The sequence below is a fragment of the Bubalus bubalis genome, chromosome 1, assembly GCF_019923935.1.
Source record: "Bubalus bubalis isolate 160015118507 breed Murrah chromosome 1, NDDB_SH_1, whole genome shotgun sequence".
NCBI lineage: Eukaryota > Metazoa > Chordata > Mammalia > Artiodactyla > Bovidae > Bubalus > Bubalus bubalis.
Genome location: NC_059157.1, coordinates 160,961,189 through 161,105,367, shown reverse-complemented (window position 1 = coordinate 161,105,367; position 144,179 = coordinate 160,961,189). Strand labels below are relative to the sequence as shown.

Here is a 144,179-nt window from a genome sequence, read left to right as displayed (position 1 = left end):
GTTACCATCTTTCTAAATTCCATATATATGCATTAATATACTGTACTGGTGTTTCTCTTTCTGACTTATGTCACTCTGTATAATAGTCTCCGGTTTCATCCATCTCATTAGAACAGATTCAAATGTGTTCTTTTTAATGGCTGCTTAATATTCCATGGTGTGTATGCACCACAATTTTCTTATCCATTTGTCTGCCAGTGGACATCTAGGTTGCTTTCATGTCCTAGCTATTGTAACCAGTGTGGCAATGAACGTCTGGGTACACGTGTCACTTTCAATTCTGGTTTTCTCGGTGTGTATGCCCAACAGTGGGATTGCTGGGTCGTATGGCAGTTCAATTTCCAGGTTTTTAAGGAATCTCCACAGTGTTCTCCATAGTGGCTGTATTAGTTTGCTTTCCAACCAACAGTGTTCCCTTTTCTCCACACTCTCTCCAGCATTTATTGTTTGTAGACTGGATAGCAGCCATTCTGACTGGCGTGAGTTGGTACCTCATTGTGGTTTTGATTTGCATTTCTGATAATGAGTGATGTTGAACATCTTTTCATGTGTTTGTTAGCCATCTGTACGTCTTCTTTGGAGAAATGTCTGTTTAATCCTTTGGCCCATTTTTTGATTGGGTCGTTTATTTTCCTGGAATTGAGCTGCATGAACTGATTGTATATTTTTGATCTTAATTCTTCGTCAATTGCTTCATTTGGTATTATTTGCTCCCATTCTGAAGGCTATCTTTTCACCTTATAGTTTATAGTTTCTTTTGTTGTGCAAAATCTTTTAAGTTTAATTAGGTCCCATTTGTTATTTTTGCTTTTATTTCCAATACTCTGGGAGGTGGGTCATAGAGGATTATGCTGTGATTTATGTCAGAGAGTGTTTTGCCTATGTTTCCCCCTAGGAGTTTTATAGTTTCTGGCACTCTTGTCAAAGATTAGTTGACTGTACATACATGAGTTAATTTTTGGACTCTGTATTCTGTTCCATCGGTTTATATGTTTATTTTTAGGTAAGTATGGTGTTGATTTAGTTATAGTAGCTTTACAGTATATTTTGAAATCAGGAAGTATGTTGCTTTCAGCCATTTTTTTTTTTTCTCAAGATTTCTTTGGCTAGTCTGGATCTTTTATTTTCCATGTGAATTTTAATATTGTTTTTCTATATCTGTAAGAAATGCCATGAGATTTTGATGGGAATATCATTGAATCTATAGATCACTTTGGGTAGTATGGACATTTGAACAATATTAAGTCTTTCAATCCATGAACAAAGGCTATCTTCCCATTTATTTGAGTCTTCCTTAATTTACTTCAGGAAAGTATTGCAGTTTTCAGTGCTGATTTTTTTTCTATCTTGGTTAAGTTTATTGCTAAATATTTTATTCTTTTTGATACTATTGTAGATGGAATTGTTTTCTTAATTTTCTTTTCAAATAGTTAAAATTTTTCATCTTTTTTATCTTATTGAAGTACAGTTGATTTATAGCATTAGGTTAATTTCTGATGTATAGCAAAGTTATTAAGTTATATGTACATATACATTTTTTTCTCATATTATTTTCCATTAGGTAGTTCACTGTTAGTATGCAAAAAGATAACTTATTTTTATACAGTGATTTTGTATCCTGCAACCATACTGAATTTGTTTAAGAGTTTTTTTGCCAGAGTCTTTATCATTTGCTTAGAAGGTAACTATAGATATATGAAAAAATACCTAACATTACTAATCAAAGAAATGCAAATCAAAAACCACAGTGAGATATCACCTCACACATACTAGGATGACAAAACACAAGTGTTGGTGAGGATGAGTAAAAATTGGAACCAATGTACACTGTTAGTAAGAATGCAAAGTAGTGCAGCTTCTGTGAAAATAGGATGGAAATTCTAGAAAAAAAGTTAAAATAGAACTGCCTTATAACCCAGCCTTCCACTCTTGGGTATATATTAAAATGCTTGAAGCCAGAATCTCAAAAAGATATCTGCACTCTTGTGTTCATTATAGTACTGTCCACAGTAGTCAAGATATAGGAACAACACAAATGTGCATCTACAGATAGATGGATAAAGAAAACAATGATATATATATAAATGGAATGTTATTCAGCCTTAAAAAACGAGGAAATCGTACTGTTTGCAGTAATATGAGTGGCTCTGAGAGACATTATCTTAACTAATAAATCAGTGTTCAGTTCAGTTCAATCACTCAGTTGTGTCCGACTCTTTGCGACCCCATGGACTGCAGCATGTCAGGCCTCCCTGTCCATCACCAACTCCCAGAGGTTACTCAAACTCATGTCCATTAAATCAGTGATGCCATCCAACCATCTCATCCTCTGTCATCCCCTTCTCCTCCTGCCTTCACTCTTTCCCAGCATCAGGGTCTTTTCAAATGAGTCAGTTCTTCGTATCAAGTGGCCAAAGTATTGGAGTTTCAGCTTCAACATCAGTCCTTCAATGGATATTCAGGACAGATATCCTTTAGGATTGACTGGTTTGATCTCCCTGCAGTCCAAGGGAGAAGTCAAGAGTCTTCTCCAACACCACAGTTCAAAAGCATCAATTCTTCGATGATCAGCTTTCTTTATAGTCTAACTTTCACATCCATACATGACTTTTGGAAAAAAACCATAGCTTTGACTAGACAGACCTTTGTTGGCAAAGTAATGTCTCTGCTTTCTAATATGCTGCCTAGGTTAGTAATAACTTTTCTTCCAAGGAGCAAGCGTCTTTTAATTTCATGACTGCCGTCACAATCTGCAGTGATTTTGGAGCCCCCTAAAATAAAGTCTGTCACTGTTTCCACTGTTTCCCTATCTATTTGCCATGAAGTGATGGGACCAGATGCCATAATCTTAGTTTTCTGAATGTTGAGTTATAAGCCAACTTTTTCACTCTCCAGGACAAATACTGTATGAGTTCACTTATATGAATAAGCAGAAAATTGTCAATATTATAAATATAGAGCATAGAATGATAGTTTTTAGAAATGGGGGCAGGGGAATTGGGAGGTATTGTTCAGTGGGTATAAAATTGCAGTTGTACAAGACAGATTAAATTCTAGAGATCTGTTGTACAACAGTGTCTATAGTTTAAAATATGGTGTTGCGCACTTGATAGTTGTTTAAAGGGTAAATCTCATGTTAAAGTATTCTTTACACACACACACAGCAAAGGGCACAGCAAAATGACACAAGGAAGCTTTTGGTGGTAATTATTATGTTTATCACCTTGAGTGTGGTGATGTTATATGGTGTATGAATATGTCCAAAGTAATCAAATTGTATAAATATGTGCAAGTTTTTTTTATATCAACTGTCCCTCAATAAGGCTGTTAAAAGATGTATCCAACTTTACCACTGAATGCCCTGTTCTTTCCCCAAGATCCTTATCATTTCTCCTCAGCATCTTTTGAAGGCTTGGCTTGCATAATTTTTTATTTTTAATACTACTTGTTTTCCAAAAGGAAGAATATGACCCATATATACTGGTCAAAGTTGGACCACACAATTCATGTTTATGAGCTAGCTGTACTCTTTTATTTTAATTTTACTTATTTATTTTAGTTTGTGCTGGGTCTTCATTTCTGTATATGGGCTTTCTCTAGTTGTGGTGAGCAGAGGCTGCTCTCCACTTGTGGTGCACGGGCTTCTTATTGAGGTGAGTTCTCTTGTTGCAGAGCGTCGATTCTAGGGTGCACAAGCAAGGCATGTGAAATCTTGCTGGACCGGGGAATGAACCTGTATCCCCTGCATTGATAGGTGGATTCCTAGCCACTGGACCACCAGGGAAGTCCTACACTCTTTTAAGATCTTTAAGTTGTGCTTGAAAGGGCTAATTAGTGCATTATCTCTTTTGTCTGTGAAATTATAAAAAGATTATTTTATAAGGAACAAAGAAATAGGCTTTGACACTCACTGTTCTGTGTTTCTCTCCCATGTCCCTTTCTGCCCTATGTAAACATGACCTTTCCAATTCTTAAAACAAATTCTGAATGGCCCTACAATATCTTTAAATGACTTACATTAAAATGCTGAATTTCCAAGTACCTCAGTTCCTAAGTATGGGCAGCAGCATGGGGAAATAAAATATATAGTATGGGTACAGACATAGCTGGGTTTAAATCTTGGTTGTGTCCTTTTCTTACTTTAATAACAATAATATTAGTGAGATAAACAGCAGTAATGACATTAACTATGATACTACATTTATTAAGGGCTACTTGTGTGTCAATAACCTATGCTAAGCTCTTCTTTTACTGATATGTATTATTTTTATTTTATAGTTGATTTGCAATATTGTGCTAGTTTCAGGTGTACAGTAAAATGATTCTGTTTTATATACATATATGTTTTTCAGATTCTTTTCCATTATACGTTTTACATGATACTGAATATAGTTCTCATGCTGTATAGTAAAGCCTTGTTATTTATTATGTATATATAGTGGTGTGTATCTGTTAATCCCATACTCCTAATTTACCCCCCAACCCCCACCCCTTTACCCTTTGGTAATGATATGTTTTGTGAATCTGTTTCTGTTTTGTAAATAAATTCATTTATATTATTTTTTATATTCCACATGTAAGTGATCTATTTGTCTTTCTCTGTTTGACTTCGCTCAGCATGTTAATCTCTTGGACCATCCACGTTGCTGCAAATGGCAACATTTCATTCTTTTTTTTATGACTAATATTCCACTGTATGTATGTATGTATGTTATACCACATCTTCATTATCTGTTCATCTACAAACAGGTCATTTAGGTTGCTTCTATGTCTTAGCTATTATAAACAATGTGGCTATGAACACTGGGGTGCATATGTCTTTTTTTTAATATAAATTTATTTATTCTAATTGTAAGATAATTACTTTAAAATATTGTATTGGTTTTGCCATACATCAACATGAATCTGCCATGGGTGTATACATGTTCCCCATCCTAAATGCCTCTCCCATCTCCCTTCCCATACCATCCCTCTGGGTCATCCCAGTACACCAGCCCCGAGCATCCTGTATCAAGCATCCAATCTGGACTGGCGATTCATTTCAAATATGATATTATACATGTTTCAATGCCATTCCCCCAATTCATCCCACCCTCTCCGTTTCCCACAGAGTCCAAAAGACTGTTTTATACATCTGTGCCTCTTATGCTGTCTCGCATACAGGGTTATCATTACCATCTTTCTAAATTCCATATATATGCGTTTGTATACTGTATTGGAGTTTTTCTTTCTGGCTTCCTTCACTCTGTATAATGGGCTCTAGTTTCATCAACCTCATTAGAACTGATTCAAATGTATTCTTTTTAATGGCTGAATAATACTCCATTGTGTATATGTACCACAGCTTTCTTATCCATTCATCTGCTGATGGACATCTAGGTTGCTTCCATGTCCTAGCTATTATAAACAGTGCTGCAATGAACACTGGGGTATCTGTCTCTTTCAATTCTGGTTTCCTCGGTGTGTATGCCCAACAGTGGGATTACTGGGTCATATGGCAGTTCTATTTCTAGTTTTTAAAGGAATTTCCACACTGTTCTCCATAGTGGCTGTACTAGTTTGCATTCCCACCAACAGTGTAAGAGGGTTCCCTTTTCTCCACACCCTCTCCAGCAATTATTGCTTGTAGACTTTTTGATAGCTGCCATTCTGACTGGCGTGAAATGGTACCTCATTATGGTTTTGATTTGCATTTCTCTGATAATGAGTGATGTTGAGCATCTTTTCATGTGTTTGTTAGCCATCTGTATGTCTTCTTTGGAGAAATGTCTGCTTAATTCTTTGGCCATTTTTTGACTGTGTCATTTATTTTTCTGGAATTGAGCTGCAGGAGTTGCTCGTGTATTTTTGATATTAGTTGTTTGTCAGTTGCTTCATTTGCTATTATTTTCTCCCATTCTGAAAGCCATCTTTTCACCTTGTTTATAGTTTCCTTTGTTGTGCAGAAGCTTTTAATTTTAATTAGGTCCCATTTGTTATTTTTTCTTTTATTTCCAATATTCTGGGAGTTGGGTCATAGAGGATCCTGCTGTGATTTATATCAGAGAGTGTTTTGCCTATGTTTTCCTCTAGGAGTTTTATAGTTTCTGGTCTTAAATTTAGATCTTTAATCCATTTTGAGTTTATTTTTGTGAATGGTGTTAGAAAGTGTTCTAGTTTTATTCTTTTCCAAGTGGTTGACCAGTTTTCCCAGCACCACTTGTTAAAGAGATTGTCTTTTCTCCACTGTATATTCTTGCCTCATTTGTCAAAGATAAGGTGTCCATAGGTGCAAGGATTTATCCCTGGGCTTTCTATTTTGTTCCATTGATCTAATATTTCTGTCTTTGTGCCAGTACTATACTGTCTTGATGACTGTGGCTTTGTAGTAGAGCCTGATCAGATAGGTTGATTCCTCCAGTTCCATTCATCTTTCTCAAGATTGCTTTGGCTATTTTAGGTTTTTTGTATTTCCATACAAGTCGTGAAATTATTTGTTCTAGCTCTGTGAAAAATAACTTGGGTAGCTTGATAGGGATTGCATTGAATCTATAGATTGCTTTGGGTAGTATACTCATTTTCACTATATTGATTCATCTGATCCATGAACACGGTATATTTCTCCATCTATTAGTGTCCTCTTTGATTTCTTTCATCAGTGTTTTATAATTTTCTGTATATACTTAGGAATATATCTACCTAAAGAAACAAATTTCAGTGGAGCTATTCCAAATCCTGATAGATGATGTTGTGAAAGTACTGCACTCAATATGCCAGCACATTTGAAAAACTCAGCAGTGGCCACAGGACTGGAAAATGTCAGTTTTCATTCCAATCCCAAAGACAGGCAATGCCAAAGAATGCTCAAACTACCGCACAATTGCACTCATCTCACACGCTAGTAAAGTAATGCTAAAATTCTCCAAGCCAGGCTTCAGCAATATGTGAACCATGAACTTCCTGATGTTCAAGCTGGTTTTAGAAAAGGCAGAGGAACCAGAGATCAAATTGCCAACATCTGCTGGATCATCGAAAAAGCAAGAGAGTTCCAGAAAAACATCTATTTCTGCTTTATTGACTATGCCAAAGCCTTTGACTGTGTGGATCACAATAAACTGTGGGAAATTCTTCAAGAGATGGGACTACCAGACCACCTGACCTGCCTCTTGAGAAATCTGTATGCAGGTCAGGAAGCAACAGTTAGAACTGGACATGGAACAACAGACTGGTTCCAAATAGAAAAAGGAGTACGTCAAGGCTGTATATTGTCACCCTGTTTATTTAACTTATATGCAGAGTACATCATGAGTAATGCTGGGCTGGAAGAAACACAAGCTGGAATCAAGATTACAGGGAGAAATATCAATAACCTCAGATATGCAGATGACACCACCCTTATGGCAGAAAATGAAGAGGAACTAAAAAGCCTCTTGATGAAGGTGAAAGTGGAGAGTGGCTTAAAGCTCAACATTCAGAAAACGAAGATCATGGCATCTGGTCACATCACTTCATGGGAAATAGATGGGGAAACAGTGTCAGACTTTATTTTTCTGGGCTCCCAAATCACTGCAGATGGTGACTGTAGCCATGAAATTAAAAGACGCTTACTCCTTGGAAGGAAAGTTATGACCAACTAGATAGCATATTCAAAAGCAGAGACATTACTTTGCCAACAAAGTTTCATCTAGTCAAGGCTATGGTTTTTCCTGTGGTCATGTATGAATGTGAGAGTTGGATTGTGAAGAAGGCTGAGCACCAAAGTGTTGATGCTTTTGAACTGTGGTGTTGGAAAAGACTCTTGAGAGTCCCTTGGACTGCAAAGAGATCCAACCAGTCCATTCTGAAGGAGATCAGCCCTGGGATTTCTTTGGAAGGAATGATGCTGGGGCTGAAACTCCAGTACTTTGGCCACCTCATGTGAAGAGTTGACTCATTGGAAAAGACTCTGATGCTGGGAGGGTTTGGGGGCAGGAGGAGAAGGGGACGACAGAGGATGAGATGGCTGGATGGCATCACTGACTCGATGGACATGAGTCTGAGTGAACTCTGGGAGTTGGTGATGGACAGGGAGGCCTGGCGTGCTGCGATTCAAGGGGTCGCAAAGGGTCAGACACGACTGAGCAACTGATCTGATCTGAAAGAAACAAAAGACATATATATAGAAAACTATAAAACACTGATGAAAGAAATCAAAGTGAAGTCACTCGACACAACTGAGATATATTCCTAAGTAGTTTATTCTTTTCGTTGCAATGGTGAATGGAATTGTTTCCTTAATTTCTCTTTTTATTTTCTCATTATTAGTGTATAGGAATGCAAGGTATTTGTGTGTTGATTTTATATCCTGCAACTTTACTATATTCATTGATTAGTAATTTTCTGGTGGAGTCTTTAGGATTTTCTATGTAGAGGATCATGCCATCTGCAAATAGTGAGAGTTTACTTCTTCTTTTCCAATTTGGATTCCTTTGATTTCTTTTTTTGCTCTGATTGTTGTGGCCAAAACTTCCAAAACTATGTTGAATAGTAGTGGTGAGAGTGGGCACCCTTGTCTTGTTCCTGAGTTTAGGGGAAATGCTTTCAATTTTTCACCATTGAGCATAATGTTTTCTGTGGGTTTGTCATATATAGCTTTTATTATGTTGAGGTATGTTCCTTCATTTTCTGCATTCTGGAGAGTTTTTAATCATAAATGTATGTTGGATTTTGTCAAAGGCTTTCTCTGCATCTATTAAGATAATCATATGGCTTTTATTTTTCAATTTGTTAATCTGGTGTATTACATTAATTGATTTGTGGATATTGAAGAATGCTTGCATCCCTGGGATAAAGCCCACTTGGCCATGATGTATGATCTTTTAATGTGTTGTTGGATTCTGATTGCTAGAATTTTGTTAAGGATTTTTGCATCTATGTTCATTAGTGACATTGGCCGGTAGTTTTCTTTTTTTAGTGGCATCTTTGTCAGGTTTTGGTATTAGGGTGATGGTGGCCTCATAGAATGAGTTTGGAAGTTTACCTTCCTCTGCAATTTTCTGGAAGAGTTTGAGTAGGATGGGTGTTAGCTCTTCTCTAAATTTTTGGTAGGATTCAGCAGTGAAGCCGTCTGGACCTGGGCTTTTGTTTGCTGGAAGATTTCTGATTACAGTTTCAATTTATGTGCTTTTGATGAGTCTGTTAAGATTTTCTATTTCTTCCTGGTTCAGTTTTGGAAAGTTGTACTTTTCTAAGAATTTTTCCATTTCTTCCAAGTTGTCCATTTTATTGGCATATAATTGCTGATAGTAGTCTCTTATGATCCCTTGTATTTCTGTGTTGTCTGTTGTGATCTCTCCATTTTCATTTCTAATTTTATTGATTTGATTTTTCTCCCTTTGTTTCTTGATGAGTCTGGCTAATGGTTTGTCAATTTTATTTATACTCTCAAAGAGCCAGCTTTTGGCTTTGTTGATTTTTGCTATGGTCTCTTTTGTTTCCTTTGAATTTATTTCTGCCTTAATTTTTAAGATTTCTTTCCTTCTACTAACCCTGGGGTTCTTCATTTCTTCCTTTTCTAGTTGCTTTAGGTGCAGAGTTAGGTTATTTATTTGACTTTTTTTTTAAATTTTATTTTATTTTTAAATTTTACATAATTGTATTAGTTTTGCCAAATATCAAAATGAATCCGCCACAGGTATACATGTGTTCCCCATCCTGAACCCTCCTCCCTCCTCCCTCCCCATTCCATCCCTCTGGGTCATCCCAGTGCACCAGCCCCAAGCATCCAGTATCGTGCATCGAACCTGGACTGGCAACTCGTTTCATACATGATATTTTACATGTTTCAATGCCATTCTCCCAAATCTTCCCACCCTCTCCCTCTCTCTCAGAGTCCATAAGACTGTTCTATACATCAGTGTCTCTTTTGCTGTCTTGTACACAGGGTTATTGTTACCATCTTTCTAAATTCCATATATATGCGTTAGTATACTGTATTGGTGTTTTTCTTTCTGGCTTACTTCACTCTGTATAGTAGGCTCCAGTTTCATCCACCTCATTAGAACTGATTCAAATGTATTCTTTATAATGGCTGAGTAATACTCCATTGTGTATATGTACCATAGCTTTCTTATCCATTCATCTGCTGATGGACATCTAGGTTGCTTCCATGTCCTGGCTATTATACACAGTGCTGCAATGAACATTGGGGTACACGTGTCTCTTTCCCTTCTGGTTTCCTCAGTGTGTATGCCCAGCAGTGGGATTGCTGGATCATAAGGCAGGTCTATCTTCAGTTTTTTAAGGAATCTCCACACTGTTCTCCATAGTGGCTGTACTAATTTGCATTCCCACCAACAGTGGAAGAGGGTTCCCTTTTCTCCACACCCTCTCCAGCATTTATTACTTGTAGACTTTTGGATCGCAGCCATTCTGACTGGTGTGAAATGGTATCTCATAGTGGTTTTGATTTGCATTTGTCTGATAATGAGTGATGTTGAGCATCTTTTCATGTGTTTGTTAGCCATCTGTATGTCTTCTTTGGAGAAATGTCTATTTAGTTCTTTGGCCCATTTTTTGATTGGGTCATTTATTTTTCTGGAGTTGAGCTGTAGGAGTTGCTTGTATATTCTCGAGATTAGTTGTTTGTCAATTGCTTCATTTGCGATTATCTTCTCCCATTCTGAAGGCTGTCTTTTCACCTTGCTAATAGTTTCCTTTGATGTGCAGAAGCTTTTAAGGTTAATTAGGTCCCATTTGTTTATTTTTGCTTTTATTTCCAATATTCTGGGAGGTGGGTCATAGAGGATCCTGCTGTGATGTGTGTCAGAGAGTGTTTTGCCTATGTTCTCCTCTAGGAGTTTTATAGTTTCTGGTCTTACGTTTAGATCTTTAATCCATTTTGAGTTTATTTTTGTGTATGGTGTTAGAAAGTGTTCTAGTTTCATTCTTTTACACGTGGTTGGCCAGATTTCCCAGCACCACTTGTTAAAGAGATGGTCTTTAATCCATTGTAAATTCTTGCCTCCTTTGTCAAAGATAAGGTGTCCATATGTGCGTGGATTTATCTCTGGGCTTTCTATTTTGTTCCATTGATCTATATTTCTGTCTTTGTGCCAGTACCATACTGTCTTGATAACTGTGGCTTTGTAGTAGAGCCTGAAGTCAGGTAGGTTAATTCCTCCAGTTCCATTCTTCTTTCTCAAGATCGCTTTGGCTATTCAAGGTTTTTTGTATTTCCATACAAATTGTGAAATTATTTGTTCTAGCTCTGTGAAGAATGCTGTTGGTGGCTTGATAGGGATTGCATTGAATCTATAGATTGCTTTGGGTAGTATACTCATTTTCACTATATTGATTCTTCCAATCCATGAACATGGTATATTTCTCCATCTGTTAGTGTCCTCTTTGATTTCTTTCACCAGTGTTTTATAGTTTTCTATATATAGGTCTTTAGTTTTGTTTCTTGAGGTATGCCTGTATTGCTATGAACCTTCCTCTTAGCACTGCTTTTACAGTGTCCCATAGGTTTTGGGTTGTTGTGTTTTCATTTTCATTCATTTCTATGCATATTTTGATTTCTTTTTTATTTCTTCTGTGATTTCTTAGTTATTCAGCAACGTGTTGTTCAGCCTCCATATGTTGGAATTTTTAATAGTTTTTCTCCTGTAATTGAGATTTAATATTATTGCATTGTTGTTAGAAAACATGCTTGGAATAATTTTTTTTTTAATTTACTAAGGCTAGCTTTATGGCTCAGGATGTGATCTCTCCTGGAGAAGGTTCCGTGTATGCTTGAGAAAAAGGTGAAATTCATTGTTTTGGGGTGAAATGTCCTATAGATATCAATTAGGTCTAACTGGTCTATTGTATCATTTAAAGTCTGTGTTTCCTTGTTAATTTTCTGTTTAGTTGATCTATCTATATGTATGAGTGGGGTATTAAAGTCTCCCTATTATTGTTTTATTGATAATTTCCCCTTTCATACTTGTTAGCATTTGTCTTACATATTGTGGTTCTCCTATGTTGGGTGCATATATATTTATAATTGTTATATCTTCTTGGATTGATCCATTGATCATTATGTAGTGTTCTCCTTTGTCTCTTTAAACAGCCTTTGTTTTAAAGTTTATTTTATCTAATATTAGTACTGCTACTCCTGCTTTCTTTTGGTCTCCATCTGCTTGGAATATCTTTTTCCAGCCCTTCACTTTCAGTCTGTATGTGTCCCTTGTTTTGAGGTGGATCTCTTGTAGACAACATATATAGGGGTCTTGTTTTTGTATCCATTCAGCCAGTCTTTGTCTTTTGGTTGGGGCATTCAACCCATTTATGTTTAAGGTAATTATTGATAAGTATGATCCCATTGCCATTTACTCTATTGTTTGGGGTTTGAGTTTATACACCCTTTTTGTGTTTCCTGTCTAGAGAATATCCTTTAGCATTTGTTGGAGAGCTGGTTTGGTGGTGAATTCTCTCAGCTTTTGCTTGTCTGTAAAGCTTTTGATTTCTCCTTCATATTTGAATGAGATCCTTGCTGGGTACAGTAATCTAGGCTGTAGGTTATTTTCTTTCATCACTTTAAGTATGTCCTGCCTTTCCCTCCTGGCCTGAAGAGTTTCTATTGAAAGATCAGGTGTTATCTTATGGGAATCCCCTTGTGTGTTATTTGTTGTTTTCCCCTTGCTCTTTTAATATTTGTTCTTTGAGTTTGGTCTTTGTTAATTTGATTAATATGTGTCTTGGGGTGTTTCGCCTTGGGTTTATCCTGTTTGGGACTCTCTGGGTTTCTTGGACTTGGGTAATTATTTCCTTCCCCATTTTAAGGAAGTTTCCAACTATTATCTCCTCAAGTATTTTCTCATGGTCTTTCTTTTTGTCTTCTTCTTCTGGGACTCCTATGATCGAATGTTGGGGCATTTAACATTGTCCCAGAGGTCTCTGAGATTGTCCTTATTTCTTTTAATTTGTTCCCCCCCATTCATTTATTTCTACCATTCTATCTTCTACCTCACTAATCCTACCTTCTGCTTCTGTTATTCTACTCTTTTTTCCCTCCAGAGTGTTTCTGATCTCATGTATTGCATGATTCATTATATATTGACTCTTTTTTATTTCTTCTAGGTCCTTGTTAAACCTTTCTTGCATCTTCTCAATCCTTGCCTCTAGGCTATTTATCTGGGATTGCATTTTGTTTTCAAGATTTTGGATCATTTTCACTATCATTATTTGGAATTCTTTATCAGGTAGATTCCCTATCTCTTCCTCTTTTGTTTGGTTTGGTGGGCATTTATCCTGTTCCTTTATCTGCTGGGTATTCCTCTGTCTCTTCATCTTGTTTATATTGCTGTGCTTGGGGCAGCCTTTCTGTATTCTGGAAGTTTGTGGAGTTCTCTTTATTGTGGAGTTTCCTCACTGTGGGTGGGATTGTACGGGTGGCTTGTCAAGGTTTCCTGGTTAGGGAAGCTTGTGTTGGTGTTCTGGTGCATGGAGCTGATTTCTTCTCTCTGGAGTGCAATGAAGTGCCCAGTAATGAGTTATGAGATGTCAGTGGGTTTGGAGTGACTTTGGGAAGCCTGTATATTGAAGCTCAGACCTATGTTCCTCTGTTGCTGGACAATTTTCATGGTATGTCTTGCTCTGGAACTTGTTGGCCCTTGGGTGGTGCTTGGTTTCAGTGGTTTCTCTTGAGAAACCTATATTCAGGTCAGAAGCAACACTTAGAACTGAACATGGAACAATAGACTGGTTCCAAATAGGAAAAGGAGTACGCCAAGGCTGTATATTTTCACCCTGCTTATTTAACTTATATGCAGAGTACATCTTGAGACACGCTGGGCTGGAAGAAGCACAAGCTGGAACCAAGATTGCCGGGGAGAAATATCAATAGCCTCAGATATGCAGATGACACCACCCTTATGGCAGAAAGTGAAGAGGAACTAACAAGCCTCTTGATGAAAGTGAAAGAGGAGAGTGAAAAAGTTGGCTTAAAGCTCAACATTCAGAAAACGAAGATCATGGCATCTGGTCCCATCACTTTATGGGAAATAGATGGGGAAACGGTGGAAACGGTGTCAGACTTTATTCTTTTGGACTCCAAAATCACTGCAGATGGTGACTGCAGCCATGAAATTAAAAGATGCTTACTCCTTGGAAGGAAAGTTAGGAACAACCTAGATAGCATACCAAAAAGCAGAGACATTACTTTGCCAACAAAGCTCCATCTAGTCAAGGCTATGGTTTTTCCTGTGGTCATGTATGGATGTGAGAGTTGGACTGTGAAGAAGGCTGAGCACCGAAGAATTGATGCTTTTGAACTGTGGTGTTGGAAAAGACTCTTGAGAGTCCCTTGGACTGCAAGGAGATCCAACCAGTCCATTCTGAAGGAGATCAGCCCTGGGATTTCTTTGGAAGGAATGATGCTGGGGCTGAAACTCCAGTACTTTGGCCACCTCATGTGAAGAGTTGACTCATTGGAAAGGACTCTGATAACTGGGAGGGATTGGGGGCAGGAGAAGAAGGGGACGACAGAGGATGAGATGGCTGGATGGCATCACTGACTCGAGGGACATGAGTCTGAGTGAACTCCGGGAGTTGGTGATGGACAGGGAGGCCTGGTGTGCTGCGATTCATGGGGTCACAAAGAGTTGGACACGACTGAGTGACTGAACTGAACTGAACTGAATGGAGGCATTTGATGAGCTCCTGTCATTTAATGTTCCCTGTAGTCAGGAGTTCTCTGGTGTTCTCAGGATTTGCACTTAAGCCTCCTGCTTCTGGTTTTCAATCTTATTTTTATAGTAGCCTCAAGACTTCTCCATCTCTGCAGCACTGTTGATAAAACATCTAGGTTAAAGATGAAAAGTTTCTCCACAGTGAGGAACACCCAGAGAGGCTCACAGAGCTACATGGAGAACAAAATAGGGAGGAGGGTGTTAGAGGTGACCCGAATGTGATGAGGTGGAATCAAAAGAGGAGAGAGCAAGCTAGCCAGTAATTACTTCCTTATGTGCACTTCACAGTCTGGACTGCTCAGAGATGTTCATGGAATTATACAGAGAAGAGAAGAGGGAGGAAGGAGACAGAGGTGGCCAGGAGGATAAAATGGCGAATCAAAAGGAGAGAGAGAGATCCAGCCAGTAATCAGTTCCCTAAGTGTTCTCCACCGTCTGGAACACACAAAGAGATTCACAGAGTTAGGTAGAGAAGAGAAGGGGGAGGGAGGAGATAGAGGTGACCTGGTGGAGAAAAAGGAGAGTCCAAAGGGGGAGAGAGCAGTCAAGCCAGTAATCTCACTCCCAAGTAAAAATGGGTACTGAAGATTGGGTTCTTAAAGGTACAAAATTGATAACAAATACCAAAAAGCAAAGATTAAAAATCTAGAGTAGAGGTTGGATTTTCAAAAATACAATATTAAAGAAAAAAAAGTCACAGAAATCATAATATATGTATATATGAAGTTTGCTTTAAAAATAGGGTCTCTCTCTTTTTTTTTCTTTGTATAGTAGGTTATAAAAATGAAAATTAAAGGAGTAGTAGAGGACTTAAACATTTTTAAAAAATTAAAAAAAATAAAGAATGATAGTAAAAATAGTAGAAATATATCTAGGACTTTCTCTGATGTTGTTGTGGGCATGTGGCGTCAGTTCAGTTTCAGATAGTTCCTTGATTCAACTTATATTTCTCAAGATCTATAGGCCCCTTCCTATGTATTTGGTACTAACTACAGGGTTTTAATCTATTGCACATGTCACGTCCAAGGAGGTTCCCTCTGTTTTAGCTTCTTCTGTTTGCTGGTCTCTTCAGTGTCTAATTTCCACCCTGACACAAGGGGGCGGTGGTGGACACTTTCTAGGCTCACTTGTTCGGTCGTGCTGTGTGGAGGGAGGGACGCTGCCAACACATAACACTGGCGTGTGCTCACAGTGACTCGGCCACACTGGGTTTTCCCCTGCTCACAGTGTGTGTGCTTTCCCTGTCTACACTGCTTAGGCTCTAGGTTGCTCAGTTGGGAACTGTCTGACGCCGGCCCTGGGTTGTGTGCACTTCCCAGGTCTAAGCCGCTCAGGTTTGGGTACTTGGGTAGCCCTCAGAAGCGCAGACTCGTTTGGGCCTGCGTTTTGTGCCCTTCCCAGGTCTGAGCAGCTCAGGTGACCAGGTGTTTGGTGAGTTCAGTCGCTGTGACTTATTGCCTCCCCCGCCTGCCCTATTCCTGCTGCTCGGTTTTCTGTGTGTACAACCGGTGCAGCTTCTCAGGTGGATGTTGACCATCCAGAATCCCAAGGAGTCTTAGTTAGCAAGGAAGCCTGCTTGCAGTTTGGTAGATAATGGCTCTCTGGGGCCGTGATTGCCCCCTTCCGGCTCTGGCTGCCTGCTCTGGAGGGGGATGGTCTGCAGCTGGCTAGCCCTGCTGTCCTTTGTTCTGTGAGCGGGCCTGGCGATGTCTTAGGTTAGGGCTTTTCGCATGGTAGCTATCCCACAGTCTGGTTTGCTAGCCCAAGTTAGTTCCCTCAGATTGCCCTCTGGGCATTCAGGCCCGGCCCTTACTCTAAGCAATGCAGCCCGCTCCTCCCTGCCCAGCCCCCACTTGCTAGTGGTGAATGCAGGCATCTGCGCTGCTTCTCTGCTGGGGGAGTTACCACTGGGCACGTAATCTGTGGGTTTTAATTACTTATTTATTTTTCCTCCCGATTATGTTGCCCTCTGTGGTTCCAAGGCTTGCCACAGACTAGGCAGTGAGAGTGTTTCCTGGTGTTTGGAAACTTCTCTCTTTTTTAAGACTCCCTTCCTGGGACGGAGCTCCATCCCTACCTCTTTTGTCTCTCTTTTTGTCTTTTATATTTTTTCCTACCTCCTTTCGAAGACAATGGGCCACTTTTCTGGGTGCCTGATGTCCTCTGCCGGCATTCAGAAGTTGTTTTGTGGAATTTACTCAGTGTTCAAATGTTCTTTTGATGGATTTGTGGGGGAGAAAGTGATCTCCCTGTCCTATTCCTCTGCCATCTTAGGACCACCTGCCTTTTTGAATTAGTTTTTTTCTTTTCCAGATGTATTCCCAGGAGTGGGATTGCTGGATTATATGGTATCTCTATTTTTAGTTTTTTAAGGAACCTCCATGGGGCTTCCCTGATGGCTCAGTGGTAAAGAATCTGCCTGCCAATGCCTGGGTAAGGAAGATATTCTGGAGAAGGTAATGGCAACCCACTCCAGTATTTTTGCCTGAGAAATCCATGGGCAGAGAAGCCTGAAAGCCTACAGTTCATGGGGTTGCAAGAGTCAGCTACTACTTAGCTATTAAAACAACAACGTCCATACTGTTTTCCATAGTGGTTGCACCAATTTACATTCCCATCCAAACAGTGTAGAAGGGTTTCTTTTTCTCCACACACCTTGTAGCATTTATTATCTGTAGACTTTTTGATGATGTATGCTAAGCTTTCTAAGTTCATTACCTAATTTAACCCAAACAATATCATGAAAGAGAAGTATTAGCACAGCTGTACTTTTGATGAAGTAATTATGTCAAGAATCTTTATTATGGTCAAATAGCTAGTAATTATGTAAATTTCAGTTAACTTACCAGTAAAATCCTCAAAATAAAATTATAATGCAAGACTTTTGTTTCAGACACCAAACACATTCATTAGTGGGATAAAATGTAATGGAGGTTTTATTTGGTTCTCTAGGTCTTGGGTCCTGATTTTCCTTAGAACTCAAGTTCCCTATTTTCCTAACATAGTTGGGCAGGTCACAAGGTGACATTTGTAAGGAGCTCATCTTTCTGGAAATGATTCTGGTTGCTGATGTTAATATTCTTTCATCATATTGCTTCTGAATTTATCTGCACAGATTTACATTAAAAAACTCATTTCCAAATTTGTAATATTATATTAAAAATAGAACTTACAGATGAAGAATTAAATTTTCATATATCTCTTTTCACTGAACAAGGTATAGGATTAAACTTATAGCTAACTATGAATTTCTGTTAACTGTGGAATATTACAGATGTTTTGTTCTGATTTTTTTAATTAAATTTTGTTCACAATATACTCAAAACAAGTCAAAAAGAGGTTTTTGTTTTGCTTAAAATATTATATTAATTATAATATAATACTTAAAGTATCATATTAATATTAGTTTCAGTTGCACAAAATTGTGATTTAATATTTGTATACAGTGGTGATCATTGATGATCATTGTGAAATGATGACCACAATAGTTTCAGTTTTGGTCTGTCACCTTGCAAAGTTAATGCAATATTATTGACAGTATTTTCCATGCTGTACATTGCATTCCATAACTTATTTATCTTAAAGCTGCAAGGGAAACAAAAGCAAAAATCAACAAATGGGACTGCATCAAACTAAAATTTGTGTATATTGAAGGAAACAATTGAATATGAGAGGATAGAAATAAAATATTTGATAAGGGATTAATATACAAAGTATATTGAGAACCCACACAACTCAATAACAACAACAAAAAAAAACAATCTGATTTTAAAATGGGCAAAGAATCTGAATAGACGTTTTTAAGCTTTTTATATTTAAGAAATTTTAAATTTCTTTCTTCCAAAACTATGTTCTATTTTTTTTTTTTTAACAATAGGATCTTCTAGAAAAACACTTAGAAACAAATTAAGGGACACTCATACTACTTTATGTGATTAGGAAACAAAAGGTTGCCCAACTTTAAGGATGTCTTTTTTCTTGTTGTCCAAACTTCCTTTGACAAATTTAGGGAAGACTTTCAAAATTTTATTTATGCAATAACTGTTCTTAAAAACATTTTATTCCTTAGAAGGAAAGTTGTGACCAACCTAGACAGCATATTAAAAAGCAGAAACATTACTTTGCCAACAAAGGTCTGTCTAGTCAAGGCTATGGTTTTTCCAGTGGTCATGTATGGATGTGAGAGTTGGACTGTGAAGAAAGCTGAGCACCGAAGAGTTGATGCTTTTGAACTGTGGTGTTGGAGAAGAGTCTTGTGAGTACCTTGGACTGCAAGGAGATCCAACCAGTCCATCCTAAAGAAGATCAGTCCTGGGTGTTTATTGGAAGGACTGATGTTGAAGCTGAAACTCTAATACTTTGGCCATCTGATGAGAAGAGCTGACTCATTTAAAAAGACCCTGATGCTGGGAAAGATTGGAGGCAGGAGGAGAAGGGGACGACAGAGGATGAGATGGTTGGATGGCATCACCGACTCAATGGACATGAGTTTGGTGAATTCTGGGAGTTGGTGATGGACAGGGAGGCCTGGTGTGCTGCTGTTCATGGGGTCACAAAGAGTCAGACACAACTGAGCAACTGAACTGAAAAACATTTGACTGATACCTTTATACCACTTCCCATTTTCTGATCACACTATCAAGATTTTTGCCTCCTGCTAGGTCTAAGTTAGACCTATTTAAATAAGAGTGTTTCCACAGAGGCAAGTCAGTATAAAGTAGTTATTCTTAACATGAGAGAAGGGACTGTGTCAGAACTAGTTAAGAGATTAAAATAAAAAAATCTTTATGGTCCTCCCCATCCCTATCCTCTTGCCTTCACCATTAAAATTTGATGCCCTACTCAAGAGATAACTTGAACTTCTCAGTTAAATATAATCCCCCTGTGAATCATCACTGATAATAGAATCCTATATCCCTTAACTATGTTAAGGCTGAATGAGGATAGAAAACCACTGAAGTTAAAGAAAGAGAAGGAATTTTGTAGCCAAACATATTATATAGTTTTACACCATGATTCTTATTAGGAGAATCAAGCACTAGGAATCATGACTATTTAACAGACCTCTTGTTTACTACCTGACCTTAACTAAAGTCCTTATTCCTCGTTGATGCTCACTTTCCTTATTGGCAAAAATAATACATAACTCAGAGTAGCTGTAAAAATTGAATGATAAAACTGTTGTAAAGCCCATAGCACAGAACCTGGCATGCTGATATGCATTCTTCAAGTGTTACTTTGATTTGTCTGGGTCTTAAAAAGTCATTTAATTCTGACTACTACTCTTCCCAAGTGAATACACACAGAAAAGTTTTTAAAAGAGAAGTTTATTACAAGACAAGAAAACCAGCTAGTTTTCTGAGGGGAAAATGCCAAAGTCCAAGTTTTTAAGTACTAGAAAGGAAGAGGATAATGTTTCATGGAGGTAATGGTGAAGTGAAAGTGTTAGTCGCTCAGTCGTGTCCAGCTCTTTTTGACCCCATGGACTGTAACCCACCAGGCTCTTCTGTCCATGGGATTCTCCAGGCAAGATTACTGGAGTGAACTGACATTCCCTTCTCCAGGGGATCATCCCGACCCAGGAATCGAACCCGGGTCTCTGGCATTGCAGGCAGATTCTTTAGCATCTGAGCCATAATGGTAATTAATGATTAATTAATTATAGCTACTTATAGCTTACAGGGTAGGACAAAGGAGTCCACAGATCTTGGTTAAAACATGTCTCATTGTTCTTTGATCTGGAATAAACTGCAGTTATGTTCAATAAGAATCTGACTTAGCAAGATTATTAAGGTCATGATGAGGATTAGCAGTACATTTGTGAAATGCAGCATTTAGCAAGTAATACTGCAAGTTGAAATTTTTCATTTTGCATCACCCTTCCCATGCAGGAATCCCTTTAGCAATGCAGAAGGATGTGCAATTTTTAGACAGTAAACACACACACACACACACATACACACATGTGCACACACTCATATGCTTACACATAAGTTTCAACCAATAAAGATAATGCAATTAATCAGTAGCAAATAAAAAAAATCAGCTACAGTTGTATATTAACTGAAATAGAACCCGATGTATGAAAGAATAAATAATTACATATCAGACTGAGAAATTTCCCCCAAAACTGGATTTACTACATCTCCTTCAGTGCTCTTTATTTTAAAAGAATTTCAGCTGAAAGTGTTACTTCCTCTAACTTACCAGCCTATCACCCTTTGTCAAATATGTAGCTTAATGCACATAAACCATTACAATTTGCACATTATTGTCCAGTTCTTATATTTATTTTGCTTTATAAAGTATTCTGAAACCTTTTGAAGGGATTTCTTTAACCCAACTCCCCTCTTCAAAGCAGAGTGTTGACTTGAACATATCCCCCCTATAGATACGAGCTCTCTGGAACCAGAAAACAAGTATTTTTATCTTTGTATTCTCAGCACCTACCACCATGTAGATCACATAGAATACACAGCTGTATTGATGTTGGCTGCTACAATAAGATTTGGATGGGCTTGTTTAAAATTACCAGCACAGAAATGGAAAAGAAAACTGATCACGAGCAAGTCAAAGAATCAATGAGCAGTGTGTTAATTAATTATGTTTGAGGCCACACTTAGATTTTCCCCCTAGGATTTCTATATGAACTGTAGAAATATAAAATCATCACAGGAAGCTTTCTATGAAGAAAAAAATTGAATTATTTAATTTGCTAATTCTCATTTCTGTTTTGTTTTGCTTTATTTGAACTGTTTTTAAAATTAATTTATTTTAATTGAAAGCTAATTACTTTACAATATTGTGGTGGTTTTTCCCATACATCTAAATGAATCAGTCATGGGGGCACATGTGTTCCACCATCCAAAACTCTCCTCCCACCTGCCTCTCTGCCCCATCCCTCTGGGTTGTTGCAGAGCACCAGCTTTGAGTGCCCTGCTTCATGCATCAAACTTGCACTGGTCATCTATTTTACATATGGTAATATACATGTTTCAATGTTAGTCTCTCATATTGTCTCACCCTCACCTTTTCCCACAGAGTCCAAAAGTCTGTACTTTACATCTGTGTCTTTTTTACTGTCTTTCATGTCAGGTCATTGTTACCATTTTTTAAATTATATATATATGCGTTAATATACTGTACTGGTGTTTCTCTTTCTGGCTGCCTTCATTCTGTATGATAGGCTCCAGTTTCATCCACCTCATTAGAACTGACTCAAATGTGTTCTTTTTTGTACCTGAGTAATATTCCATCGTGTATATGCACCACAACTTCCTTATCCATTCATCTGCCAATGGACATCAATGTTGCTTCCATGTCCTAGCTATTGTAAACAGTGCTGCGATGAACATTGGAGTACACATGTCTCTTTCAGTTCTGGTTTCCTCAGTGTGTATGCCCTGCAGTGGGATTGCTGGGTCGTATGGCAGTTCCAGAGAAGACTCTTGAGAGTCACTTGGACTGCAAGGAGATCCAACCAGTCCATCCAAAAGGAGACCAATCCTGGGTATTCACTGGAAGGACTGATGCTGAGGCTGAAACTCCAATACTTTGGCCACCTCACACGAAGAGTTGACTCATTGGAAAAGCCCCTGATGCTGGGAGGGATTGGGGGCAGGAGGAGAAGGGGATGACAGAGGATGAGGTGGCTGGATGGCATCACCGACTTGATACACGAGTTTGAGTGAACTCCGGGAGTTGGTGATGGACAGGGAGGCCTGTCCATCGCGTGCTGCATTCATGGGGTCGCAAAGAGTCAGACACGACTGAGTGACTGAACTGAACTGAACTGAACTGATGGCAGTTCTATTTCCAGTTTTTTAAGGAATCTCCATACTGGTCTCCACAGTGGCTGTACTAGTTTGCATTCCCACCAACAGTGTAGAGGGTTCCCTTTTCTCCATACGCTCTCCAGCATTTATTATTTGTAGACTTTGATGGTAGCCATTCTAACCAGTGTGAGATGGTACCTCATTGTGGTTTTGATTTGCATTTCTCTGATAATGAGTGATGTTGAGCAATTTTTTTATGTGTATATTAGCCATCTGTATGTCTTCTTTGGAGAAATGTCTATTTAGTTCTTTGGCCCATTTTTTGATTGGGTCGTTTATTTTTCTGGAATTGAGCTACATGAGCTGCTTGCATACTTTTGAGATTAATTCTTTGTCAGTTTCTTCATTTGCTATTATTTTCTTCCATTCTGAAGGCTGCCTTTTTACCTTGCTTATAGTTTCCTTTGTTGTGCAAAAACTTTTAAGTTTAATTAGGTCCCATTTGTTTATTTTTGTTTTTATTTCCATTACTCTGGGAAGTGGGTCATCGTGGTCTTACTGTGATTTATGTCAGATAGTTTCTGCCTATATTTTCCTCTAGGGGTTTTATAGTTTCTGGCCTTACATTTAGATCTTTAATCCATTTTGAGTTTATTTTTGTGTATGGTGTTAGAAAGTGTTCTAGTTTCATTCTTTTACAAGTGGTTGACCAGTTTTCCCAGCACCACTTTTTAGCTATGATCTTTTTTCAAGATAAGCAGTAGACAGACTTGATATGTTGTCAAGTAATTGTAGTGTTGGTTATACTTTAGGCCTGATGCCCCCTATATCAATATCCTCTCTGTCTTCCCAAAGTAAATCTGTGTCCCAGATGAAACTGAGTATGGAAAGAGAAGCTAGTATTAGTACCTTCCCAGTGCCAAGTTAGAAAAGACAGATATAGGTAGGTAAAGAGGGATGCAAGTTCTGAAAATTCAAGAAATTATTCAAATAAAATTAAACAGTGACATTACAAGGACATAACTAGCTCCTATGGATTTTCACTTCTTATTAGTTTCCATAGAGTCAAGGATAAAGACCTCAAAGCCTGCAATTTAGGTTAAAATAATAGCTTTGGAAATGATAGCTAAAGTGATAAATGATGTGACCTTGGAAAAGAGTCTCTCATAGTATTAGTTCTTACATACCAGTGTTTATATGAGCACACAGTGATATATTTAAAATTATAATAAGTCATATAGTACTTTAAGCTTAGCATGAAATTTACTTGCTTCTCAAGAAAATTCTTAATGGAGTTTGAGGACCTGAACCCTTGGATCACTTAGCAGTCCAAACTACCTTTATTTTGTGATGTTACCATTTAAAAGATAGTTTCCAGGTCTTATGGATTGTAATCACTTCTCTCTGGGAGTGACACACATGACTTTCTTTTCAGTCCATTTGGCCAGCACTTCTTCCATAATTTCACTTCACTATAAGAGAAAAGAAGTAAAAATCACAGGGGCATGTGGATATTCAGTGAAGAATTAACATCTCTAACACTGCTACTTGCTTTTTAAATTTTTATTTTATTTACTTATTTGGCTGCATCCAGTCCTACTTGCAGCAAGTGGAATCCTCATTGCATCATGAGAACTCTTTCATTGCAGCTCACAGACTACTTGTAGCACATGGGTTTAGTTGCCTCATGGCTTATGGGATCTTACTTCCTTAGCCAGGAATGGACCCTGTGTCGCCTGCATTGCAAGGCAGATTTTTAACCACTAGACCACCCAAGGAAGTCCTGCTACTTGTTTTTGTATGACCTACTTATTTGCTTATCTGCCATCTGAGATGAATTTAAGACTGGGACAAGTAAGGTATTAATGTGTACTCCTGGAGGCAAGCCAGGATAAAGTGAAACCAGATCCGTCCTCCACGAGTACACATTAATACAAAGGTGAAAGAGGAGAGTGAAAAGCTGGCTTAAAACTCAACATTCAAAAAACTAAAAACATTGCATCTGGTCCTATCACTTCATGGCAAATAGATGGGAAAACAATGGAAACAATGAGAGACTTTATTTTCTTGGGCTCCAAAATCACTGCAGATGATGACTACAACTATGAAATCAAAAGACGCTTTCTCCTTGGAAGAAAATCTATGACAAACCTAGACAGAATATTAAAGAGCAGAGACATTACTTTGCCAACAAAGGTCCGTCTAGTCAAAGCTATGGTTTTTCCAGTAGTCATGTATGGATGTGAAAGTTGGACTATAAAGAAAGCAGAGGGCCGAAGAACTGATGCTTTTGAACTGTGGTGTTGGAGAAAACTCTTGAGAGTCCCTTGGACTGTAAGGACATCCAACCAGTCCATCCAAAAAGAAACCAGTCCTGGGTATACATTGGAAGGACTGATGCTGAGGCTGAAACTCCAATACTTTGGCCACCCAGAGGATGATATGGTTGGATGGCAGCACCAACTCAATGGACTTAAGTTTGAGCAAGCTCTGGGAGACAGTGAAGGACAGGGAAGCCTGGCCTGCTGCAGTCCATGGGGTCACAAAGAGATGGACACGACTGAGTGACTGAACAACAACAATGATGTTAAGATTTGTTTTAGTACATTGCCTGGGATACAGAGTAAATTCTCAAAAACTGTTAGCTATCTCCTTGATTTTATAATCAAGGAAAACACAAACAAACAAACAAACAAACACAAAGCCAGAACACAGACCTTTGTAAGAAGAACCTTCTCTGTGTTCTAATTTTGCTTGTTCAGTCATGTCTGACTCTTTGCAACCCCATGAACTGTAGCCTGCCAGGCTCTTCTATCCATGGAATTTTCCAAGCCAGAATATTGGAGTGGGTAGCTGTTCCCTTCTCCATGGGATCTTCCCAACCCAGGGATTGAACCCAGGTCTCTCACATTGCAGACTGATTCTTTACTGTCTGAACCACCAGCAAAGCCCCTAATTTTGCTAAAAGATCTCAAATCCAGGGGATTCCATGCTGAATGAATAAATGTAAACAGAAAACTGCAAAACTTGTATGAAGATTTAAAGTGCTGAAAATATTTTTCCTTTTTCCTTTCCTTTTTTAAAAAATCTGAATTGTGCCCTATACTGAAGTTGTTTGAATATGTTTTTATGTTGCATCGGGAAAAATTGTATAACTTTAACCTATTTAGCATTTTTCACTAATAATTTTATTTGTATCAAGACAGTAAAAGTAATATAAGATACAAGTGACCATATCTATCATACTTCGTAAAAGCTCTCAATAGGTTAAACATATTTTTTCTCCCCCACTCTGAGATTTGTTATTTGAAGCATACACTGAGTTTCTTGTATTTCCTATGGCCTTTTCTCTAATGGTTAAAGTACTCCCCAACCAGTAATTGAGCAACAAATGTTTGTTTACTGACTGCCTAGCAATATTATAAGGCTGTTGTACTTGGCAGAACCTGTAGATAATATGAGTATGGGTTTCACAGAGTTCTTTGTACTTTTTCTGTGTTAATTATTTCCCAGCAGCTTGCAGAATGACAATTGGACCAATGGAATTTGTGTCTAAGAAGTAAGATAACACTTTTTGATAAATCCAAAAACTGTTATGAAATTTCAACATTCAAATATTTCAGAAGTGTATTTGCTTTGCTGCCAAGTAGAACGTGCAGTTGGAAAACATCATGGGAAGAAAGACGATTTTGCTTCTGATTGTGGGGGTCCTTGGGGCATATTATGTTTACACACCTCTCCCAGATAATATTGAGGAGCCATGGAAATTAATGTGGGTAACAACGTGTTTGAAAACTATGACACATTTGGTAAGTATAAACTTTTATTGACTCTGAATGTTTAGAAGTTTAATCAGGAGAAAATAATTATCTTTATTATTTTTTAAATAAATTCTGCTGTTTTGGAAATTTTACTCAAAGTTTGCTTGCTGGTTTTAAAACCTTTTTAATATTTTATCTATTGCTTAATGCAGAGCCCGAACAGAATGAATATGGAGGGAGTAGTCAAGGAGTTTCAATTTTAAATACTAGAAGACAAAATAGACTGGCTAAGAAAGACAAAAAGTCTTATTGTGAGTTTCATGGCATGAGTGCTGCCAGAATGAAACGTTTTGAACTTCAGAAATGGTAGAATTGAGCCACACTGATTAGTTACAGAATTCGATACAGTAACCTTGTATTCAGATGTGCAAATCCTTTCTTACTGAAATACCTGTGAACAAGTCAGCTGGTAAAAACCCAGGGGAAACAAGGAACATGGTTTCCAGTTGAAGGGTTTAGTTGCTGAGTGATAGGATCCCGCATGGCTGGCTCACTACCTCCTGTTCATGGGTGGTCCTCAAAGACTTGAGGTTCTTTTCTAATGAGTCTAATTACTTGGAAATAAAGCCATATAGTTTGCTCCCTTGATTTTGTTGTGAATTGCCTCCCTGCAGCAAAAACAAAACAAAAATAATTCATAGACAGTCTGGGTATTAAACCCTTGGCTCAACATCTCTTGCATATATTTTTTTAGTTTCAGCACTTTTCTGGAGCTTAATGTAGCTCTGAATAAGTGCGATGCTTGTCTTATTTTTATTTTCTTATTAGTGATTTGACCATTTTTAGTAATTTTATAGTACACGTTATTGGGTTTGGATCAGTTTTGGTGGAATATAGCTTCAAGTCATTTTTTTAAAGTTATTCTTGGTTGATTTTGATTGATTGTTTTGATTTCTTTTATTATTTGGATTAATTATGTGTATGTGTGTGAATACATTTATGTACACAGGTAGTCCTTGTTTGCCTTTGGAAAAAATGTCATTTTCTCTATAGCACTTAATCTTCTCCAATTTTCTGTTTACTTAAGGAAGTAAAATCATATCTCATGTACAAAAAATAATTTTTTAAAAGTCACAGTAACAATTATTGCTTACCTAGGAATAGCTGTGTGTGTGTACTTGGTCATGTCCTACTCTGGGATTTCATGGACTGTAGCCCACCAGGCTACTCTGTCCATAGAATTCTACAGGCAAGAGTACTGAAGTGGGCTGCCATTTCCTATTTGAGAGGATCTTTTTCACCCAGGGGTCAAATCTGTGTCTCTTGCATCTCCTGCATTGCAAGCTAATTCTTTACCACTCTGCCGGGAAGCCTTAACCAGTTTAACTGCATTGATATATATAACTAGTGTAATTTTAAAGAAATACACAAAATTTAATGTAATAAAATATAGGTTGATGGTTACAGGAGAGGAAGAAGGGTGTGCAAGAGTATGGTGAATTCCCTGACCCTTAAACATATTTATTACATTTCACATTTCTGCCTTATATAGTTGTATATAAGGAATGGCACCCCACTCCAGTACTCTTGCCTGGAAAATCCCATGGGCGGAGGAGGCTGCAGTCCATGGGGTCGCAAAGAGTCAGACACGACTGAGCGACTTCACTTTCACTTTTCATTTTCATGCATTGGAGAAGGAAATGGCAACCCACTCCAGTGTTCTTGTCTGGAGAATCCCAGGGACGGGGGAACCTGGTGTGCTGCCGTCTATGGGGTCACACAGAGTCGGACACAACTGAAGCGGCTTAGCAGCAGCATATGTGTTATATTTAATTATAAAATTATAAAGTTTAATGTTTTAAACAGAAATAGATTCACAGATGAAGAAAACAAACTTATGGTTACCAGGGGGAAGAAAGGGGAGGAATAAATTGGGAGATTGGGATTGGTATAGAATACTACATATGAGATAGATAACTAATGAGGACCTACTATACAGCTCAGGGCATCCTACTTAATACTCTGTAATGGTCTATATGGGAAAAGAGTCTAAAAAAGAGTGGAAATTTTATATATATATATATATATATATATATATATAACTGATTCACTTTGCTGTACAGCAGAAACAAAAACAATATTGTAAATCAACTATACTTCATTAAAAATTTTAAATAAAATATAGGTTTATTATTTTTTTAAATCTACAGGTCACGATTTTGGCTATCTGTAAAGTTTTCATTAATTGGTCAAGTATAAAATATTTTTGTACGTCTTCTCAGTTCAGTTCAGTTCAGTCGTTCAGTCATGTCCGACTCCTTGTGACCCCATGAATTGCAGCATGCCAGGCCTCCCTGTCCATCACCAACTCCACTTGAACTCATGTCCATCGAGTTGGTGATGCCATCCAGCCATCTCATCCTCTGTCGTCCCCTTCTCCTCCTGTCCCCAATCCCAGCATCAGAGTCTTTTCCAATTGGTCAACTCTTCGCATGAGGTGGCCAAAGTATTGGGGTTTCAGCTTTAGCATCAGTCCTTCCAATGAACACCCAAGACTGATCTCCTTTAGAATGGACTAGTTGGATCTCTTTGCTGCTGCTGCTGCTGCTAGGTCGCTTCAGTCGTGTCTGACTCTGTGCAACCCCATAGATGGCAGCCCACCAGGCTCCTCCATCCCTGGGATTCTCCAGGCAAGAACACTGGAATGGGTTGCCATTGGATCTCCTTAACTCACTCTAAATCAGTCACCTGTGAGCAACCTATTTAATAATTGTGCATGTTTAGTCGCTCAGTCACGTCTAACTCTTTGTGATCCCATTGACTATAACCCACCAGGCTCCCTCCATGGGATTTTCCAGGCAAGAATACTGGAGCAGGTTGCCATTTCCAACTCCAAAGGATATTCCTGACCCAGGGATGGAACCCACGTTCTCTTGTGTCTCTTGCATTGGCAGGCAGATTCTTTACCACTGCACCACCTGGGAAGCCATTTAATAATTATCACTCCTTTAACAATCTAAACAGCATTCTTCATACTAGGTACAAGATAAATGGAATGTGGTAATTTTACCTGAAATAAAACACTGAGCTGGTTATTTAAATTCAGAAATTATTTTTACATAAAATAATCTAGTAATGAACTTTTAAATATTTTATTCTACTAACTAGTTCTAATTCCTGTGATCTAAATGAAATAAAATAAACATTGTTGCCATTTGCTTTTGCAGGCCTGTGTGTGTGTGTGTGTGTGTGTACACTCACATATGCCTGTGTGTGTGTAAAATGTCATATTTATATCAAAGGAAAGAATGTCAGGGTCCTGTGCTCTCTTCAACTCTATATCAAGTTTTCAGAAATGAACTTCATCTAGCCATTATACTTTACTCTGAGCATCACCAGAGTGCATATGGTTTCAATAATTACTGTTTATGACCTACACCAGTGGAGCTCAAATTTTTCCTTGCATCAGAATCACCCGAAAGATGACAAAACACACATTGCTGGTTCCTCCCAACTTAATTTAGTGAGTCTGGGCTAGGATTAAGAATTTTCATTTCTAACAAATCCCTGGGTCATTTGAGTACTAGGCATCTAGGGACCACAGTTAGAGAAGCTAATCTATGAGACATCCTGGGCCATTTCAATGTGGGAACCATATAAATGTACATAGAAACATCTCCTAAAATGCAATGCTTAATATTGTGTGTGTGCTTGCTGAATCGCTTCGGTTGTGTCTGCCTCTGTGCAGCCTTATAAACTACAGCCTGCCAGGCTCCTCTCTCAATGGGATTCTCTAGGCAAGAATGCTGGAGTGGATTGCCATGCCCTCCTACAGGGGATCTTCCCACCCCAGGGATCAAACCTGGGTCTCCTGCACTGCAGGCAGGTTCTTTACCGTCTAAGCCATCAGGGAAGCCCCATGCTCAGTATTCAGTTCAGTTCAATTCAGTCGCTCAGTCATGTCCAACTCTCTGTGACCCCATGAATCACAGCACGCCAGGCCTCCCTGTCCATCACCAACTCCCGGAGTTCATTCAGACTCACGTCCATTGAGTCGGTGATGCCATCTAGCCATCTCATCCTCTGTTGCTCCCTTTTCCTCCTGCCCCTAATCCCTCCCAGCATCAGAGTCTTTTCCAATGAGTCAACTCTTTGCACAAGGTGGCCAAAGTATTGGAGTTTCAGCTTTAGCATCATTCCTTCCAAAGAACACCCAGGGCTGATCTCCTTTAGAATGGACTGGTTGGATCCCTTTGTCATCCAAGGGACTCTCAAGAGTCTTCTCCAACACCACAGTTCAAAAGCATCAATTCTTCGGCATTCAGCCTTTTTCACAGTCCAACTCTCACATCCATACATGACCACAGGAAAAACCATAGCCTTGACTAGATGGACCTTTCTTGGCAAAGTAATGTCTCTGCTTTTGAATATGCTATCTAGGTTGGTCATAACTTTCCTTCCAAGAAGTAAGCATCTTTTAATTTCATGGCTGCAGTCACCATCTGCAGTGTTTTTTGAGCCCCAAAAAATCAAGTCTGACACTATTTCCACTGTTTCCCCATCTATTTCCCATGAAGTGATGGGATCAGATGCCATGATCTTTGTTTTCTGAATGTTGAGCTTTAAGCCAACTTTTGCATTCTCCTCTTTCACTTTCATCAGGAGGCTCTTTAGTTCCTCTTCACTTTCTGCCATAATGGTGGTGTCATCTGCTCAGTATTACTAGTTCCCAAATGTTTTGGCTTATGCATCCTATTGATGGAAAAATTTTAGTACACCCCAAATATATGCATATTAATTTATAGATACATTTGTCTTAATGCACTAATCTGAATATTTGAAACACTTAAACATTAAAATCAATTAGACTTTTATGTAGGATTTAGTTGTTTAGTGTCAGCATTGAATTAGAATTCCTAATGACATGATCTTCTCCTTAAATGTTACTGCCTGTTGATAATAGTTCAGTTCAGTCACTCAGTCTTGTCCGACTCTTTGTGACCCCATGGACTGCAGCCCACCAGGCTTCCCTGTCCATCACTAACTCCCAGAGCTTACTCAAACTCATGTCCATTGAGTCAGTGATTCCATCCAACCATCTCATCCTCTGTCATCCCCTTCTCCTCCTGCCTTCCTCTCCTCCCAGCATCAAGGTCTTTTCCAATGAGTCAGTTCTTTGCATCAGGTGGCCAAAGTTTCAGTTTCAGCATCAGTCCTTCCAATGAATATTCAGGACTGATTTCATTTAGGATGGACTGGTTGGAGCTCCTTGCAGTCCAAGGGACTCTCTGTTAATGTAATAACATGTATATAAAATTTTTATTTAAAATATATCAATTTCCTCTGATTGCCATTCTTAGCTGTAAGAGTAGATATTTTGCTTTTTAATTACAGATTAGATGGTCTTTTTGCCCATCCATAAGAAAAGTAGTGGGCTTCCCTGTTGGCTCAGATGTTACCACCTGCAATGCAAGAGACCTGAGTTCTATCACTGTTTATGTTCATAGTATTTAAGTAATACACCTAGTCTTAGATATAATTGAAAATTGGAATGTTCTTTGAGATATATTTCTTGTTTCTGATTATCTTTTTGAGATTCTGAATTTAACTCATATCAGTTATTGTTTTTAAATTTAAAATATATTTTTAAATGAAATTACTATTTGATCAACTTTAAATTATTTTCAGCTCATAGATGACCCAGATGTCAAGATCAAATTCAAGACCCAGTCTTTAATTTATCCTGCCCTTCAGTCTCTTGATCTGGATTTACCGTCATATTGGGAAAACTCAAATTTTCTTGGTCTGACCAAATCATTCGTGGTCAGATTGTGGAGTGGATACTTTACCACAGAAAGATCACTTGAAAAAGCCATGTTCTTCATTCAACATGTACCAGTGGAATCAAGCCATCTGTTCAAATTTGTTAATTGGAGTTCTTTGCTCCCTGAGAAGTTTAAGAAAGGGCATTTTTATAACAGTCCAACTTATGGTAATTCTAAGCTGGCTAAAAAGTATCCAGGGTTTCTAGATGTGAGGGCGGCTCCCTTGTTGGCTGATGACAACAAATTGTGTAATCTGCCCCTGACCTATGTCATCACCTGTCAATATGATATATTAAGAGATGATGGAATCATGTACGTCACCAGACTCCAGAACGCGGGAGTTAGGGTGACCCATAACCACATTGAGGATGGATTCCATGGAGCACTTGTTTATCGTGGGTTTAAAATTGGATATAGAATAGAAAATCAGTATATGAGTTGGTTAAGTGAAAATTTATAGTAAAATATCTGAACAGTGGTTCATAAAAATATATAAACCTCAGAGTAGGAAACAAATTAGTGAGAAAAGGTTGTGTTTGCATTGATATTTGATTATCTGTGACCTTTCCAAGGTTCTCATAACCATTGTATTTTGTTTGTTTGTCTTTTTAACTCAGCAGATTCTTCTCTATCCCTTATTCTAAATGTTGTTTACTCATCTCTGTACCTTAACTAATATTTATATTCTATATTTTTTCTTGCTCTTGTTAGTCATTTCTTATAACTCTAATTTATAGCCCTTGTTTTTTTGTCTAATAGTATTACTATTGAGAAGAAAGCTTAAAGGGATACATCTGGTTTGTGAAATGCTAGAGCTTCAGTTGGCATGGATTTGGAGTCCTGAAATGCTGCCTTATAGGCAATCATATTTTCTTGCCAATTATTTTTTCAGAGTGTTAGCCTCGATACAACATCATGTGTTTATCACTGCAAAATTCACTTCTTAATGCAAACTTCTTCCTGTGCTCAGATACCAGAATCAGTGCCAATGATCTCATAGGCATTTTAGGAAAAAGCAGCTCTATTCTTTTGACAAATAAGGGGCATTTAAGTGGGAGGCAGTAACTCTACATGTAGCAGTGATGAGTGAAGCCCAGGACATAGAGGAAATCACAAAACCAAACTGAAAATTTTGATCTCTGAAAGTTCTTGTGTCTATATGGGGTTAGTAGAGTGACAAACAAAATCGCTATGTTATTGGACTGTCTTAGTCAACTTGGGCTGCTGTAACAATAGAGTTGGTGGCTTACAAAACAATAGAAATTTATTGCTTACAGTTTGGGAGGTTCAGAGTGTCAATCTGGTCAGATTCTGGTGAAAGCCCTCTTCTGCATTGCAAACTGTGATTTCCATGACAGAGAACAAAGAGAGGAAGCAGGCTTTTCTATAACTCTTATAAGGGCACTCATTTCATTCATGAGGACTCCACTCTCATGAACTCATCTAATCCTAATTCTCAAAGTCTTCACTTCACTTCCTAATAGAATTACAGAGAAGGCAGGGTTTCAACATAAGAAACTTAGGGGACACATTGAGTCTGTAGCATAGACTATAGCGAATAAACAGTAATGACCATATATTATGTAATGTTTGATAATTTTGGAGAAATACTGAGGGAGGCAGCTCAGGACTAGTATGGCATCTCCTCCCAACCATCAGAAGTCAAGGCTTCTTTCCATTCCTCCTCAACTATTATCAGGCAGAAAGAGGTGCAGGTTAGGGGAATGGGAGAATCAGAAACTTTCGTTTCTGTTTTTATCAAGAAAAACAATAGCATTTCTGCAAGTCCTACCCAACATATGTCTCATTTTATGTTTCATTTTACAGAACTGTATTTCATGTGAACACACATAACTGTCAAGGTTGCTTAAAGAGTAATATCTTTTTTAACCTGGGCACAACGTCCTGAACAAAATTAGTATTTGTTTTTTTACATAAATCCATGAGACAGAATTGAGTAAACAACTGGTAGTTAGGTCACAAATTCTGTAGGAATAAATGGTTTAAATTACTTTTGGAAAATACACAGGAATATTTGTGGTAATGTATTACATGAGACAGAAATATAAATGAACCATACTTATGGTTCCAAATGGAGCACCATTGGGATACTTGTGTACTGTAATATTTGTGTACTCAGTTGAAGAGGACTTTTTTACTTGTATCTGTATGTCCCACTCTTTTACCTCCTTCAAACCACCTACCCATAAATCAAAACAATGTATGTTAATTACCAGGTAGGGATATAGTCTTAATTTGGAATAGAAAGATATATTTAAATATGGACATAGCATATGACACAAAGTACTTTTTTAAAGCTATATAAATAATAATGATGCAACAAATTGATGTCAGTTGCATGTGTCTCAGATTTCCAGCCTAAAGTTATAGCAGACGGAGGGATCAATAACTAACAAAGCAACAGCAACAAAAGAATTATCTATTCTCAGCTTAAGTTTCTATTACAAAAGTCCATCTAGATCCCCACTTTTGGTTTTTACCAAGTACAATAGGATGAATAAGAGAATTGGTGTCCTGATGACGTCTTGGGCTTCGCTGATAGCTCAGTTGGTAAAGAAACTTCCTGCAATGCAGGAGACCCTGGTTCAATTCCTGGGTTGGGAAGATCACAGGGGAAGGGATAACTGGCTATCATTAATTGATCTTTACCCCTCTCTACATCTGTCCTCACTCTCAATCACTTTCATTTCTCACCCCTTAATCTCTGTAACGTATTCCCTGTCCCTGATTCTCCCCTTTCCACAACCCCTTCTCAATTCCTATAATCTTTCCACTGAGTTCTCTAGAACTCTTGGGTCATCTGAACAGATATCCATAAGATTTTATCTGTGCCTTCTATTAACTGTCATCTGAGATGTAGTACTTAATTAAGGACCAGGCTTCTATTTTCCCTCCCACATTGATCAAACCATAAGTATCTTCCTTGTTCATTGATGCTACCAGACTATTCTCTCTCCCTACAGCCTCTCATATCATGGTAGTAGACACTATCATCAGTTACGTTTCCATTATGTAGTCACCTGCCAACCTCTGCATCACTGACTCTAATGTCTCAAAGATTTCACCTTTAAAGTCACTGTCGCTATCTCCACTATTACAATTGGGGATTTCAAAATCTATATAGATGATACAACTAACATTGTGAACTGTAAATTGTTTGACTTTCCTTCTCCCTGATAATGTTGGCTTTTACTCTGCATAAACCTTTTGCTCTTATGATCATACCTTAGACTGTTACTAACCGAAACTGCACCCTATAATCTCAGTATCAAATAGGCTATTATCTGACTGTAACCTGCTGTCATACCAGATCACTCTCACTAATACTCCTAATTACCATGTACTTGAATTATATCAGCATTTTAAATTTCTTCATTCTGCATGTATTTTTCCTTCCTTATTCAGATTTAGTTCTTCAGTCAATCATTATGATCACTTTCTTGTATACACCCCGAGCTTCTATCTCTTGTTCTCTATTACATTTTCTCATCTGTCTTTTTTCTTGATCTCTTAGTGGAGTGTTTCTGCATTTGCATTTTTTTTTTTTAATTAACCCATGCTTTATTCTCTGGTGATATCAGCTAGTCTCATGGCTTTCAATAATCTGTAAACTGAAATCCCAATTCACATCTCTGGTCTGAATCTTCTTAACTCCAGATTAGGTATACATATACATCTATATATGTACTTTACAATCCCAGTTGGATTTAAATAAATACCTCAAACTTAAATTTATGATCTTCTATCAAATAATTGCTGATCTTCATCTTTCTCATTTCTGCAGATAGAAACTCCTTTTTTCCAGTTATTCAAGGCAAAAACAAACAAAAGCAGAGTAAAACCAAAACAGGTAAACAAAAATTCACTATTATTTGTCTCTTTTTTTTCTGTCACAGATATCATTATTAAATCCTCTTAGCCAAAATATATCCTGTATCCAATTCTTTTTTTATTCTTATTTCCATTGCTAACATCCTGATCTAAATCACTATCAATTTTTGCTGGAAATAGTCCAATAGGATTATAATTTCTCTCTCCTTTTTCATTTTGAATCCTTAGAATCAATTTGCCAGATGTCAAACAGAATGATCTTTTTTAAAATGAAAGATCATGTTACTCCTCTTCTCATGGTCCCCCAAGAAGTTTTGTCTTCACTAGGGCAGTAGCCAAGATGTCTGAAGAAAACTTTTAGGCACATATGCCTCAAACTGCTAAATGAAATGTGTAATTACTCTTTCTAAATTATGAATGGGAAAAGGCAATGGCAACCCATTCCAGTGGGTTGAGGGGAAAAGTAGAGGAAAGTTCAGGGACAAAAGTGTTTATAAAGCACAAACCCAGAGATTCCTACTTGAGATTTCTCTGACATTGTAAGTGACATAGTAAGTAGCACATATCTTAGGTTATCAGGCTGCCTTCTGTGGCAGGAGCTATTTGTCCCATAGCCCAGGTACAGGAAAGCAATTTTCTTTTACAAGGTAGGTTTCGAATCTGTAATCTGACTTGAAAGCATAGATTTTATTATTCTTCTTCTATGGCAAAGAGATCAGGAGATGACTGCCAATTAAAAGAGTTTCTCACAGGTGCCGCAAGGAGGAGGCATGTCACACCATGCGGGTACCACACGTGGAAGCACCAGAGTTGATCAGGATGCAGAGAGAGCAGAGGGAAATATGGACCAGAGCTTTATTGTGGTTTCCATGGGAAAGAATATAGGCAAGGCAGGATAAGCAAGGTTAGGATTGGCTAATTTGAATAATTTCAGGGCACAGTTTGGTATAGGGGCTGTCCCTGGCCGGTACTTGGCCCTGTGGTGATTAGATGATTAGGCCCTGGGGTGATTAAGATCAAGAGACTTCAAGGGAATGGATTCTGAACTGATTGGTTTGTATATGAAAAATGTGCTCACAGGCAAGTTGGTGGCTTATCTCTCTGCATTAGCTGACTCTGAGAGGGGTAGTCCCTCCATGCTAAGAAAGACCTCAGATGTTGAAACACCAAAATACAGAGAAAAGGAAAAAAAAAATGCTTATTACAAGTCCCAAAGGATGCCACTGGATAACAACATTTCAGTTCTACCACAGACTCAGTATGCAATTGACCAAGTAGTAGACACCTCCAAAATCATCCTTGCAATGGCTACAAAAAGTTTTTTTCCCCCCTTTTTTGGTTTGTTTGTTTACTTAGCTAGTTCAAGAGTTGAGTTTTTTTTTTAAATTTATTTTAGTTGGAGGATAATTACTTTACAATATTGTGATAGTTTTTCCCATACATCAAAATGAATCAGCCACAGGTATACATGTGTCCCATCCATCCTGAATCCCCCTCCCATCTCCTTCCCCACCCTATCCCTCTGGGTTGTCCCAGAGCACTGGCTTTGGGTGCCCTGCTTCGTACATCGAACTGGCACTGGTCATCTAGTTTACATATGGTGATGTACCTGTTTCAGTGTTATTCTCTCAAATCATCCCACCCTCACCTTCTCCATCTGAGTCCAAAAGTCTGTTCTTTATGTCTTGTCTCCTTTTCTACCCTGCATGTAGGATCGTTGGTACTCTCTTTCTAAATTCCATATATAGGCGTTAATATATAGTATTTATCTTTCTCTTTCTGACTTACTTCACTGTATATAGTAGGCTCCAGGTTTATCTACCTCATTAGAACTGACTCAAATGTGTTCCTTTTTATAGCTGAGTAATATTGAATTGTGTGTAAATAACCACAACTTTCTTATGCATTCATCTGCCGATGAACATCTATGTTGCTTCCATGTCCCAGCTATTGTAAATAGTGCTGCAACAAACATTGGGTTACATGTGACTCTTTCAATTCTGGCTTCTGCGGAGTATATGTCCAGCAGTGGGATTGCTGGGCCTCTATGTCTCCTAATTGAGAAGAAAAATACACCAGATAGAAATTAATGAACGTTCTGTGCTTAGTCGCTCAGTCGTATCCTACTGTTTGCGACTGCATTGACTGTAGCCCACCAGGCTCCTCTGTCCATGGGGATTCTCCAGGCAATAATACTGGAGTGGGTTACTGTGCCCTCCTCCAGGGGAATATTCTTGACCCAGGAATTAAGACAATGTTTCCTGTGTCTCCTGCATTGCAGGTGGATTCTTTACCGCTAAGCCACTGAGAAATTCCAACAGCAAAATAAACTGAATCTAAAATGTATTTTCAATATATATTACCATACCAGAAATTTAAAAATAATTCTGACTGATCAGAAAAAAAGCAGTGTTACTGGGATGATCTAAAAAGGAAACATTTCTGTATTCATTTTATGAGATGGTTACATCAAAACTAGAAGGATAGTAGGAAAGGAGAACCTACAGATAGAATTTACTTATGCATAACAAATGAAAAAACATATAAGCAAAGGGAATACATTAGCAGAGTATAAGAGCAATATATCATAACTAAGAAGTGTTTATATTAATATTAGGAATAAAGGGATTATTCAGTATCTTTGTTAGTAGTAATGAGAAAAATCATATGCTTGTCTCTAAATATCTCAAAGAGAAATAAAAGTTCACATTCACTTTTTGACCTTTAAACAATATTCATGTAATAGTAATAGATTTATATGGCTAAACAAGTTATTATAATCCAAAATTAACTTCATGATAATATCAAAATTAAATAGAACTTATGAATATCATTACCTTTACTATATTTCTTTTTCTGTGTATATCCTATCCATCTCAATTAGATAAGAAAATAAAATTTAAAAATAAAAAACTGGAAAAGACATACATTATTATTGTTTCATATGACTTGGGTAATTTAAGATAACCAAATAAAAAGCTATTAAAATAGATATGCATACAGGTGTTTAGAAAATTAAATTTAGAAAAGTTTATAAAATTAATGAAAAATTTTATACTTCATATAAACAAGAAGAAAAGTTAGAAAATATTTACCAACATTATCCTTTCTTTTTCAGATTATTCCCTGAGCTATAAACCCTCTCTGTTTCATTTCCTCTTCCTCCCCAGTTCTCAACCAAAATGAGCAGTGTGCATATTTTATTAAGTCTCTTCATTTAAGTAAGTTCTATGATCTACTTAAAAAAGTGGAAGCAGTGACAGATTTTATTTTCTTGGGTTCCAAAATCACTGAGAACTGTCTCTGCAGCCATGAAATTAAAAGATGCTTGCTCCTTGGGAGGAAAGGTATGACAAACCTAAACAGTGTATTAGAAAGCAGAGACATCAATTTGCCAGCAAAGGTCCATATAGTCAAAGCTATGGTTTCTCCAGTAGTCATTACCGATGGTAAGAGTTGAACCATAAAGAAGGCTGAGTGCTGAATAATTAATGATTTTGAATCATGGGGCTGGAGAAGACTTTTTAGAGTCCCTTGGACTACAAGGAGATCAAACCAGTTAATCCTAAAGGAAATCAATCCTGAATATTCATTAGCAGGACTGATGCTGCAGCTGAAGCTTCAGTACTTTGGCCATCTGATGCAAAGAGCCAGCTTATTGGGAAAGACCCTCATGCTGGGAAAGACAGAAGGCAAAAGGAGGAGAAGGCAGCAGATGATAAGATGGTTAGATAGCATCACTATCTCAATGGACGTGAAATTGGGCAATTGCTGGGAAGTAGTAAAGGACAGGGAAACCTGATGTGCTTCAGTACATGGGGTTGCAAAGAATCAGACACAATTTAGCGACTGAACATCAGCAATAAACATCTACTATGACTCTTACAGAAGTTTCAACTTTGGGATATTCTTTCTCTTTTGAGGAAGTAGGTAATTTTACTTCAGTCTCAGTCCCTTCATTTTATTCTCTCTTTTGTGTAGTTTTTTCATACATACTCTCACATTTCCCATTCTCTGTAAAGTTTTGACAAGAGCTTTTGAAATAATTCTTCTGTAATATAGAGCTTACTTTTCTATTTACAGGTAATTTGGAGTTTGAGATTGTGTAGTATTATTTGTTATACTCAATGAATTGTATGGTTTCCTGATGGTTGAAATTTACATGGTCACCATTATTCTTGACTACTTGGAAGATTAACAGTTGAAAATTAAAACCTAAAAGATGGCTTTAACAACATATCAAACTCAACTGAAGTGAATATTAGAACAATAGATAGGTATAAAGAAGTAGAGTACATCAAAGAGAGAGAGAAAGATACGGAAGATTTCAGAGAGAATTAAATGCACTAAGACTAAAGAGAATAAATATTGGGGACCAATTTGCATTTTTGCCATGATGTGTGAGATATGGTTATGGCATATTTATTTTCCCATAGTTGTTCATAATTTTTCTCTATATATCTACTGTCATTGCTATTTTTATTATCAATTTGTAGCAATGTTATGTATAGTAAAGAAATTAATCTTCCATTGCTGAGTTGTCATTTTCTTTTGAGATGGTCATTTTATATTTTGACAAAATGTGAGTGCATTCTACAAAATTTGAAAACTCTTAAGTATTCTTAAAAAATTTGCATGTATGATTCTATCTTTGCAATCATAATTTTATGAAGGCTTGTTAGAAAAATATCTTAGTATTTTTATATTGATAATTGCATGTTAATAAAATTAATTTAAACTGTTTTTACTTTTAATTAATGTTTATACTAGAAAAAGTTTAATTACATAAATGGCATTTGTGGTTCATATAGTTCTAATAAGAAGGATATAGATTCTTCTTAACTCATTTTTATTATGGATACAGTTTATTAGAAAGTTTATTTTTACACATTTTTCTCTTTAAATTGAGTTATAAATATATGTACATTTAAGTGCAGAGTGTGGGTATTTCAAGTAAGTTATCTTTGGCTCTGAAGAAACATTTGGGAGTATATTTTAAATGTTTGCTTACATATTTAGATATATTCCATATACATTTTACTATCTTGTTTATAATTGAATATTTCATTATATGTGTAATTACAACTTATTATTAGAGAAGATACTAAAAAGAAAGCAAACAGTGAAAAGAGTTTTAAATTCTTTGCAAAAGAGGCATTGTAATTCCTTTGCAGTTAAAGAAAGTTTTATTTATTGAACAAACATGTACTGTATGGCTACTCTGCACCAGCCTCTGGGTTTGAGATTGGGCATGTGGCCACAAACAAGCTCTCAGAGTTAAGTCTCTGTTGACGGAAAAAAGACTTAGAAAAGAAAGAAAAGATTTTTCATTGTTAGTTTACAGGAATGCAAGCAATTTCTGTGTATTAATTTTATATCCTGTGACTTGACTAAATTCATTGATTGGCTCTAGTAATTTAGGATTTTCTAGGTATACTATCACATCAGAAGGAGAAATTAAGACAACAATCCCATCCACTACTGCAACAAAAAGAATAAAATATCTAGGAATAAACCTACCTAAGGAGACAAAAGACCTCTATGCAGAAAACTATAAGACACTGATGAAAGACATCAAAGATGACACAAACAGAAGAAGAGATATATTATGTTCTTGGATCAGAAGACTCGATATTGTCAAAATGAATATACTCCCCAAAGCAATCTGCAGATTCAGTGTAATCCCTAACAAGTTACCAATGACATTTTTCACAGAACTAGAACAAAAAGTTTTTACAATTTGTTTGCAAACACTGAAGACCCCAAATAGCAAAAAACAATCTTGAGAAAGAAAAACAGAGCCGGAGGAATCAACCTGCCTTACTTCAAACTATACTACTGAAAGAGTTAACTGCTAGGTAGGTCTTCTAGGGAGGCCAGAGGTCTCCAGGCCACAGGAGGGAGAAAGCTGCAAGTGGCAGACCTTTTTTTTTTTTTCCCTATATTCCTTCTCTTCCACTTTAGTCAGGATTTAGGAGGCTCCTTTAATCCTGTGTTACTATGATGACAATAGGTTCCACCTGAAAGTGACTTTTTTCCAACCTTGAGCTACTAACTGCCCCCCAAAACAATACATCTTACTCATGAAAAAAAATTTTTTTTAAGCTATGTTAATGAAACTATGTGTCTTGTTTGGAGTTCTGCTTTCTTTCAAGACTTATACAATATATCTCACCCAGAGATGTTTTGTCCACTCCCCTTGTGCAGATATGTATGTTGTAGGAGAGAAGCCTGATGCAACTCTCTCAGTCTTGAGGCGTTTCTTTTTTCTATTCTCAACAGCTAGCAGAAAAGTATATAATTCCCTGCTTAAAACTAGCAAGACGAGTAATCTTTCTACCCGCTTCTGATGTCTATGTCAGAAGCTTTTTCTGTCACTATTACTTTAATAAAATTTCTACAACACAATGCTCTGGGTGATTTAGACTGCCTTTGGTCCTGGAGTTAAAGCTTTTCCTTCAGAGACCACAAATTCAGCGGAACACCATACGCTTTCATCTATCATCTTGGGGGCTCGTCCAGGATTCCGAGACAAGGTGTAAGCTATCATCTTGGGGGCTAAGTTATAAAGTCTATCACTACAAAGCTATAGTCATCAAGATAGTATTTTTCTGGCACAAAAACATATATAGATCAATGGAACATGATAGAAATCCCAGAGATCAATACATGCACCTATGGGCACCTTATCTTTGATGAAGGAGGCAAGAAATATACAATGGAGAAAAAACAGACTCTTTAATAAATGGTCCTTGGGAAACTGGATATCTGTGTGTAAAAGAATAAAATTAGAACACTTCCTAACACTTTACATGAAAATAAACTCTAAATGAATTAAAGATCTAAATGTAAGACCAGAAACTATAAAACTCTTAGAGGAAAACAGGCAGAACATGTTGACATAAATCACATCAAGATCCTCTTTGACCCACCTCCTAGAGTAATGGAAATAAAAACAAACAAATGGGACCTAATTTAACTTAAATCTTTTGCACAGCAAAGGAAACTATAAACAAGATGAAAAGATAACCATCAGAATGGGAGAAATTAATTGCAAATGAAGCAACTGACAAAGAATTAAAGTCCAAAATATACATGCAGATCAATATCAGAAAAATAACCCAATCAAAAAATGGGAAGAAGACCTAAACAAACATTTTGCCAAAGAAGATATACAAATGGCCAATAAACACATGAAAAGATTTTCAACATTGCTCATTATTAGAGAATGCAAGTCAAATGAGGTATTACCTCATATCAGTCAGAATGACCATCAAAAAATCTATAAACAATAAATGCTGGAGAAGATGTGGAGAAAAGGAAACCATATTGCACAGCTGGTGGGGATATAAATTGATATAGCCACTATGGAGAACAGTATGGAGATTCCTTAAAAAGCTAGGAATAAAACTACCATGTGATCCAACAATTCCACTATTGGGCATACATCCTGAGAAAACCATAATTCAAAAAGAAACATACACCCCAATGTTCATTGCAGCACTATTTACAATAGCTAGGACATGGAAGCAACCTAAATGTCCATTGACAGATGATTGGATAAAGAAGTTATAGTACATATATACAATGGAATACTACTCAGCCATAAAAAGATGTGAATTTGAGTCAGTTGTAGTGAGGTGGATGAATCTAGAGCCCATTATACAGAGTGAAGTAAGTCAGAGAGAAAACCAAATATTGTATATTGATGCATATATATGGAATCTATAAAAATGGCGCTGATGAACCTATTTGGTAGCACAGTGGTAAAGAATCTTCCTGCCAGTTCAGGAGATGTAAGAGATGTGGGTTTGATCCCTGGGTCAGGAAGATCCCCTGGGGTAGGAAATGGCAACCTGCTCCAGTATTCTTGCCTGGAAAATCCCATGGATGGAGGAGCATGACGGGCTACAGTCCATTGGGTTAGCACAGCACAAGGAAAGGAACCTATTTCCAGAGAAGGACTGGAGATGTGTAGAAAATGGACTTGTGGATACAGTGGGGGAAGGAGAGGATGGCATAAGTTGAGAGAGTAGCACTGACATATATATACATTACCATGTGTAAAATAGATAGCTTGTGGGAAGCTGCTATATAACACATAAATCGCAGCAAGATCCTCTTTGACCCACCTCCTAGAATATGGACAGAGGAGCATGACGGGCTACAGTCCATTGAAAAATAATTAAAGTACTTTGATAGAGTTGAATTTGTAAAGGTATGGATGCACAGATCAGAGTTCAGCCTGTTTTGATGCTCTTTTCAGAGAAGCATAGATACTACCTCATATTGTAAACCCACTGCACTCATCACATTTCCTAAGCTGCAAAACTGAGAGAATTGCAAAGAACAGTGATAGCATTCACTATTTCGTCTTCATGCAAGCATTCCAGGTCTTGGCACTCAGAGGTTGCAGCCTGACATAACTTAAAATCCTGACTGTGGGAAAGATGTCTCCCAAGATTTTTTATGCTCCTTTATCTACAGGCATGCGGGCCAGTCCATGGAGGAAGTAGTTGATTTGTCCACTTCCTAACTCACAATTCTCTCCTGCTTCCCATCATACAACCCATGGCCCTGCCAGGTTGAGACACTACTTTACAATATTGCCTTATTTCAAGTGACTTATGTGTATGTATCATAATTTATGTCATGTTCGCTTGTGTCTTTCTGAAGCAGTAAATATTGCTTTAGCTAAATCCCTTTGGTCCATCAACAACTAATGAGAGCCTATTTGATAAGCAGATTGCTTGAGGTCAAGGCATTGTTCCTAGATGGAGTGAGAAGATCAAGGGGAGTAAATGCAACCACTTTCTTCGTGGTGTTCTCTCTCCATGAGATGTTTTACAATATCCACAATATTTCAGAGCAGATTACTGAATCCTTGTAAAAAAAAGATTGGTATTAATAAAAACAAAAATAAACCTGAGATCAATTTGGTGAGAATCACATACAGTTTCCTCTAATCACAACCATTATCTAAGCATGTGAAAAACTCCTGAATTTGCTATTGGAAACCTATTTAAATTGTAGCACTTAATTAGGTCACAGAAAAATAAGAGCCTAGAGTTAGTTAAATTCCAAAAGCTTTCCCACAAACATTTTGGAAACTTTCTCATGGCTAAAAATTTGGAAATCATACGCATCTCCTGCCTTGCTGAATATAAGTGAAAATGAACATCAGAAAAAAAGTCAAGAATTTAGTTCATTGACAATCTCTTCTGTGAGTATTTTTATGGTATTGTGTATGATGCTCTGCTGTGCCATTATTTTAATCTCCTTTTTCTGTTTTATAGTGTACAGATAGATCAGTGTAAGGGAAACATGTCCTTTCCCTAGCACTTAACATTGCTTCCTAGCATACTTGCCCTGGGCACAGTGCTTGTCTATACTCAGTGTTTTCTCCCAGATAAGGAGGAAGATTTTCCCCATCAGCTCACTTTTGAGAGCCTGACTTGCTTGACTCTTACAAAGTGTGCATTATCTAGAAGAGAGAGAGTGATCCAGGTGGAGAGTAGGGAGAAAAATCAACATATTCGTGTAAAACCTATACTCCTTTAATTCATAGAATTCTGATTAGAATTCTTTTTCTCTACTTTTCAGTGGATTAATAATTCTTCAACAGTCAAGAAGAAGATTTTAACTCTCATAGTTGATTATGCCTTTATTCTACTATACTTTCTGCTCTGGTTATTCTTGGCCTTTTCTATGTTGCCACCCACTTTGCTAGAGCAGTGGTTTTTTAGGGTTCATGCATTAAATTGCTGTGCTTCATATTTCAATCCAGCAATTTAGGCAGCACCAAGGAGTAAATTGTTTTAAATAGAGGATGAGTGAAGTGATATCTATCTGGGCATGATTTTTTTTTGGCCATACCTCATGGCTTGGGGGATCCTATCTCCTGATGAGGAGTTGAACCCAGATGCCCTGCAGTGAAAGCACAGTGTCCTAACCACTGGACAGCCAGGAAATTCCCTGGGCATGAATTTAGATTGTATTCCTTTCTTACTTTAATTTTAAAATAATATGCATATTGATAATAACAGTAATGATAACATTGCAATTTAATGAAGACCTCCAAGATGCCAAAATTTATGCTTAGATCTCTATACTTTAATTCAAACAACAGCCCCATTATATAACTGACAGGCTTTTATTATAAATGAAATTATTGCATCAAGAATAACCTTACCTTAGACCATACAAGTAGCAATTGTGTCAGTTTCAATGACCTTATCTTTAAGATTATAAACATGATATGCTTATTATATTTTAAAAGTAAATACCTTTATTACGTAGGTTATGATGTAACTTAGCTTTCTCTACTTGATCCCTACTCAGAAACTTCAACTTCTTACTCTATAGCATATAATTATGAAAGGATTCCCTCCCTTAATTAAAACATCCATCACCCACACATTTGCCTTTTTTTTGTTGAGAACATTTAAGTTCTCTCAACTAATTTCAATTGTATAAGTGTCAACGATAGTCATCTTGTTAGCACATTATATCTTTAGACCTTATTGCTTTTATATTCATCTTACTGTGAATGTCTCTACCATTTTACCAACTTCGCCCTATTTCCTCCACCCACATCGGTCCCTGGAAACCACTTTCCTGTCTTCAATTTGGCTTAAAAAAAAAAATAAAGAAACAGATTCTACATATAAGTGGTAAGAGTTGACTCACTGGAAAAGACTCTGATGCTGGGAGGGATTGGGGGCAGGAGGAGAAGGGGGCGACAGAGGATGAGATGGCTGGATGGCATCACTGACTCGATGGACGTGAGTCTGAGAGAACTCTGGGAGTTGGTGATGGACAGGGAGGCCTGGCATGCTGTGATTCATGGGGTTGCAAAGAGTCGGACACGACTGAGCAAATGAACTGAACTGAACTGAACTGATGCAGTATGTGTCTTTTTCTCTCTGGCTTATTTTACTCAGCATGATGCATTCCAGATTCATCCATGTTTTGTAAATGATAGGATCTCCTTTTGTAAAGGCTAAATATGTGTATTTTTTCACATTTCTTGATCCAGTTATTTGTTGACACTTAGGTTGTGTAGAGTCCTCTCTTGTGTTGTTGGAAGAGGGTGTTGGCTATGACCAGTGTGTTCTCTTGAGAAAACTCTGTTAGCCTTTGTGCTGCTTAATTTTGTACTCCAAAGCCAAACTTGCCTGTTACTCCAGGTACCTCTTGACTTCCTACTTTTGCATTCCATTCCACTATGATGAAAAGTACATTTTTGGGATGTTAGTTCTAGAAGGTCTTGTAGGTCTTCAAAGAACTGTTCAACTTCAGCTTTTTCGGGATTAGTGGTTGGGGCATAGACTTGGATTACTGTGATACTGATTGGTTTGCCTTGGAAATGAACAGAAATCATTCTGTCATTTTTGAGATTGCACCCAAGTACTGCATTTCAGACTCTTTTGTTGAATACGAGGGATACTCCATTTCTTCTAAGGGATTCTTGCCAACAGTAGTACATATAGTGGTCATCTGAATTAAATTCACACATCCCAGCCCATTTTAGTTCACTGATTCCTAAAATGTCAATGTTCACTCTTGCCATTTCCTGTTTGACCACTTGCAATTTACCTTGATTCATGGACCTAACATTCCCCTTTCCTATGCAATATTGTTTTTTTACAGCATTGGACTTTACTTCTGTCATCAGTCGCATCGACAACTGGGCATTGTTTTCACTTTGGCTCCATCTCTTCATTCTTTCTGGAGTTACTTCACTCTTCTCCAGTAATGTATTGGGCACCTACTGACCTGGGGAGTTTATCTTTCAGTGTTGTATTGTTTTCTCTTTTCATTCTCTTTCTTCTTTTCAAAGCAAGCATAACTGAAGTGGTTTGCCATTATCTTCTCCAGTAGACCACATTTTGTCAAAACTCTCCACTATGACCCACCCATCATGGTTGGCCCTACACACATGGTTCATAGCTTCATTGAGTTAGACAGGGATGTTGTCTATGTGATGAATTTGGTTAGTTTTCTATGATTCAGATCATGAACTCCTTATTGCAAAATTCAACTTAAATTAAAGAAAGTAGGGAATACCACTAGACAATTCAGATATGACCTAAAACAAATCCCTTAGGATTATACAGTGGAAGTAACAAATAGATCCAAGGGATTAGATTTGATAGACAAAGTTCCAGAAGAACTATGGCTGGAGGTTCATGACATGGTGCAGAAGGCAGTGATCAAAACCATCCCAAGAAAAAGAAGTGCAAAAAGGCAAAATGATTGTCTGAGGAGGCCTTACAAATAGCTGAGAAAAGAAAGGGAGCTAAAGGCAAAGGAGAAAAGGAAAGATATACCCATCTGAATGCAGAGTTCCAAAGAATAGCAAGGAGAGATAAGAAAGCCTTCTAAGTGATCAATGCAAAGAAATAGAGGGAAACATTAAACTGGGAAACACTAGAGATCTCTTCAAAAATAGTAGAGATAACAAGGGAACATTTCATGCAGAGACGGGCACAATAAAGGACAGAAATATTATGGACCTAACAGAAGCAGAAGATATTAAGAAGAGGTGGCAAGAACACACAGAAAAACTGTACAAAAAAGATCTTCATGACCCAGATAACCAGGATGGTGTGATTACTCACCTAGAGCCTGACATCCTGGAATGCAAAGTCAAATGGGCCTTTGGAAGCATAGCTATGAACAAAGCTAGTGGAAGTGGGGGAATTCCAGTTGAGCTATTTCAAATCCTAAAAGATGATGCTGTGAAAGTGTTGCAACAAAATTGTCAGCAAATTTGGAAAACTCCACAGTGGCCACAGGACTGGAAAGTGTCAGTTTTCATTCCAATTTCTAAGAAAGACAATGCCAAAGAATGTAAAAACTACCCCTCCATTGCAGTCATCTCACACACTGGCAAAGTAATGCTCAAAATTCTCCAAGTGTGGCTTCAACAGTATGTGAACTGAGATCTTCCAAATGTTCAAGCAAGATTTACAAAAGGAAGAGGAACCAGAGATCAAATTGCTACTACCTGAGGGATCATAGAAAAGCAAGAGAGTTCCAGAAAAATATCTCCTTCTGCTTTATTGACTATGCCAAAGCCTTTGACTGTTTGGACAACAAACTGTGGAAAATTCTTCAAGAGATGGGTATACCAGACCAGCTTACTTGCCTCCTGAGAAATCTGTATGCAGGTCGATAAGCAACAGTTAGAACCAGACGTGGAACAACAGACTGGTCCAAATTGGGAAAGGAGTATATAAAGGGTGTGTATTGTCACCCTGCTTATTTAACTTATATGCAGAGTACATCATGCAAAATGCCAGGCTGGATGAAGTACAAGCTGGAATCAAGATTGCCAGAGGAAATACCAATAACCTCAGATATGCAGAGTATATCATCTTATGGCAGAAAGTGAAGAGGAACTGAAGAGCCTCTCAATGAAAGTGAAAGAGGAGAGTGCAAAACTGGTTTAAAACTCAACATTCAAAAATCCCTAATATCAAAACCAGACAAAGATGCCACAAAAAAGAAAACTACAGGCCAATATCATTGAATAACTTAGATACAAAAATCCTCAACAAAATTCTAGCAGACAGAATCCAACACTATATTAAAAAAGATCATACTTCATGACCAAGTGGGCTTCATCCCGGGGGTGTAAGGATTCTTCAGTATTCACAAATCAATCAATGTGATACACCACATTAACAAATTAAAAGATACAAGCCAGATTATTATCTCAACAGATGCAGAGAAGGCCTTTGACAAAATTCAGCATCCATTTATGATTAAAAAAACAAAACAAAACAAAAATAAACAGAAAGCTGGCATAGAGGGAGTATCTCAACATAATGAAAACCATATACAATAAAATGACAGCAAACATTATCCTCAATATTGAACAACTGAAAGCATTTCCCTTAAAGTCAGGAACAAGACAAGGGTGCCCACTCTCACCATTAGTATTCAACATAGTTTTGGAAGTTTTGGCCACAGCAATCAGAGAAGAAAAAGAAATAAAAGAAATCCAGATTGGAAAAGAAGTAATACTCTCACTGTGTGCAGATGACATGATCCTCTACATAGAAAACCCTAAAGACACCACCAGAAAATTACTAGAGCTAATCAATGAATATAGTAAAGTTTCAGGATATAAAATTAATATACAGATATCCCTTGTGTTCCTATACACTAACAATGAGAAAGAGGAAAGAGAAATTAAGGAGACAATTCCATTCACCATTGTGATGAAAAGAATAAAATACTTAGAAATAAATCTACCTAAAGAAACAAAAGACCTGTACATAGAAAACTATCAAACACTGGCAAAAGAAATCAAAGATGACACAAATAGATGGATAAATATACCATTTTCATGGACCAGAAGAATCAATATAGTGAAAATGAGTACACTACCCAAAGCAATCTATAGATTCAATGCAATCTTTATCAAGCTACCAATGGTATTTTTCACAGAACTAGAACAAATAATTTCACAATTAGTATGGAAATACAAAAAACCTCGAATAGCCAAAGCAATCTTGAGAAAGAAGAATGGAACTGGAGGAATCAATCTGCCTGACTTCAGACTGTACTGCAAAGCTACAGTAATCAAGACAGTATGGTACTGGCACAAAGACAGAAATATAGATCAATGGAACAAAATAGAAAGCCCAGAGATAAATCCATGTACCTATGGACACCTTATCTTTGACAAAGGAGGCAAAAATATACAATGGAGAAAAGACAATCTCTTTAATAAGTGGTGCTGGGAAAACTGGCCAACCACCTGTAAAAGCAAAAATAAACTAATGGGACCTAATTAAACTTATATGCTTTTGCATAATGAAGGAAACTATAAACAAGGTGAAAAGCCAGCCTTCAGAATGGGAGAAAATAATAGCAAATGAAGAAACTGACAAAGAATTAATCTCCAAAATATACAAGCAGCTTATGCAGTTCAATACCAGAAAAATAAACGACCCAATTAAAAAAAAAAAATGGGCCAAAGAACTAAACAGACATTTCTCCAAAGAAGACATATGGATAGCTAACAAACACAAGAAAAGATACTCAACATCACTCATTATTGGTGAAACGCAAATCAAAACCACAATGAGGTACCATCTCACACCGATCAGAATCAGTTCAGTTCAGTTCAGTCGCTCAGTCGTGTCCGACTCTTTGCGACCCCATGAACCACAGCATGCCAGGCCTCCCTGTCCATCACCAACTCCTGCAGTCTACCCAAACTCATGTCCATTGAGTCAGTGATGCCATCCAACAATCTCATCCTCTGCCGTCCCCTTCTCCTCCTGCCCTCCATCTTTCCCAGCATTAGGGTCTTTTCAAATGAGTCAGCTCTTTGCACTAGGTGGCCAAAGTATTGGCATTTCAGCATCAGAATCAGTCCTTCCAATGAACACCCAGGACTGTTCTCCTTTAGGATAGACTGGTTGAATCTCCTTGCAGTCCAAGGGACTCTCAAGAGTCTTCTTAACTGGTCAGAATGGCTACCATCAGAAAGTCTACAAACAATAAATGCTGGAGAGAGTGTGGAGAAAAGGGAACCCTCCTACACTGTTGGTGGAAATGAAAACTAGTACAGCCATTGAGGAGACCAGTATGGAAATTCCTTTAAAAACTTGAAATAGAACTGCCATACAACCCAGCAATCCCACTGCTGATTGAGGAAATGGGATTTCCTCAATCCCATGAGGAAACCAGAACTGAAAGAGACACATGTACCCCAATGTTCATCGCAGCACTGTTTACAATAGCTAGGACATGGAAGCAACCTAGATGTTCATTGGCAGACAAATTGATAAGAAAGCTGTGGTACATATACACGATGGAATATTACTCAGCTATTAAAAAGAGCACATTTGAATCAGTTCTAATGAGATGGATGAAACTGGAGCCTGTATACAGAGTGAAGTAAGTCAGAAAGAGAAACACCAATACAGTATATTAACACATACATATGGAATTTAGAAAGATGGGAACAATGACCCTATATGCGAAACAGCAAAAGAGACACAGATATAAAGAACAGACTTTTGGACTCTTTGGGAAAAGGCGAGGGTGGGGTGATTTGAGAGAATAGCATTGAAACATGTATATTACCATATGTGAAATAGATCACCAGTCCAAGTTCAATGCATGAAACAGGGCAATCAAAGCCAGTGCACTGGGACAAGCCTGAGGGATGGGATGGGGAGGGAGGTGGGAAGGGGGTTCATGATGGGGGACACATGTACACCCATGGCACATTCATGTCAATGAATGGTAAAAATCACTACAATGCTGTAAAGTAATGCCCCCAATTAAAATAAATAAATTAATTTAAAAAAGAACAAGAAACTAAAATCATGGTATCAGGTCCCATCACTTCATGGCAAATTGATGGGGAAACAATGGAAACAGTGACAGACTTTATTTTCAGAGGCTCCAAAATCACTGCAGATGGTGACTTCAGCCATGAAATTAAAAGACACTTGCTCCTTAGAAGAAAAGCTATAATAAACATAGACAGCATATTAAAAAGCAGAGACATCATTTTACCGACAAAGGTAGTCAAAGCTATGGTTTTTTCAGTAGTCATGTATGGATGTGAGCGTTGGACCATAAAGAAAATTGACGTCGAAGAATTGATGCTTTGAACTTTCGTGTTGAAGACTCTTGAGAGTCCCTTGGACTGCAAGGAGTTCAAACCTAAAGGAAATCAGTGCTGAATATTTATTGGAAGGACTGATGCTAAAGCTGAAACTCCAATACTTTTGCCACCTGATTGGAAGAACTGACTCATTGGAAAAGACCCTGATGCTGGGAAAGATTGAAGGCAGGAGAAGAAGTGAACGACAGAGGATGAGATGGTTTGTTGGCACCACTAACTCACTGGACATGAGTTGAGTTGGTGATGGAAAAGGAAGCCTGGCGTGCTGCAGTCCATGGGGTCACAAAGAGTCAGAGACAACTGAGCCACTGAACTGAACTGAGGTTGTGTAACAAAAAAAGCAGCCCAAGTTAGCTTTATCCTGTTTCTACCAAGATACTCTGTTGTTTCCTAAAGACAACAGAACTACAAGTCATGCAGCCAAAACATGCACAATAGAGAAATTTTTTTACCTCAAGGCGATGGCACCCCACTCCAGTACTCTTGCCTGGAAAATCCCATGGACAGAGGAGCCTGGTAGGCTGCAGTCCATGGCGTCGCGAAGAGTCGGACACGACTGAGTGACTTCACTTTCACTTTTCACTTTCATACATTGGAGAAGGAAATGGCAACCCACTCCAGTATTTTTGTCTGGAGAATCCCAGGGACAGGGGAGCCTGGTGGGCTGCCGTCTATGGGGTCGCACAGAGTCGGACACGACTGAGGCGACTTAGCAGCAGCAGCAGCAGCAGCAGCAACAACTGTAACTAAAATCCCCTGACTCCCCCCCACCTCCACACACACACATACACACACACACAACCAAGTCAAAGAACTGTGATGTGACTGGAACCTGAATGTTAGAATCCTTTCAGAAGCAAAGAGTCCATTTTCCAAAAAGATTCAGTGCTGAAGCCCCTTTACCATCCTTACCATAAATGGTCACATTCTAAAACCTAATCAAAACCTGCCCCATAAGCATTTGTGCATATAAGCTTGTTCCCTCTGGCCTTTAAAATTTTGCCCTGTACCCTGAATTGTGGAGACAGATTTGAACCCTGCCTATGTCCTTGCGCTTCAACCTGACAACAGAGCTTTTTCTTTTCTCAGAAGCCATTACCATAGTATTGGTTTGTATGCAGGTTGGACAGCAAATCCTTTCTTGGTAACAGTCATGTCCATACTTGCCTACTGTAAATAATGCTGCAATAAATATGGTTGTACAGATATCCTAACATTGGTCTTGGCAATGATTTTTTTGGATTTGACACCTAAATAAGTGTAGCAATAATAATAATAACAATGAAAGTGAGACTACATCAAACTAAAGTTTCTGCACAACAAAGGAAACCATCAACAAAATGAAAAGGCAACCTGTGAAATGGGAGAAAATATTTGCAGATGACTCTCCAATTAAGAGTTAATATCCAAAATACACAAATAACTCATGCAACTCAATTAAAAAAAAAAAGCTTTCTTTTGAAAGAAAAGTATTTGATTAGACATTTTTCAAAGGGAGCATACAAATTGCTAATGGAAATAATCAACAATCTACAATAGGAATAGAAAAGAGTTTTACTTGAGCCAAACTGAGAATATAGCTTGGAAAAGCTATATCTCAAATCTGTATTTTGAGAAGCACTTGAATTATGCTCCACCACAGTATAAAATGGGAGAGACTTGTATAGGAAATACCACAAAGTTACAAAATTCTCTGTCAAGAATTAGGATTGGAGGCTGTCAAGAAGTAAGGGTGCTTGTTAAGCAAGAACTGAATTGAGTCTGAAATGGTTGCATAATTACAAGTAGAGACCTTGAGATCATAGGGTTGAAGCTGGCAGCTGCTAATGAAAGCGAGTAGAATCTTTTCGGGCCATCTCAGCTATCCAACTCCCTGTGTTCCCTCTCTCTTAAAGTATAAGCCTTTGCTTCAGACCTCACCTGAATGTCAAACATCTCCCTCAAAATTAATAATTAGGAAACTGTGAACATATAGCAAGAAAGAATAGTCATTGGGCCAAGGAACTAGAAACACCTTTTGTTGTTTTGCTTTTATTGGGGTACAATTGCTTGACAATGTTGTGTTAGTTTCTGCTGTACAGCTAAATGGTACAGACTCTAGGTCTGTCATAGGAAAGACTAGAGATCTCTTCAAGAAAATTAGAGATACCAACAGAACATTTCATGCAAAGATGGGCTCGGTAAAGGACAGAAATGGTATGGACCTAACAGAAGCAGAAGATATTAAGAAGAGGTAGCTAGAATACACAGAAGGACTGTACAAAAAAGAGCTTCACAACACAGATAATCATGATGGTGTGATCACTGACCTAGAGCCAGACATCCTGGAATGTGAAGTCAAGTGGGCCTTAGAAAGCATCACTACGAACAAAGCTAGTGGAGGTGATGGAATTCCAGTTGAGCTATTTCAAATCCTGAAAGATGATGCTGTGAAAGTGCTGCACTCAATATGCCAGCACATTTGGAAAACTCAGCAGTGGCCACAGGACTGGAAAAGGTCAGTTTTCATTCCAATCCCAAAGAAAGGCAATGCCAAAGAAGGCTCAAACTACCGCACAATTGCACTCATCTCACACGCTAGTAAAGTAATGCTCAAAATTCTCCAAGCCAGGCTTCAGCAATACATGAACCGTGAACTTCCAGATGTTCAAGCTGGTTTTAGAAAAAGCAGAGGAACCAGAGATCAAATTGCCAACATCTGCTGGATCATGGAAAAAGCAAGAGAGTTCCAGAAAAACATCTATTTCTGCTTTATTGACTATGCCAAGGCCTTTGACTGTGTGGATCACAATAAACTGTGGAAAATTCTTCAAGAGATATGAATACCAGACCACCTGACCTGCCTCTTGAGAAACCTCTATGCAGGTCAGGAAGCAACAGTTAGAACTGGACATGGAACAACAGACTGGTTCCCAATAGGAAAAGGAGTATGTCAAGGCTGTGTATTGTCACCCTGCTTATTTAACTTCTCTGCAGAGTACATCATCAGAAACGCTGGGCTGGGTGAAGCACAAGCTGGAATCAAGATTGCCGGGAGAAATATCAGTAACCTCGGATATGCAGATGACACCACCATTATGGCAGAAAGTGAAGAATAACTAAAGAGCCTCTTGATGAAAGTGAAAAAGAGGAGTGAAAAACTTGGCTTAAAGCTCAACATTCAGAAAACTAAGATCACGGCATCTGTTCCCATCACTTCATGGCAAATAGATGGGGAAACAGTTGTAACAGTGGGAGACTTTATTTTTCTGGGCTCTGAAATCACTGCAGATGGTGATTGCAGCCATGAAATTAAAAGACGCTTCCTCCTTCGAAGGAAAGTTATGACCAACCTAGACAGCATATTAAAAATGATGTCCTTTTATAACTTAAGTCTTTCTTTTGGCTCTGAGAATAAAGTTTGCTTAGTTCTCCTGGTCATTGACTGTATTTAATACAGAATTATATATTTCATATTAATACTCCTATTGGATGACTGTATAAAGAATTATTGTCACCTATGGGAAATCATCATATGGTAATAAAGCATCTGGGTTTGTATATCTTCTGGTGGTATCATGACAGATTTTCTGAAAGATTGCAACTAAAACTTTTGGTGTCATATTGAATATTAATGTGCACTCTTGGATCAAAAACACCTTTTGCATTTAGAATAGATGTGTGTGTCTGTTTTATTTTAGGCCCTGTGTGCTGAAATACTGGGGCTAAGCCAATTTATGGATTCATGGCATTCTTTTCAGGCTTTCAAAGCATTTCACCAATATCAGATGAAAATGTAACTGTGAAAGATACAACATTTAACAACATTCCTGTCCATATATATGTGTGCTAACGGAAGCCAAAATCATTAAGAAGGGGATTGTTTTATATCCATGGTGGTAGTTGCTGTTTGGGTAGTAATGATAAGGGTGATATTTTGGAAGATTCACTTCATATAATATAAATTATTACTCTCATACTATGATCTATAATTTAAATATTGTGTTTCTGCTTCTGAGACTCATTTCATTCAAGCAACATGAATCAATGGAGTTTTTGAAATCTCATTCTAAATAAATGTTTATTAACATTTGGATTTTAAAACATTTCTGTTACAAAAATTATGAGAGTTTCTGATCCTACCACTCACTGATAGAACTTACGAATTTTCCAGAATGAAGAAGAAGCTCCTTAGAAAATAAAATCATTTCTTTGTCTTTTGAGCTTACTAACATATTGCTGCAAATATCTTATTTATCTTTCAAGACTCAAATGATTATACTTCAAGTATGCTTTCCCAATGGCACCATATAGAGGTTAAAAAATGTTCAGTTTTTTAAATTAAATGTTAAAGTATAGTCTGCTTTCTTGAAATCATCTTCTGCTTAACAGCATACAACTAAATAATGAGTTATGTTTTCTTGCTTATTTTTCCCCCAGCAACATTTCTATCCCTTTCCCAGATCAAAATGTATTCAGAAAAATAGTTTTGTTTTTATGTTAAAAAGACTTTTAGTAAATTTTTTTTAAGGAAGGATATCACAATGGATAGGACTGTGGATTAAAAGTAGCAAGATTCTATTCCAGGCCCAAGGTCCAAGGTACTGAGAGTGTGGTTTGCAAAGGAAAGACATGCCACTGTGCCCTGCTGGGTCTATACCCTGTGGTGAAGCAGTTACCAAAGAAATCCAAACAGTCCTTCTAATGTTGGAACCCTGAGCAGTGCCCCAGTTCCCTAGGTCTGAAGTGAGTTTGATTGCCAGTGTTCTAGGTTGCGTGACTTAGGGAGTGTTGGCATGAAACTATTAATATTTTCAAATGGTGCGAGAAGAGATGACAGCAATACTGTAGGACTAAGAATGGTCAGAGATGCAAGAGAAACCTAGAAACAAGAGAATACCAGGAAAGAGGATGGAGTTGGCAATACCTAATGCTAAAGGCGTCCTGAAAAGTTAAAGAATGCCTCATGGACAATTTTATTGATTGCATGAGGGCAGACATTACATAATGATGCTATGATAAATGAATAGTGAAAGAGATCTGAGGGCAAAGCTCTGCCAGCACACGAAAGGAGGAACAAGTCTTCCTAGGAGAGGGAAGAAGACTTCAGTGGAGAAGTAGTAAGTTAGTTGTAGGTATGTGGAGTTGATTGTATGAAAAGTAATTAAGGGAGTGCTGCTAAAAGATTAAAATGAATAGGCAGTATTATTAACTGCTGTTGATACAGTGTGTTTCTAAAGTAAAAATTTTTTACCATGGCTGACTTGTCTTTCAAATGGGCCCAAATGCTGAAAGCTTTATTCCTCAAACTATTTTGCTAGATTTGTACTTATATGAGTGCTAATTCCCGACATACACACACATTCTCATGGAAAATATTTATACAAACTTGCAGTCTCTAGTCTACTCAAATCCTTTCTAAATTCTACCCAGAACCCTTGGGAGGTTTAATGAGAGATTTCTCCCCTGTATCTCAACACTGCTGTCCACTCACACTATTTTATTTTCTTTTGTAATTTTGTTGTTGACCTGTATCTGTGCCCGTATACCTCATTGATGTGAGCACCTTAAAGTCAGAGAACATATCTCTACATATTTACATTCCCAGCCTCTAACCACATGCCAGTTGCATTAAAGGCAAGTAAACAAAGCTAATTTGGACTAGGCAATTGAAAATTTTCTCAAATGGAAAAGAAAGCTGATCAGGGGCAAATGAAAGGATCACCAAAGAGAATGATTCACATTCTATTGAGATGTGAATATGTGCATTGATCAACATGAAACTAGGGTTAGGTTTTTTTTTTCCTTTTGTTAGTATTTCACAATAAAGGGAAGAAATTTACAATATTGCCACAGTAAACTTTATTCTTAACAGTGCCATTTTTCAGTTGTAATTAGTAATGCCTTATATTTTCTTTTATTTCAGATTACTATACCTATGACCTTCTGTCAAGATGGACAGCAGACAGATTGACACAGTTGTCACATCAACAAGTCAGAGCTGTGTTCATTTGATTTTAGGCCTCATGCCTTACATATCAATATACAGTCAGCTATATAGAGTGTTTTTTATGGCAAAAATTAATCCATGCCCCTGATGAGACTGACTATAAATAGAGAAACCTAATGTCAGAGGCCATCCAGTCCAGCATTGGAGAGAAAAGACATACACATATTTCAAAAAGGAACAAACACCAGAAAGTTAAAAATTTGTTCAAGGCTGCAGAATCACAGGGACTTAACTACTGGCTCTGGATTTTTCCCCTATAATTAGTAGGGTACTAAGGAGGTGGACTTTGGGGCCAGAGGAGTGGGATTGAATGTAGATTCTGCAAATTGGTAACTGTGTGATATTTTAAAGGATGAGACTCTAAATATTAATAATTTGCAAAACTCATCATTTATATGGGGATTAAATGTTATAATACCTGTAACAGTGCTTGGAATGGTGCCTAGAAGATAGTAATCCATTGAATAAATCAACTATTTCCATGTTGACTATGAAAGGTAAGACAGAACCTATCTTAAAGTCCTTTTTAGAGCACTCTTTAGAAAGAGTAGGAAAAAGGTTTAAATTTTCTATAGAATATACTCTCTGTGAGAAGCTACTTAAACCTTAGAAAATAAAGAATTACTGGACTAATGCAATTAAGATTCTGTCAAATTTGAATAATTTTATAAAGTTGGAAAAATAACTGGAGAAACAAGTAATAATAATGACTAATTTTTTAAGAAACAGTATGGGAATTACCAAAACTAATCATTCAGTAAATATTTGTTGCTAGCAAAAGAGAGCAGCTAGAAAGTTTCCCCCCAAAATTGAACCAAATTGATCAAACTCTAAATTTTTATTATAAAAATGATATTCAGAGATTGCCAGTCACATTTTATGATTAGGAAAAATACATTTTTCAACAAATATCCTGTTGATAAAAACAAAATTTTACTTTTGATTGTGGATCAGAAGTGCCTGCCTTATTTTAGTATATGACTAAGAATCAATGGTTATAGTACAGGGACCTCTACTCAATATTTTATATATTCTTTTGTAATAACCTATATGTCATAATTATCTGAAAAAGAATGGACATATGTACAACTGAACCACTTTACTACACACTTGAAACTAATACATAAATCAACTATGTGCATGCTAAGTCACTTTAGTCATGTCTGAGTCTTTGTGACCCCAAGGACTGTAGCCAGGCTCCTCTGTCCATGTGATTCTCCAGGCAAGAATACTTGAGTGGGTTGCCTTGCCCTTCTCCGGGGGATCTTCCTGACCCAGGGATCACACCTGTGTGTCTTATGTCTTCTGCATTTGCAGACAGGTTCTTTACTACTAGCACCACCTGGAGCACCCCAATAGAAAATAAAAATTAAATTAAAAAATTTTAATGTTAAATAAATCAGTGATTGTTTTTCTGTCTACAGCTACAGACTAGCCCCAAAGTACCATTTTCCAGTTCAATTTGAAGATGTGTACACTGCATTAAAATGGTTTTTACACCCCCAAATTCTTGAAAGATGTGTAAATCCTGGAAGAATTGGTATCTCTGGAGACAGTACTAGAGGGAATTTAGCTGCAAGAGTGACCCAGCAGGTAAGATGCCCAGCATTTTCACTTATTAGGTTTTCTTTTATCTTTTATTAAAAATTTTTGATTCTTACTTCTAAATTATAAATACAATGTCAGTATTTTTCCTTTACTTATTTTGAGGAACACTCAGGTGAACAATTTTATACTTTAATACTTTTGTAAAATGCTGATACAATTTCCTGTATAGTATATAAGCATTTTTAAGAAAGAAAATCAATAAGTTATAGCAATAACTATAATTAGGAAATCAAAGTATTTTATTTAATCTGAGTATATTCATAATATATATTCAGAATATTATATATTATAATATACTATGTGTATGTATCTTACTAGAAGCAAATATAGGTCATCACTGAGAAAAGGCAACCTGATCCTTGGTCTCAATTAATTCCAAAAATTAATTTTTCATTTCAATAATTAATAGAAAGCTGAAGGTAAGCAGGTATATAGACAAAGAGGAAAGTAAGAACTAGTTACAGGGGGAAAAAATCACCCAGATTCAGATATCATTATCCTTAGAAAAAATGTTTTAGTAGAATCTGTTTAATAGAAATAAAAATATATTTTAAAACTTAGAAATATGCTCATGGAAGAAGCTGTATATTATGGATTATTCAAAAAATAAAGAAATAAAACTTCAATATATAAAAATATTAACCTTCAAAGTTAAGCATTTAATATAGACTTTAAGATTACTTACAGAGCAGTTTTAGATTCTTGGCAAAATTGAGAAGAAGACAAAAATTTCCAAACTACCCTCTGCCACACATACATAGCCACCTTCCTTATCAACATCCCCACCCAGAGTGATTCATTTGTTTCAGTTGACGAACTTATATTTACACATTATCATCATCCAAAGTTCATCGTTCACTCTTGGTTTTACAATGTAGATATTTGTTATTATATTGAGTGCAATACAATATAGAAATTGGAAGACAGACCAGAAAAATTGTAATACTGAACAGCTAGATTAAAAGAAAATACAAAATGAGAATAGACATGTAAGCATATGGAGGAAAAGACTAATATGAATATATCTTTCTAATCTGAGGACAAAATGACATATATTTACAAATAAAATTAAAGAGAATTCACTACCCAGCCTACTGTCGCTTTGGATTTTAAAGAGGATGATTTCAGGCAGAAGAACATTAACCCCAGATGGAGGACCAAAAAGACAGGAAAGGGCTCTCACAATGTGGTCCACAATGTTAGCTAGTACTCTCTCTCACAGGGAAACAGTGGGCCGCAAGAGACAGCTGTATCTGCCTCTATTCCCAACAAACTCACGTTCAGGGTCCCTCACACACCAAAAAAAAAAAAAAAAAAAAAAAAAAAGCCAGGACATTTTTATTAATCCTTTTTTTTTAAAGTTAATATAAAGCTATGGCAAAAATGAACCTGAACTTTACTAACACAGCTGGAACAATCTGCAGTGGCGGCGTCATCTGTGGGAAAAGAGATTTAATGTAGTTGATTTTCTGTGGTTGTTGGTGGGTCACTAGTCTCATGGTTATGGAAGCTGCACATTTTTTGGAGGAAAATCAAGAAACTGCTGGAAGTTTGCTTCTCCATGCAGTAGCCCAACACAAACCAAGCATCTGGGGATCTTCTTACCATACCAAAATCAGAGTGGGTCATATTTTTGAAGACTGCAATATTCAGTCATGTAACAGAAACTGACAAGCAGGAAGCTTATGTACTCAGTGAGAGTAGTATGTTTGTCTCTAAGAGACCGTTCCATTTTGAAGACATATGGTACCATCCTCTGGCTGAAAGCACTGATTCCCTTGTTGAAATTTGCTAGGGATTACAGTGGATTTAGCTTAATTTAAAGCTTCTTTTATTCTCATAAGAATTTCATGAAGTTGTCTCACCAAGGGCACACCCCACAGGAATATCCAGGCAAAAATAGACTTTCTTAATGCAGTTTTCCCAAATGGAACAGCATATTGTATGGGACACATGAATTCTGACTGTTGGTACTTTGTAAACTTTGGATTTCCCAGAGAGTTGGGTAATCAATCAGCCAGATCAAACCCTGGAAGTTCTGATGAGTGAGCTTGATCCAGCAGTCAATTTAAAGAAGAAAATCATGTGATTATGTTAATAAGTTTGTGAACTGTTTACAGATAATACTCAGCATCTATAAATACGAAACAAATAGGAAATGGTGACTAGAAAAGAATTTCCTAACTTTGAAAAAAAGTATGTAAACAAAAACACTTAGAAGAAACATCATTCTTATTGGGTAGTTATTAAAAGTTTTCTCTTGAAAATTGAATGCAAACACTACCACTACCAAATTGTACCTGAAGTCCTGGTCAGTACTCTGAGTGATGAGTGAGCGATACTATTTTTCAGTGTGATAATCAGTTTGCCTTCTCTTAAATAGGCCAGCACTTCAGGCATGTCCAAGACAAAGTTGGTAGTGTTTGGAAAAACAACCTTATGAAAGTCTGAAAATTTTAATTTATCCAAACATTACTGTGCAACAAAAAAGAAAAAAACATGGGTTACTAGATACATGTCTTATGACGGGTAGAATAATCATTTTGTCGCAATGTGCTCAGAAGCACATTGCAGGAAAATTAGCCTAGAAGAAAATGATAAAATTTTACTGTTCTTGGAAAGATAAGGACTAGACCTAGAAAAGATAGAGCAGTGCTGAAAAAAATTAAAAATTAAAAGTTTCACATTGTTTATAATCTTCCAAGATCAAACATCTCTTCAGTGTGAGAGCTATCTCCTTCCCATCACAATGTTTGATGACATACTTAGATATTTAAAATAGTCTTAAAAATGAAAAAGAGGATCAAACACCTGCAGGTTACAGAAGTATGCAATTCATATATAATAAAAGATACTTTAACAAGGTTTATGAGGAGAGTACTGATTATTTTTGTTTTGAAAATTTAAATTTAGTTTATGGGCATCTACTACTAAAATTTACTTAATATTAATATTTTTATTCTTTTACCAACTGTGCAAATTATGTTATATATTTAAGGATTTTTAAATTTAAGAATGACTTTTTCGTTTTGATGTTTGGCAAAACTAATACAGTGTTTCAGGTTTAAAAATAAAATAAAATGAAAAAGAATGCCTTTTTTGCATTGTGTTTTTTTTCCATTAAAATGACTTATACAGTCAACATATCCTAATATTTTTCAGCTCTTAGACGATCCAAATGTCAAGATCAAACTCAAGGTTTGATCTTTATTTTTTTTTAATTTTATTTTATTTTTAAACTTTACATAACTGTATTAGTTTTGCCAAATATCAAAATGAATCCGCCACAGGTATACATGTGTTCCCCATCCTGAACCCTCCTCCCTCCTCCCTCCCCATTCCATCCCTCTGGGTCGTCCCAGTGCACCAGCCCCAACTTTAATATATCCCGTTCTTCAGAATTTTCATTTCAATTTACCATTATATTGAGAAAATGCACCTTAACCAGTTCTGTCGAAATCATTCATGTCAGATTCTGGAGTGAATATATTACTACAGATAGATCAGTTAAGAAAGCAATGCTTTCCAAACAACTCATTCCTCTGGAAGCAAGCAATCTGTTCAAATTTGTTAATTGGAGTTCTTTGCTCTCTGAGACGTTTAAGAAAGGTCACATTTATAAGACTCCAACTCATGGTAATTCAGAGCTGGCTAAAAAATATCCAGGGATTCTAGATGTGACACTTCACCTTCGCTAGCTGATAACCACCAGTTGTGTGGTCTACCTCTGACTTATGTTACCACTTGTCAATATGATGTCTTAAGAGATTATGGCCTCATGTATGTTACTCAACTTCAGAATTCTGGAGTTCAAGTGGTCCATAACCACATAGAGGGTGCATTCCATGGAATACTTTCTTTTCTTTTTACTAAAATTGGTTACACTGCAGTCAATCAGTATATTAATTGGCTACATGAAAACCTGTAGTAAAAATCTGATCAATATAAAAAAAGTAAACCCTAGCGTTGTAGGAAAAGCCTGCAAAGAATTCACATTAAGAATGTGTGTTTTATAGATCAGTCTTCCTAAATCCACATGCATGTAATTGTTGTTATTGTCAATGAATGTTTTTTATACATTAGTCTCAGAGTGGATTCACTCACTTTTGTTTCTCAGAATATATTATTTTCTTTTTCTGTTATTTTTATTTTTTTAGGCCGTGCCACATGGCATGGGGGATTTAGTTCCCTTAGTCCCAACCAGGGATCGAACACACATCCCCTGCATTAAAATTGTGGAGTGTTATCCACTAGACTGCCAGGGAAATGAAGTGAAGTTGCTCAGTCATGTCCAACTCTTTGCAACCCCATGGACTGTAGCCTACAAGGCTCCTCTGTCCATGGAATTTTCCAGGCAAGAGTACTGGAGTGGGTTGCTATTTCCTTCTCCAGTCTGTTATTTTTATCATTTTTAAAAGGCTAGGTTTCTTACATTCCTTTCATTTTCCTTGCTTGATAAATGTTATTTCAGCTAGAAGAAATATGTGCTAGTTTATTACAAAGGATTTACTCAGCATGATTTCAGGTCCTTGGAGAAGATCCATTTATTGCTAGCATGAATGAAGTTGTTGCTGCTGTTGCTGTATAGTCACTAAGTCATGTCTGACTCTTGTGACCCCATGGATGGTAGCCTGCCAGACTCCTCTGACCATGGGGTTTCCAAGGCAAAAATTTCTGGAGTGGGTTGCCATTTCCTTCTCCAGGGTATCATCCTGGCCCAGGAATCGAATCTCCATCTCCTGCATCGTCAAGCAGATCCTTCACCCTGAGCAACCAGGGAAGCCCAAACACTGTCATTGGATTTCCCTTTGCTGGTGGTCAAGTGGTTAAGAATCTGCCTGCCAGTGCAGGGAACACGAGTTTGGTCCCTGGTCCTGGATGATTCCACATGCTGCCAAGAAACTAAGCTCGTACACTAAAACTATTGAGCCCAAAACAGCAAAGTTAGCTGAGGATGTTTATATAAAACAAGCAAAATCATTGCTAAATAAATGAATGGATATGACTCTGACAAGAACAGTAGCCCAGAAGTATAATTTATGTATTATTTTTATGTATATTCTCTAAAATTTTTACCTCAGCTCAGTCACTCAGCCGTGTCCGACTCTTTGTGACCCCCATGGACTGCCACATGCCAGGCTTCCCTGTCCATCACCAACTGCCGGAGCTTACTCAAACTTATGTCCATGGAGATGGTGATGCCAGCCAACCATCTTATCCTCTGTCATCCCCTTCTTCTCCCTCCTTCACTCTTTCCAAGCATCAGGGTCTTTTCCAATGAGTCAGTTCTTTGCATCAAGTGGCCAAAGTATTGGAGCTTCAGCATTGGTCCTTCCAATGAATATTCAGGACTGATTTCCTTTACGTTTCACTGACTGGATCTCCTTGCAGTCCAAGGAACTCTCAAGGATCTTCCCCAACACCACAGTTCAAAAGCATCAATTCCTCGGCACTCAGCTTTCTTTATAGTCCAAATCTCATATCCATTACTACTAGAAAAACCATAGCTTTGACTAGATGGACCTTTGTTGGCAAGTATGTCTCTGCTTTTTCATATGCTGTCTAGGTTGGTCATAACTTTTCTTCCAAGGAGCAAGTATCTTTTAATTTCATGGCTGCAGTTATGATCTGCAGTGATTTTGGGGTCCAAAAAAAGTCTGTCACTGTTTCCATTGTTTCCCCATCTATTTGCCATGAAGTGATGGGAAAAGATGCCATGATCTTAGTTTTCTGAATGTTGAGTTTTAAGCCAACTTTTTCACTCTCTTTCACTTTCATCAAGAGGCTCTTTAGTTATTCTTCACTTTCTGCCATGAGGATAATGTCATCTGAATATCTGAGGTTATTGATATTTTTCCCCACAATCTTGATTCCAGCTTGTGCTTCATCCGGCCTGGCATTGCACATGATGTACTCTCATGTAAGTTAGATAAGCAAGGTGACTATATACAGCCTTGACATACTCCTTCCCTAATTTGAAACCAGTCTGTTGTTCCATGTCCATGTCCATGTTGCTTCTTGACCTACATACAGATTTCTCAGGAGGCAGGTAAGGTGGTCTGGTATTCCCACCTCTTGAAGAATTTTCCACAGTTTTTTGTGGTCCACACAGTCAAAGGCTTTGGTGTACTCAATAAAGCAGAAGTATATGCTTTTCTGGAACTCTCTTGCTTTTTCCATGATCCAGCAGATGTTGGCAATTTGATCTCTGGTTCCTCTGCCTTTTCTAAAACCAGCTTGAACATCTGGAAGTTCGTGGTTCATGTACTGTCAAAGCCTGGCTTGGAGGATTTTGAGCATTACTGTTCTAGCATGTGAGATGAGTGTAGCTGTGTGGTAGTTTGAACATTCTAACAGAAGCAGAAGATATTAAGAGCAGATGTCAAGAATACACAGAAGAACTATACAAAAAAGATATTGACCCAGATAATCACAATGATATGATCACTCACCTAGGCCAGACATCCTGGACTGCGAAGACAAGTGGGTCTTAAGAAGCATCTCTACGAACAAAGCTAGAGGAGGTGATGGAGTTCCGGTTGATCTATTTCAAATCCTGAAAGATGATGCCGTGAAAATGCTGTACTCAATATGCCAGCAAATTTGGAACACTCAGCACTGGCCACAGGACTGGGAAAGGTCAGTTTTCATTCCAGTCCCAAAGAAAGGCAATGCCAAAAAATGCTCAAACTACCACACAATTGCACTCATCTCACATGCTAGTAAAGTAATGCTCAAAATTCTCCAAGCCAGGCTTCAACAGTACATGAACCGTGAAATTCTAGATGTTCAAAAACTGGTTTTAGAAAAGGCAGAGGAACTAGAGATCAAATTTCCAACATTCATTGGATCACTGAAAAATCAAGAGAGTTCCAGAAAAACATCTATTTCTGCTTTATTGACTACTCCAAAGCCTTTGACTGTGTGGATCACAACAAATTGTGGAAAATTCTGAAAGAGATGGGAATACCAGACCACCTGACTGGCCTCTTGAAAAATCTGTATGCAGCTCAGGAAGCGACAGTTAGAACTGGACATGGAACAGCACACTGGTTCCAAATAGGAAAAGGAGTATTTCAAGGCTGTATATTGTCACCCTGCTTATTTAACTTCTATGCAGAGTACATCATGAGAAACACTGGGCTGGAGGAAGCACAAGCTGGAATCAAGATTGCCAGGAGAAATATCAATAACCTCAGATATGCAGATGACACCACCCATATGGCATAAAGCAAAGAATAACTAAAGTGCCTCTTGATGAAAGTGAAAAAGGAGAGTGAAAAGTTGACTTAAAGCTCAACATTCAGAAAACTAAGATCATGGCATCCAGTCCCATCACTTCATGGCAAATAGATGGGAAACAGTGGAAAGAGAAAGAGACTTTATTTTGGGGGGCTCCAAAATCACTGCAGATGGTACCTGCAGCCATGAAATTAAAAGACACTTGCTCCTTGGAAGAAAAGTTATGACCAACATAGATAGCATATTCAAAAGCAGAGACATTACTTTACCAACAAAGATCTGTCTAGTCAAGGCTATAGCTTTTTCAGCAGTCATGTATGGATGTGAGAGCTGGACTATAAAGAAAGCTGAGCACCAAAGAATTGATACTTTTGAACTGTGGTGTTGGAGAAGACCTTTGAGAGTCCCTTGGACTGTGAGGAGATCAAACCAGTTCATTCTAAAGGAAATCAGTGCTGAATATTCATTGGAAAAACTGATGCTGAAGCTGAAACTCCAATACTCTGGCCACCTGATGCGAAGAACTGACTCATTTGAAAAGACCCTGATGCTGGGAAAGACTGAAGGCGGGAGAGAAGGGGACAACAGAGGATGAGATGGTTGGATGGCATCTCTAACTCAATGGGCATGAGTTTGAGTAAACTCTGGGCGTTGGTGATGGACATGGAGGCCTGACATGCTGTAATCCATGGGGTCGCATAGAGTCGTACACGACTGAGTGACTGAACTGATCTGAAGTGATTTCATATTCCCTGGTTCCCTGGTGGCTCAGATGGTGAAGAGTCTGCCTGCAGTGCGGGAGAATGGGGTTCATTCCCTGTGTTGGAAAGATCCTCTGGAGAAGGAAATAGCAACACACTCCAGTATTCTTGCCTGGAAAATCCCGTGGACAGAGGAGCCTGACAGGCTACCATCCATGGGGTAGCAAAATGTCAGACACGACTGAGAGACTTCACTTTCTTCTTTTCTTCTTATTTCGTATTTAAGGCTGTTACAAATTGCAATAATTTATTTGTAATTTTCATTTTCTTATTATTGATATCAGGAATATAGAAGCACAATTGCTTTTATATATATATATATATATAGATCTTATATCTCAATACCTTGCTTTAATTTGCTTAGTAGTCCTAAAACTTCTCAATGAAATATTTATGACTTTCTATGTAGATAATCCTGCCATCTGTGAATAATTATCCTTAAAAATCTGCTTACTTTTTATGCATCTTTCTTGTCTTATTGCACTGCCTAGGACCTCCAGTATAATGTTAGGGAAAGAAAGAGTGGCGAGAAAGGATATTTTTTTTGTTTTTTCCAGTGTTCAGATTTTAATTATTTGATATCAAGTTTACTATTTAAGTGTTTGATATTAGGTCTGTACTTTGGAGTTGCTTTTTACCAGTGTGTATATTCTCTTCTCCTTCAAGTTTCACTGGGACAAGAAAATAATTGCTGAATTTTGTCTAATATGGATGCTACATAAATTGATATGATTGTAAGCTTTTTTCCCCCTTTATTCAGTTTATCTGGTTGTTTAATCTGCAAGGTTAATTTTTGTACTCCAGAGATGAAGTCCATAATGGCATAGAATACTTTATTACTTTCTTTTACTTTTTATTACTTTTATTACTTTTTCTTTCTTTCTTTGTTAAGAACAGATTTTTATTCCAATTAGAGACTCTTAATTGTGTTCCACAAGCATCAGGGTACATAACAGTCAGTAAATGACTTTGTAAATAAAACTCCTCATTTTTATCAACTGCCATCATGACGCCTCTGCTCTCTGCTGAAAAGGAGAAAGCATCAATGCAAAGTTCTGTCAGGTGGGGTAGAAATGCACAACAAAGAACACAGCACAAAGTCCTTTCATGTGTGAATTCCCCCCCAGCCCACAAGACCAACACTGTATCATCCCGTTCAATCTATTACCAAGCCTATTATATTGATAAAGGTCTTTGAGAACCTTTGTTTGCAGGGCAGGAATAGAGATTCAGACATAGAGAATGCACACGAGGACACAGAGGAAGGGAGGGAAGGGTGAGACAAAGTGGGAGAATAGGACTGACATACACATGTGGGAACCTCCTGTATAGCACAGGGAACTTAGCTTGGTCACTACTTAGCTTGTAGTGACCTAGAGGGGTCAGATGAGGGTGGGTGGTAGGGAAATTCAAGAGGGAGAGGATATGTGTATACATATAGATGATTCACTTAGTTTTACAACAGAAATTAACACAATGTTGTAAAGCAATTATACTCCAATTTTCAAAAGGTAATGATTTGGAAAATGTGAACATGTAGCAACTAAGAATAGCTATTGGGCCAGAAACTAGTAACATTTTAGAAAATAGATCAGCCATACAGCAGGGATATAAAACATGATAACATGCCTCCCAGAACATGATAACCCTGTCTGAAACACATTTCTAAGTTGCTTTTTTAAAAATATATGTGTATTTATTTGGTTGCACCAGGGTTAAGAAACAGCACATGGGCTCTAGTTCCCTGAGTAGATTGAACCTGGGTGCCCAGTGTTGGGAGCACAGAGTCTTATTAGACCATGGACCCCAGGAAAGTTCCTCCTAAATTGTTTTTACAGACACCAAACTCCAACACTAGAAAACTGTTAACCACAAGTACATAAACCTCAGACTGGTTGGTACCACAAGGTTGATGATGTTGATCCAAGTATCTCCCTCAGCCAGCAACCAATCAGAAAAAAGATCCAGTCTTATCAGGCACCCTGCAACCCATACCACTAATGTTGCCTTTAAAAACCCTTCCCTGAAAGTCACTGGGGATTTCACGTATTTTGAGCACTGACTGCTCATTCTCCTTGCTTCAATTCAGTTCAGTCACTCAGTCATGTCCCACTCTTTGTGACCCCATGGACTGTAGCACATCAGGCTTCCCTGTCCATCACCAACTCCTGGAATTTATTCAAACTCATGTCCATTGAGTCAGTGATGACATCCAACCATCTCACCCTCTGTCATCCCTTTTTCCTCCCACCTTCAATCTTTCCCAGCATCGGGGTCTTTTCAAATGAGTCAGTTCTTCACATCAGGTGACCAGAGTATTGGAGTTTCAACTTCAACAACAGTCCTTCCAATGAACATTCAGGGCTGATTTCATTTAGGATAGACTGGTTTGATCTCCTTGCAGTCCAAGGGACTCTCAAGAGTCTTCTCCAACAACACAGTTCAAAAGCATCAATTCCTCTGTGCTCAGCTTTCTTTATAGTGCAACTCACATCCTTACATGACTACTGGAAAAATCACAACCTTGACTAGATGGATCTTTGTTAGTCAAGTAATGTCTCTGCTTTTTAATATGCTGTCTAGGTTGGTCATTACTTTTCTTCCAAGAAGCAAGCTTCTTTTAAGACAAACCATTCAATATCACAGTAATCCAAGTCTATGCCCCAGCCAGTAATGCTGAAGAAGCAGAAATTGAATGGTTTTATGAAGACCTATAAGACTTTTTAGAAATAACACCCCCCCCAAAAAAAGATGTCCTTTTCATTACAGGGGACTGAAATGCAAAAGTAGGAAGTCAAGAAACACCTGGACTAACAACAAATCTGGCTTTGGAGTACAGAATGAAGCTGGGCAAAGGCAATTAGAATTTTTCTAAGAAAACTCACTGGTCAAAGCAAACACCCTCTTCCAACAACAACAGAGAAGGCTCTACACATGGACTTCATCAGATGATCAACACTGAAACCAGATTGATTATATTCTTTGCAGCCAAAGATGGAAAAGCTGTATAGAGTCAGCGAAAATAAGACCGGGAGCTGACTGTGGCTCAGATCATGAACTCCTTATTGTAAAATTCAGGCTTAAATTGAAGAAAGTAGGGAAAACCACTAGGCCATTCAGGTATGACCTAAATTAAATCCCTTACGATTATACAGTAGAAGTGACAAATAGATTCAAGGGACTAGATCTGATAGACAGAATGCCTGATGAACTATGGATGGAAGTTTGTGACATTGTACAGGAGACAGGGATCAAGACCATCTCCAAGAAAAAGAAATTCAAAAAAGCAAAATGGCTCTCTGAGGAGGCCTTACAAATAGCTTTGAAAAGAAGAGAAGTGAAAAGTAAAGGAAAAAAGGAACAATATACCCATTTGAATGCAGAGTTCCAAAGAATAGCAAGGAGAGATAAGAAAGTCTTCCTCAGTGATCAGTGCAAAGAAATAGAGGAAAACAATAGAATGAGAAAGAGTAGAGATCTCCTTGCTTGGCACCATGCAATAAATGCTGTACTTTCCTTTACCACAATCCAGGGTCAGTTGATTGACTTTGCTATGTGTTGTGTAAGCAGACCCCAATCTATGTTCAGTAACACTAGCAGATGATGTTCTGAGGATGACTAGTGTTGTCCTTTAATTTTATATAGTTCAGTAAGTTCAACTTTTCAATGATGCAGGAACATGTCCAAAACCACATGTACAGTGGCCACCTGGCCCCATTTTGGATGCCTGAACCACAGTTTTATATCTTGTCAAGACAAAGAACAGACATCAAACATGACTCGTACATTCTTTCAAGGTTTCAAAAGAGACAGAATAGCATGTACATAGTAAGACAGCACAACATTTGGGAAGAAAACCTCATCTTCAGTAGTACTAGCATTAGCAAAATAGGAAGGGGAGCATTTATCTCTACCTTCAAATTTGGACATCCTAAACAATCTGGTGACTTCATTCTTTTTTTAAATTGGTTAAAACAGATGGATGTTTGACAGGCCATAAGACAGATTGTTCTATTTGGCAGAAAGTTCAAGCCAAACCATGTATAATCCAGTATGACTTCCGCATATCACAGTATATGAAAATTTCTTCCATCAAAATGATCAACAAGTACATGAAAAGGTACTCAATATGACTAATCATCAGGGAAAGAACAATTCAAATAATGAGATATCACCGCACACCAGTTTGGATGGTGATTTTTTTAAAAACCATGAGAGGAAGGTGAAGATGTTGAGAAAAGGGAAACCCAATCCCATGTTGGAAGGAATGTAAACTGGTTCCTCCAAGAAAAATGTTATGCATTTTCCTCAAGAATTTATTTTTAATTAGTAGCATGTTAATGTAGAAGTTTAGTTTTCATGTTTCTGTTTTAATCTGAGAAAGGTTTGCTTTTGATAGGCAAGATATTTCTCACAAATTTTATTACTTATACTATTACTACTTCACCTGAATGTCTTTAAAATTAAAGTATGTATTTTAAGAGAGAAACTGTTGAACAAAGCAAGAAGAAAGAGACAGAGGCAGATAGAGAAGTGTAATAGTTGATCTTTAAACATTTCACCCTGAGTCTTAACCTGCTCTTTCATCCTGTCCTATGCCTTTTCCCTATTGTCAAATAATAAAACAACTATATGAAAATTTGTTTCTTTTTGTTTTAACACTGAGTTAATTGCCAGGCAGAGAACACCTACCAGGTAAGAAATTCAGTGAGTCTTTTTCAGAGGAGGAAAAGCAGACGTTTTTAAGAACTAAAGAGTGAAAGGGCATACTCCACAATGATAATGGTCATTAAGAACTGAAATGCAGCTGTTTATGTAGTACTGATGACTCCATAGGTCAGTATACAAGGCCCCTTGATCAATTGTCAGGAAAGAATTTCTAGTTAAATTCAGGTCAGTCAGTCAGTTCAGTTCAGTTGCTCAGTCATGTCTGACTCTGTGACCCCATGAATTGCAGCATGCGAGGCCTCCCTGTCCATCACCAACTCCTGGAGTTCACTCAAACTTACGTCCATGAAGTCGATGATGTCATCCAGCCATCTCATCCTCTTTCGTCCCCTTCTCCTCCTGCCCCCAATCCCTCCCAGCATCAGAGTCTTTTCCAATGAGTCAACTCTTCACATCAGGTGGCCAACATATTGGAGTTACAGCTTTAGCATCAGTCCTTCCAATGAACACACAGGACTGATCTCCTTTAGAATGGACTGGTTGGACCTCCTTGCAGTCCAAGGGACTCTCAAGAGTCATCTCCAACACCACAGTTCAAAAGCATCAATTCTTCAGTGTTCAGCTTTCTTCACAGTTGAACTCTCTCATCCATACACGACCACTGGAAAAACCATAGCCTTGACTAGACAGACCTTTGTTAGCAAAGTAATGTCTCTGCTTTTGAATATGCTATCTATGTTGGTTATAACTTTCCTTCCAAGGAGTAAGTAATTTTTAATTTCATGGCTGCCATCACCGTCTACAGTGATTTTGGAGCAGAAAAAATTAAAGTCTGCAACTGTTTCCACTGTTTCCCCATCTATTTCCCATGAAGTGATGGGACTGGATGCCATGATCTTAGTTTTCTGAATGTTGAGCTTTAAGCCAACTTTTTCACTCTCCTCTTTTACTTTCATCAAGAAGCTTTTTAGTTCCTCTTCACTTTCTGCCATAAGGGTGGTGTCATCTGCATATCTGAGGTTATTGATATTTCTCCCAGCAATCTTGATTCCAGCTTGTGCTTCTTCCAGCCCAGCGCTTCTCATGATGTACTCTGCAGAGAAGTTAAATAAGCAGGGTGACAAGATACAGCCTTGAAATACTCCTTTTCCTATTTGGAACCAGTCTGTTGTTCCATGTCCAGATCTAACTGTTGCTTCCTGACCTGCATATAGGTTTCTCAAGAGGCAGGTCAGGTGGTCTGGTATTCCCATCTCTTGCAGAATTTTCCACAGTTTATTGTGATCTACATAGTCAACGGCTTTGGCATAGTCAATAAAGAGGAAATAGATGTTTTTCTGGAACTCTCTTGCTTTTTCGATGATCCAGTGCATGTTGGCAATTTGATCTCTGGTTCCTCTGCCTTTTCTAAAACCAGCTTGAACATCTGGACGTTCACAGTTCATGTATTGCTGAAGCCTGGCATGGAGAATTTTGAGCATTACTTTACTAGTGTGTGAGATGAGTGCAATTGTGCAATAGTTTGAGCATTCTTTGGCATTGCCTTTCTTTGGGATTGGAATGAAAACTGACCTTTTCCAGTCCTGTGGCCACTGCTGAGTTTTCCAAATGTGCTGGCATATTGAGTGCAGCACTTTCACAGCATCATCTTTCAGGATTTGAAATAGCTCAACTGGAATTCCATCACCTCCACTAGCTTTGTTCATAGTGATGCTTTCTAAGGCCCACTTGACTTCACATTCCAGGATGTCTAGCTCTAGGTGAGTGATCACACCATCGTGATTATCTGGGTCGTGAAGATTTTTTTTGTACAGTTCTTCTGTGTATTCTTGCCACCTCTTCTTAATATCTTCTGCTTCTGTTAGGTTCATATCATTTCTGTCCTTTATCGAGCCCATCTTTGCATGAAATGTTCCGTTTGTATCTCTAATTTTCTTGAAAAGATCTCTAGTCTTTCCCATTCTGTTGTTTTCCTCTATTTCTTTGCATTGATCGCTGAGGAAGGCTTTCTTATCTCTCCTTGCTATTCTTTGGAACTCTGCATTCAGATGCTTATATCTACTTTGCTTTTCACTTCTCTTCTTTTCACAGCTATTTGTAAGGCCTCCCCAGACAGCCATTTTTCTTTTTTGCATTTCTTTTCCATGGGGATGGTCTTGATCCCTGTCTTCTGTACAATGTCACGAACCTCAGTCCATAGTTCATCAGGCACCCTATCTATCAGATCTAGTCCCTTAAATCTATTTCTCACTTCCACTGTATAATCGTAAGGGGTTTGATTTAGGTCATACCTGAATGGTCTAGTGGTTTTCCCTACTTTCTTCAATTTAAATCTGATTTTGGCAATAAGGAGTTCATGATCTGAGCCACAGTCAGCTCCCGGTCTTGTTTTTGCTGACTCTATAGCACTTCTCCATCTTTGGCTGCAAAGAATATAATCAGTCTGATATTGGTGTTGACCATATGGCGATGTCCATGTATAGAGTCTTCTCTTGTGTTGTTGGAAGAGGGTGTTTGCTATGACCAGTGTGTTTTCTTGGCAAAACTCTATTAGTGTTTGCCCTGCTTCATTCTGTATTCCAAGGCCAAATTTGCCTGTTACCCCAGGTGACTTCCTACTTTTGCATTCCAGTCCCCTTTAAAGAAAAAGACATTTTTTTTTTGGGTGTTAGTTCTAAAAGGTGTTGTAGGTCTTCATAGAACAGTTGAACTTCAGCTTCTTCAGCGTTACTGGTTGGGGCATAGACTTGGATTACTGTGATATTGAATGGTTTGCCTTGGAAATGAACAGAGATCATTCTGTCATTTTTGAGATTGCATCCAAGTACTGCATTTCAGACTCTTTTGTTGACCATGATGGCTACTCCATTTCTTCAAGGGATTCCTGCCCACAGTAGTAGATTCAATGGTCATCTGAGTTAAATTCACCCATTCCAGTCCATTTTAGTTTTCTGATTCCTAGAATGTCGATGCTCACTCTTGCCATCTCTTGTTTGACCACTTCCAATTTGCCTTGATTCATGGCCCTAGCATTCCAGATTCCTATGCAATATTGCTCTTTACAGCATTGGACCTTGCTTTTATCACCAGTCACATCCACAACTGGGTTTTTTTTCTTTCTTTGACTCCATCCCTTCATTCTTTCTGGAGTTATTTCTCCACTGATCTCCAATAGCATATTGGGCACCTACCAACCTGGGCAGTTCCTCTCTCAGTATCCTATCATTTTGCCTTTTCATACTGTTCATGGGGTTCTCAAGGCAAGAATACTGAAGTGGTTTGCCATTCCCTTCTCCAGTGGACCACATTTTGTCAGGGTTACTTAAATTCATGGTTCTTTAAGAAAATTAGCCTCAGAAGTGTTAAACAGAGCATTAAGTTTTGATTCTCTCCTGTGAAAATAGTTCTGAAATTAAAAATTTTTCCTTTTATACTATCCACGGTCTATGCAGAAATTCCCTTAACAACACATAACAGTGTACTTATCCAAGTTCTTTTTCTTCCTTTCTAGAAAGTGGAACAGTGACAGAATCACACATTTTACATAAATCATCAGAATTAGCTTGGGTGCACATGTATGACATCTTCATTTCCAATATTATTTAGTGGAGTTATGTAACAATTGAGGTTATATATTATCAATCAAGGTTATATATTAACCAAATAGAATTTGAAATAGCAAGTTAATAATAAGCTGAGAAATGCACTTTTAAAATTGGACTTACAAAGTCTACATCAGTGCCTTTCATTTCACAAAGTTCATTATCTTTCCTGGGTTACCCAACAGTGGACCTAAGTCTTGGCTTAGGCTTAGGTGCTGGAAAGTTTTCCATTATTCACTCCAAAACTACTCCAGTCACTACATAGCCATTAAGATGATCAATTTGTATATGACTGACTTTTAATAAAGCTATAATAAAGATATCATTAAAGGTATATCAAACTTTTTTATGGATCTCTTTGTTTTCTTCTCTTTCCTGGTGGCTCAAATGGTAAAGAAACTGCCCACAATGCAGGAGAACCCGGTTCAACCCTTGGGTCAAAAGATCCCCTGTAAAAGATCCCCTGGAATACCCACTCCAGTACTCTCCTGGAGAATTCCATGGACAGTGGAGCCTGGTGGGCTACAGTCCATGAAGTCAAAAAAGTCAGACACAACTGAGCAACTAAGGCACATACACAGAGGGAGTATGTGTCTGTTCTATTTTACAGAATCTTTGAGAATATTCTTCTCTAAATTGGTGTTCTATAATTATTTTTCTCATATGTTAATGCAGGGAGATTTGATATGAACTGTCAAAAATGTGAGTGTTATCCTTTACAAACTGCACACTGGAACTTCAGCTGTTATCCTTAGCACTAGCCTTCTGTACCTGCCATGTAACAACCTATTGTGCCAATGAGTGAACTCAATGGCCCAGAAGTTACATAGTAACTAGGTGGTGTTTGCCTCTATTTAGTTTCAGGCACTGAAATGTTGTCTAATACTGTCTTGCTTAAGAAACAGAACAGTTACAACATGGGGAAAAAATATTTTGGCTTTCTGATATTGGGAGTCCTCTTAGCAGGTTATATTTATGTACCTCTTCCAGATAATGTTGAAGAACCATGGAAAATAATGCTGTTAAATACTTTTTTAAAAACTTCATCATATTTGGTAAGTGAAATTATTTATTAATCAAGAAAGTCAAGTTTTATAATATTCTAGCTTTGTTTCATTTTGTTTTTACAAGTTCTTCATAATCTTGGCTTCCTGTTGTCAAATTCTCCTGACTGCTATACTGCTGAGTGATCTCAGAGCAAACTGTAACCAGATGACCAAGGAGGCATTCAGGTTGTATTTCTAAAGTGATCTATTCTGCTAGCAGTAAAAATGTGTGTGTGTGTGCATATGTGTGTGTGACAATCTTGTTTTATTTTTTCTACTCTTGTGTGCTTTTGAGAGGGTAACAGGCAGGAAGGCCAGGGGTCTCCAAATGGAGAAAACAGGCTGCATCTGTCAGACATTTGTGTCTCTCTTAAGCTGCAGGAGGAAACAAACTAGCATATTTTTTTTTCCTTCTCTATACAAATTTAAAAGAAGGTTTCCCTTAAAATACTGTGTTGCCATAATGACACCTGGTCTCACCTGAAGTTCAGATCAGATCAGATCAGATCAGTCGCTCAGTCGTGTCTGACTTTTTGTGACCCCATGAATCACAGCACGCCAGGTCTCCCTGCCCATCACCAACTCCCATAGAAAAGAAACGCAAAAAAGCAAAATGGCTGTCTGGGGAGGCCTTACAAATAGCTGTGAAAAGAAGAAAAGCGAAAAGCAAAGGAGAAAAGGAAAGATATAGACATCTGAATGCAGAGTTCCAAAGAATAGCAAGAAGAGATAAGAAAGCCTTCTTCAGCAAAGATATAGAGGAAAACAACAGAATGGGAAAGACTAGGGATCTCTTCAAGAAAATCAGAGATACCAAAGGAACATTTCATGCAAAGATGGGCTCGATAAAGGACAGAAATGGTATGAACCTAACAGAAGCAGAAGATATTAAGAAGAGGTGGCAAGAATACACAGAAGAACTACACAAAAAAGATCTTCACGACCCAGATAATCACGATGGTGTGATCACTCACCTAGAGCCAGACATCCTGGAATGTGAAGTCAAGTGGGCCTTAGAAAGCATCACTATGAACAAAGCTAGTGGAGGTGATGGAATTCCAGTTGAGCTATTTCAAATCCTGAAAGATGATGCTGTGAAAGTGCTGCACTCAATATGCCAGCACATTTGGAAAACTCAGCAGTGGCCACAGGACTGGAAAAGGTCAGTTTTCATTCCAATCCCAAAGAAAGGCAATGCCAAAGAATGCTCAAACTACCGCACAATTGCACTCATCTCACACACTAGTAAAGTAATGCTCAAAATTCTCCAAGCCAGGCTTCAGCAATATGTGAACTGTGAACTTTCAGATGTTCAAGCTGGTTTTAGAAAAGGCAGAGGAACCAGAGATCAAATTGCCAACATGCACTGGATCATGGAAAAAGCAAGAGAGTTCCAGAAAAACATCTATTTCTGCTTTATTGACTATGCCAAAGCCTTTGACTTTGTGGCTCACAATAAACTGTGGAAAATTCTGAAAGAGATGGGAATACCAGAACACCTGAAGTTAACTATTCTCAAACCTTGAGTTAACCAATGCATTTTTTCTTATGGAAATGTTTGTCTTAAGCTATGTTAATGTACTATACATTTACCCCAGACTCTGTCTTCAAGTTGGTTCTGCCTTTTGGCTCAGAAACTACTTGACAAACCATTATGTTATACTCAGATATTGTTCCCCTAATCTATGTAAACTAAACTATTTGTTTGGTAATCTGCCCTTCTACAAGATTCAAGTCAATTGTTTTATGGCCTGGGATGAATCGTCTGGTACAGAGATTATTCCAAAATACATTTTATGGATGAAGGGCCTAGTGCCATTCTGACTTTTAAGACATTCCTTTCTTTCATTAACAGACTGTTAATGACTATATAACATCCAGCTGAAGACTAGCAGGGGGATACTCTTTCTGCCCTCTTCTGATGCCTTTGTCAGAAGCTTTCTCTATCTCCTTTATACTTTAATAAAACTTTATTACACAAATGCTCTGAGCGATCAAGCCTCGTCTCTGACCCCGGATTGAATTCTTCTCCTCTGGAGGCCAAGAATTCTGGCATCTTTTCATGGGTCAACAACAAGCTTTCACTTTCAGAATTTCATACAAAATTCAGAAGTCATATGCTTACTCTGTAGTAACCTATGACATTTAAACACTAGTAATGTTTTTGGAACACAATATATGCTGTAGACCTGCAAGTAGGTTCTCATGGTATAGAAAAGCTGACTGTAAATGCCTAATAAAAAACATGAGAGGTTTGTTGTTGGTGGTCAGTTGCCTAGTGGTGTCTGACTCTTTGTGACCCCATGAACTGTAGCACACCAGGCTTTTCTGTCCCTCACAATATCCCTAAGTTTGCCCAAGTGTCCAAGATCCGTATAGTCAAGAATGAGAGGTTTAGTTAGAGGCAATCAGTTATCACCCCTGGATTTGTTATGACTACTTATTTGGAAACCTGATCCAGTTTACTCCTCTAATCTTCTCACTGCAAGATTAGCCTTCTCCCTTTGTCTGTCTCTCTGTCTCTCTCTCTCTGACCCTCTCTGTATAAAAAAGGAATCAGCAAAGATTGTTTGGTGGCAGATTTGAAACTGCTAAAGTCATTCCGTAATATTTTCCACTCCAACCAGCAAGGCATGAAAATATTACAGAATGACTTTGCAATACTTAGCAAAATTCCAATTGGCTCAGCAATTCCATTTCGTGGATTCATCATAGACAAAATGCAACCACTGGAAGTTTTTCATGTATTGCTATTTTATTGCTTGTAATACCAAAATACTAAAAATAACAAAACTTTGCACCTCAATAGGGCTGAATAAGTGAACTATATTTTTATACACTTACTGAATCCTTTGCATTATGTAAAAGAATGAGGGGACTTTTTATGTGAAGATGTGGACAGATCTATAAGATATATGATTAAATGAGAAATGCAAAAAACCCAACAGAATACTTGTTATGTTGGAGTGACGCTACTATTATGAGACAAGTCTGGGAGTGCTCCAACAAGGCTAAGGAAATAACAAATGTCTTCCTTTTGGTAACTACCAGCTTTGTTTCAGTGTCTATATGTGCACTAGTGTTCATGATAATGGCTGGCATGTGTACTCCATTATGGAAGCAAAATAGTAGTCTAGCCCCAGTTTGTGTATATCAAGTAGAGCTGGCTAAATAATTTTTCGAGCCTGGTGCAAAATGAAAACTCGAGAACCCTTGTTCAAAAGGCAGGGAGAAAAAGGCACAAAGATATTTAATCATAAAGCTTTTCCTTTAAAAGCATCTATTACTCATGATATATAATATATGTGAGCTTCCCAGGTGGCACAATGGAAAAGAATCTACCTGCCGACACAGGAGATGCAAAAGACAAGGGTTCGATCCATGGGTTGGGAAGATCCCCTGAAATAGGAATGGAAATCACTTCAGTATTCATGCCTAAAAAATCCCATGGACAGAGGAGCCTAGAGGGCTACAGTTCAGGGGTTGCAAAAGTCAGACACGACTGATCACACACACACAATGTTGAGCTAGGTATGTTTGGGCTTCTCTGTTTGTTCAGCAGTAAAGAATCTGCCTGCCCATGCAGGAGATGCAGGTTTGATTTCTGGGTTGGGAAGATCCCCTGAAGGAGGAAATGTCAACCTACTTCAGTATTCTTGCCTGGGAAATCCCATGGACAGAGGAGCCTGGCAGACTACAGTCCTTGGGGTCACAAACAGTCAAGCACGACTGAGCAACTAAACAGCAGCAACAAATAATACAGGTAATAGTGAATACATGAATAACAGCATATACAAATTATAAAAATATGTATGTAATTTATGTGTTACAATGAATAATAATAACTTATTAATGTAATGCTTTTTATTTATCAAGTCTTTTCTCATTGTTCTATAAAGTTATTCATCAGGTCAACAAGATCTATACTTATAGCAACTTCATTTTCAATACATATAATTGAAATTGAAACCAATTGCTTATAGCAAACACAAGATCACATTAATTTTTAATAATCTGTATATTTTAGATATTAACCCCTTATCAGTTATATCATTTATATAACATCTGCTCCCATTCAGTAGACAGATTTTTAATTCTGTTGATAGTCTCCTTCACTGTGCAAAAGCTTTTTAATTTGATGTAGTCCCATTTGTTTATTTTTGTTTTTGTTTCCCTTGTCTAAAGAGACATTTCCAAAAACGTATTGCAGAGACTGATGTCAGAGAGCATATTGCCTATTTTTTAAAGAGTTTTATTGATTCAGGTCTTACATTTATGTCTTTAATATATTTTGAGTATATTTTTTAAATGATGTGAGAAGGTAGTCCTGTTTGATTCTTAGCATGTAGCTGTCCAGTTTTCCCAACACCATTTATTGAAGAGGCTGTCTTTTCCCCCATTGTATATTCTTGCCCTTTGTCATAGAGTAATTTCCCATATAAGTGCGAGTTTATTTCTGGTCTTGAGATTCTAATCCATTGATGTCTGGATCTGTTTTTTTCCCGTATCACAATTCTAATCCATTGATGTCTTGGTTTGTTTTTTTCCCAGTATAGTCCTTATTTGATCAATATAGCTTAGTAGTATAGTTTGAAATCAGAGAGCATGATACCTCCAGCATTGTTCTTTTTTATCAGAATTGTTTGGGTTATTCAGAGTCTTTTGCATTTCCATACAATTCTAGAGTTCTTTATTCTAATTCTATGAAACATGCCATTGGTATTTTGACAGAGATTACTTTGACTCTGTAGATTGCCTTGAGGAGTATGGTCATTTTTACAGTAATAATATCAATTCTAATTCATAAGCATTGTATATCTGTCTGTTTGTGTCATCTTCGATTTCTTTCCACATGTCTTACAGTTATCCAAGTCCTAGTCCCAGTTTGCCCTACACGTCACACTCCCTGGGTTGCCAGTCCAGTTGATCTGAGCACACATTGACTGCTGCCTACTGTGTCTATGGGTCTGAGCATTTAAAATTGTGTCCTTTCATTTATTTCTGATACTGGTAAACTGCAACTTCTCTTTCTTTCTGATTATTCTGACTGGAGGCTGATCAATTTTATGGGATTTTTTTTCAATGAATAAATCTTTAATTTTCTTTATCTATTTTGATTTTATTGATTTCCAGGGTTTTTTCCCCCTTTATTCTTTCCTTCATACTTTAATATGCTAATCTAACTCTAAATTTGTAGTGGAGGAAGCTTAGATCAGTTCCTTCAGACCTTTCTTCTCCTCTAATAATGCATTTAAAGCTAAGAATTTTCCTTCAGTCAATGCTTTTTCTGCACTCTACAAATTTTGATATGCTATAATTTCATTTTCAATTGCTTAAAAATATTTTTTCAATTTGTCTAGAGGTATCTTTTCCTTGGCCAATGAGTTATTTAGGAATATGTTGTTTAATTTCCAAATGTGTAGGGATTCCTCATACACTATTATGTTTCCAGTTTTTATTTTACTTATGCTATGATTGACAACTACTCTGTATGATCTTAATTTATTTGGCTTGTTGAGATATTTTTCCCCCAAAATTTGTCCTGTGGTACATCTTTGTGAAATTTCTTTATGCAGTTGAAAAGAATGTGTATTCTGTTTTCGTTGAGTGGAATGTCCTCAATACATTAATTCTGTTGAGTTGATAGTTTTTTCAAATTTTCTATATGGTTACTATTTTTCTATTTGCTTTTTCTATCAATAAATGATATAAGAATATCAATTTCCAACTAATAATTTTGGATTTTTTTTTGTTTCTTCTTTCAATTTTTCAGTTCTCGATTCCTGCATTATTAAGCTCTGTTACTGTTTGCATACACATTTTAGTATTGCTGTGTCTTGGAGAACTAAGCTTTTTGTTATTATGATTCCTAGTATTGTGCCTTTTTTCAGAAGCATATATTATAATACAGTCTTGTTATCAGGGTGGCAGGAGATTGATTGAAGAAACCCCCTCAGAAACCAATATCAGGGCTGAAGTCCCTTATATTAAATGGCACAGACCAATTAATATAGCCAATCCTCCTATCAGTGGATTTTGTATCTGTGGATTCAACCTGTGTGTGCCTGCTAAGTCGCTTGTTATGTCCGACTCTGTGCAACACTATGGACTGTAGACTGCCAGGATCTTCTGTCCGTGAGATTCTCCAGGCAAGAATACTGGAGTGGGTTGCCATGCCCTCATCCAGGGGATCTTCCCTATCCAAGGGATCAAACTGGCCTCTCCTATGTCTTCTGCATTGGCAGGTGGGTTCTTTACCAAAAGCGCCACCTGGGAAACCTGGATTCAACCCACCAGAGATCACAACCCTAGGATATGGAGGGCCAATTGTATTTTGCTTTCATAGCATAACTGTATTAAGATTTTTATTTTACCTTCATTGTAATAAAATTAGAAATGAAAGAAGGTTAAAACAGTGCTTATTCCACCATTTTGTTGTATTTGCCATTCCTTTTGAATTGCATATTTGAAAATTGAGTATTTTTGTTAGACTTAGAGCCTCAGTCATTCTAGACCTTTCATGAAAAAAATGTTGGAATCTTTTGTCTATTGAATTGTTAGTCTATTTCTTACTGTAATCAGTTTGTTATATATTCTAAAGACTATCATTTTCATAATTGCAAGTTTATTATTTACATTGTGCTTTGACTTTTCAACCACTTTACTAGATTTTTTAAATATTATTGTTAAATTTAACAAAACTTAATTTTTCAATATGCCTTTCATAGCCTTTGGGTTTTGTTTGGTTTTTAATAAGTATGTGTTGTATATTTTATTAAATTCTTCTTAAGGACTTTTTCCTTTCATTCAACCTCTTGGAGTCTAGAAGTATAGGAATAGCAAACAACCTGTATTTCTCTATCACCACATTTTGTTTTTCTCTAGACTAAGCTTACCTAATCTGACTGAAAGGTTTTCTCTTCAGTTAATCATCAAAACTCTATTTTCCTTTTAAGTCTTAGTTAAAGTAGAAGTTAAAAACCTTTTCCTCACCTTGACAATTATTCCAAAGAATTTTTCCCATATTTATATTACAATGTACTTTTATAACTTGCCTTTCATTAGACTGTGATTTTTTCTTTTCTTTTCTTTTTTTTTTTTTTGAGGATGAATAGCTTGCCTAATTCTACTGGGCATTGACAACAGAATTATATATTCCATACTAATATCTATTGGGTGAGTGTATAAGTGAGGATTAGTGTCACTTAGGTTATTCATCATACAGTAGTAAAGCATCTGGGTTTGTATATCTTCTGGTGGTATAATCATTGATTTTTCTGACTATAACTAAGAGTTTTGGGGTCATATTGAATATTTATGTACACCTCTTGACTCAAAACATTTTTTACAGTTAGAGTATATGTGTATTTTTATTTCATTTTAGGCCCTGTTTGGTGAAATATTGGGGCTAAACCATTTCATGAAATTGATGGCACTCTTTTCAAGAATTCAAGGTTTTCCACCAACATCAGATGAGAACATAATTGTGAGAGATACAACATTCAATGATATTCCTGTCCGTATATATGTGCCCCAACAGAAGACAAAATCATTAAGAAGAGGCTTGTTTTATATTCATGGTGGTGGCTGGTGTTTTGGTAGTAATGGTAAGGGTGATACATTGGTAGATTCATTTCATATAATGTAAATGATGATTCTTATATTAGGAGCTACAAATTAAATATCATGCTCTTGCTTCTGAAATTATTTTCAGGAAATAAACAGGAATTAAGTTTTTGAAATCTCAGTCTGAATAAAATGTTATTAACATTCAGCATTTAACACATTTTGTTACAAAAAAAAATTAAGACAGTTTCTGATCTTACCACTCACTGACAGACCCTATAAATTTTGCAGAATGAAGATTAAGCACCTTAGCAAATAAAAACTCTTTTTGTCTTTTGAACTCATTAACATATTGCTGGAAATGTCTTATTTACCCTTCAAGACGCAAATGATTATTTTCAGAGTTCCTAATGCCCCAATATAGATGTGAAAAAGCTTTTCAATTACTTAATTAAATGTTAAGATATAGTCAGCTTTCTTGAAATCATCTCCTGCTTAACAGTATAGGACTAAATAATGAGTTGCATTTTATTATTTTATTTTCCCTTGAAGAACATTTCTATCCTTTCCCAGATCAAGTGGTACTCCAGAAAAACAGTTTAGTTTTTATGTTTGAAAGGAGACATTTAGTACATTTTTTCATGTATGTTATCACAATGGATAGGACTGTGGATTGAAAGTAGGAAGACGGTGTTCAAGGCCCAAGGTCCAGTGTACTGAGAGTAAGGTTGGCAAGGGTAAGACATGCCACTGTGCTCTGAAAAGGAAAACTGATCAGGGGCAAGTGAAAGGATCACCAGACTTAATGATTCACATTCTACTGACATGTGAATATGTAAACTGATCAACAGGAAGCTAAGTATTAGACTTTTTTCTTTAGGTAATATTTTAAGATAAAGGGAAGAAATATAAAGTCATCACAGTAAACTTTATTCTTGACAGTATCATTTTTCAATTCTTATAGTGGTCCAGTGTTGTGGTCTTTTACAGACCAGGACCTGGGGACCAGAGTCGATGAAAAGAAAGAGAGAAAAAGAGAAGGAGAGAGAGCAGTATCGCTCAGGTTACGTGCAAAACCAATAAAGCCCATGCACAGGACATGTGCCACTCATGAAGGCACAGGGCGTCCTCTCAAGAGGGTCTTGAAAGCCCGGTGAGAAAGTGAGCTTGGTAGGCATCCACACTCCTAAAAGAATGAAGACAGAAAGAAGGACGTGGGGGACCCAAGTCTCTAGTGGAACAAGGGTATTTTATTAGCAGAAATGCATGCTTATATATCTTCAGTAAAATGATTACTCAGCCATTACAAAGAATGAAATTCTACCAGTTGCAACAAAATGGATAGTCTAATATATACAAGGTCGCTGAAGAGAGTCACTGAAGAGAGTCACTGAAAAGAATCCAAGCAGGTGCCCTTTCCCATGATCTCAGCCCTGAGAACTGCATGCAGCTCTACTCTTTCCTGTATTCCAGGAACTGATAAGAAACAGAGAATCCTTGAGAAATGGCACACAAAGGAAATTGCAACATATTGGATCCCTTAAAGCTGAACGTCCCCTGACAGTCCAGTACTTTTTCTTTTATTTCAGATTATTATAGCTATGACCTTCTGTCAAGATGGACAGCAGAGAGACTTGATGCAGTTGTCATATCAACCAAGTAAGAGCTGTGTTATTTGATTTTAGGCCATATGCCTTACATATCAGTATACACTCAACTATATAGAGTGTCTTATTATGGCAAAAATAAATCTGTGCCTCTGATGACATTGATTATGGACAGAGAAACCAAATGTCAGAAGCTGTCCAGTCCAGCAGTGGAGAGAAAAGGCATACACCATATTTGAAGGAGGAACAGAGGTCAGAAAGGCAAGGTGTTGTTCAAGTGAAGTTAGCCAACAGTATCACATGGATTTTACTACTACCTCTGGATCTTTCCCTATAATTAGCAGGATATTAAGGAAATTTTTGAGCCAGAGGATTGGGGTTGAATGTCAGCTCTGCAGATTGGTAACTGTGTGATATTTTACAGGATATTGAACTCTAAGTATTAGCGATTTGCATATCTCATCATTGACATGGGGACTACATATTATAATACATGTAACAGTGCTTAGAAAGGTGCCTAGAAGTTAGTAATCCATTGATATTACCCATATTTACCATGAAAGTAAGACAAAACCTATCTCAAAGTCCATTCTAATATACACCTTAGAAAGAGTAGGAAAAGGGTTTAAATTTTCTATAGAACACACTCTCTGTGAGAACCTTCTTAAACATAAACTTCAGAAAATTCAGTTAATGGACTAATGGAATAATTATCATATTAAACTGATATATTTTGATAAAATAACAGTAATTCTAGAGAAACAAGTAATAATAATGATATATTTTTTTAAAAAAAAAGATAGAACATTTACCAAAAATAATCACTCTGCAAATATTTTTTTCTGGGAAAGGTAGCAGCTAGTAAGCTTTTCTCCAAGACTGAACCAAATTTAACAATTGGACTTTATATTTTGATTATAAAAATAACAATATTTAGAGATTCCCAGTCAAATTTTATGATTAGGAAAAACATGTTTCCAACAAATATGTTGGTAAAAGCAAAATTTTACTCTTGATTTTTGGTCAAGAGTCCAGGAAAATCAATGGTTATAGCACAGGGAACTCTGCTCAATATTCTGTTATAAACTATATGGTAAAGGAATCTGAAAAAGAATGGATATATGTATATGTGTAACGGAATCACTTTGCTGTACATGTGAAACTAACACAACAATGTTAATCAAATATGTCAACATAAAGTAAAAGTTAAATAAAAAATTTTAAATGATAAGAAAATCAATGATTAAGAAAGCATTGTTTTCCTATCTACAGCTACAGACTAGCCCCAAAGTACCATTTTCCAGTTCAATTTGAAGATGTGTACACTGCATTAAAATGGTTTTTAGACCCCCAAAATCTTGAAAGCTATGGTGTAGATCCTGGAAGAATCGGTATCTCTGGAGACAGTGCTGGAGGGAATTTAGCTGCAGCAGTGGTACAGCAGGTAAGATGCTCAGCATTTTCACTTATTGTATTTTCTTTATCTTTCATTTACTAATTTTTAACTCATACATCAAGATTATAAATATAATTTGTCACTAATTTTATTTTACTTATTTAAGAACATTGAGAAGAATGATTTCATACTGTGAACTTCTTTATATATAAAATGCTGAGGCAATTTCCTATATAGTCCATTGGCATTTTTAATGAGAGAAAATCAATAAAGGGTAACAATAAGTATAATTAAGAAATCTGAATATTGTATGTAATCTAAGTATATTCATGACATATGTTCAGAATATTGTATATTATAATATACTTTAATATGTGTATATATGCTTGCCAGAAAGAAATATAGGTCATCACTGAGAGAAGTCAACATGATCCTAGTTTCCAGTTTATTCCTAAAACTGATTATTTTTTTTTCAGTAATCAACAGAGAGTTGAAAGTAAGCAGATATACAAAGAGGAAAATAAAAACAAGTTAACAGGAAAAAGATATCACCCAGATTCAGATGTTCTTATTGTTAGAAAAATGTTTTAGTAGAATCTGTTTAAAATAAATAAAAGTGTATTTCAAAATTTGGAAATATGCTCATGAAAGAAACTATGTAAAACTAATAATATAAGATATATGAAAAATAAACAAAATTTCAATAAATAAAAACATTACCCATAAAAATTAGGCTTTCAATGTAGTTGTTTTAAGATTTTATACTTTTTGAGCAATTTTAGATTCATATAAAAATTGAGAAGAAGATGAGAAATTTACAGTCTACCCTCTGCCACACATTCATAAACTCTTTCATTATCAACAACCCCACCCAGAGTGGTACATTTGTTACAGTTAATGAACTTGTATTTACACATTATAATCCTCCAAAGTCCATAGTTTATATTAGGGTTCATTCTAGGTTTTACTATGTAGAAGTGTTAGTATATTGACTGCAATACAGCAATATAGAAAATTGGAAGAGAGATCAGAAAATTGTAATGTTGAACAGAGAGATTAAAAGATAGAAAATATAAAATAATAATGTCATTAAATATATGGCAAAAAGACTAATATGAATATATCCTTCTAATCTGAGGACAAAATGATGACTATTTTTAGAAATAAAATTCCAGAAAATTCACAACCCAACATACTCTCCCTTTGGATTTTAAAGAGGAGTGTTTCAGGCAGAAGGAAATTAACCACAGAGGGAGGATCAAAAAGATAGGAAAAAATAAAGAGGAGGGAAAAAGGTAAATATATTCACAGACTAAAATGAAAATGAACATGACTCTATAAAACAATAATAATTGTGTCCTGTGATGCAAAAATAGAAATAAATTAATATGAAAAATAATAATAACCCATGCACAGAAGGGCTAATTAGAATATTAAAATATTCCATTAACTTTCTATTCTGTAAGAAGGTAATAAAGATATAATTAACATTCAGTTCAGTCGCTCAGTAGTGTCCAACTCTTTGCGACCCCATGAATTACAGCACACCAGTCCTCCCTGTCCGTCACCAACTCCCGGAGATCACTCAAACTCATGTCCATCGAGTCGGTGATGCCATCCAGCCATCTTCACATTTGATAAAGTAATGAATTTTATGTTTATCCTTAGTGGACATATAAAAAAATTTTATAAAAGTGTACCAATAAAATGATATCAGAGGAAAATTGAATAATAAAAAATATTTCAAAAACTACAAAATGGAAAAAGAATAATAGAATAGATGAGATAAATAGAATGCACAATAATACATAAATTATGAATTTAAACCAAAAATATTAATAAATGTTTTGGTATAGATGTACTAAAAATTCTGGTAGAATACAAAAAATGGAAACAATAAAATTTTAAATTCCAACAGAAGTTGTATGAATAGGATGCTTTAAAACATAGATATAGATAGATGCAAGAAAAAAAGATAGTAAAAGATATGTCAAACAAATACTAATCAGTATACTTATTTTATAATCATATTAAATAATCTTAGAGGAAAAAAACTATTCCTGGAATTAACATGCAACATTCCTAACTATAATTCCATTTACTGGAAGATGAAAAAAAAAAAAAACATCCATTTATATGCAATTAATAACAGTCTGAAAACACAGAGCAAAGCTGATGGGAAATAAAGGAAAAATGAACAAATTAATAGCAAAATTGGAAGAATTTTACTAATCTCTTTCAGTAATAGAATAGCATGGTTGATACATTTAAACAGTGAACATAAAATAATAAACAGCAGAATGTACATTTCTTTGAAACACACAAAACATTTTTCTTAATCAGGCACATATGCAGGGTTATAAACCAAGTCTCAAACAATTCAAAGAACTGAAATCAAATAGACCCCTGCTATTCATAGCATAGTACGTGAGCTAGCAGTATCAGCAGCATCTGGGCACTTATTGGAGATAGAGAATCATTGGTCTTACCACAGATGTCCTGAATAACACTATGCATATGTAACAAGAATTCTAAGTGATTCTAAGTATGCACAATAAAACTTGAGAAATCAAATTATTTAGATTATATCTCTCTCTGTCCACAGTTAGCATAATGCTTTGAACCACTAATAAAATATCAAGAGAAAACTCTGTATGTTTTGAAAGTAAGATGCTCATTCCTGATTAATCCAAGTGTGAAAATATTTGACCTGCATTATAATAGATATACATTATACTGTGTGAAACACAGATATATCAACATCCAGAGGAAAATATACAGCCTTAACTAAATATAAAAAATTGCTAAAATTAACAGGTCAGTATCCATTTAATGAAATTAAAAAAAGAAAAGAATGCCTAAAAAATAGAAACAAAGACAAAAAAAAAAGGGATAAGAGATAGATGAGAGCATAAAAATGAAATTAAAAATAAACACAATAAGATCAGCAAAGTCAACAGAAATAGTTTCTTGAAAAAAGCAATACAGTTGATTAGTCTGGGTGAGACAGACCAAGAAAAAATGATGGGAATCTTAATAAGCTGATATAAGGAAGAAAAGGAGACTATAGCTATATATCTTACAGATATTAAAAATACAATAGTATACTTTGAACAGCTTTACTGCAATGCATTCAAATTTACATGAAATAGAAATATTCACTATAAAAAGAATTGACTCTAGGGGAAATATGAAAAAAGGATTATATTATTATCATGAAATAAACGGAACGGTCATTTTTATATTTTTACACACACACTCCAGGATCAAATAGTTTTAAACACAAACTCTAGCAAGTATTTTTAATAGAAATATCTACTTCTAAAAACAAATTCTGAAAGTTGCAAAAGTTGCATTTTGGGAGGCTGACGTATCTTGATTTGTAACCTGACAAGGTCAATTTGAGAAGGAAAAATGATAAACATCTACATTTGTGAACACAGATGCAAAATCCTGAACTAAAATACTATCCAAAAAATTAAACAATACTTTAAATGGTTAGTATATCGTGACTATTTTGAGTTCATTCTTTAGATTGTGATAGGTTTAATATTAAAATACCTTTAATACAATTCTCCAAATTAATAATTTAAAGAAGAAAATAATGATTATCTTAATAAAAGTAAGTTGTTTAAAGATAATATCCAGCATCTATAAATATGAAAAAATTAGGAAACAGTGAATAGAAAAGAATCTCCTTAATTTGAAAAAGTATGTATACAAAATCACTTAGAAGAAACATCATACTTAATAGGTAATTCATAAAAGTTTTCTCTTGAAAATGGGATAAACACTACTGTACCCGATAAGCAAGCGATACTATTTTTCGGTATGCTAATCAGTTTGATTCTTCCTGAGTATGTCATTACTTCAGGCATATACAAGATAAAGTTGGTTCTGAAAATTTTAACTTACCAAATATAACTATGCAGTAAACTAGATACATATTTTATGACTGATAAAATGATCAGTGTGTTCCAGTAACAGAAGCATATTGCAGGAAAATTAGCTTTGAAGAAAACTATAGAATTCTACTGTTTCTGGAAGAAGATGGGGACTATATTTAGAAAAGCACAAAAGTTCTAATTTTATTTGAACTATTAAGTTTAAATATTAAATTTGAGTAATAAGTTGAAACATCAAATAAGTTCAAATATTAAAAACTTAATAGTTCTGTATAATTTAAACTTATCCAGAATCAAGCATCTCTTTAAAACTCAAGCTATCTCCTTCCCATCTCAATGCTTGCTAACATATTTAGGTATTCAAAAGAATTCTAATAATAGAAAAATATGTTAATCACTCAGTCGTGTCTGACTCTTTGTGACCCCATGGACTATAGCCTGCCAGGCTCCTCTGTCCATGGAATTTTCCAGGCAAGAATACTGGAGTGGATAGCTATTCCTGTCTCCAGGGGATTTTCCCTATCCAGGGTTTGAATCCAGGTCTCTGGCATTGCAGGTGGATTCCTTACCATCTGAGCCACCAGGGAAGCTCAATAATAGAAAAGAGAAGAACAGTACGTGATTATAAACTTATAGAACCTCAGATTATAAATCCAAGTTCCATAAGTATGAAATTACATTTAGTAAAAGATCCTCTTAAAAAAAAATGATTCTCCTGCACAGTCTATGAGGAGGATATGAATTTATTTTGCTTTGAAAATTAAAACATATTAACTACATGAACATCTAATATACAGGGAGGCCTGACATGCTGGAGTTTGTGGGGTTGCAAAGAGTCAGACACGACTGAGCAACTGAACTGAACTGAACTGAATACTAAAATTTACTTGATATTAAGATTTTTATTTTTTATCAAACTGTGTTATTGAATTGTATTTTTAAGAACCTTAATAATACATTGTTTTAACATTTTGGTTACTTTTTTCATTAAAAGGACTTATTAAAACAATATATTATATTTTTTTTCAGCTCTTAGAAGATCCAGATGTCAAGATCAAGCTCAAGGTTCAAACTTTAATATATCCTGCCCTTCAGAATTTTGATTTCGATTTACCATCATATCGAGAAAATGCACATTATCCAGTTCTGTCGAAATCACTCATGGTCAGATTCTGGAGTGAATATTTCACTACAGATAGATCACTTGAGAAAGCAATGCTTTCCAACCAACACATTCCTCTGGAATCAAGCCATCTGTTCAAATTTGTTAATTGGAGTTCTTTGCTCCCTGAGAAGTTTAAGAAAGGTCACATTTATAAGACTCCAACTCATGGTAGTTCAGAGCTCGCTAAGAAATACACAGGGATTCTAGATGTGAAAGCTTCACCATTGCTAGCTGATGACAGCAAGTTGCGTGGTTTACCCCTGACCTATGTCATCACTTGTCAATATGATGTCTTAAGAGATGATGGACTCATGTATGTTACTCGACTTCAGAAGTCTGGAGTTCGAGTGATCCATAACCACGTAGAGGGTGCATTCCATGGAACACTTGCTTTTCTTTTTACTAAAGTTGGTTATAGAGCAGCCAATCAGTATATTAATTGGCTACATGAAAACCTGTAATAAAAATCTGATCAATATAGAAAAAAGTTAGCCCCAGAATTTCAGGAAAAAAGGACAAACACTGAGAGTATTCACATTAGGAATACATGTTTTATAGACTACAGTCTTTCTAAATCTGCATGTAGGTAATTATTGTTATTGTCAAGGAATGATTTTTATAGGTTAGTGTCACTCACTTTTGTTTCTCAGAGTATATTAGATTTTATTTTTCACTTTTAGCTATCACTTTGAAGCATCTAGTTTTCTTACATTCTTTTCATTTTACTTGTTTCATAAATTATTTCAGTTAGAATAAATGTCTGCTTGTTTAATACCAACCATTAACTCTGCGTGGTTTCAGGTCCTTGGATAAGATCCATTTAATGCTGGTATGAAAAAAATTGTTATTCTTTCTATGTATTTTTGTCCCAGTTCTATATCAACTGTCCACCACTGCAAAATTTATTTTCTAATGCCCAACTCCTTAGTCAAGGAAAACAAAATATAAATAATTGAGATATAAAAAATCTCAGTCTCTTGATATTTTGATGATAGGTGCTGACAGATTATTTTAGCCAAACAAAAGCAACATTTACTTTTGGATAATCTGAATCCTTGAAACTGGCAAGGAGTCAGCTAAGAAAATAGCTCCAAATATGAATAGCTGAGCAGTAACAGGAGAAGCACAAGGAAACAAAAATGCATATGTGTGTGCATATATGTTTGCACATATGCTCATATACCAATGTATTTAATCTACATCTACATATATATATATACACATCTGTATATACGCACACATACATATATACATGTCCTCAAATGTATACCAAACCACACTATAACATAAATTTAAAAATAGTTTTAGGAAAATAAATTATTAAGAAGTGAGATAGGTAAGTTTGAAGATGTTTTATATGAAATAAATTTATTTTTAAAAATTTTATGTGTGCCTCTAAATAAAGACTTTATAAAACATAATGAATTCAATTATTTGAAAAAAGTGCTGTAAAAATCTTTTTGTTGAATACTTCTGTTACTGGTGTTTGTCATTATCCTCTGCCTACCTCAAAGTATTCTGCAGTGGAAAACTTTACAAATAAAGACAGTCCAGTGTTCACGTTCAGCATACTAAAAAATATTTCCTTAACTGAGTTAGTGTATTCAAAATAAAACAAGCAAAAACACTGCTGAATAAGTGAATGGATGTGAATTAGACAAGAACAGAAGTCCAGAAATAATTCATGTATTATTATGTTATTTTCTTAAATTTATACCTGACTTTTTTCATATTTAAACCTGTTCAAAAGTACAATATTTTCTTGTAATTTTTATTTTCTAGTTGTTGACATCAGGGATATAGAAGCCAGTTGCTTTTATATATTGACCTTGTATCCTAAGCCCTTGCTTAATTCACTTAGTAGTTCAGAAAGCTCTACACTGAATGATTTATGATTTTCTGTGTAGATAATTGTTTCAACTGTGAATAAGGGTTTTATCAATAATTATTAATTAACAGCCTTCATGCCTTTTATGTCTCTTTCTTGTCATATTGCTCTGTCTAGGATCTCCAGTAGTGTTAGGGAAAGAAAGAGGGGCAAGAATGGATACTCTTGTGTTTTTTCCAGTGTTCAGATTTTAATTATTTGATATTAAGTGTATTATCTAACAGCTTGATATTAGGTCTACATTTTAGGGTTGCTTTTTACCAAATGTGTTTATTCTCTTCTCCTTCAAGTTTGCTTGTTGAATTTTGGACAAGAAAATAATTGTTGAATTTGTCTAATTTAGTTGCTACATAAATTGAAATAATTACATGCTATTTTCTCTGTATTCAGTTTATCTGGTTGTTTAATCTACAAGGTCAATCAATTTTTGTACTCCAGAGATGAATTCCACAAAGTCATACAATTCTTTATATTTATTACTTTTTTCTTTCTTCATTTTTTAAAGAACAGATTTTTATTACAAGTAGAGACTCTTAATTGTGCTTCTTAAGCGTCAGGGTACATGACAGTCAGTGAATGACTATGTAAATTAAACTCCTCATTTTTGTCAACTTTCCATCATGATGCCTTTGCTCTTTGCTGAAGAAAAACAGAAAACATCAATAAAAGTTCTGTCGGGTGGGGTAGAAATGCACAACAAAGAATACCACACAAAGCGCTTTCATGTGTGTGTCCCTACCACAAGACAGACACTGTCACCTTCCATTCAATCTATTGCCAAGCATATTTGTTTTGATAGAGGTTTTTGAGAAATTCTGTTTGCAGTGCTGGAATAGAGATGTACACATAGGGTATGGACATGTGGACATGGTGGGAAAGGGGAGAGTGGGACGAATTGAGAGAGTAGGGTTGATGTATAAAAGGAGATAGCTAGTGGAAAGTTGCTGTTTAACACAGGGAGCTCAGCGTGGTACTCTGTGATGACACAGAGTGTTTGGATATGGGGGAGGGGAGGAAGACTCAAGAGGGAGGGGATATATGTGTAAATATAGCTGATTTACTTCATCATACAACAGAAACTAAGACAACGTTGTAAAAGCAATTATACTCCAATTTTTAGAATGCTGATGATTAAGAAAATGTAAACATGTACCAACAAAGAATAGTGATAGGGCCAGGAAACTGATAACACTTTAAACAATAGATCAATCATATAGCAGAGACACAGGACCTCCCAATAGAACATTGATAACAGTGTCTGAAGCACGTTCCTAATGTACTTAAAAAAAAAAAGTGTTTATATATTTATTTGGCTGCACCAGTCGTAGTTGGGGGCCATGGGCTCTTTCATCTTCATTGTTGCATGGGGCATCTAGCTCCCTGAGCAGGGTTCAAAGCCGGACTCCATGGATTGGGAGGGCAGAGTCTTCCAATGCTGGAAGGAATGTAAACTGGTACTGCCACTCTGAAAAATGGTATGAAGATTCCTCAAGAACTTTTGTTATGTAAAGTTTAAAAATAAAATAAAATTAAAAAAAAAAAAAGATAGCATCTTAAGGGTGAAGTTTAATTTCTACATATCTATTTTAACCTGAGAAAGATTTGCCTTTGGTTAAGAAAATTATTCCCCACAATTTCTATTACTTATATCTATTACTTGACTTATTACTAATTTCACCTGAATGCTTTTCAAATTAAAGTATATATTTTAAGAAAAGAGATAGTTGAACAAATCAAAATGAGAGAGACACAGAGAGAAGAGTGATAGGTAATCTTTAAACGTTTCCCCCTGAGTCTTAACCTGTTATTTAATCCTGTCTTTACCTTCTCCCTACTGTCAAATAATAAAGCAGACTATATGAAAAGTTTATATGTTTTTGTTTTAATGCTAAGCTAATTGCCAGGCAAGGACTGCATACCAGACAAGAAATTCACTGAGTCATTTTTGAAGGAGGAAAAGCAGACTTTTTGAGAACTGAAAAGTGAAAGGGCATCTGCCACATTGGCTGTGGTCATTAAGAACTGAAAGGTAGTGTCCATGCAGTACTTCTGGGTCCATAGGTCTGTATACAAATGCCCTTAATCATTAGTCATGAAAGACTCTCCAGTTAGATTCAGGTCAGGGGTATTTAAAGTTCATAGTTTGTTAAGAAAATGAGTGTCAGAAGTGTTCTTGTGAAAATATAGCATTAAGTTTTGATTCTCTCTCTCCTGGGCAAGTAGATCTGTGCGCTAAAATTTTTCCTTTTATACCAACCAACCTCTATGCAGGAATTCCTTTGAAAACATAGAAAAAGTAGTTATCCAAATTCTTTTTCTTGTTCTCTAGAAAGTAGAATCATGACAAAGAAAACACTCATTTTACCTTAAAGTCAGCAGAGTTAGCTTAAGGACCCATGTAAGACGTCTTCACTTCCAATATTTTATAGTGGAGTTATTTAACAACCTATAAGTCAAGGTTATATATTAACCAATATAGAATTTGAAATAGCAAGTTATATATTAAACCCAGAAATGAACTTTAAAAATGGGACTTACAAAGTCTACATCAGTGCTTTTTATTTTACACAGTCCTTTACCTTTCTCTTGTTTATCAAACAGCTGGGGCTTGGGTACAGCAAAGTTTTCCATCATTCTCTCGAAAACTATTCCAATCACTACATATCTCTTATGGTACTCTATTTGCATATAATTACTTGGCTTTTATTAAAGATATAGTAAAGATATATCAAAACTTTTTAATGGATTCCTTCACTTACTACTCTCAGGGGGGGAATGTGATTCTATTTTCCAGAATCTTTGAGAAGGAATATTCTTTTCTATCTTGGAGTTCCACAAATATTTTTCTCCTGTGCTAAAGCTGGAAGATTTGACCTGGCCTTTATGAGAATGCATTTTTTTTTTTTATACAAACACCAAAAACTGCCCTGTGGCAACTTATTGTGCTAGTGAGAAATCTCCTTGACTCAGAAGTTATGTAATAATTTTGGGCAGGGTTTTCCCCAAGACCATTTCAGGCATTTAAATGAGGTATCATACTGTCTTGCCTAGGAAAGGAACAGTTACAATATGGGGAAAACATCCTTAGGCTTTCTGATATTGGGAATCTTCCTAGCAGCTTATATTTATAAACCCCTCCCAGACAATGTTGAAGAACCATGGAAAATAATGCTGTTAGATACTTCTTTACAAACATCAAGATATTTGGTAAGTGAAAACATGTGCTAATCAAAAAAGGCAAATTTTCTAAGTTCCCAATTTGTTTGTTTTGTTTCTGCAAGTTCTACATAGCCTTAGCTTCCTATTGTCAAATTCTGCTGATGTTGTGAAATGCTATACCTCTGAACGATCTCAGAGCAGACTGCTAACACGATGACCAAGGAGACACTCAGGTTGTAATTTTAAAGTGATCTATTCTGCTAGCAGTAGAGTAAAAATGTGATCATTTGTGTGCATGCATGTGTGTGTTGGTGTGACAATCGTGTTTTACTTTCTCTACTTTTACTTTTGCGTGATTTTTAAATTCCCTTCAAAACTCAGAAATCAGGTGCTTGAGATCTTCTAGTTAACTGTGACACTTAAACACTAATAATGGACTCGGAGTACAGTGTATACAGTAGGCGTGTTAATAGGTTCTAATGGTAATGGTTAATGGTTCTGACTGCAAATGCCTAATAAAAAGCATGAGATGTGTAGTTAGTGGCAATGGATTATTGCCACTGGATCTTTTGTTTCTATTATGACTACTTCATTGGGAACCTAATCTAGTTTATTCCTCTAACACTCTCCCTAAAAACTTAGCCTTCTCATTCTGTCCCTGTCTCCTTCTTTCACTATATACTAAAAAGAGTAATCAACAAAGACTGTTTGGTGGTAGAGACTGGAGGCTGCTAGAGGTCCAACCGTTAGAAATCTCTAAACTCCACATGCATATTTCCAGGAATGGAGAGTTCACTACTGTTTTATGTAGTCCACTCCAGTAAAAAGAATTTTTTTAAACAAATTTTATTTTTTGAATAGTAATGCATCCATATGGGCATCCCCAGTGGATCAGCAGTAAAGAATCTGCCTGCAATATAGAAGACGCTGGAAATGTGGGTTCCCTCCCTGGGTTGGGAAGATCCCCAGAGGAGGGCATGGCAACCCATTCCAGTGTTCTTGCCTGGAGAATCCCATGGACAGAGAAGCCTGTCAGGCTGCAGTCCATAGGGTTGCAAAGAGTCAGACAAGACTGACATGACTGAACAGGCACACACGCATCCATATAGTTCAAAAATCAAATCAATATGAAAAAAGTAAACATGGAGAATTCCTGCTCCTATTCCTGTCTTCATCCATTCTATTCTCAGCCCAGGCCTCTGAAGAAAACCAGTTTATTAGCCTCTTGTGATTCATCCTGGGGCTTCTTTATACAAATAATACCTATAATACAGTAATAAAAAGCATATATTCTTATCCTCTTTTCATTTTTACATGAGAAAAAGCATAGCAAGTATTCTATTGTGTTTTTTACATTTTTCATTTTGGTATATATCCTGTAGATGTTTCCACAGCTTCACATATAAAGCCCCCTCATTCACTTACATACTGCAAAGGATTTAGTATGAATATAAACCATAGTTCATTTAATCAGGCCAATTGAAGTTCAAGCTTTTTATCTTTTGGGGATTTTGTTATTATGAATAATAAAATGATAATACATGAAAAACATTCAGAGGCTGAGTTTTGTCCATGATAAATCCATGAAGTGGGATTGTCGAGCATTTTGGAATTTTGCTAATTATTGCAAAATTGCCCTGTTTATATTTTCCACACCAACCAACAAGACATGAGAATATCCATGCTCTGTCAGTTTCTCAACAAAGTATGTTGTAATTTTTCTCAATTTTGTTTTATCAACATAATGATAAGTTGTATCTTAGTATAATTTTATTTTGTGTTTCTCTTAGATTCTGCCTAAGAAGCTCAGGAAATAAATTTTCCAACAGTTAGTCCCTTAAGCTGAGTCATAATGCTGCTATTGTGTGACAAGTCTGGGAGTGCTTGCATCAGGCTAAGCAAATATCAAATACCTTCACCTTTGTAACTACCAGCTTTGTTGCAGTTTTAATAGGTGCATTTAGTGTACATGACAATGGCTGACATAAATACTACATTATGGAAGCAAAAGAGTAGTCCATCCCTCCTCTGTGCATCTATATTCATCCATAATATTCATATCAAGTGTACATCAAGAGGAGCTGACTACATTATTTGTAGAGCCTGATTCAAAATAAAAAGGCAAGAACCCTTGTTCAAAAGTTAGAAAAGCACAAAGGCATTAAAACATAAAACATTTCTTTTAAAAACATTTTATTACTAATAAAATATGGGTAATAGTGAATACATGAATAGCAAAAGTTACAAATTGTAAAACTATAGTTTGATATAACTTGTGTGTTATAATGAAAAATAATAATTTATTAATGTTATGTTTTTGATTGATCACAAGATTTTTCTGGCTTTCTTTTCTATTAATTTATTCATCAGGTCAACAAAATATGTACTTAGTCAAATTCATTTTCAGTTCATATCATTAAAAGTGAAGTCAGCTGCTTTTGGCAAATGCAAGGTCATGATTAATTTTTAATGATCTTTGTATATTTTGGATATTAACCTTTTATCAGTTATATAATTTGCAAATGTCTTCTTCCATTCAGTAGACAGCCTTTTCATTTTATTGATAGTTTTCCTCACCATGCAAAAGCTTTTTAATTTGATATAGCCCTATTTGTTTATTTTTTCTTCTGTCTCCCTTGCCTCAGAGACATATTCAAAAAGAATTACTAATATTGATATCAAAGAACATATTGCCTAATTTTTAAGAATTTTATGGTTTCAGATATTACATTAAGTCTTTAAAATATTTTAAATTTCTTTTTATATGTCGTGAGAAAGTAGTCTAGTTTGATTCTTAGCATGTAGCTGTCCAGTTTTTCCAATAGCATTTATTGAAGAGTCCATCTTTTCCCCATTATATATTTTTGCCTCCTTTGACATAGATTAATTACCCATATAAGTGTGGGTTTATTTTTGGGCTCTCAATTCTATTACATTGATGTATGGGTCTATTTTATTCTCATATACTGTTTGATTACTGTAGCTTTGTAGAATAGTTTGAAATCAGAGAGCATGTTACAGCCAGCATTGTTCTTTTTTCTCAAGATTGTTTTGGCTTTTGGAGTCTTTTGTGTTTTCATACATATTTTAGAATTCTTTTTTCTAGTCTGTGAAAAATGTCATTGGTATTTTGATAGAGATTGCATTGACTCTATAGATTGCTTTGGGGAGTACGGTCATTTTAGCAATACTGATTCTTCTCATTCATAATCATTGTATATCTTTCCATATTTTTGTTTCTTCTTCAATTTCTTTCTTCAATGTCTTATACTTTTCCAAGCACTAGTCTCACTATGCCTTACACTGCACACTCACTGAGTGGCCAGGCCAACTGATCTGAGCACAGACTGATTGCTGCCTATGAGTCCAAGCATCTAAAATGATGTCCTTTCACTTATTTCTGATATTGGTAAGCAGCATCTTCTCTTTTGTTTCTGACTAGTCTGATCTGAGGCTGATCAATTTTATAGTTTCTTTTCAAGGAATAAATCTTTGGTTTTATTTATCTATTTTGACTTTATTGATTTCTGGGGTTTTGTTTGCCCTACGTCCTTTCTCCATACTTATGGTTTAATTTGATAATCTAACAGTAAATTCTTAGTGGAGGAAGCTTAGCTCACTTCCCTTACACCTTTCTTCTCTTCTAATATATGCATTTAAAGCTATGAATTTTCCTTCAGTCAATGTTTCACCTGTACGCTATAAATTTTGATATGGAATAATTTCATTTTCAATTGCTTCAAAAATTTTTTTTTTCAATTTGTCTAGAGGTGTCTCTTGGAGAAGGAAATGGCAACCCACTCCAGTGTTCTTGCCTGGAGGATCCCAGGGACGGCGGAGCCTGGTGGGCTGCTGTCTATGGAGTCACAAAGAGTCAGACACGACTGAAGCGACTTAGCAGCAGCTGCAGCAGCAGAGGTATCTCTTCCTTGACTTATGAATTATTTAGGAGTATGTTGTTTAATTTCCAAATATATGGGGATTTCTCATAAATCATTGTTTCAGATTTTTATTTTAATTATACAATGGACAGACAACATACTCTGTATTACTTTAATCCTTTTTAACTTGTTGATTTTTTCCCAAAATATGTCATATGGTACATATATGTCTGCTTTTCACCTTTGACTGTGTAGATCCCACCAACTGTGGAAAATTCTTAAAGAGATAGGAATACCAGACCATCTTACTTGTCTCCTGAGAAACCTGTATGCAGATCAAGAAACAACAGTTAGAACCTTACGTGGAAAAATTGATTCAAAATTGGGAAAGGAGTGTGACAGGCTGTATATTGTCACCCTGCTTACCTAAAGTACATGCAGAGTATATCATGCAAAATGCCAGGCAGGATGTATCAGAAGCTGGACTCAATATTTCCAGGATAAATATCTACAATCTCAGAAGTGCAGATGATACTACTCTAATGGCAGAAAGTGAAGAGGAACTAAAGAGCCTCTTGATGAAGGTGGAAGCAGAGAGTGAAAAAACTGGCTTAAAATTCAACATTCAAAAAACTAAGATCATGGCAATCTGGACCCATCACTTCTTGGCAAATAGATGGGGATAAAGTAGAAGCAGTGACAGATTTTATTTTCTTAGGCTCCAAAATCACTGCAGATGGTGACTACAGCCATGAAATTAGAAGACACTTGCTCTTGTAAGGAAAGCTATGACAAACCAAGACAGAGTATTAAAAAGCAAAGACATCACTTTGCCAACAAAGGTCTGTATAGTCAAAGCTATGGTTGCACCATAAAGAAGGCTGGGCACCAAAGAATTCATGTTTTTGAACTGTGGTGCTGGAGAAGACTCTTCAGACTGCCAGGATATCAAAGCAGTCCATCCTAAAGGAAATCAGTTCTGAATATTCATTGGAAGGACTGATGCTGAAGTTGAAGCTGCAACATTTTGGCCACCTGATGTGAAGAGCTGAATCATTGGAGAAGACCCTGATATGGGAAAGATTGAAGACAAAAGGAGAGGAGGGTGGCAGATAATGAGATGATTGGATAGCATCACTGACTCAAAGGATATGAACATGGGCAAACTCTTGGAGATAATGGACAGGGAAGCCTGGAGTGCTGCATTCCATGGAACACAAAGACATGACTTAATAGCTGAACAACAACAACAACATCTTTGTGAAAGTTCTGCATGCAATTGGAAAGAATGTGTATTCTGTTGTCACTGGGTGGAATATCTTCAATATGTCAATTAGTTCTGTTGGGTTCATAGCGTTTTTCAAATTTTCTATATACTATTTTCCTATTTACTTGCTCTATCAATTAATGAGATAGGAGTGTCAATTGCCAACTAGTAATTTCAGATATTTCTGTTTTTCCTTTCAGTTTTTTTCAATTCTTACTCCCTATGTTATGAAGCTCTGTTACTGAATGCAGACACATTTTAGGATTGCTGTGTCTTCCTGGAGAACTAGGTCTTTTGTTATTCTGATTCTTGATAATAATCAAGAATCATCTATAAGAGGTATATAAAGAATCACCTTTTTAAGAGGTATAGATGATAATACAGTTGTCCCTCATTATCAGAGCTGGAAGGAGATTGGTAACAAATCAGATAACAAATCTGTGGATTTTCAGGCCCCTTATATAAAACAGTACAGAACAATGAACACAGTCAATTGTCCTATCGGTGAATTTTAAATCCATGGATTCAACCAACCACAGATCAAATCCCTAAACTATGGAGGGCAAATTGTATTTTGCTTCCTTAGCATAATTGTATTAATATTAAGATTTATTTTTTACCATCATTTTTATAAAATGAGGAGAAATGAAGGAAGGTTAAAACAATGCTTATTTCACCATTGTTTTGTGTGTGCCATTTCTTTTAAATTATATATTTGAAAATGAATATTTTTGTTCCTTAGAACCCCAATCATTCTATACCTTTGATGAAACAGGTACTGAAGTTTTTTGTGTATTGAAGTGTTAGTCTGTTTCTTATTTTTATGAGTCTGTTATATATCTCCAGTCAAGAATACTGGAGTGGTAGCCATTCCCTTCTCCAGGGGATCTTACTGACCCTGGGGTTTAAGTCAGATTTCCCACATTACAGGCAGATTTTCTACCATCTGAGACACCAGGGAAGCCCATTCTAAAGAATAGTATTTTCATAATTAAAATAATGCAAGTATCATTATTCACATTGTGGTTGTATTTTCAAATACTTCATAACTTTTTTTAAAATAAATTCTTAATATATGTATCATAGCTTCTTGGGTTTTGTTTTGCTTTTAATAAGTGTGTATATATTTTGTACAATACTTCTTAAGGATTTTTTCCTCTTACTTAACCTCATGAAGTCTGGAAGTATAAGAATAGCAAATGACCTGTATTTCTCTAACACCACAATTTTGTTTTTCTCTAGGTTAAGCTAATTTTATCTGACTGAAAGGCTTTCTGTTCAGTTGATTATCCAAACTTTACTTTCCCATTAAAGTTTCTGTTCAAATATAAGTCAAAAACCTTTTCCTTCCCCAGCATCTTCACAACTATTTCAAAGAATTATACATATTTTATGTTCAGTTCAGTTCAGTTCAGTCACTCAGTGGTGTCCGACTCTTTGCGACCCCATGAATTGCAGCATGCCAGGCCTCCCTGTCCATCACCAACTCCTGGACTTCACTCAAACTCAGGTCCATCGAGTCAGTGATGCCATCCAGCCATCTCATCCTCTGTCGTCCCCTTCTCCTCCTGCCCCCAATCCCTCCCAGCATCAGAGTCTTTTCCAATGAGTCAACTCTTCGCATGAGGTGGCCAGAGTACTGGAGTTTCAGCTTTAGCATCAGTCCTTCCAAAGAAATCCCAGGGCTGATCTCCTTCAGAATGGACTGGTTGGATCTCCTTGCAGTCTAAGGGACTCTCAAGAGTCTTTTCCAACACCACAGTTCAAAGCATCAATTCTTCGGCGCTCAGCCTTCTTCACAGTCCAATTCTCACATCCATACATGACCACAGGAAAAACCATAGCCTTGACTAGATGGACCTTAATTGGCAAAGTAATGTCTCTGCTTTTGAATATGCTATCTAGGTTGGTCATAATTCGGATGTCCTTTTATAACAAGTTTTCCATCTGACTCTGATTTTTCTTTTCTTTTCTTTCTTTCTTTCTTTTTTTTTTTTGAGAAAGAAGAGTTTGCCTGGGTCTGCAGGATATTGATAGTATTTAATACAGAATTATATATTTCACATTAATATTACTATCGGGTAAATGTATAAGAAGGATTGATGTCACTCATGCTCATTCATCATATGGTAAAAAAGCATTTGGGTTCATATATCTTCTGGTGGTATCATGGCTGATTTTTCTGAGACTGCATAACTAACACTTATGATCATGTTGAAGATTAATGTGCAATTCTTGGCTCAAAAGCTCTTTACATTAAGAATACACATGTATGTGAATGTGTTTCATTTTAGGCCTTGTTTGCTGAAACGTTGGGACTAAGCCACTTCATGGAAGCCATCCTATTCTTTTCAAGTATTCAATGTGTTTCACCAACATCAGATAAAAATATAACTGTGAGAGATACAACATTTAACAACATTCCTGTCTGCATATATGTGCCCCAATGGAGACAAAACCATTAAGAAGAGGCTTGTTTTATGTTCATGGTGGTGGCTGGTGTTTGGGTAGCAATGGTAAGGATGATATGTTGAAAGATTCACTTCATATAATGTATATGATTACTATCATATTATGATCTAAAAATTAAATATCATGTTCCTGTTTGTGAAGTTCATTTCATTCAAGCAATGTGAATTAATGGAGTTCTTGAAATCTCAGTCAAAATAAAAGTTTATTAACATATGGAATTTAAAACACTTTTGTTACAAAAATTATGACAGCTTCTGATCCTATCACTCACTGACAGAACTTACAAGTTTTACAGAATGGAGATTAAGCTACTTAGGAAATAAAATCTTTAATCCAATTTTCTGTTGATGGGCAGGGCTGTGTTCCCTCCCTGTTGTTTGACTGAGGCCAGACTATCATGGAGGTGATGAATATAATGGCAACCTCCTTCAAAAGGTCTTGTACATGTATTGCACACTTAGTGCCCCCAGCCCTGCAGCAGGCCACCACCAACCCACACCCCCACCAGAGACTCCTGGACACTCATGGACAAGTCTGGGTCAGTCTCTTGTGGGGTCACTGATCCTTTCTCCTGGGTCCTGATGGGCACAAAGTTTTGTTTGTGTCCTCCAAGAGTCTGTTTCCCCAGTCCTGTGTAAGATCTGATGGCTCTATGGTGGGGTAATAGTGACCTCCTCCAAGAGGTCTTATGCCATATCCAGGTCTGCTGCACCCAGAGCCCCTGCCCTGCGGAAGGCCACTGTTGACCCATACCTCTGCAGAAGACACACAAACACTCAAAGGCAGGTCTGACTCAGTCTCTCTGGGTTCTCCTGATGTGCATGAGGTTTTATTTGAGCCCTCCAAGCATCTCTGAGGAGTATGGAGTTTGATTCTAAATCCAATTTCACTCCTCCTACTGTCTTGTTGGGACTTTTCCTTTGCCCTCAGACATGGGATATCTATTTTTGGTGGGATCCAACATTCTCCTGTCGACAGTTGTTCAGCAGCAAGTTGTTAATTTTGGAGTTCTTGCAGGAGAAGTTGAGTGCATGTTCTTCTACTCCTCCATCTTGGATATATATAACTCAACATTCAGAAAACTAAGATCGTGGTATCCAGGCCCATCACTTCATGGCAAATAGATGGGGAAACAATGGAAACACTGACAGACTTTATTTTTGGGGGGTTCCAAAATCACTACAGATGGTGACTGCAGCCATGAAAGTAAAAGACCTTTGCTCCTTGGGAGAAAAGTTATGACAAACCTAGACAGCACATTAAAAAATAGAGACATTGCTTTGCCAACAAAGGTCTATCTAGTCAAAGCTATGGTTTTTCCAGTAGTCATGTATGGATATGAGAGTTGGACTATAAAGAAGGCTGAGCACCAAAGAATTGATGCTTTTGAACTGTGGTGTTTGAGACGACACTTGGGAGTCTCTTGGACTACAAGGAGATCAAACCAGTCAATCCTAAAGGAAATCAATCCTGAATATTCATTGGAAAGACTGATGCTAAAGCTGAAACTCCAATTCTTTGGCCACCTGATGTGAAGAACTGACTCATAAGAAAAGACCCTGATGCTTAGAAAGATTTAAGGCAGGAGGAAAAAGGGATGATAGAGGATGAGATGGTTTTATGGCATCACCAACTCGATGGACATAAGTTTGAGTAAGCTCCAGGAGTTGGTGATGGACAGGGAAGACTGGTGTGCTACACTCCATGGGATCGCAAAGAATCAGACACAACTGAGTGACTGAACTGAACTGAGGAAATAAAAAAACCTTTTTGTCTTTTGAACTCATTAACATACTGCTGGAAACTTCTGATTTATTCTTCAAGACTAAAATGATTATTTTCCAAGTATCCATAGGGGTTCATATACAGGTAGAAAAAATTCCCAGTTAGTTAAATTAAATGTTAAGGTGTAGTCTACTTTCTTGAAATCATCTACTGCTTAAGAGCATAGGACTAAGTGATAGGTTGTGTTTTCTTTTTTCTTTATTTCCAAGAGAATTTCTATCCCTTCCCCATATCAAGATGTACACCAGAAAAATAGATGACTCTGTATGTTGAAAGTTGACATTTAGTACCATTTTTCGTGTAGGATATCACCATAGATAGGATTGTGGATTAAAAGTAAAAAGACTCTGTTCAAGACCCAAGGTCCAGGGTATGAGAGTATAGTTTGCAAGGGTAAGACATGCCACTTTTCTCTGTTGGGTCTATACCTTATTGTGAAGCAGGCAACCAGAAAAATCCGAACAGTTCTTCAAAATGCAGGGCCCAGAGCAGGGCCTCAGCTCTCTAGGTCAGAAGTGGATTCTGATTGCCAATGTTCGAGGTTGTGTGAGTGTTGGCATGAAACCATTTTTCAATGGTGAAGGAAAAGATGACAGTCATTCCATGGGACAAAGAATGGTTAGAAATAGAAGAGAAAAGTAGAGAGAAGAAAATATAAGGAATGAGGGTGTTTTAGTACCAAATGCTGAAGGAATCTTGAAATGTTAAAAGGAAGCCTCATGGACAATTTCATGGATTCTATGAGGCCAGGAACTGTAGAATGGTAGGATGTTAACTCAGTTACGATGGGTGAATACTGAAAGAGATACAAGGGCAAAGTTTTGCCAGCAAACAGAAGGAGGATCACATCTTGCTATGAGAGGGAAGAAAAGGAAGACTCAGTGGAGAAGTTGCCTGCTGGCAGAGGGAGCATAAAAAGTAATTGAGGGAGTGCTAATTAATGATTACCATGAATAGGTGATATTGTTTATCACTACTGATAAAGTTATGTTTTTAAACATTTTTTTTTTTACTATGGTGGGTTTGTCTTTCAAATGGCCCCAACTGCTCAAAGCTTTGATCCTTAAACTATTTTGCTAAATTCGTACCTGCATGAGTGCCAATTCTCAAAACACGCACACATACTCACACACCTATATATACAGACTTCTCATAGAAAACATTTATACAAACTTGCAGTCTCTAGTCTGCTGCTGCTGCTGCTGCTAAGTCACATCAGTCGTGTCCGACTCTGCAACCCCATAGACGGCAGCCCAACAGGCTCCCCTGTCCCTGGGATTCTCCAGGCAAGAATACTGGAGTGGGTTGCCATTTCCTTCTCCAAAGCATGAAAGTGAAGAGTGAAAGTGAAGTCGCTCAGTCATGTCTGACTCTTAGCAACCCCATGGTCTGTCTACTCAAATCCTTTCTAAATTCTTCTCAGAACTAGTGGAAAGATTAATGAGAGACTTCCCTCCTATATCTTAGCATATATTTCTACCCACCTCAATTAAAGCAGCTATCTTTTTGCTTGTTTTTATTGTTGCCCCTATACCCCATAGATTTGAGTTCCTTAACATATCTCTTAATATAACATATGATATGAAAACATATCTCTTCAAATTTTCATTACCAGCCTGTAATCACATAGAGCCAAAATCACATAATAGGCAGCTACACAAAGCTCATTAGACTAGCCCATTGAAAACTTTGGCAAATGGACAGGAAAGCTGACCAGGGACAAGTGAAAGGATCACTGAAGGAAATGATTCACATTCTATTGAGATGAATATGTGCATTAATCAACATGATCCTAGAGTTAGATTCTTTAGGTAGTATTTCAAGAAGTAATCATAAAGCCGCAATAGCAAACATTATTCTTAAAAGTATCATTTTTCAATTCTTATAGTTCATAGTTAGTTCAGTTGCTCAGTCGTCTCCGACTCTTGTGACCCCATGATTTGCAGCACGCCAGGCCTCCCTGTCCATCACCAACTCCCGGAGTTCACTCAGACTCACATCCATTGAGTCAGTGATGCCATCCAGCCATCTCATCCTCTGTCGTCCTCTACTCCTCCTGCTCCCAATCCCTCCCAGTATCAGAGTCTTTTCCAATCAGTCAGCTCTTTCCATGAGGTGGCCAAAGTACTGGAGTTTCAGCTTTAGCATCATTCCTTCCAAAGAAATCCCAGGGCTGATCTCCTTCAGAATGGATTGGTTGGATCTCCTTATAGTCCAAGGGACTCTCAAGAGTCTTCTCCAACACCACAGTTCAAAAGCATGAATTCTTCAGTGCTCAGCTTTCTTCACAGCCCAACTCTCACATCCATACATGACTACTGGAAAAACCATAGCCTTGACTAGATGGACCTTTGTTGGCAAAGTAATGTCTCTGCTCTTCAATATGCTATCTAGGTTGGTCATAACTTTTCTTCCAAGGAGTAAGTGTCTTTTAATTTCATGGCTGCAGTACTCTCGCCTGGAAAATCCCATGGACGAAGGAGCCTGGTAGGCTGCAGTCCATGGGATCACTAAAAGTCAGACACAGCTGGGTGACTTTACTTTCACTTTTCACTTTCATGCATTGGAGAAGGAAATGGCAACCCACTCCAGTGTTCTTGCCTGGAGAATCCCAGGGATCGGGGAGCCTGGTGGACTGCCGTCTCTGGGGTCACACAGAGTTGGACACGACTGAAGTGACGTAGTAGCAGCAGCAGTCACCATCTGCAGTGATTTTGGAGCCCCAAAAAATAAAGTCTGACACTGTTTCCACTGTTTTCCCATCTAATTCCCATGAAGTGATGGGACTGGATGCCATGATCTTCGTGTTCTGAATGTTGAGCTTTAAGTCAACTTTTTCACTCTCCACTTTCACTTTCATCAAGAGGCTTTTGAGTTCCTCTTCATTTTCTGCCATAAGGGTGGTGTCATCTGCATATCTGAGGTTATTGATATTTCTCCCAGCAATCTTGATTCCAGCTTGTGCTTCTTCCAGGCGAACGTTTCTCATGATGTACTCTGCATAGAAGTTAAATAAGCAGGGTGACAATATAGAGCCTTGATGTACTCCTTTTCCTATTTGGAACCTGTCTGTTGTTCCATGTCCAGTTCTAACTGTTGCTTCCTGACCTGCATATAGGTTTCTTAAGAGGCAGCTCAGGTGGTCTGGTATTCCCATCTCTTTCAGAATTTTCCACAGTTTCTAGTGATCCACACAGTCAAAGGCTTTGGCATAGTCAATAAAGCAGAAATAGATGTTTTTCTGGAACTCTCTTGCTTTTTCCATGATCCAGCGCATGTTGGCAATTTAATCTCTGGTTCCTCTGCCTTTTCTAAAACCAGCTTGAACATCAGGAAGTTCACAGTTCATGTATTGCTGAAGCCTGGCTTGGAGAATTTTGAGCATTATTTTACTAGCGTGTGAGATGAGTGCAATTGTGTGGTAGTTTGAGCATTCTTTGGCATTGCCTTTCTTTGGGATTGGAATGAAAACTGACCTTTTCCAGTCCTGTGGCCACTGCTGTGTTTTCCAAATGTGCTGGCATATTGAGTGCAGCACTTTCACAGCATCATCTTTCAGGATTTGAAAGACCTCAACTGGAATTCCATCACCTCCATTAGCTTTGTTCGTAGTGATGCTTTCTAAGGCCCACGTGACTTCACATTCCAGGATGTCTGGCTCCAGGTGAGTGATCACACCATCGTGATTATCTTGGTCATGAAGATCTTTTTTGTGTAGTTCTTCTGTGTATTCCTGCCACCTCTTCTTAATATCTTCTGCTTCTGTTAGGTCCATATCATTTCTGTCCTTATCCTTGCATGAAATGTTCCCTTGGTAGCTCTAATTTTCTTGAAGAGATCGCTAGTCTTTCCCATTCTGTTGTTTTCCTCTATTTTTTTGCATTGATTGCTGAGGAAGGCTTTCTTATGTCTTCTTGCTATTCTTTGGAACTCTGCATTCAGATGTCTATATCTTTCCTTTTCTCCTTGCTTTTCACTTCTCTTCTTTTCACGGCTATTTGTAAGGCCTTCCCAGACAGCCATGTTGCTTTTTGGCGTTTCTTTTCCATGGGGATGGCCTTGATCCCTGTCTCCTGTACAGAAAACTAGTCAATCTAATCACACTAGGACCACAGTCTTGTCTAACTCAATGTAACTAAGCCATGCCCGTGGGGCCACCCAAGATGGGCGGGTCATGGTAGAGAGGTCTGACAGAATGTGGTCCACTGGAGAATGGAATGGCAAACCACTTCAGCGTGGGCATCTGCAATGGTGCCCAGAGCCTGGGCGGCTGTGACAGCGCACAGAGTGCAGCCGAGAGGAGCTACCCCATGTCCGAGGTCAGGGGCAGAAGCCGGGAGGACCTCATTCTCAAGGGGCGGTGGCCAAGAGGAGTTACCCCACTTCTGAGGTCAGGGGCAGCGGCCGCGAGTGTCAGGTTGTGATGGTGCAGGAATGGCCGAGAGGAGCTACCAGGAGTCCGAGGTCAGGAGCGGTGGCCAGGAGCTCCAGGCTGCGCCGGAGCAGGAGCAGCTGAGAGGAGTTACCCCACGTCTGAATTCAGGGGCAGAGGCCGGGAGGAGCTACCCCCCACCCAAGGCCAGGGGCGGCGGCCGGGAGGAGCAACCCCACATCCAAGGAGCAGTGGCTGTGCGGGCATAGGAAGGCCTGCTGCTGCTGCGTCGCTTTAGTCGTGTCCGACTCTGTGCGACCCCATAGACGGCAGCCAACCAGGCTTCCCGTCCCTGGGATTCTCCAGGCAAGAACACCGGAATGGGTTGCCATTTCCTTCTCCAATGCATGAAAGTGAAAAGTGAAAGTGAAGTCGCTCAGTCGTGTCCAACTCTAGCAACCCCATGGACTGCAGCCTACCAGGCTCCTCCGTCCATGGGATTTTCTAGGCAAAAGTACTGGAGTGGAGTGCCATTGCCCTCTCCTAGGAGGGCCTAGAGGAGCTATTCCATGTCAAGGTCAGGAGGGGCAGTGGTGAGGAGATACCCCTCGTCCAAGGTAAGGAGCAGCCATGAAGAGATACCCCATGTCCAAGGTAAGAGAAACCCAAGTAAGACAGTAGGTGTTGCAAGAGGGCATCAGAGGGCAGACACACTGAAACCATCATCACAGAAAACTAGTCAATTCTTATAAGTGGTCCAATATTTTTTCTTTTATTCAGATTATTATACCTATGACCTTCTGTCAAGATGGACAGCAGACAGACTTGATGCAGTCATCATATCAACCAAGTAAGAGCTGTGTTCATTTGATTTTAGGTCATATGCCTTATATATCAAAATACACTCAACTCTAGAGTGTCTAATTAGGGCCAAATTTAATCCATGCCTCTGATGACATTAACTATGGACAGAGAAACCTACCTACTATCAGAGGCTGTCCAGTCCAGCATCAGAGAGAAAACACATGTACACATATTTTAAGAGGGGACAAAAACTATAGAGTCAAGAAATAGTTCAAGTGAAATTAACCAACAGTATCACATGGACTTGGGCTTCCCAGATGTCACTAGTGGTAAAGAATCTGCCTGCCAAGGCAGGAGGCATAAGAGGCCCAAGTTCACTCCCTTGAGAAGAGCATGGCAAACCACTCCAGTATTCTTGACTGGAGAATCCCATGGGCAGAGGAGCCTAATGGGTAACAGTCCATAGGGTTGTAAAGAGTCAGACACAACTGAAGCAACAGCATGCATGCACACACACACACACACACATATATATATATATATATATATCACATGGACCTAACCATCACCTCTGGATTTTTTCCCTATAATTAGCAGAGTATTAAGGATAAGGACTTTGAAGCCAGAGGACTGGGATTGAATGTAGGCTCTGCAAATTGGTAACTGTGTGATATTTTAAAGAATATTTAACTCTAAATGATAATTTGCATATCTCAGTATTGATATGGGGCTTAATTGTTATAATACGTGTAACAGTGCTTGGAATGGTGCCTGGAAGTTGTATTCCATTGATAAAAGCAACTATTACTCATGTTAAACATGAAAGGTAAGACAGAACCTATCTCAAAGTCCATTCTATCTCACAGTTTAGAAAGACTAGAAAAAGCATTTACATTTTCTATAGAACACATTCCATGTGAGAATCTACTTAAAGTTAAAACTTAGATAATTCAGAATTAATAAACTAATGTAATAATGTCATGTCAAATTGAAATAGTTTGAAAAGTAATCCTGGCTAAACAAGTAATAATAATGACTGATTTTTTAAAAAACAATATGTCAATTATCAAAAATAAGCATTCTGTACACATTTTTAGCTAAGAAAAGAGAGCAGCTAAAAAGGTTTCCCCCTAAGATTGAACCAAATTTAATATTTGAACTTCAAATTTTGATTTTATAGATATGATATTTAGAGATCGTTAAATCTTATGATTAAGAAAAACATGCTTTCCAACAAATATTATGTTGGTAAAAAACAAATTTTTGCATTAGATTTTGGATCAAGAGTCCAGACCTAGTTTTAGTACATGACTTGATGATAGCACAGGGAACTCTACTCAATATTCTTTTATAACATATATGTGGAAAGAATCTGAATAACAATGGAGATGTACATATGTATCATCAGAGCTACTTTGCTGTACACTTGAAACTAACACAACATTGTAAATCAACTATATCTCAAAATAGAATAAAATTTAATTAAAAATAAAATAAATTTAAATGGCCAAAATATCACTGATTGAAGAAATATTGTTTTTCTATCTACAGCTACAGACTGGCCCCAAAGTATCATTTTCCAGTTCAGTTTGAAGATGTGTACATTGCATTAAAATGGTTTTTAGACCCCCAAATTCTTGAAAGCTATGGTGTAGATCCTGAAAGAATCGGTATCTCTGGAGACAGTGCTGGAGGGAATTTAGCTGCAGCCGTGACATAGCAGGTAAGATGCTCAGCATTTTCACTTACTATGTATTCTTTGAAAAGTGAAAAGTGTTAGTTGCTCAGTTGTGTCTGTTTGTGATCCCATGGACTGTAGCCAGGCTCCTCTGTCCATGGAATTCTCCAGGCAAGAATACTGGAGTGGGCTGCCTTCTCCAGGGGATCTTACCAACCCAGAGATGGAGCCTAGGTCTCCTGCATTGCAGGCAGATTCTTTACCACCTGAGCCACCATGTTTTATTTATCTTTCATTTAATAATTTTTGATTTGTACATTTATATTATAAATATAATGTGTCATTATTTTTCATTTAGGGAAAATTGTGAAGAGTAATTTCATATTTTAATACTTCTTTTTATGTAAAATCCTGATAACAATTTCCTATATAGTTTACAGGCATTTTTAGTGAGAGGAAATCAATAAATGATAGCAATAACCATAAATAAGAAATCAGAATAAAGTATGTTATCTGAGTATATTCATAATATATGTTATGAATATTGTATATTATGGTATAATATAATATGTGTTTGTAGGCTTACCAGAAACAGGTCATCACTTCAAGAAGGCAATGTCACCTTAGGTTTCAATTTATTCCTAAAACTAACTCTTTTTTCATTTTTAACCCTAAGACTAATTTTTTACTTTAATTATCGATAGAAATCTGAAGGTACGCAGGTACACAGACAAAGAGGAAAATAAGGACTATTTCATAGGAAAATAATCACCCAAATTTAGATACCGTTATCTTAGAAAAATTTCTCAACAGGCAGATCAGGTTGTCTGGTATTCCCATTTCTTTCAGAATTTTCCACAGTTTATTGTGATCCACCCAGTCAAAGGCTTTGGCATAGTCAATAAAGCAGAAATAGATGTTTTTCTGGAACTCTCTTGCTTTTTCTATGATCCAGCAGATGTTGGCAATTTGATCTCTGGTTCCTCTGCCTTTTCTAAAACCAGCTTGAACATCAGGAAGTTCACGGTTCACATATTGCTGAAGCCTGGCTTGGAGAATTTTGAGCATTACTTTACTAGCGTGTGAGATGAGTGCAATTGTGCGGTAGTTTGAGCATTCTTTGGCATTGCCTTTCTTTGGGATTGGAATGAAAACTGACCTTTTCCAGTCCTGTGGCCACTGCTGAGTTTTCCAAATTTGCTGGCATATTGAGTGCAGCACTTTCACAGCATCATCTTTCAGGATTTGAAATAGCTCAACTGGAATTCCATCACCTCCACTAACTTTGTTCGTAGTGATGCTTTCTAAGGCCCACTTGACTTCACATTCCAGGATGTCTGGCTCCAGGTGAGTGATCACACCATCGTGATTATCTGGGTCGTGAAGATCTTTTTTGTACAGTTCTTCTGTGTATTCTTGCCATCTCTTCTTAATATCTTCTGCTTCTGTTAGGTCCATACCATTTCTGTCCTTTATCGAGCCCATCTTTGCATGAAATGTTCTGATCTGCCTCTTGAGAAATTTGTATGCAGGTCAGGAAGCAACAGTTAGAACTGGACATGGAATAACAGACTGGTTCCAAATAGGAAAGGGAGTACGTCAAGGCTGTATATTGTCACCCTGCTTATTTAACTTATATGCAGAGTACATCATGAGAAACACTGTGCTGGAAGAAACACAAGCTGGAATCAAGATTGCTGGGAGAAATATCAATAACCTCAGATATGCAGATGACACCACCCTTATGGCAGAAAGTGAAGAGGAACTAAAAAGCCTCTTGATGAAGGTGAAAGTGGAGAGTGAAAAAGTTGGCTTAAAGCTCAACATTCAGAAAACGAAGATCATGGCATCGGGTTCCATCACTTCATGGGAAATAGATGGGAAACAGTGGAAAGAGTGTCAGACTTTATTTTTTGGGGCTACAAAATCACTGCAGATGGTGATTGCAGCCATGAAATTAAAAGACGCTTACTCCTTGGAAGGAAAGTTATGACCAACCTAGATAGCATATTCAAAAGCAGAGACATTACTTTGCCAACAAAGGTCTGTCTAGTCAAGGCTATGGTTTTTCCTGTGGTCATGTATGGATGTGAGAGTTGGACTGTGAAGAAGGCTGAGCACCGAAGAATTGTTGCTTTTGAAGTGTGGTGTTGGAGAAGACTCTTGAGAGTCCCTTGGACTGCAAGGAGATCCATCCAGTCCATTCTGAAGGAGATCAGCCCTGGGATTTCTTTGGAAGGAAAGATGCTAAAGCTGAAACTCCAGTACTTTGGTCACCTGATGTGAAGAGTTGACTCATTGGAAAAGACTCTGATGCTGAGAGGGATTGGGGGCAAGAAGAGAAGGGGACGACAGAGGATGAGATGGCTGGATGGCAACACTGACTCGATGGACATGAGTCTGAGTGAACTCTGGGAGTTGGTGATGGACAGGGAGGCCTGGCGTGCTGCGATTCATGGGGTTGCAAAGAGTTGGACACGACTGAACGACTGATCTGATCTGATCTGATCTTAGAAAAAATGTGTTAGTAGAATCTGTTTAATATAAATAAAAATATATTTTAAAACTTGGAAATATGTTCATGGAAGAAGTTATAAAGTAATATGACTTATTTGAAAAATAAACAAGAACTTCAATAAGTAAAAATATTAGCTATCAAATTTAAACATTCAATGTAGGGTTTTTTTTTCAGGAATTTGAACTTTTTAGAGCAGTTTTAGATCCATACAAAAATTGAGAAGATATGAAATTTCCAGGACTTCCCTGGTGGCTCAGGTATAAAGAATCCACCTGCTAATTCAGGATACATGGGCTTGATCCTTGGTCTGGGAAGATCCCACATGCAACAGAGCAACTAAACCCATGCCCTGCAACTATTGATCTTGTGCTATAGAGGCTGGGAACCATAACTAATGAGCCCATGTGCCCTAGAGCCCATGCTTCACAGCAAGAGAAGTCACCACAATGAGAAGTCCACACATGAAAACTAGAGAGAGTAGCCCCTGCTCCCCACACTACAGAAAAGTCTTCATAGCAGTGAAGATAAAGCATAGCCTAAACAAATATATATATATTTTTAATTTCCAATATCCCCTGTGCCATGCATAACATAACCTCCTTCATTTTCAATGTTCCCACTCAGAGTAATACATCTGTTACAGTTAATAAATTTGTATTTACACCTCATAATCATCTAAAGTCCATAGTTTATGTTAGAGTTCACTCTTGGTTTTACAGTGTAGAAGTTGGTCAATATATTGACTGCAATACAGTATAGAATATTGGGAGAGGTCAGACAAATTGTATTTTGAACAGAGAAATTAAAAGACAGAAAATACAAAATAATGAGAATAGTCATTAAGCATATGGTGAAAGGGCTTCCCATTCAGTACTAGTAGTAAAGAACCTGCCTGCAATGCAAGAACTGCAGGTTCAATCCCTGGGTCAGGAAGATCCCCTGGAGGAGGGCATAGCAACCCACTCCAGTTTTATGCTCTAGAATCCCATGGAAAAAGGAGCCTGGCAGGCTATAGTCCATAGAGTCACAACTAAAGCGACTTAGCACAGAAAAAGCACTAGAAAAAGACTAATATGAATATACTTTTCTAGTCTGAGGACAAAATTAGTACTTTTCTTACAAATAAAATTCAAGAGAGTTCACAACCCAACATAATATCCTTTGGATTTTAAAGAGGATTATTTCAAGCAGAAGAAATTTAACCCCAGATGGAGGGTCAAAAGGCAGGAAAAAATAAAGAACAAGGAAAAAAATTGGTAAATATATTGACAAACCAAAAATGAAAATGAATGTTGATTGTATAAAACATTAATAGCTGTTTCTTATGATTTTAAAAATAGAAAGAAATTAATATTAAAAACTGACAATAACACATGCATGAAGGGACTAAATCACTGCAGATGGTGACTGAAGCCATGAAATTAAAAGACGCTTACTCCTTGGAAGGAAAGTTATGACCAACCTAGACAGCATATTCAGAAGCAGAGGCATTACTTTGCCAACAAAGGTCCATCTAGCCAAGGCTATGGTTTTTCCTGTGGTCATGTATGGATGTGAGAGTCGGACTGTGAAGAAAGCTGAGCGCCGAAGAATTGATGCTTTTGAACTGCGGTGTTGGAGAAGACTCTTGAGAGTCCCTTGGACTGCAAGGAGATCCAACCAGTCCATTCTAAAGGAGATCAGCCCTGGGATTTCTTTGGAAGGAATGATGCTAAAGCTGAAACTCCAGTACTTTGGCCACCTCATGCGAAGAGTTGACTCATTGAAAAAGACTCTGATGCTGGGAGGGATTGGGGGCAAGAGGAGAAGGGGATGACAGAGGATGAGATGGCTGGATGGCATCACTGACTCGATGGACGTGAGTCTGGGTGAACTCCGGGAGTTGGTGATGGACAGGGAGGCCTGGCGTGCTGCCATTCATGGGGTCGCAGAGAGTCAGACATGACTGAGCAACTGAACTGAACTGAATAGCTTTCTATTATCTAAGAAGATAAAAAGAAACAATTCATATTAGACATTGATAAATCAATAAATTTTATTTTAATTCCTAGTGTAACCTATAAAAAAATTTCTTTTAAAAAAGTACAAATGAAAAGATATCACAAGAAAATAGAATGATGAGACAATACATCAAAAAATACAAAAGACAGAAAAAGAATAGGTGAGATAAACAGAATGTACAATAATAGATAAATTTTTTTAATTTAAACCAAATATATTAATAAAGCTTTTAGTGTAGAAGTACTAAAACTTCTGGTAGAATATAAAATAAGGAAATGATAAAATTTTAAAATAACCATAAGTTGTGTGAAAGACACAATAAAATATAGATAAATAGATAGATGGAAATGAAAAAGTTATTAAAAGATATGTCATGCAAATGCTAATTAGTATGACCATTAATACTTTATAATCAGATTCAGTTCAGTTCAGTTCAGTTGCTCAGTCATGTCCGACTCTTTGCGACCCCATGAATTGCAGCATGCCATGCCTCCCTGTCCATCACCAATTCCCGGAGTTCACCCAGACTCACGTCCATCGAGTGGGTAATGCCATCCAGCCATCTCATCCTCTGTCGTCCCCTTCTCCTCCTGCCCCCAATCCCTCCCAGCATCAGAGTCTTTCCCAGTGAGTCAACTCTTTGTATGAGGTGGCCAAAGTACTGGAGTTTCAGCTTCAGAATCATTCCTTCCAAAGAACACCCAGGACTGATCTCCTTTAGAATGGACTGGATGGATCTCCTTGCAGTCCAAGGGATTAATTAGTCTTAGAAGAAAAACCTATCACTAGAGTCAGCATGCAACATTCCTAATTTTAATTCTGTTCCACTGGAAGATGAAAAAAATCCTATCAACTTATATGCAATTAATAACATAGTCTCCAAATACACAGAGCAAAACTGATAGAAATAAAGGAAAAATTGACAAATTAATAGCAAAATTGGAAGAATTTTACTAACCTCTTTCAGTAATAGAACAGCTTGGCTAATAAATTTAACAGTCAACATAAAATAATAATCATCAGAAAGTACATTCTTTTCAAGCACACAAAATATTTTTTTTCTAATCAAGCGTATACAGGGTTATAACCACGTCTCAATCAATTCAAAGAACAGAAACCAAATAGACCTCTGATATTCATAGCATAGTCTGTGGACTAGCAGTATCAGCAGTATCTGGGCACTTATTAGACATGCAGAATTATTGCTCTTATCACAGAGTTCCTGAATAACAATTTTCATATTAGCAAGGGTTCCAAGTGATCTGTATGCATAATAAAATTTGAGAAATCAAGTTATTTTGATTATATCTCTATCCACAGTTAGCATAATACTTTGGATTACCAATAAAATGTCAAGAGAAAAGTCTATGTTTTGATAGTAAAATGCTCATTCCTGATTAATTCAAGTGTGAAAGAAGAAATAACAATGAAAATGTGAAAATATTTGAACTCCTACCCAGTCCAGTATTCTTGGGCTTCCCTTGTGGCCCAGCTAGTAAAGAATCTGTCTGCAATGAGTGGGACCTGAGTTCAATCCCTGGGTTGGGAAAATCCCCTGGAGAAGGGAAAGGCTACCCACTCCAGTATTCTGGCCTGGAGAATTCCATGGACTGTATAGTCCATGGGGTAGCAAAGAGTCAGAGACCACTAAGCAACTTTCACAACACAATGAAAATATTATTATTATGCTTTATGAAATACATCTATATCCATATCCAGGGGAAAATATACAGCCTTAACTAAATATATAAAAATTATTGAAATGAACCATTCAGCAACTATTTCATGAAATTAAAAAAAAAAGTGCCTAAAAATTAGAAGGAAAGATAAAATAATAGAAGTAAGGATATGAGAGATAGAAAACATACAAATGAAGTTGAAAACAAACACAATAGAATCAGCAAAGTCAATAAATGTACTTCCATTGATTAATCTCTGGTGGTGGTTAGTCGCTTAAGTTGTGTCTGACTCTTTTGCGTCCCCATGAACTTTAATTGCCAAGCTCCTCTGTCAATGGGATTTTCCAAACAAGAATACTGGTGTGGGTTGCCATTTCCTTCTCCAGGAAATCTTCCCTCCTGCATTGCAGGTAAATACTTTACTACTGAACCATCAGGGAAGCTCTAATCTCTGGTGAAATAGACCAAAACAAAAAAAAAGAGGAGAATCTTAATAAACCAATATAAAGAATGAAGAGGGGACTATAACTACATATCTCACAGATATTAAAAGGACAATAGTATACTTTGAACACTTTTACTGCTATGCTGTTAAATTTGATGAAATGGAAAGATTCACCAAAGGAAGAACTGATTGTAGGAGAAATATAGAACAAGAATTATCCTACTATCATGAAATAAGTAAACTGAATAGTCATTTTAATATTTTTACACACAGACACATACTTAGTGAAGGGTCAAATAGATTTAAACACAAACTCTAACATGTATTTTTTAAACAAATATCTCTACTTCTAAAAAAGAATTCAGAAAATTAACAAATGTTGGATTTTGAGAAGTGGATATGTCATGATTCTTAACCTGACAAGGTCAGTTTAAGAAGGAAAAATTATAGGCATTCACATTTATGAGCATAGATACAAAATCCTGACATGAAATACTAGCCAAAAAATTAAGCAATACATCAAAAAGGTAGCATAGCATGATTATCTTGCATTTATTCCAGGAGAGTGTGATAGGTTTAACATTAAAATAGATATTAATACAATTATCCAAGTTAATAATTAAATTTAAAAAATCTTATGATAATCTCAAATTAAACTGTTTAGAGATAATATTCAACATCTTTAAAGATCAAGCAAAATAGTAAACTATTTGTTAATTTATTAATAGTAAGCTATTAATAGTAAAAAGAGAGATTTTTAACTTTGAATGTATATAAACAAAAACTCTTAGAAGAAACATCATACTTAATGATTAGTTATTAAAAATATTCTCTTGGAATTAGATACACACTACCACTACCAAATGGTACCTGAAGTCCTGGCCAGTGCTCTGAATGATGTGTAAGCAATACTGTTTTTCAGTGTGCTAATCAGTCTGACTTCTCTTGAGGAGGCCAGTGCTCCGGGCATATATTAATACAAGATAAAGTTGGTAGTGTTTGAAAAAACAACCTTTTGCAAGTCTGAACATTTTAATTTGCCCAAATATTATTGTGCAAAATAGAAAACACATGGGTTACTAAATACATATTTTATGACAAATACAATAATTTCTTTGTTTCAGTAGCAGAAGTATATTGCAGGAAAATTAATTTAGAAGCAAACTATAAAATGCTACTGTTCCTGGAAAGATGGGGACTAGCCCTAGAAAAGGCAGAGCAATGCTCAAAGAAATAAAAAAAGTATTCCACATGGTGTAGATTTATGCAAGAACAAACATCTCTTCAGTATTAGAGCCATCTCCTTCCCATCTCAATGATTGTTGACATACTTAGATATGTAAAATATTCTTAATAATGAAAAAGAGAGGATTAAATATGTGCAATGCTTCTAATTAGATATCTAGGTTACATATGTATGAAATTCATATAAAAATAAAAGATCTTATGCAGTCTATCTTACACAATCAAGACTGATTATTTTTGCCTTGGATATTAAAAGTTGCATAAAATTTATGAATATCTAGTACTAAAATTTGCTTAATATTAACGTTTATTTTTTATCAAAATGTTGTGTTATGTTGTATTTTTAAGAATTTTAAATTTAAGGATACATTTTTTGCATTGTAGTTATTTCTTTTTTTCATTTGAGATTTATTTAAATAACATTCTAATTTTTTTCAGCTCTTAGAAGATCTAGATGTCAAGATCAAGCTCAAGGTTCAAACTTTAATATATCCTGCCCTTCAGAATTTTGATTTCGATTTACCATAATATCGAGAAAATGCACATTATCCAGTTCTGCCCAAGTTACTCATGGTCAGATTCTGGAGTGAATATTTTACTACAGATAGATCACTTAAGAAAGCAATGCTTTCCAACCAACACATTCCTCTGGAATCAAGCCATTCTGTTCAAATTTGTTAATTGAAGTTCTTTGCTCCCTGAGAAGTTTAAGAAAGGTCACATTTGTAAGACTCCAACTCATGGTAGTTCAGAGCTGACTAAAAAATATTCAGGGATTCTAGATGTGAAAGCTCACCATTGCTAGCTGATGACAGCAAGGTGCATGGTTTACCCCTGACCTATGTCATCACTTGTCAATATGATGTCTTAAGAGATGATGGACTCATGTATGTTACTCGACTTCAGAATTCTGGAGTTCAAGTGATCCTAAGCCACATAGAGGGTGCGTTCCATGGAACACTTTCTTTTCTTTTACTAAAGTTGGTTATAGAGCAGCCAATCAGTATATTAATTGGCTACATGAAAACCTGTAATAAAAATCTGATCAATATAGAAAAAGGTAAGCCCCAAAATTTCAGGAAAAAAGGACAATAACCCAAAGGATTCCTGTTAGGAACACATATTTTATCTACCACAGTCTTCCTAAATCCACATGTACATAACTGTTGTCAAGGAATGATTTTTACAGGTTAGTCTCAGAGTGATTCACTCACTTTTGTTCCTCAGAATAGATAGATATTATTTATCTTTAGCATGAATTAAGTTGTTTCTCTAAGTATTTTTTGTCCCAGTTCAATATTAACTGTTCACCATTGCAAAATACATTTCTTAGTGCACAACTCATCTCCTTAGTCCAGGAAAATGAAATATAAGTCATTATATATTAAAGATATCTGGATCTCTTGAATTTTGATAAGACGGTAGGGAGAACTTACTTTAACTAGACAAAAGCAGTATATACATTTGGCTAATCTGGGTCCTTGAGAAAGTCAATGTAAGTAATAATTCCAAATATGTGTGGCCAATCAGTAATAGGAGAAACACAAGTAAACAAAAAAATATGTATGTATATATACATATATGTGTGTGACATATGCTTGTATATGTATATATGTATAAGTGAAGGAGGATAGCGAAAGAGTTGGCTTAAAGCCCAATATTCAGAAAACTAAGATCAGGGCATTTGGTCCCATCACTTCATGGGAAATACATGGGGAAACAGTGTCAGACTTTATTTTTGGGGGCTCCAAAATCACTGCAGATGGTGACTGCTGCCATGAAATTAAAAGACGCTTACTCCTTGGAAGGAAAGTTAGGACCAACCTAAATAGCATATTGAAAAGCAGAGACATTACTTTGCCAACAAAGGTCCATCTAGTCAAGGCTGTGGTTTTTCCAATGGTCATATGTGGATGTGAGAGTTGGACAGTGAAGAAAGCTGAGCAATGAAGAATTGATGCTTTTGAACTGTGGTGTTGGAGAAGACTCTTGAGAATCCCTTGGACTGCAAGAAGATCCAACCAGTCCATCCTAAAGGAGATCAGTCCTGGGTGTTCATTGGAAGGACTGATGTTGAAGCTGAAACTCCAGTACTTTTGCCACCTCATGTGAAGAGTTGACTCATTGGAAAAGACCCTAATTCTGGGAGGGATTGGGGGCAGGAGGAGAAGGGGAGGACAGAGGATGAGATGGTTGGATGGCATCACCGACTCAATGAACATGGGTTTGGGTAGGCTCTGGGAGTTGATGATGGACAGGGAGGCCTGGTGTACTGCAATTCATGGGGTCGCAAAGAGTCGGACAGGACTGAGTGACAGAACTGAACTGAACTGATATGTGTGTGTATATATGTGTAAATACACACACCATACATATATCCATATCCACATACCAAACCTCAATATAGTAATATGTTTTCTAAAATAATTCTGGGAAAATAAATTATTGAGGAATGAAATAGGTAAGTTTGAAGATGTTTTACATGAAATAAATTGATTTTTAAAAATTGTGTGTGTGCCTCTAAATGGAGACTTCCTGAAACATTATGAATTCAATAAATTGAAAAATGTATTTCAGAAATCTTTGTGGAATACTTGTGTTTGCCATTATCCTCTGCCAGCCTCATAGGGTGCTGCAACAGAGAAATTTAGCTAATAAAGATGGTCCAGTGTTACTCAGACCCCACTCCAGTACTCTCGCCTGGAATATCCCATGGATGGAGGAGCCTGGTAGGCTGCAGTCCATGGGGTCGCTAAGAGTCGGATACGACTAAGCTACTTCACTTTCACTTTTCACTTTCATGCATTGGAGAAGGAAATGGCAACCTACTCCAGTGTTCTTGCCTGGAGAATCCCAGGGACAGGGGAGCCTGGTGGGCTGCCGTCTATGGGGTTCGGACACGACTGAAGTGACTTAGCAGCAGCAGAGCAGCAGTATTACTCAGAGTTCAGTGTACTAAAAATTAGTGCTTAACTGAATCAGTGTATTATTACATGTGATACTTTAACATAAAACAAGCAAAATCACAGCCAAATACGTGAATGAACATGAAAGGAGTTGGTAAGGGACAGGGAAGCCTGGTGTGCTGCAGTCCATGGGGTCACAAAGAGTCGGACACGACTGAGCGACTGAACTGACTGATAAATTTTACAAGAACAGAGGTACAGATGTGTAATTCCTATATGATTATTATTTATACTTTCTTAAGCTTATACCTGGAGAAGGCAATGGCACCCCACTCCAGTACTCTTGCCTGGAAAATCCCATGGATGGAGGAGCTTGGTGGGCTGCAGTCCATGGGGTAGCTAAGAGTCGGACATGACTGAACAACTTCACTTTCACTTTTTCACTTTCATGCATTGGAGAAGGAAATGGCAACCCACTCCAGTGTTCTTGCCTGGAGAATCCCAGGGGCAGGAGAGCCTGGTGGGCTGACATCTATGGGGTCACACAGAATCGGACACGACTGAAGTGACTAAGCAGCAGCAGCAGCAGCAGCAAGCTTACACCTGATTATTTTATATTTTAGGCCATTGCAAATTTCAGTGTTTTATTTTTGTAATTTTCATTTCTAATTGTTGATATCAGGAATATAGAAGCACACTTGTTTTTATATATTGCTCTTATTATAGCCCAAAAGTGAAAGTGAAAGTGAAGTCGCTAAGTCGTGTCCGACTCTTAGCGACCCCATGAACTGCAGCATACCAGGCTCCTCCGTCCATGGGATTTTCCAGGCAAGAGTACTGGAGTGGGGTGCCATTGCCTTCTCCAATTATAGCCCAAGACCTTGTTTAATTTACTTATTAGTTTTAATAGCTTTAGACTAAATGATTTATGATTTACTTTGTAGGTAATCCTGTCATTTGTGAATCAGTGTTGTAATTACTCCTTAAATATATGTATGTCTTTTATGTCTCTTTCTTGTCTTATTGCACTGTCTAGGATCTCCAGTATAATTTTAGGCACAGAAAGATTGAGGAGAATGGAGACTATTGTGTTTTTTCTAGTGTTCAGATTTTAACTATTTGATATTAGGTCTATCATTTAACTGTTTGATATTAGGTCTGTATTTCAGAGCTGGTTTTCACCAAATGTGTGTATTTTCTTCTGACTCAAGTTTTCTTGGTGACTTTGGGACCAGAAAAAATTGTTGGATTTTGTCTAATATGGTTGCTACATAAATTAAGATAAAATATGCTTTTTTAAAATTCAGTTTAGTAGAGCCTGAAGTCAGGTAGGTGGATTCCTCCAGTTCCATTCTTCTTTCTCAAGATCGCTTTGGCTATTCGAGGTTTTTTGTATTTCCATACAAATTGTGAAATTATTTGTTCTAGCTCTGTGAAGAATACTGTTGGTAGCTTGATAGGGATTGCATTGAATCTATAAATTGCTTTGGGTAGTATACTCATTTTCACTATATTGATTCTTCCAATCCATGAACATGGTATATTTCTCCATCTGTTAGTGTCCTCTTTGATTTCTTTCACCAGTGTTTTATAGTTTTCCATATGTAGGTCTTTAGTTTCTTTAGGTAGATATATTCCTAAGTATTTTATTCTTTCCGTTGCAATGGTGAATGGAATTGTTTCCTTAATTTCTCTTTCTATTTTCTCATTATTAGTGTATAGGAATGCAAGGGATTTCTGTGTGTTGATTTTATATCCTGCAACTTTACTATAGTCATTGATTAGTTCTAGTAATTTTCTGGTGGAGTCTTTAGGGTTTTCTATGTAGAGGATCATGTCATCTGCAAATAGTGAGAGCTTTACTTCTTCTTTTCCAATTTGGATTCCTTTTATTTCTTTTTCTGCTCCAATTGCTGTGGCCAAAACTTCCAAAACTATGTTGAATAGTAATGGTGAAAGTGGGCACCCTTGTCTTGTTCCTGACTTTAGAGGAAATGCTTTCAATTGTTCACCATTGAGGATAATGTTTGCTGTGGATTTGTCATATATAGCTTTGATTATGTTGAGGTATGTTCCTTCTATTCCTGCTTTATGGAGAGTTTTTATCATAAATGGATGTTGAATTTTGTCAAAGGCTTTCTCTGCATCTATTGAGATAATCATATTGTTTTTATTTTTCAATTTGTTAATGTGGTGTATTACATTGATTGATTTGCGGATATTGAAGAATCCTTGCATCCCTGGGATAAAGCCCACTTGGTCATGGTGTATGATCTTTTTAATGTGTTGTTGGATTCTGATTGCTAGAATTTTGTTAAGGATTTTTGCATCTATGTTCATCAGTGATATTGGCCTGTAGTTTTCTTTTTTTGTGGGATCTTTGTCAGGTTTTGGTATTAGGGTGATGGTGGCCTCATAGAATGAGTTTGGAAGTTTACCATCCCTGCAATTTTCTGGAAGAGTTTGAGCAGGATAGGTGTTAGCTCTTCTCTAAATTTTTGGTAGAATTCAGCTGTGAAGCCGTCTGGACCTGGGCTTTTGTTTGCTGGAAGATTTTGATTACAGTTTCAATTTCCATGCTTGTGATGGGTCTGTTAAGATTTTCTATTTCTTCCTGGTCCAGTTTTGGAAAGTTGTACTTTTCTAAGAATTTCTCCATTTCTTCCACGTTGTCCATTTTATTGGCATATAATTGTTGATAGTAGTCTCTTATGATCCTTTGTATTTCTGTGTTGTCTGTTGTGATCTCTCCATTTTCATTTCTAATTTTATTGATTTGATTTTTCTCCCTTTGTTTCTTGATGAGTCTGGCTAATGGTTTGTCAATTTTATTTATCCTTTCAAAAAACCAGCTTTTGGTTTTGTTGATTTTTGCTATGATCTCTTTTGTTTCTTTTGCATTTATTTCTGCTCTAAGTTTTAAGATTTCTTTCCTTCTACTAACCCTGGGGTTCTTCATTTCTTTCTTTTCTAGTTGCTTTAGGTGTAGAGTTAGGTTATTTATTTGACTTTTTTCTTGTTTCTTGAGGTGTGCCTGTATTGCTATGAACTTTCCCCTTAGGACTGCTTTTACCGTGTCCCACAGGTTTTGGGTTGTTGTGTTTTCATTTTCATTCGTTTCTATGCAAATCAACCTACCTGACTTCAGGCTCTACTACAAAGCCACAGTTATCAAGACAGTATGGTACTGGCACAAAGACAGAAGTATAGATCAATGGAACAAAATAGAAAGCCCAGAGATAAATCCACACACATATGGACATCTTATCTTTGACAAAGGAGGCAAGAATATACAATGGATTAAAGACAATCTCTTTAACAAGTGGTGCTGGGCAATCTGGTCAACCACTTGTAAAAGAATGAAACTAGAACACTTTCTTACACCATACACAAAAATAAACTCAAAATGGATTAAAGATCTCAACGTAAGACCAGAAACTATAAAACTCCTAGAGGAGAACATAGGCAAAACATTCTCTGACATACATCACAGCAGGATCCTCTATGACCCACCTCCCAGAATATTGGAAATAAAAGCAAAAATAAACAAATGGGACCTAATTAACCTTAAAAGCTTCTGCACATCAAAGGAAACTATTAGCAAGGTGAAAAGACAGCCTTCAGAATGGGAGAAGATAATCGCAAATGAAGCAACTGACAAACAACTAATCTCTAGAATATACAAGCAACTCCTACAGCTCAACTCCAGAAAAATAAATGACCCAATCAAAAAATGGGCCAAAGAACTAAATAGACATTTCTCCAAAGAAGACATACAGATGGCTAACAAACACATGAAAAGATGCTCAACATCACTCATTATCAGAGAAATGCAAATCAAAACCACTATGCGGTACCATTTCATACCAGTCAGAATGGCTGCCATCCAAAAGTCTACAAGTAATAAATGCTGGAGAGGGTGTGGAGAAAAGGGAACCCTCTTACACTGTTGGTGGGAATGCAAACTAGTACAGCCACTATGGAGAACAGTGTGGAGATTCCTTAAAAAACTGGAAATAGAACTGCCTTATGATCCAGCAATCCCACTGCTGGGCATACACAGTGAGGAAACCGGAAGGGAAAGAGACACGTGTACCCTAATGTTCATCGCAGCACTGTTTATAATGGCCAGGACATGGAAGCAACCTAGATGTCCATCAGCAGATGAATGGATAAGAAAGCAGTGGTACATATACACAATGGAGTATTACTCAGCCATTAAAAAGAATACATTTGAATCAGTTCTAATGAGGTGGATGAAACTGGAGCCTATTATACAGAGTGAAGTAAGCCAGAAAGAAAAACACCAATACAGTATACTAATACATATATATGGAATTTAGAAAGATGGTAACAATAACCCTGTGTACGAGACAGCAAAAGAGACACTGATGTATAGAACAGTCTTATGGACTCTGTGAGAGAGGAAGAGGGTGGGAAGATTTGGGAGAATGGCATTGAAACATGTAAAATACCATGTATGAAACGAGTTGCCAGTCCAGGTTCGATGCACGATACTGGATGCTTGGGGCTGGTGCACTGGGATGACCCAGAGGGATGGAATGGGGAGGGAGGAGGAAGGAGGGTTCAGGATGGGGAACACATGTATACCTGTGGTGGATTCATTTTGATATTTGGCAAAACTAATACAATTATGTAAAATTTAAAAATAAAATAAAATTAAAAAAAATTCAGTTTATCTAGTTGATTAATTTACAAAGTTGATCAGTTTTTGTATTTAAGAGATGAATTCCATAATGGCATACAATACTTTATATAATACTTTTATTCCTTTCTTTTTTTAAAGAACAGATTTTTATTCCAATTAGAGACTCTTAATTGTGCTCCATCAGCATCAGGGTACATGATAGTCAGTGAATGACTGTAAATTCAGCCCCACATTTTTATCAACTGCCCATCATGACTCCTTTGCTCTCTGCTGAAGAAAAGGAGAAATCATCAATAGAAATTTGTCAGGTGGGATAAAATTGCACAACAAAAAACACAGCACAAAGTGCTCTCGTGTGTAATTCCCCACAAGACTGGCACTGTATCATTCCATTCAACCTACTGCCAAGCCCACTTATTTTTTAAAGGTCTTTGAGAGACCCCCGGACTGTCCCATAGCATGTGAGGTCTCTTGTTTTCATGCACTTGCCTTCTTACCAGCTTTTGAAGTCGGTGACTTCTTGCTCAGCTTTGACTTTCTACTTTGCCTTTTGCCTTTTCTTTTGACATTCATCATTGATAATTTAATCATAGTTGTTTGTGGCAACCTCTGTGTGCATATCCTCCTTCATCTCTACATTTTGCAACTGCTTAATGCAATCTGAGCTTCTAATTTATCTGGAGATGTAGTATCAGTAGTAGCTACTCTAAAAAGAAATAAAATGAACACAAATATTCTCTACCCCACCTCCTCTTGACAAGACTTTCATTTGGCTGCTATTTTAAATAAATTTACATATTTTAAAATGGAAAGAAAGGAAAATACTGTATGATATCACTTACATGTGGAATCTAAAGTCTACAACAAACTAGTGAATACAACCAAAAGAAGCAGACACAGGTATAAAGGACATACTGGTGATTACAGGGATGGGAGCGATATAAGAGTGGGGGAGCAGGAGGTACAAACTATTGGGTGTAAGATAGGCTAGAAGGATGTATTGTGCAACATGGGGAATATAGCCAATATTTTGCTGTAGCTGTAAATGGAGTATAACCTTTAAAAATTGTATTAAAAAGTTTTTTAAGGATACAAGTTAGAAAATGTATGTTTTTAGAAAAAACAACTAAAAAATATATGTGGTCAAAAAAGAGAAAACCCAGTTAGTATTTTCATGAGGCCACCTTTTTGAAGATTTGGTAATTTTTTGGTGAACATTCTATTCAGAATGGTTTTCTAAGAAAATCACGTTTTCCTGCAGTATTTTCTCTAAATATTCTGAATTGGCTAGGTTGGGATAATTCAAAAGACCCTGGTCACCATCACACCATAGCATCACATTTGGCTTTATTCCCTCTGCTGAAGACAAGACATTTTAAAAATATTACTTTTTCTGTAAGAGTAATTTGCTAATACTTTGCTCAAGATTTTTATCTATGTCCTTGAAGAACATTGATATGTATTTCTCTTTTTTTGTAATGCCCTGTCTGCTTTAGTATCATTATAATGCTGGTCTCCTAAAATGAGTAGAAATACCACTTTGTGTAGCATTCACAGTATGTCTTCCTTAAATATTTGAAAGAACTCAAATTCAAAGACACCTAGGACTACAGTTTTCTCTGTGAGATTTTTAATTACGAATTTAACTTCTGCGATAGTGAGAGAGTCAGTTCCTAGGCAAGTTGATAGGGAGTCTAGGGGTCCCCAAGGAGAGAGGGGTCTGGAATTCTCAAAGAGGAAGAAAGGACAAACTTTTTTGTCTTTCTCTACATTCCTTAGGATGATATAACACTAATGTATCCTGCCTAAGGACAGTCTTTGGATTCAAGCTTTTGTTATCTTAAAATGTTAATTATGGGAGTAGACCTGGTCTTTACAAGGATGTATCTTGCCTGAGGACAGTGTTACCTTAAGATGTAAATTATGGGAGTGGGTCTGATGAGGTCTTTGCAACCTCCAGACATTCTTTGGATTATATAACCTCATTGTTAACACTAGCAAGCGGGTACTCTTTCTGCCCCCTTCTGATGCCTATGTCAGAAGCTTTCTCTATCTCCTTTATACTTTAATAAAACTTTATTACACAAAAGCTCTGAGCGATCAAGCCTCGTCTCTGGCCCCGGATTGAATTCTTCCCCTCCGGGGGCCAAGAATCCCAGTGTATTCGCGTGATTCAACAACAACCTTTCAATAGGTATATAGGACTGTAGCACCTTATTTTTTTAAATATCAGTGTTAGTACTTTGTATTTTTTAAAAAATTATCTCCTTAGTAGCAGACAGTTTCTAAAATGACTCCCCACACACATACATGTGTGTTATCTTTTCCCTTTCTATGAGCTGGACTTCATGTTTTCCCTTTTAGGTACAGAATAGGGCAATAATGAGGACATGGCATTTCCACTCTTAGGTTGTAAAAGACTGTGACTTCTCTTTTTCTGGCACTCCCACTCTCCCTGTGTTACTCTAATGAAGCCAGATGCCATGTTGTGAGTTGCCCTGTGGAGAAGCTCCCATGGTAAGGGATCTGAAGGCAGGCTTCCCTCAACAACCCAGGAACCCATGACCAAAGGGAAGGGATAGTGGTCATAATCCAGGTGTGCAGAAGAAGAGCAATTGCACACCTTGGTGTTCAGACCTTTCAGAGAGGCCATGTGACTGATGTTGATACTGCAGGTGCTTAAACCTTCAGCAGGCAGTGGTTGGGCTCTTGCTGGTCATTGAGAAAGATGCTGGAGCTGGTATGTCTTTGGCTATTAGAAGGCTGTAAAAAGAAACCAGAAGTAGGAAGAAGAATCATTTTTCTTCTTTCCCATTGTTCAATCTTGTATTAGTGTTTTCTACTTGCAGAAAGTAATCAGTATCCAGAGGACAAGAGTTTGAAAACAGTTTATAGAAGTCCATTCCTAGCCTTACAGAGAAAAATACAGAAAGGTGGGCTATAATCAGAGATACAGTAGTATATTGCTGAATATTTTTGTTGTTGTTGTTGAATTGCTAAATCATGTCCAACTCTGCAACCCCATGGACTGCAGCATGCCAGGCATCCCTGTCCTTCACTATCTCCTGGAGTTTGCTCAAACTCATGTCCATTGAGTAGAGGACAATATCCAACCATCTTATCCTCTGTTGCCCGCTTCTCCTCCTGCCTTCAATCTTTCCCAGCATCAGGGTCTTTTCCAATGAGTCAGCTCTTCACATCAGGTGTCCAAAGTATTGGAGCTTCAGTTTCAGTATCAGTCCTTCCAATGAATATTTAGGGTTGATTTCCTTTAAGATTGACTTGTTTGAGCTCCTTGAAGTTCAAGGGACTCTCAAGAGTTTTTTCCATCACCACAATTCAAAAGCATAAATTTTTTGGCCCTCAGCCCTCTTTATGGTCCAATTCTCACATCCATACATGACTACTAGAAAATTCATAGCTTTGACTATACGGATCTTTGTCGGCAAAGTAACACACTGTCTAGGTTTGTCACAGCTTTTCTTTCAAGGAGTGTCTTTTAATTTTGTGGCTACAGTCACTGCAATCACAGTTCACAGTGGTTTTGAAGCCCAAGAATATAAAACCTGCCACTGCTTCTACTTTTCCCCCATCTATTTGCCATGAAGTGATAGGACAGAATGCCATGATCTTCATTTCTTGAATGTTGAGCTTTATAAAAATAATTTAGACATAGAATATTGCCACTAATTGAACACAAATGGAAACAAATGAACCTAACCATATTTTATACTGGTAACATTACAAAAGAATGAATTTCTAGTGACTTTATTGTGTAATTGAGGCAAATGGATGAATTCAAGGTAGAAAGTAAAGCAAAGAAATTTAAATAATCTCTAGGTGATTTTATTAATTATAATAAATTATTATTAATATGCATGTGTGTGCTCAGTTGCTCAATCATATTCGGCTCTTTGTGACCTTCATGAACTGGACCAAGCCAGGCTCTTCTGCCCATGGGATTTCTCAGGCAATAATACTGCAGTGAGTTGCCATTTCCTCCTCCAGGGGTTCTTCCTGACCCAGGGATGGAATTCACATCATCCATGTCTCTTTCATTGTAGGTGAATTCTTTACCACTTAGCCACTTGGGCAAATTTTATTAATATTTTGAGACATTTCCCATGTAAAGCAAATACGAAATAATTATCAGCAATAAAGTGTTTAGGATAATAAAGATATACAACTAATGGGTGATAAACCAAATGCAAGCCCAGACTGTCTTGCTTTAAAGGGAATAAAAAGCGAGAGTGAAAAAAGATACAATTCCACGCTGAAGAAAATTATTGATTTGTAATAAAAAACTACTGTGATATAAAAAGATAATTAGGTGTATGACATTGGTGAGTTAATTAACCTCTCTGTGCAACAGTTTCCTCATTTTTAATATGTAGATAGTAACAATTCATCAATGCTTATGAAGAGAATTAAATGAGAAAACCACGTGTATCAATAATGTTAGATATAATTATTATTATTATTACTCCCTGAAGAAGACAAGACTTCTGGAAAGTTCCTTATAGAAAAGACCACAGGTGACTGCCTCAAATGGTAAAAACATAATTCCTATGGAGGTTCAATAAAATGTGACACAGATTCACCTCATTTCAGGGTAGTAAATATCATCATAGGAAATTAAACATCACCACAAAGGAGTAAAGCAAATCCTAAATTACTGGGTGTATAAACAAACATAACCCTGAATGTGCACAAGTAGAAATGTCATCAAGTCAGGTAGGTGGGTAAGCACTGACTTGTTGCCTTAATTTTTAAAATCTACTTTATTATTGCTATCATACTACTTCTAAACCCAAAATGAATACACAGAGAATATCAAAAATATCTATTGCATTTAATTATTCTCTTATTCTTTTGTTTTAACAGCAATATTCCATGGAGTACTTCAAAGTTTTTTATTTTCCTTTTTTCATATCAATGTTTTCTAATTTTACAATCATTAGAAACAAAATTTTAGTAATATAAAATAAAATGCTTACTTAAAAAGGTATGTGCAATTATAAAAATAAAAAATTAAGAAATGATCCTGTAGGGTTAAATTTATATCATTGTAAACTCATGTATGTATTTTTAAAATATGTATTATTTTTTAGCTCTGTACATTAAAATAGACTATGTCAATGAGTATGTGCCAATTTTTTTTCTCTACTTTCATTTCCCACTAAAGGAATCCAGGACACCTTGAAAAAATGGTTATCTCAAGTTTTCAGACAGAAAAAAATTATGGCAGAAAATATATTAAGGTGTCAATGTACTGATCTCAGCAATGTAGAGATGTGATTTTTTAATTATTATTTTCCTTTTGTATTTCCAAACATTCTAGAGTGTATATATATACTAGTGAAAGTCACTCAGTTGTGTCCAACTCTTTGTGACCCCTTGGACTGTACAGTTCATGGAATTTTCCAGGCCAGAATACTGGAGTGAGTAACCTTTCCCTTCTCCAGGGGATCTTCCCAATCCAGGGATCAAACCCAGGTCTCCTGCATTGCAGGTGGTTTCTTTACCAACTGAGCCACAAGGGAAGCCCATCTGGGGATAAAAATTAAAAGTTTAAAATTTTTTCTGTTTACAGCTTTGAAAGTGAAAGTGTTAGTCGCTCAATCATGTTCAACCCTTTGTACCTCATGGCCTGTCATCTGCCAGGCTTCTCTGTCCATGGAATTCTTCAAGCAAGAATATTGGTGTGGGTTGCCATTTCCTTCTCCTGGGGATCTTGCCGACCCAGGGATCTAACCAGGTCTCCTACATTGCAGACAGATTCTTTACTGCCTGAGGCACCAGGGAAGCTATCCTTAGCCACCTCATTTCTTCTGGCTGTAGTACTTGAGATTTACGATCTTGGTCCAGTTACTTAAACTTCTGAAAACTCATTTTATTCATTGATGAGAAAACAATAATTCTGATCTCATAAGTCTATTATTTGGACTGGTCTATATGTAAATCACTAGAGCTTTCCTCCTAGCTCAGTTGGTAAAGAATTTGCCTGCAATGCAGGAGACCTACATTCAATCCCTAGGTCAGGAAGATCCTCTGGAGAAGGAAATGGCAACCCATTCTAGTATTCTTGCCTGAAGAATCCCATGGGCAGAGGAGCCTGGTGGGCTACAGCCCATGGGGTCAGCAAGAATTGGACACAACTTAGCGACTAAACCACCACCACCATTTTTTCTCTATTTATTGTTTATAAATGTTGCTTCCTTGTTTGTTTGCTTGCTAGTTTATATATTAATAACAGAAATCATGGTTTTAAAAATCAACAAAAATAAGCAAGGAGGCATTTGAGCAGCTTTTACATAAAAATGCTTTGTATAAGTAGCATTAATGTCAGTCCTAGGGGTTCATTGGAAGGACTGATGCTGAAATGCCAATACTTGGCCACCTGATGCGAAGATTTGACTCATTGGAAAAGACCCTGATGCTGGGAAAGATTGAGGGCAGGAGGAGAAGGGGATGACAGAGGATGGGATGGTTGGATGGCATCACCGACTAAATGGACATGGGTTTGGGTAGACTCCGGGAGTTGGTGATGGACGGGAGGCCTGGCATGCTGGGGTTCATGGGGTCACAGAATTGGACATGACTGAGCGACTGAACTGAACTGAACTGAACTGAATGTCAAAAGAGTAGCAGCTCTTTCAAATTCTCATCTGAGATATTGTTTAGTATTTAACTTCACCAACACATCAGAGATCATCTGATCCTGTGTTAGTTGTATACTATTAGGCCATCATCTGGGGATCCAGAGTATAAATTAAAGGCATGTGAGGGAGTCTTCAAGTAAATGATCTATAAGCAAGCTGAGCATGTGCTCAGGGTAAACTAGGAGAGAGACATGATATGCAGAAATGGAAGGAGGGGAGGACTTCAGGATGTCATAGCAACTAACTGCCTGCCAGAGTAGCTCTGATGCTGACCTGCAAAAAAATGTTTGGCTCTGTATAACCTCTTGGAGATGTTTTCCTATTATTTCTTTGATTATTTTATTCACTCCATTGAAAAAACTCTCTTTCTAAAGATGGTATATTCTTTCTCCTTTATTCAACAATGAATTCTTTAATAAATGCTACCAGTCAAACAAGGAGTCTGTCCCCAAAGAGCTTACATTCTAATGGTGGAGAAAATTAACAAATTAACATCAAATTAATGAATAAATGAGCAATTTAAGATCAGGAGAAGTGCTCTGAAGGAGATAAATAGGAATGATTTGGGCAGATGGGAGGGGTTGGGCTGTGTGGTCACAGAGATCCTCTCTGAAGAGGAAACATCTGCTTAGAGACTGGAATATTGAAAAACGAAACAGCCACCCTGAGTGTTAGTTTCCCAGCAGAGCTAGTGAAAAAGAGCAAAAGTCCCTGACACAAATACCAACAAATCAAGAAATCCTATGAGACATTTGGGATTGATGGGGAAGCTGTAATTTAATTCAAAGATGTTAGATTAACAGTGGCCTGTAGGCAGGACTTCCTTGGCACTCCCAATGCAGGGTTGATCCCTGGTCAAAGAATTAGATTCCATATGCCTCAATGAAGATAGGATATCCCACATACTACAACTAAGGGCCGGTGTAGCTAAATAAGTAAATAAATACCAGAACCAAAAAACCCCACGGTGGTCTGTGGGCAATGGCAGCCAATTTTATTTCATTCTTTGGGCATTGGTAGAGTTATTGAAGAGTTTCAAGCAGTAGAACATTTTTTTTTTCTTATAGTTGCCTTTTGCTCTATAACTTGTGAGTTCCTTGATTATTATTTCTATGAGTCCTGCAGCTAATTACTTTTTTAAAATTGGCCTTAAAGGGATTTAGTTGTGAAAGTAATAAGTAAGAGGATTATAGATTGAAGGAAGAATAAAGAAACATTTAAATTTTTTATGTGGGAGAGACCTGACAAAGTTCATAAACTGAAAAAAGTAAGGTTAATTAATAGCAATAGATTGCCGGGAGAAATATCAATAACCTCAGATATGCGGATGACACCACCCTTATGGCAGAAAGTGAAGAGGAACTCAAAAGCCTCTTGATGAAAGTGAAAGTGGAGAGTGAAAAAGTTGGCTTAAAGCTCAACATTCAGAAAACAAAGATCATGGCATCCAGTCCCATCACTTCATGGGAAATAGATGGGGAAACAGTGGAAACAGTGTCAGACTTTATTTTTCTGGGCTCCAGAATCACTGCAGATGGTGACTGCAGCCATGAAATTAAAAGACACTTACTCCTTGAAAGGAAAGTTATGACCAACCTAGATAGCATATTCAAAACCAGAGACATTACTTTGCCAACAAAGGTCTGTCTAGTCAAGGCTATGGTTTTTCCTGTGGTCATGTATAGATGTGAGAGTTGGACTGTGAAGAAGGCTGAGTGCTGAAGAATGGATGCTTTTGAACTGTGGTGTTGGAGAAGACTCTTGAGAGTCCCTTGGACTGCAAGGAGATCCAACCAGTCCATTCTGAAGGAGACCAGCCCTGGGATTTCTTTGGAAGGAATGATGCTAAAGCTGAAACTCCAGTACTTTGGCCACCTCATGTGAAGAGTTGACTCATTGGAAAAGATTCTGATGGTGGGAGGGATTGGGGGCAAGAGGAGAAGGGGACAACAGAGGATGAGATGGCTGGATGGCATCACTGACTCGATGGACATGAGTCTGAGTGAACTCCGGGAGTTGGTGATGGACAGGGAGGCCTGGTGGGAGAAGGGAATCTTCCCCACCCAGGGATTGAACTTGGGTCTCCTACATTGCAGGCAGATTCTTTACCAACTAAGCAACCAGAGTAGAAGGATTGGAGATGCATACAAAGAACATTGGTGCTTCCTCCTAGACAAAACAAAAAGAGGCAAAGACAAGTTTTAGCCAGATACATTTTTAGGATAGTAAAGCAGACAAAAGCATTTAATGAATGCATTCCAGCTTTGCATTGTAAGGGAATATAGTTCTATTTTGCTTATTTTTAGAAATTTTGCTATTGTCCTTGAAGATTTAGGTGGTCCTTCTATATTACCACAACTCTGTTTATATGTCCTTGGCTCACATATCTAATAGCACATTGGACAAGTCAATGACTTGTCTTCTTATGTTTAAACATTCATCACCTAACACAGAGGCAAATTGACATCTCTTCCTATAAGGGAGTTAGAATTAGTCTTTCAGAGAATGAAGCTGGTATAAAACAGCCAATGACCAAATATGCAGGACAGGATATAAACGAGACAGAGAAGTTAGGGGGTTCACTGAGAAACTCCAGTTCTACTGTACTTGAAAGAGTGCTTTCTTATAAAGTCCAGCATTAAATTTGTCTTCTTAGTATTTCAATGTGAAACAGATGGAGAGCTGTCAGAATATAAAATAAGTACAGTAGAATTCTTGTGAAGGAAACAGTTCTTTTCATGTGTTCATTCTTACTAATATCCTGCTTCTATTCCTTTCATTTCATCTTCACAAAATTATGACCAACTGTCAAGATGGACAGATATGCTATTGTCATATCAACCAAACAAGAGCTGTGTTGGTTTGTTATCAGACCGGATGAGTTACATATCAAGATTCTCAGTTTTATTGCCTGATGCAAGATTACACCAAAAAATAACAATAATAGTGCTTCTTAGATAAGATTGAGTAAGGAATGGAAAGTGAAGGCTAGGCCTATGCTGATCAGAGTCAAGAAAAAAAAAAAATGTGTATGTGTTACTCAGGCAAAAAGAAGACCTAAAAGTAAGTGATATTATTTCTCAATGATAATCAGAATTACTTAAAATGTGTCAGACCTTACTCCTAAAGAGGTCTGTCTCCTAAAGACAGAAATCTTCAGTCAGTTGAGTTCAGTCGCTCAGTCGTGTCCGACTCTTTGTGACCCCATGAACCACAGCACGTCAGGCCTCCCTGTCTATCACCAACTCTCAGAGTTTACCCAAACTCCTGTCCATCGAGTCCATGATGCCATCCAGCCATCTCATCCTCTGTTGTCCCCTTCTCCTCCTGCCCCCAATCCTTCCCAGCATCAGGGTCTTTTCAAATGAGTCAAATCTTCACATCAGGTGGCCAAAGTATTGGAGTCCCAGCTTCAGCGTCAGTCTTTCCAATGAACACCCAGGACTGATCTCATTTAGGATGGACTGGTTGGATCTCCTTGCAGTCCAAGGGACTCTCAAGAGTCTTCTCCAACACCACAGTTCAAAAGCATCAATTCTTTGGTGCTCAGCTTTCTTCACAGTCCAAATCTCACATCCACACATGACCACTGGAAAAACCATAGCCTTGACTAGACAGACCTTTGTTGGCAAAGTAATGTCTCTGCTTTTGAATATGCTGTCTAGGTTGGTCATAACTTTCCTTCCAAGGAGTAAGTGTCTTTTAATTTCATGGCTGCAGTCACCATCTGCAGTGATTTTGATGCCCAAAAATATAAAGTCTGCCACGGTTTCCAGTGTTTCCCCATTTATTTCCCATGAAGTGATGGGACCAGATGCCATGATCTTAGTTTTCTGAATGTTGAGCTTTAAGCCAATTTTTTCACTCTCTTCTTTCACTTTCATCAAGAGGCTTTTTAGTTCTTCTTCACTTTCTGCCATAAGGGTAGTATCATTTGCATATCTGAGGTTATTTATATTTCTCCCAGCAATTTTGATTTCAGCTTGTGTTTCTTCTAGCCCAGTGTTTCTCATGATGTACTCTGCATATAAGTTAAATAAGCAGGGTGACAATATACAGCCTTGATGTACTCCTTTTCCTATTTGGAACCAGTCTGTTGTTCCATGTCCAGTTCTAACTGTTGCTTCCTGACCCGTATACAAATTTCTCAAGAGGCAGGTCAGGTGGTCTGGTATTCCCATCTCTTTCAGAATTTTCCACAGTTTATTATGATCCACACAATCAAAGGCTTTGGCATAGTCAATAAAGCAGAAATAGATGTTTTCCTGGAACTCTCTTGCTTTTTCGATGATCCAGAGGATGTTGGCAATTTGATCTCTGGTTCCTCTGCCTTTCCTAAAACCAGCTTGAACAACTGGAAGTTCACGGTTCACGTATTGCTGAAGCCTGGCTTGGAGAAGTTTGAGCATGACTTTACTAGCGTGTGAGATGAGTGCAATTGTGTGGTAGTTTGTGCATTCTTTGACATTGCCTTTCTTTGGGATTGGAATGAAAACTGACCTTTTCCAGTCCTGTGGCCACTGCTGAGTTTTCCAAATTTGCGGACAGAAATCTTAGACCGTCATAATCCTTCTCTTAGTACTAAATAAAAATCTAAATATATATAGTGTGTGTGTGTGTGTGTGTGTGTATACACACATCTACTCATTTAGTTCTCACAACTTTATGGAGAAAATATTAATTTGTAGTCTGCCGAGAAGGAAAAGGAAGAAGTAGAGATTAGGTAGGTTCCCATGGACACATGGCTAGTAAGTTGTAAGTCTGGAAACCAACCCCAAACAGCTCAGCTTCAAAGCCTGTCCTATCAATGATTTAATGATACTGGAAGCTACTCTTTTCTTCCTTAGGGAGGGGATTGCGAGAACAGGGAGAACTATAAAAGTGTTAACTACGTAGGTCACCTCAGGCAAGTCTCGAGTTTCCTGTGTCTGCCCCAAAGCTCCACGACTCCATTGCCGATAGTGTTTCACATAAACCACGAAGAATGCTCCCTTCATAACTCAGTCAGTAAAGAACCTGCCTGTGATGCAGGAGACCCACATTCGATTCCTGGGTCAGGAAGATCCCCTGGAGAAGGATATGGCAATGCATTCCAGTATTCTTGCCTGAGAAATCCCATGGATAGAGGAGTCTGGCAGGCTACAGTCCATGGGGTAGCAAGAGTTGGACATGACTTGGGGACCAACCAGTTGTGTATCATACACACCAATCACATACACCAATTTTGAACATATTCCTGAGGTACCTCTATAGTGCAAGCATCATTTAACTCTCTGCCTAACAGTCACTACTAATAATAGCATGTATTCTTCCTAGTAGATCAGGCTCAGGCTGTTTCTTTTCTGAAGTGGATGTGTTGGGAGAAGGGCAGGGGACTGTCTGAGCTGCACAAAAGTACCCAAGTATTTAGAAACTCATCAGATTTCAAAGGGGGCAGGAGACAGAGGAGCCAGAAGCCAGAAGAAAGGATTTAGATGTTCTTTGTGCTCTGAGCATTTTAACATGGATCTGAGGAGAATCTGCCCAGCAACCTTTAAAAAAAGGAAGCAGTGGGGGAAAGTCACACACTTGTGGCTGGTGAATTTAGAATATTCTAGCTCAAACACGGCAAATCTTTATGTTCAAATGTGGGGAGATCACCTAATATTATTGACTATGCCATATAATTGATAACTACCTTTCTAGTCTTTAAAATTTTACAAATTTTGACTTGTCTTTTTCAAGTTTTTTTTAATATCATTTTTTTTTTAAACTGGAATCTAATCTTGGAAGGCAGTATTCTACATAGGAATGTTCTCCCAGGACTGGTATTCATTCACCTGTCTCTCGTGATTAGAATTGGAGTTATTTCTAATCGTATTTCTAAGATTCTCAGCTCTTCCATTTCCCTAGGCTCTAGGCTAGGGTCATCATTATAAAATAAAATCACAATCCTTTTTGGAAAGCCTAAGATCCCTTAAAACTTAAATCTCTTACAAAAGATTATAGAATTCTGAAAGGAGGCCAAGGGTGGGTTAGCAAAGTGTCTCATTAGTCAGTTTCTAGAAAACAGGAGACTTTGTGTGTGTGTGTGTGTGTGGTACATTTAAGACTCTGAGAAGATGAAGTACTTGCATAAGAATGCATGTTTCATTCTGGAGCTGTTTTCCCTCAGAGAATATCTGTTGACACCATTCAGAGTGTATATCTGAATGAGATATCTCTCTTACAAGAAAATCCCTAAACAGTTGACTGTGTGATAAGCATGTACTCCATTTGTCTCTCAGCAACATGATGTCACTCTTCTTTTCCAAGCTGAGGCCTTGACTCCCATAAGTTTTCAGGTGGTAACTCACTCTGCAGGGACTCCCACTATTATGCCTGTGGTAGAACCCAGAAAACCTGCAGTCAGAAAGACACGCTGTAACTACTGACAAGATGAACTAAGCATACCAGTTCAGATCATGTCAATCAAAAATATAGTGTGACTAAAGCTAAAGCTTCTATCTTGACCCCAACAGTCCCCAAAATTATACTGCCTGGAAATTAAATCTCTTCTTCCCTAAAAAGTGGCTGATTCTAAGCAAAGATCTTTATCAAGTTTAGGTGTGAGCTTTAAAACTCTATGACTGTAAAAGAGCTGAAGTTTAGAATATGTACTTCCTCTTATTCAAAGCTTTCTTGCTAACGGGTGGGGATCAGTTCAGCAGGATGACATGTGAAGTGGCTCTTCAGCTGTGAATAGTTCTAATTTCAGTTGCTCTTTCATTCTCTTTATCCTTATGTTGAGATGTATGGTGTCTGTTTAGAGATTTAACCACAAGTTTTATAACTTAAATTTTATTCTGCAAATTAAATATCAAATTTAATTGTATGTATTTTTAAAATCTCAAAAAAGAATCTCAGTGAGATTAAATTGTGAGTATTGGAGTATAGGAAGCATTATATCTGGGCTAGATCTCAAGCAGTACTTTGGAATTAGAGACAGGGGCTAAGTGAATAGGAAACTTCATCTTTTATCTGTAATGCTTGTGTGCATGCTCAGTTGCTCAGTCATGTCTTTCTTAGACCAATGGACTTTAGCCTACCAGGCTCCTCTGTCTATGGAATTCTCCAGGTAGGAATACTGGAACGGGTTTCCATATCCTCCTCCAAGGGATCTTCTCAACCCAGAGATTGAACCCGTATCTCCTGCATCTCCTGAATTAGCAGGCTGATGGACTCTTTACCACTAGTGCTGCCTGTGAAGCCTTTTATCTGTAATAATTTAAGTGAAACACCTTACTTGGATACATTTAAGTATGTAGGCTGTTAGATAACTTCCACTTTTAAATCTAATTGAATCTATAAATAATGTACATTAACATGTTAGCTGCTTCAGCAATATGTGAACCATGAACTTCCAGATGTTCAAGCAGGTTTTAGAAAAGGCAGAGGAACCAGAGACCAAATTGCCAACATCCGCTGGATCATCAAAAAAGCAAGAGGGTTCCAGGAAAACATCTATTTCTGCTTTATTGACTATGCCAAAGCCTTTGACTGTGTGGATCACTAGAAACTGTGGAAAATTCTGAAAGAGATGGGAATACCAGACCACCTGACCTGCCTCTTGAGAAACCTATGTGCAGGTCAGGAAGCAACAGTTAGAACT

The 144,179-nt window shown here is 37.2% G+C and overlaps 2 protein-coding genes and 3 pseudogenes across 5 annotated transcripts; all 5 read left to right on the top strand.

Moving 5' to 3' along the window:
• Positions 1 to 25,908: 25,908 nt before the first annotated feature.
• LOC102395508 (arylacetamide deacetylase-like) lies at positions 25,909 to 59,782 on the top strand. Its single transcript, XM_045166282.1, has 3 exons — positions 25,909 to 26,274; positions 35,857 to 35,922; positions 58,469 to 59,782. Exons 1-3 carry the CDS (start codon positions 26,137 to 26,139, stop codon positions 58,514 to 58,516), a joined length of 252 nt encoding a protein of 83 aa, XP_045022217.1. The 5' UTR covers positions 25,909 to 26,136; the 3' UTR covers positions 58,517 to 59,782.
• Positions 58,919 to 63,642, top strand: LOC112586145 (annotated as a pseudogene).
• On the top strand, positions 62,319 to 64,271 carry LOC123332992 (annotated as a pseudogene).
• Positions 64,272 to 77,301: 13,030 nt separating this feature from the next.
• LOC102394528 (arylacetamide deacetylase) lies at positions 77,302 to 93,903 on the top strand. 4 transcript variants are annotated; one of them, XM_044945856.2, is made up of 6 exons: positions 77,302 to 77,488; positions 82,343 to 82,444; positions 84,864 to 85,086; positions 86,635 to 86,704; positions 87,925 to 88,096; positions 92,983 to 93,903. In XM_044945856.2, exons 3-6 carry the CDS (start codon positions 84,900 to 84,902, stop codon positions 93,577 to 93,579), a joined length of 1,026 nt encoding a protein of 341 aa, XP_044801791.2. In that variant the 5' UTR covers positions 77,302 to 77,488; positions 82,343 to 82,444; positions 84,864 to 84,899; the 3' UTR covers positions 93,580 to 93,903. The 4 variants fall into 4 exon arrangements, with proteins under 4 accessions (XP_044801791.2, XP_006075683.3, XP_006075685.3 ...); XM_044945860.2 differs by lacking the exon at positions 77,302 to 77,488 and adding an exon at positions 81,206 to 81,242; XM_006075621.4 differs by lacking the exon at positions 82,343 to 82,444.
• Positions 93,904 to 95,526: 1,623 nt separating this feature from the next.
• On the top strand, positions 95,527 to 123,936 carry LOC102394228 (annotated as a pseudogene).
• The last annotated feature ends 20,243 nt before the right edge of the window (positions 123,937 to 144,179 follow it).

Excerpts from the sequence above, each read along its gene's own strand:
- LOC102395508 (XM_045166282.1), top strand. The coding sequence starts at position 26,137 with ATGGGAAGAAAGACGATTTTGCTTCTGATTGTGGGGGTCCTTGGGGCA. Across the intron at positions 26,275-35,856 it reads TGAAAACTATGACACATTTG|ATAGAAACTCCTTTTTTCCA; the intron begins GTAAGTATAAAC and ends TCATTTCTGCAG. Across the intron at positions 35,923-58,468 it reads GCAGAGTAAAACCAAAACAG|ATTACTATACCTATGACCTT; the intron begins GTAAACAAAAAT and ends CTTTTATTTCAG.
- LOC102394528 (XM_006075621.4), top strand. The coding sequence starts at position 77,306 with ATGTTGTCTAATACTGTCTTGCTTAAGAAACAGAACAGTTACAACATG. Across the intron at positions 77,489-84,863 it reads TAAAAACTTCATCATATTTG|GCCCTGTTTGGTGAAATATT; the intron begins GTAAGTGAAATT and ends ATTTCATTTTAG. Across the intron at positions 86,705-87,924 it reads GCAGTTGTCATATCAACCAA|CTACAGACTAGCCCCAAAGT; the intron begins GTAAGAGCTGTG and ends TCCTATCTACAG.